The sequence below is a fragment of the Rhinopithecus roxellana genome, chromosome 15, assembly GCF_007565055.1.
Source record: "Rhinopithecus roxellana isolate Shanxi Qingling chromosome 15, ASM756505v1, whole genome shotgun sequence".
In the NCBI taxonomy this organism is placed as follows: domain Eukaryota; kingdom Metazoa; phylum Chordata; class Mammalia; order Primates; family Cercopithecidae; genus Rhinopithecus; species Rhinopithecus roxellana.
The window spans coordinates 85,916,542-86,060,370 of NC_044563.1; the positions used below are offsets into that span (position 1 = coordinate 85,916,542).

General features: G+C 43.2%; 6 protein-coding genes across 8 annotated transcripts; 4 read left to right on the forward strand and 2 right to left on the reverse strand.

The window, feature by feature from the left end:
- Window positions 1–11,481: 11,481 nt before the first annotated feature.
- Window positions 11,482–12,582, forward strand: LOC104678284 (olfactory receptor 52W1). Its single transcript, XM_010383501.2, has one exon. It carries the CDS (start codon window positions 11,554–11,556, stop codon window positions 12,514–12,516), a length of 963 nt encoding a protein of 320 aa, XP_010381803.1. The 5' UTR covers window positions 11,482–11,553; the 3' UTR covers window positions 12,517–12,582.
- Window positions 12,583–18,030: 5,448 nt separating this feature from the next.
- Window positions 18,031–23,580, forward strand: C15H11orf42 (chromosome 15 C11orf42 homolog). Its single transcript, XM_010383502.2, has 3 exons — window positions 18,031–18,102; window positions 22,300–23,098; window positions 23,360–23,580. Exons 1-3 carry the CDS (start codon window positions 18,031–18,033, stop codon window positions 23,488–23,490), a joined length of 1,002 nt encoding a protein of 333 aa, XP_010381804.1. The 3' UTR covers window positions 23,491–23,580.
- A 216-nt stretch (window positions 23,581–23,796) lies between these two features.
- FAM160A2 (family with sequence similarity 160 member A2) lies at window positions 23,797–47,322 on the reverse strand. Of its 3 annotated transcripts, none has more exons than XM_010383506.2 (12): window positions 47,220–47,322; window positions 37,126–37,454; window positions 36,357–36,995; window positions 35,827–35,985; window positions 35,548–35,634; window positions 35,179–35,346; window positions 31,371–31,450; window positions 31,000–31,163; window positions 29,772–30,551; window positions 27,165–27,343; window positions 26,844–27,006; window positions 23,797–24,320 (listed from the first exon to the last, which is right to left on the reverse strand). In XM_010383506.2, the coding sequence occupies exons 2-12, from the start codon at window positions 37,261–37,263 to the stop codon at window positions 23,959–23,961; spliced, it is 2,919 nt and encodes a 972-aa protein (XP_010381808.1). In that variant the 5' UTR covers window positions 37,264–37,454; window positions 47,220–47,322; the 3' UTR covers window positions 23,797–23,958. The 3 variants fall into 3 exon arrangements, 2 of the variants coding, with proteins under 2 accessions (XP_010381808.1, XP_010381805.1); XM_010383503.2 differs by having other exon boundaries at window positions 23,798–24,320; window positions 30,958–31,163; XR_004053584.1 differs by having other exon boundaries at window positions 24,069–24,320; window positions 27,142–27,343; window positions 30,958–31,163.
- A 4,445-nt stretch (window positions 47,323–51,767) lies between these two features.
- CNGA4 (cyclic nucleotide gated channel subunit alpha 4) lies at window positions 51,768–57,148 on the forward strand. The gene is made up of 6 exons (XM_010383508.2): window positions 51,768–51,941; window positions 52,056–52,157; window positions 52,355–52,461; window positions 52,738–53,383; window positions 54,107–54,456; window positions 56,618–57,148. Exons 1-6 carry the CDS (start codon window positions 51,880–51,882, stop codon window positions 57,076–57,078), a joined length of 1,728 nt encoding a protein of 575 aa, XP_010381810.1. The 5' UTR covers window positions 51,768–51,879; the 3' UTR covers window positions 57,079–57,148.
- A 14,663-nt stretch (window positions 57,149–71,811) lies between these two features.
- On the forward strand, window positions 71,812–84,045 carry CCKBR (cholecystokinin B receptor). The gene is made up of 5 exons (XM_010383510.2): window positions 71,812–72,156; window positions 81,602–81,853; window positions 82,020–82,269; window positions 82,578–82,750; window positions 82,940–84,045. Exons 1-5 carry the CDS (start codon window positions 72,006–72,008, stop codon window positions 83,464–83,466), a joined length of 1,353 nt encoding a protein of 450 aa, XP_010381812.1. The 5' UTR covers window positions 71,812–72,005; the 3' UTR covers window positions 83,467–84,045.
- Window positions 84,046–132,497: 48,452 nt separating this feature from the next.
- CAVIN3 (caveolae associated protein 3) lies at window positions 132,498–134,206 on the reverse strand. Its single transcript, XM_010383513.2, has 2 exons — window positions 133,652–134,206; window positions 132,498–133,119 (listed from the first exon to the last, which is right to left on the reverse strand). The coding sequence occupies exons 1-2, from the start codon at window positions 134,033–134,035 to the stop codon at window positions 132,712–132,714; spliced, it is 792 nt and encodes a 263-aa protein (XP_010381815.2). The 5' UTR covers window positions 134,036–134,206; the 3' UTR covers window positions 132,498–132,711.
- Window positions 134,207–143,829: the final 9,623 nt, after the last annotated feature.

Below are 143,829 nucleotides of genomic sequence, written 5' to 3' on the forward strand. Positions count from 1 at the left end.
TGCGCACATATTTGGCAGTTTAGAAAAAATAGACCAATTTATCAAAACTCACAAATTTTCTTTAAACTCAAGACAAAATAGATAATCTAAGAATAGTCTCATAACTATTTTTAGAATGGAATCTTTAATTAATAAAAAAAGAAATCTCCAGGCCCAGATTGTTTCACTGAAGAATTCTACTAAACTTTAAAGAATTAACACCAATTATTACATAATTATTTCCAGAAAATAGAAGACTAAGAAACACTTCTCAAGCAGCCAATATTGCCCCAAACCAAAATCAAATGAAGACCATACAGAAAACAACCGTCAAAACAATATTAGCAAATTTAATCCAACAATGTATTTAAAAAATTATATGCTACAACCAAGTGAGAGTTTTTTCCGGGTTTGTAAAGTTGGTTCAACAATCAATCAGTGTAATCCACCATGTGAATAAGCTCAAGAAGAAAAGCCATAAAATCATATCCATTGAAGCAGGAAAAACTGTTGTCAAAACCCAATATCCATTCATAACTAAAATTCTTAGCAATGTAGAAACAGAGAACTACCACAACTTGATAAAGAGCATTGACAAAAAAACCTGCAGCTAACATCGTACTAATGGTAAAAATGGAATGCTGTTTCTGTAAGGTCAGGAACATGACAAAGATATTCACTCATCAGCCTTGTTCAACATCATACTGGAATTTCTGGCCACTTCAATAAGATAAGAAAAAGAAATAAAAGACATACAGATGGGAACTGTCGGTAGGAATGTAAATGGTATACCCACTCATAAAATAGTTTGGGTATCTTAGCTCAGACTGCTGTAACAAAAATATCACAGACTGGGTGACTTTAACATTTATTTATCACACTTCTGAAGATTGGAAAATCCAAGATGAAGGCACCAGCAGATTTAGTGTCTAATAAGCAGCTTCCTGGTTCATAGCTAGCTGTCTTCTCACTGTTTCATCATATGGCAGAAGGGATAAGGGAGCTCTCTGGGGTCTCTTTTACAAGGGTGCTAATCCCATTCGTGAGAGTTCTGCTCTCATGACATAAACACCTCCCAAAGGCCCATTGCCAAATAACCATTGCATTGGGAATTAGGTTTTAATATATAAACTTGCGGTGACATAAACATTTGGTCTATAGCAGGCAGTTTCTTATAAAACTAAACATCTAAATATGCTACTATATATGGCCCAGCAATTGTACCTTTGGGCATTTATCTCAGAAAAATAAAAATTATGTTCCCACAGAAAACTCATATATAACAGTTCACTGAAGATATATTGCTATTAGCCAAAAACTGGAAACACCCTGGATATCCTTCAACAGATGAACAGTTAAACAAACTGAGGCACATTTATACAATAAAATACCACTTGGCCAGGCACGGTGGCTCACACCTGTAATCCCAGGACTTTGAGAGGCCAAGGTGGGTGGATCACCTAGGTCATGAGTTCGAGACCAGCCTGGCCAATATGGTGAAATCCCATCTCTATTAAAACTACAAAATTAGCCGGGTGTAGTGGCACATGCATGTAATCCCAGCTACTTGGGAGACTGAGGCAGGAGACTCGCTTGAACCTGGGAGGCAGAAGTTGCAGTAAGCTGAGATCATGCCACTGCACTCCAGCATGGGCAACAAGAGTGAAAACTCTGTCTCAAAAAAAAAAAAAAAGAAAGAAAGAAAATACCACTCGGTAGTAAAATAAATGAACTATTTATATACCAAGTCAAAAAAAAATCCAGAAGGTTACATACTGTATGATTTCATTTATATAACAATCTTGAAATGACAAAATTATAGAAATGAAAAAAAAGAAAAGAGTAGTGGTTTCTAGGGGTTATCACTGGGAGTGTAGGAGGGAAGGAATGAGGTGGATATGCCTATAAAAGGGCAAAAGGAGGGATCTTTGCAGTGCTGCAGCTATTCTGTATCTTGATTGTACCACTGTCACCATACTGGTTGTGGATACTGTACTATAGTTTTGCAAGATATTATTATTGGGTGAAATTAGACAAATATTACCTGAAATCTCTCTGTATTGTTTCTTACAACTGCATGTGAATATATAGTAACTTATAATAAAAAAGGTATGTGTATGTGAATTTGGCTACAGTCATGCACTACATAATGACATTTCAATCAAAGACAGATTACGTATACACTCATGGTCCCATAAGATTATAGTGTCATATTTTTGCTTTACCTTTTCTATGTTTAGAGACTTACCATTGTGTTACCACTACCTGCTATGTTCAGAACAGTAACGTGCTACATATGTATACTTGTGCCATGTTGGTGTGCTGCACCCATCAACTCGTCAGCACCCATCAACTCGTCTTTTACATCAGGTATAACTCCCAAGGCAATCCCTCCCCCCTCCCCACCCATGATAGGCCCCGGTGTGTGATGTTCCCCTTCCCGAGTCCAAGTGATCTCATTGTTCAGTTCCCACCTATGAGTGAGAACATGCGGTGTTTGGTTTTCTGTTCTTGCAATAGTTTGCTGAGAATGATGGCTTCCAGCTGCATCCATGTCCCTACAAAGGACACAAACTCATCCTTTTTTATGGCTGCATAGTATTCCATGGTGTATATGTGCCACATTTTCTTAATCCAGTCTGTCACTGTTGTGCACATGTACCCTAGAACTTAAAGTATAATAATAATAATAAAATAAAAATAAAAAAAGAAATTAGCTTCCAAGCATAAGGAAAGCCTACTTTCAGGGTTTAACATAAAGTAAATATATCTAATATAGTCTAACATGGAAATTTACAGGAGCCAGACTGGATAAATTAGTAGGAAACCTAATAATTTTTTATCAATGTACATTCACTAAAAAAGTAGTAAATAAAGAAAACAGTCTATTGCATTTAACTAAAAAAAAAAAAAAAAAAAAAGAACAGTAACGTGCTATACTGGCGTGTACCTTTGGAGCAATAGGCTATACCCTACAGCCTAGGTGTGTAGTAGGCTATATCACCTAGATTTATGTAAGTACACTCTATGATGTTCAGAAAACAGCTAAATCACCTAATAATGCATTTCTTAGAACATATCCACATCACTAAACAACACATAACTGTATTTAAAAAGAACAGCTGTATCTATTGACCTAAAGCATGTTTGCAATATGCTATTGTTAAATATTTAAGTGTAGTACTCAGTATAAAGTAGGTGCGCATTATTTATTGAATGACTAAAAGGAAATTATGGAAAATATATATTATTTGATTCCAAAATTATAAAAATAAAAAAATTAAAAAATAAAAATATTTATGTTTGTATAAGTACAGATGAGCATGGAGAAAGGTGTGAAAAGACGCATAAGAAGATGTTAACAAAAATTACCTTAGTAGTAGAGGAGAGGTTGGAAAGAGGAGGACAGGATGAAGAGATTATTAAAATTTTCTTTACATATCTTTATATTTTGGTTGTAGTAAATACTTGTAAAATTTGTATTTCCATAGACAACAAATAATACTTTTAAACATATTTAAATGATTTGGAAAAAAGCAAACAACCTAATAAGATGAAAAGCAAAAAATATGAATGGCATGAATATGACTGTAGGATGAGTTTAGCACAGTCATCACTGTGCTAAACTCATCAAATTTAACAAAATTTGCAAAATGAGGTAAATGAAGTTCTTCAAGGATGTTGTGGTGAGGGCCCAAGGAAAGAAAAGAGTTGAGAGGTTTGATGACAACAGATGAAGCACAAGAAACAAGCATCAAAATGAAGAAGAAAACTCTGTGATGACATGTTGGCCAGAACTAAAGAGTCTATGGAGTCCATATTCAGGCTCCATAGACTACAAAAAAAACTCTATAATATTACCTTCTCCACACAAAAATGAAGAAGGATGGGCTAGGAACACATACACAAAGGTGGCTGGCCAATACAGGAAGTGGCAGTGACACATTGCAGACTTAAGTAATGTGAAAATGGACAAAACTGACATTTACAATAAATTCTCAGCCCTGGCCAGTGACACACTTGGAGTACAAGAACATCTATAGAGTGGCTTACATTGCTGTGAGTACACAAGAGAAGTGAGAGGAGAAAAAGGATGCTGGCCAGGAAATTACAGAACATTTCACTGACTCTCTAGGTAAGCTGGAAATCACAGTTGCAGACCTTTGGCAGGGAGGTTTGTATGATATAGAATTCACATTAGCAACTACAGAGGGGAGGCAGAAAGTCCTAGCTGTATCATGGACAAAAAGCTATAATGGAAAAGATAAAGAAGATAATTATTTGGGTGGATGCAAGAATATTCAAATAAAGTCAGCGGTCAGGAGAAAAGCCGTCTTATTTCCCTGCAGATTGTAGGCAAAGCAATGTGGCTGCTCCTTCAACCCTAAAGGGTGCATTGTCTAGGGAAGGGAGGGGGAAATGCAGACTGAGGAGAAATGAAATTACCCATGAGAAAAAGGTGAAAAACAACCTGATTTAGTTTTATGAAGCTCTTATAACCCTGATGCTACATAATCATTAAGAAAACTTGTTTTGAACTCACACTGACCTAAATTCAAATTAAGATACATTAGAAGTTTTGTGATCTGAAGTAAGCCACCTATGCCTCAGCTATTTCATCTGTAAAATGGAAATAATAATAGTGTCTACCTCATACGGATATTATATTGAGTGAGACGATATGCATAGAGTGCCTGGCCCAGTGCCTCACTCACAGTAAGTGTTCAATACATCATAAACTGGGAGGCAATACTAAGTGTTGTCAAGGTCTACACACTATAAAAAGAAAAAATATAATATTGTCTTTATACCGAGGATAAGAAAAAACAAATAATATAGAAAAACCACATGTCCTTGATGTGCTTTCAGCTAAAATTAAAATGTTCTGTAAGACAAATGAAACTATACATAAAATTAAAAGGCAACAAACTGGAAGGTGATATTTCCAACATAAAACAAAATGTTAGCATCTAGAATACATAGAAAATTTCTACAGATAAATACAGGGGAGAGAAATACTAAATGACTAACAAATATATGAAAAAATATGTTAAAATGAGATAATATTTCTAATTAATTCAATTCACCTGAGTACCTGAACAAAAAAAAAAAAACCAGAGAAAAATAAAAATAAATCAGATTTACAAAAACATGAGTCTGATAATACAGTATTTTCAAGGATGTTATAAAAACCAGGATCTTTCATAAAATTGCTAGTGGGAATACAAACTAGAACAACTATTTTGAAGAGCAATTTGATAATATCTGCTAAAGATAAAAATGTACATGCCTTATGACCTAGCCATTCCAATTCTAGATATATGCTCAAGAGAAGGTTTCACATATGTGAAAATAAAGACATGTATAAAGATATCCATAGCAGTGTACATAGCAAGAAAACCAGAAACAATTTGAATTCTATCAATGATAACTATTTGGCATAATCATATGCTATCGAACTACATAACAATTCAAAGGGATAATAAAGATCTGTTTATTCACATAAAAAGAACTCAAAAACTTAACTTGCTGTATACAGTAGTAAATAATTTATGTAAACACTTAAAAGCACCAAGTATTACAGCAAAAGCATTAAAAGCTGAAGTACACTCTGAATTCATGATAATTATTATTTCTCAGGTGAGAGAATGAGACACTACAGGGGATTAAAAAGATACATTTTTACCTGTAATTGTTAATGTCTTTATTAAAAAGGAATTGGAAGCAAGTAGGAAAAAGCGTTAATAACTGTCAATTCTGGGTATGTTGATACATGTGCATGTTCTTATTCTTTATACTTTTATATCTGTTTGTCATTTCTCAAAAGTGTGACAAAAAATAAAATACAAAAAAGCACATTATAGACCAGAGGATCAGTCATGAGGTTGCTGCAGTATTCCACACTAAGGTTGTGAGCTATAAAATAGGTTATATTATATTGGAGACAGAGAGTAGTCAGATACACAGCTCTTAAGGAGATAGGTCTTAGTGGCTGTTTGAATGTTTAGTTGGCTCAGGCTTCCATAACAAAATACCATAGACTGGGTAGGTTAAACAACAGACATTTCTTTCTCACAGTTCTGAAGGCCAGCAAGCCCAGGATCAAGCTGCCAACAGAGTAGGTTCCTAGTGAGGACTCTCTTACTGCTTACAGTGTGCTGTTTTCTCACTGTGTCCTCACAGTGTGTCTCTCTCTTCCCCTTCTTATAAAGACACTAATCCCATTCATGAGGGTCCCACCCTCATGACCTCATCTAACCCTAATTACCTCCTGAAGGTCTCATCTGCAAATACCATAACCTTGGGGGTTGTGGCTGGAACACGTGAATTTAGTAGGGGGACACCAACATAACAAATGTAATGATAAGAGAGGCTGTTTACCCATCTGCAGTACTTTGCTTGATATGTAATGAGTTCTGAACAATGATTGCTGAATTCTGTGAATGACATTTATACTTTTCGTGGTTGTAAGAGTTACCCATGCAATGTGAATTCAGAGGGAGGAGGATAATCATGGGAAAAGATAAAAGTGTTATCTATTACCTCAGAGAACAACATCAAGGAGTTAATTTCTTTTTTTTTTTTTTTTTTTTTTTTTTTTTTTTTTGAGGCGGAGTCTCGCTCTGTTGCCCGGACTGGAGTGCAGTGGCCAGATCTCAGCTCACTGCAAGCTCCGCCTCCCGGGTTCATGCCATTCTCCTGCCTCAGCCTCCCGAGTAGCTGGGACTACAGGCGCCCACCACCTCGCCCGGCTAGTTTTTGTATTTTTAGTAGAGACGGGGTTTCACCGTGTTAGCCAGGATGGTCTCGATCTCCTGACCTCGTGATCCGCCCGTCTCGGCCTCCCAAAGTGCTGGGATTACAGGCTTGAGCCACCGTGCCCGGCCGAGTTAATTTCTTGAGAAATAACCTCAACCCAATCTCAACAAGGTGAGTCACTTCAAAAGCCCTCCTCTAAATGCTAGAGAATGCTTACAGGGAACTACTTGTCTTCTATTTTTAAGAGTCATTGGAAGACCATCCCAGCAGTGTTCTCCTCAGCCATTACTGGTCAGAGAGGCTTAGTCAAAAAACATCTCTTGGAGGAATACAACGATTTGCTAAGTTAAGAGAGTTTCAGGGTCCTAACCCAATTTTACAGGTATAGCTTTGCCTTGGAAACAAAGATGGCAACTGTGACCTCGGCATTCATAGAGTCACTTCTATATATGGTCAAAGTTAGTGTCAGTCCCAGAATCTCTGGATTCTGGGTTGAGGAAGGAATGAGCCTATTGCAGAGGAAGGAGACATGGATAAGGAGGGTAGACAAGATTAAAAGAGATTTAATTAAAAACTAGATGTGATCTATTCCATATCCCTACCATAACCTGACTTCTGGAAGATCCTATTATGACAGAGAGGGAAAACATTTCCCTTCTCAAATCTACAACCTCAATGCAAGCACATCTACTATCCTCCTAGGAACTGAGGATGCCCAATGGTCCAGAGCTTTATGGAATACTCAGGATCTGCTCATGGAAGGGCTGGGAAGCATGAAGTAGAGGAGGAAAACCAATGCTAGAAGAATGGGCATAGTGGTTCCATGACTCCTTCCACATCTCCATAGGGTAGGGCAAACCTGATCTTACAGTATCTCTCTACCTCTCCTAAAACTGAGCGAAGGAAGCCTGGGCTACTGTGGTGCCATTAGTCACAAAAGGATCTCATACTGACCCAGGAATTGGGATTTGACAATTGAGTTTGCTTTAGTAGGTTTCTAGAAGAGGATTTAGTGCTGTATGACACCACGAGAACCCAAGATTTCCGATCTGTAATCTATCATGTAAAGTGATAAGCTACTTATATGTGTTCTTGCTCATGGATCATTTTAAATGGAAAACAATAGAACAGGCCCACATGGAGCCAGCTGTTATCTAAGAACCCTATTCTATAGATGTTGGTGGTAGTTGCATTAGCCAAAAATGTAAGAAAATCAGAGTCAGTCTCCAGACAGAACCCTCCTATCCTATTTTCCATGTCAGTCTAACAGCAACTAAGAAATCCAAAGAGCCTCCCTTCTCCCCACCCCACCCAACTCCTCACAGAGAGCTGACACCCTGCTCTGGGGAGTAGGCTCTCGCATATAGCCCCCACAAGGTCACAGGTGTCAAATCCCCTCCTCTAATGGTCAATGTCACAGGAAAAGACCAGACAGTTGGTTCCCAAGGTGTGCTTAGACAGCTTCTGTAAGTATGAACTGGAGCTTGGGAGACTAACCAAGGAATCTTCTAAAGACGAAGTCAATGATATCTCCCAGTGTATCTTGGATTACTGGAGAATGGGAAATACATAACACAGTAGATTTCCAAGAACCTAATGACTTCAAATTTGGACTTGTTGGGCTTATGGATTCTGTAATTTATCTTATGAACAATCTTTGCACAAAGAGCAAGTGTCCAAGACAGCCAAAACTTTTATTAGTGTTCTCTTGCGGCCAAGAGCACTTTTTCCTAACCCTCTCCTTCATGGCTCTTAACCCACCACTCCCACCTGCTCAGTACTCCTCTCCTCCCTGAATTGGTGACAGCTCACCATTTACTACCAAATAATTACAGCTCTTTGTACATCTCTCCTAGGATCACCTGCCAATCCCAAAATCTCCTGAACTCCTTCTTGCAGGAATGGGTGCATTTTGCTCCAACTATTCTAAAAATTCCTACTCATGTTCTAAACCTCAGCAACAATTTTTGAAGTAGTGGCTAAGAGCAAGTATGCTAGAGCCAGACTGAGTTAGTATCCTAACTCTGCTGTTTACTAGCTATACGACCTTGACCAAGTTAACATCTATCTCTTAGTTTCTTTTGTAAAATGGAAGAAAGAATTGTGCCCACCTCAAATGACTGTTGTGAGGTTAGGGCTTAGAGCAGTGCATGTACACAGGAAACTCCACAAAACTTTTAACCATTACTGTGATTCAGAGATTTCCCTGACTCCCCCAGGAAGAGTGAAAATCTTCTTTCTCTGTGCTGCCATCATATCTGGTATTGACTTGAGTTAAGGCAATTACCTTAACAACCCTTCAACAACTGTTTAGATCACTGTGTCCGTTAGACTGTGAACTCCTTGAGAGCAGTATGGTCTTGTTATTGCCACTGTATCCTCACCACATGACACAAGGCCAGGCAGAAAAGAGATTCAACTAGTTCTGCTATAATGCTAGTTTTGAAATACAAATTGTTCAAAGACAATTGACATATGTATTAGGGAACTGAGAATAATGTGAATTTCATGTTTTCTTGCATGTAACTCCACTTTCAAGAAAGTAGGTGAACACAGAAAACTGAACCCAGCTGAACTGAACTGAGTAAGAAAGCTCAACATGCACACATGCATATACCTCAAACATCGATCAGCTACTTCAGTTCACCACTTGTGTTATGAGCCATACCCATTCACATCTGATATTACAACTTTCTGTCCAATTTCATTTCATTTTATTTATTTTTTAGAGACAGGATCTCATTCTATCACCCAGGCTGGAGTGCATGGCATGATTATAGCTCACTGTAGCCTTGAACTCCTGGGATCAAGTGATCCTCCTGCCTCAGCCTCTCAAGTAGGTAGAACTACCGGTGCATGCCACCATGGCTGGCTACTTTTTAAATTTTTTGTAGAGATGGGCTCTCACTGTGTTGCATGGACTGGTCTAGAACTCCTGGGCTCAAGTGATCCTCCTGTCTTGGCCTCCCAAAGTGCTGGGATTACAGGTGTGAGCCACTGTGCCCAGCCCATCTTTTTCTTAAATGTGTCACTGATGAAGTTTTTGAGTGTTGTGCCCCTACCTTCATTTTTCCAATAGGTCCTGTGGTCTTTATTGCATAACTTTACATAGTGTGATGAGTTTAACAATATGTCTCCTTATAATAAAAAGAACTGTATTCAACAGACTTGTGGTTAATGGTAAATAACTCTTTTTCTTCGTGGATACCTAAGACTCCTGAAACTGTAGGAACCCCTATTCATCAGCAAAAGCTGTTTGGACTAGCGGTCTGTCCCACAATTAAAAGCAAAATATATTTATTCATAGCTAACTACATGCCAGACTTGTGGTGAGCAGTAGAGACACTGTGGCTAATAAAAAGCAATATCTGCAACTCTTTTGGTCTAGTGGGGAATTGAGAGACAAGAAATTACAACAGATTGGGCTAGATGCTATTAAAGAATAAAGCAACAAATTTTCTCCCGGACTTCGGTGAGCCAGGAAAGACTTCCCTGAGAAAGTGTTCCTTTCCCAGATCTTTCCACCCGATAGTCTCTTTCCTGGCTTGCCCCCGTTTCTGCCTCCTTACTCTACTTCCTGAGTCACCAGCCTATCAGCACTGAGCAGAGAGATACAAAAAGAGTTAATGTGGCACAGGTGGGAGGGAGAAAGGCCCTGAGGGAAGCAGGTAGAACAGCCACATAAAGAGCCCCACAGGCACTGATTAAAATGAAAAGAAGCTGCCAACACACAGTGCTTGAGATCTTTCCCAGTCAAGCCTTCTGCTGGCGATTTCTTCCTCATTCATCTATCCATTCAACATGTATTAAGCTTCTTAGGTGGGCTAGATCCTGGGAGAAGTCAATCTACTCGTCCTGCCTCCTCCAATGTCAGAGATGCTTCTTCCTCAGATGGCTGCTACTGAGTTGAGTGCCATTTTCTCCCTCTATGTCACCTCCACTCCCTCTGGCATGCCAGGAATGAGACTCTAGTGGGACCCACTTTTGTATCGTGAAGAAGGAAAGGAAACAGAAGAAAAGTCTCGTTTCATACTGCCATCTCTCTGTTGCTCCCCAGCCCCAACTCCAACTCTCCAGCTGGTGTTCAGCATCAAGTTCAAAACATAAGCACCCTGCACCCCAAAAATCTAGCAAGTTTTCCCTTGCCACACCAAGCTCCCAGATTCACTCCAGATTCCATCTGACTCCCACTACGGTTTCTCCCTTTTTTTCTACTCTGCCTCCTCTCTTCCAGGATGGTGGGTGCGGAGAATGGGCAATTGCTCAGAGCTGGGCAAACCTTAATATCACTGTACTCACCAGCTCTATACAGCTGAAGAAGCTGAGGTCCAGAGGTCTTGCCCAAGGATACACAGGCAGGGACAGGACAGCTGGAAGCCTGATTCCCCACCCTGCCCCCAGCACTGGCTTTCTCCTCATAGAGACTGAGACTGACTCTATTTGGACCCTGAGGAAGAAAAGTATTCATCTCCGCTCCATCCTCTGCTGACATCGTTAGAAGGCTCTCTCTGGCTATCTATACCAGCCACTGCAGCAGGCAGCCTCTTCCTCACTACCCCTTCCTCCCACTACAATACATATCGACTTTTAGGAGCAAAGGATTCTCTTATCTAAGATAGAATTTCAACTTTAATTATCCATCCAAACCCCCACTAACCAAAAGTTATAACCCTGTGATCCTCCCAGCCCTGCACTACTCCTACACATATGCCATGGATGGGTTTGTGCCACTGTGACACCCCCAAAATCTCTCCCCTTGTCTTTCCTGTCAGGATTCATGCCCCCCATGAGCCCTCAAGTTGTGCCCACCACAGAATGGCAGAAACTCTCCAACTCAATTCCACCTTCCTACGCCCAACCTTCTTCATACTGACTGGCTTTCCAGGGCTAGAAAGTGCCCAGACTTGGCTGACATCGGTCTTTGGGCCCATTTATCTGCTGGCCCTGCTGGGCAATGGAGCACTGTTGGCAGTGGTGTGGATAGACTCCACACTGCACCAGCCCATGTTTCTACTCTTGGCCATGCCAGCAGCCACAGACCTAGGCTTAGCCACATCTATAGCCCCAGGGTTGCTGGCTGTGCTGTGGCTTGGGCCCCGATCTGTGCCATATGCTGTGTGCCTGGTCCAGATGTTCTTTGTACATGCACTGACTGCCATGGAATCAGGTGTGCTTTTGGCCATGGCCGGTGATCATGCTGTGGCAATAGGGCGTCCACTGCACTACCCTGTCCTGGTCACCAAAGCCCATGTGGGTTATGCAGCCTTGGCACTGGCACTGAAAGCTGTGGCTATTGTTGTACCTTTCCCACTGCTGGTGGCAAAGTTTGAGCACTTCCAAGCCAAGACCATAGGCCATACCTATTGTGCACACATGGCGGTGGTAGAACTGGTGGTGGGTAACACACGGGTCAACAATTTATATGGTCTGGCACTTTCACTGGCCATCTCAAGTATGGATATTCTGGGTATCACTGGCTCCTACGGACTCATTGCCCATGCTGTGCTGCAGCTGCCTACCCAGGAGGCCTGTGCGAAGGCCTTTGGTACATGTAGTTCTCACATCTGTGTCATTCTGGCCTTATACATACCTGGTCTCTTCTCCTACCTCACACACTGCTTTGCTCATCACACTGTCCCAAAGCCTGTGCACATCCTTCTCTCCAACATCTACTTGCTGCTGCCACCTGCCCTCAACCTCCTCCTCTACGGGGCCCACACCAAGCAGATCAGGAACCAACTCCTGGACACCTTCACATTCAGAAAAAGCCCGTTGTAATGTCCAGTGGTAACAATGGAGCCTAAGAGTGGAGGTGAAGGGACACTCGGAGGGGAGTCTGGGGCTGTGAATTATGTTATCTTCATCCCAGTCTGCATATGACTGTTACCATCATTTAACAGGTAATTGCTGTGGAGTCCCTACTATGTGCAACACTGGCATCTGTAAACTTTGACTTAAACATGTATTCTGCTTGGGAGGAGGCAGGAGGTAGAGGTCAGGGAGCTACACTACCATGCAGGAAAAATTAGTGAAGGATCATAATAAACAAGATCTAACTTAACTCCCTTTCCTGCTCCCCACCTCCATTATTTCAGTCTAAGTCTTCCCATGCTCCCACACAAAAGCTCCTCCATAGATCTCAAACTTGATGGACGTGCTTGGCACTGCCGCAGAGGGTGGCTCTGTCCCTGGAGTCAAGTGCTTGGGTACCTGTCTGAAATCACAGCCCTCTCTACTCCTGGAGCCAGATTCTGTTTTCAGACTGCCCTCAGGAAACGAGTTATTATACAGGCTAATCTCCCACCTTCTGATAATCTAAATAATGTGCCCTGTGGTACCAATTTGGCCACTTCAAATTCAAAGAATCCTCTTTTGGTCTCATCTGTAATTACTATTCTTCCTTCCCCCAACTCCCACCAAAGCCCCCAAAATTAACAGCTAGAACTTCTTCCCCTTTGACTGCAGCTTCAGAGGTCAGGGGTACACTGAAAGAAATGTTGATATCCCAGAAAATCACAGCAGCCACATCATCTGATTGCCTGAGGCTGAATTACTATGGTTTCTTGTCAATCTGCCCTTTTGTGCACCCTCAACAAGAAGGTACAATCCCAAAATAAAATCCCCATCAGCACCCCCATTTGTCTTCGCCAACATAATTAGAAGCACATGATGTTAGTGCAATATGATAAATGAAACATTTCGCACTTCCGTACCTGCCAGAGCAAGAACAGGAAGTGTGGTGGTGTTGCCCAACAGGTGATTCATTTTCAGCTAAGACACCACACTGGAAGGGACATTACATAACAAAAGGTCTTTAATACCATCATGGAGTTCAGAATAAGTATAATATAATAAGTATAATATGGCAGGGTGTCACCGTTATGAGATCAGAAAAAGCTGCAGACTGCAAATGCAAACCCAAGCTCTCCAGGAAAACTATCATAACCACAGGTATTGGAGTTAGACATGAAAACTTGAAGCCAGGAGCAACCCAGTCCACTCAGCACAGATAGCTGGACCAAGCTGGACCACGGACCACCACACAGATCAGGAGGCTGCAGATCAGAAAAAGCAGATGATGCCATCTCTGGTGCCACACTGGGTCCTACCAGGTCATCAATAACAAGGACTAAAGAGTCCAGAAGCTCTGTATGATTTTCAGAGGCATCATCACACTGCACACAAGTAGATACAGAGGAAATCTACAGTCACCCTAAGTGTGGGCTCATTCATTCTCAAGACTAATTTTTTTCATGAGGTTCTGAGTTTAAACGGCCTCCAAGCAATGATTTTGCAGATAACTGCAACACAATTCTAATCCTAATGAGTCATAAGTCTTGAAGATGTTCATACCCTTCTCTTACTCTAAATTCCCCTTTATTGCAGTGAGCTGTGATCACACCACTGCACTCCAGCCTGGTGACAGTGAGACCCTGTCTCATAAATAAATAAGTTCCCCCTTAATAAATCTATCCTAAGAAAATAATTGACATGTGAACAAGCATATATGTAGTAAGATATTTATTGATTATAAATAAATATGTGTGATAATCCTGTGTCTCACATATATACAGGTATACTATTTTTTGCCTTTCCCCTCTGATACATGAAAGGGAAATCATCTGCAGCCAACATTCATAAACAATGAATTCTGTCACCCTCCCACCACATGAAGACTCTCTTCTAAGGCACCTTCAACCCCTGGTTGTGCACAACTTTTCAAGGTAGCTGGTTACAGAGCTGTACGTTGTCCATTGTAGCAATTTTCTGCCTTCAAGCTAAAAATCCACTCCCTTGGACATTTGTATCTTGTTCCAAATTGAGATTGCATACATACCTGCCATATGATAGTTTCAAGAGCTTTACCACACTCTCATTCCTCATGACAACCTGAGAATTAATTATAAGCCCACAATCCCTCATCCATAATTCCAAAATTTAAAAAAAAAAAACTCTGAAGAAAGAAACAACATTTTTTATAACTTTGGCCCAAAACCTGACACCTCAACCATCATGATCCTATTTATAATCTTTATTTATCTTATTTAGTGTGAATATTCATACATCTAACTTCAGAAGTGTTGATGTGTTTGATTATAGGGCACTGTCCTGAATCCCACTGGGGTATTCCTTAATACATGATATATATATATATATATATATATTATATTCCTTTTCTATAATCTGAAAAAAACTGAATTCCAAAATATCTGTCCCTAAAAGTTTCAAATAAGGTATGAGGGGTCTGTGTGATTATCCTTGAAGTCTGAGAGACATGAAGAGACTTGTTAGGGCTCTTTATCACTCTAAAGTCTTTGCTGTCAATACTATTCTATACTGCCCTACAGGTTCATAATGAGAACCTCATGTTCTCTGGATAAAAAGATCCATCTGTTTGTTACCCTCATGCTCTCCATTCAGATCACCCTCAGATACCCTGCAGATGATCTGTCTCTCACACCACACCAGAGGCAAATCCTATAAACAGGACATGGCCCAAAGAGCCCAGCCCTTAGGCTCACCATCTCCATCCAGGACCCAGTTGCCATCCATTTTCCTTCAGTAACTTTTAGTCTCAGTCTTTCTGAGTCAAAAGGAAAGACCGACTTACTTAAGTGTTGGGGTAGATCAGTAGGGAATTTAGGGATCGTAGGGAATCATGATAATCAGGCAGCAGAAGAATGTATGGGCTTCTGACTGAGGAGTAATCAGACAAAAGTTTTCAGTCCCAATTTCCCCTCTGAGCCCCTCTCCCAAAAGTCCTAAAGAGATCCTCCTCGTCCTTTTTTTTTTTTTTTTTTTTTTTTTTTTTTTTTTTTTTTGTATAAATTCAAAGGGTACAAGGGCAATTTTGTTATATGCAGACTGCACCGTGGTAAAGTCACCACAGTCCACCATCCCTGCACCAATCTCATTCCTGCTCTTCTCATTCTGGAATCCCCTCGGGATCTGGATGTACACCATTCTCTATCAGTCACTCTCACTGTCTCTGTACTGCTACATCTCTGTCTCCTTGCACCATTTGTCAGTTTTATCCCATATCTATGTCTCTTGTCCTTGTGTATGTCTCTCTCTTGTTCTATGTCCACCTGCCTCACTCAGAATTCTTTCCTGGAGAGAACAGAGGTGCAGCTATACTACACCAGGTAACCTCTTTTTGTCAACCATAATCAAAATGTGCTAAAGGGACATTAGAAGGAAGGGATTCGGTTTCACTTGTCTTAACAAGAAACGGGGTTTCTGATTTGGCTCATCGTGGCTCCTCTCTTATCCTGCCCATTTCCTTTTCACTAAACCACTTAGTACTTTCCATCTGGCACTCACTCCTCCCACCACACACTAAAGTGAGCCAAAGGAATGTGTTGGTTAAAGATTCAGTCCAGCAGACTTTTACCTGAATCCTAGATCCTCTATAAACTCATCATATGCTTTGAAATAAGTATTTAACCTCTCTGAGCCTGTTTCTTTACTTGTAAAATGAGGTAATAGTAGTAACTACTTCAAGAGGATACCAAATGAATTAACTAATATAATGAATTCAAAGTATTTGGCACAGCCCCTAGCACAAAAGAACTCAACATTAATATTTGGTATAATTCCTCTCCTTGAAATATTTGATATTAATTCCTCTCTTGGAAAATAGGACCACACCCACTGTAAAACCTTTGCTCAAAAACCCAGCACCCATATCCATAGCTCTATCTAAGGAGACCTGCCCTCCCGAGGCCAGTTACATCTCCTTTAGGAAAATTTTCCTAACGCTCTTTCCCACCACTGCAGGACCTTTGCCTATGCCCCTACTCATACTACCTCAGCCAGCTCAGATGACAGCCAACTTTGTGGGACTGCTCTACAGAGCTATGCAGGGCTGGGCTAGGCGAGGATACCACCTACACAAAAGAGGTCTTCCTGGGCACAAAGGAGACTCTCCAGAAGGACTCAGAGAAAGGACTCCTTGAACAGATAAGGTATGGAGTAGAAAAGTAACTACAGGAAAGGCTCTCTAGAATGGTTCTTCTTCAGCAAAACACAGTTGAGATCTCTGGACAAAGATGCAAAGGAGATAACATATAGCTAATATTCCAGCTCTTATCTAGCTACTAGGCACAAATCAGACTAGGACATGGAGTGGAGCACGCAGAAATTTTTCCTCAAATTTACCTGCGTAATTCTGGCTTCCTGAAGATTCTCTCGTTACTAAGGCAACATTATCCCAATTATATTCTTACCCTCCACATTGTCACACTGCTTAGCACAGCAACCTCCTACACATTTTCCTGGTTTTCATTGCAATTGTAACCCACCCATTAATAATGGTTTTCAACCTAAGTTATGCATCAAAATTGCCTGAAGAGCTTTTAGAAATTGTGATGCCCAGGCACACCCCAGACCAATTAAATCAAAATCTCTGGCACCAGTAATTGATCCAGGCACCAGTAATTTTTAAGCTCCCAGGCAATTCCAAAGTGCAGCCAAGGTTGGGAACCACTGCTTGGTTCTCAGTATAAGTCCTAATCTAGATAGTCATGCATTGCTTAACAACAGGGTATGTTCTGAGAAATGCATCCTTACGCAATTTTATCATTGCACAAACATCACAGAGTGTGCTTACACAAACCTAGATGGTATAGCCTACTACACACCTAGGCTCTAGGCTGTAAGGTATATAGCCAATTGCTCTTGGGCTACAAATCTGTACAACATGTTACTGTAGTGAATACCACAAGAAATTGTAACACAATGGTATTTGTGTATCAAAACATACCTAAACATAGAAAAAGTAAAGTAAAAACACGACAATATACTCTTATGGTGTCAGACCACTGTCAGTCACATATCATTTTCCAAAACATTGTTACGTGGCTCATGATTGTATTTCTCCCATGTCCTTTAGGACCCCAATCCAACCTCACAGAGAAGCATCTGCAGCTAAGATAGTAAATTGCTTTAGAGATGCTACTGAAGGGAGGAGAGACCTGATCCTGTTTCCTTAAAGAACTCAGACCAAGAACTACACACACACATACACATATACAAACACACCCTAACAGATACCTGCATTTTCTTTCCCTAATGCAGGAGGATGGATAAGTGACTCAAGAGCATGAATTACACGCTGCAGTGAAGCTAGGAAAGTCACTGTCATCTCCCTATCCAAGGCACAATTATCTAGCAGGACCTCTATGATGTCATGCAATGGCTTAGGGCCCAAGACCTCAGGTCTCACCTCCCTGGGCCACCTGGAGTTCCTGCAGCAGCCACTGCCTTGCCCAATCCCTCTCATACCCCACCATGTTGGTGGGTACCCCCCACCTGCTGACATTGGATGAAGCTGATGCCACCTGGACCCTCATCAAGGATAAGGTAGGTAAAGTAAGGAGGCTAAAGAGGAAGTAACAAAGTGTGACCTGCATGGGTCTGAGCAGCTTGTGAGTAGGAAGGGGTGGGAAGTCTGAAGACAATAATAACCAACATTTACTCAGTGCTTCCATATGTGCCGGGCACTGCAGTAAAGTTATTGGCATGAACTGCCCCCATTTAATGACAACTGCAAAAACAGTAAAAAGGTTCACTGAAAAGTAGTGTATAGGGAATTATGAGCAAAGAGGAGACACGCTAAGTCAGGGGTGAGACAGGAGATCAGGAAGGCTTCCTGGAAAGAGTGACATTCTAGCTAGGCAAGCAGGAGTTATTCACACAAAGAGGGAGAGGAGAACCTGACAAATAAAAGGTACTTAATAAATATCTGAATTAATGAGCAGGGGGGTGGTGAGTATATAATGATTTAATAGTAATTAAATGTAGAGCATTTGTAAAAACAAGGAAAGGAAAAAGAATAATTCATATTTGAGAACTCCTAATAATCTTCTAGAGCAGAGTTCAAAGAAGCAGTAGTAAAAATAAAGCCAAAGAGATATAAGGGCTAATCTTAGAACCTGGACTTCCTATAGAACCAGCTTCCTATAGAATCTGAACTTTATCTGAAACTCTTTCACAGATCTCCTCCACCTTAACTTCCACAAAATAAGAAATTTGGATTTCGAGGCAGATTTTTATATTTTAAGGAGCAGGACAATCTCAGCTGTATCTGGGTTGCAAGTATCCAACAAATCCTACCAAATCACTTTTCAGTTGCAGGCTGGATGGCAGGAAATTTCAGATCAGATAATCTAGAATCAGATTCTGACTATGTGATTTGAAGGAAGGTGAATTTATAACATTCATAGAAGTCAGCCTACCAGGCTTAGAAAAAAAAAAAATCTTAAAGCAGTGCCTACCACACTCAAAGATTTAATGGCATGCTGCTTCCATTCCAAATAGGGTAGCTGCTTACCACAAAGTCCAGCTTCCCAGGGAAGCAAAACCAGGAGAACTCAAGGTCTTCCCAAGTATTAGAGCAACTAGTTTCAGCAGTGTAGAAGGTTGGTCCTGGACTAGATCAAGCAGAATTAGACTGAAAATAAACAGAGTCTCCCACTATTAGAAAGCTATGCCATCTCTGAGTATCAGAAAAACTCATTATCCTATTTAAACTGAAAATGGTCAGGAAAATCGGAGTAGAGATATGCAGGATAAATCACTGGCATTATGGGGCAAATTCAAGGATTAGGTCACCTTTAAGTGACCTGGTTTCCTGTGTCCAAAACCACTGACAGTTTACTGAACATATGGCAAAACATTTGGCTAAACAGAATGTGGCTCAAGAACTCTACATTCAGAATTCGATGGAACCAAGGGACATCTAGGAAAACAATATTTCACCATCACTTTCCTGGGATGCCCCTGGAAAACCTAAATTTGTGGGCCTAAGGTCCAATAATTTCTATCCAGAAGCAAAAGTTCTGTAGGAGCACATAGTAGTCTTAAATAGTGATTCTACCAAGAACACAATCTCCCTAACAAAGAACCGAGCTCCTTATTTTTCCTATTTTAGGATAACCACTGGAGCTGTCAAGGTCAGGGAGAGTTAGAATTAGGCAACTTAATGCCTGTCAGCATATAGGAAGAGCATATGGGGAATAAAGAGCCTCCAGCTAAACCAGAGAGTCACCCTTTTAGCAGAAAATTGGATAATAAGCACCAGGTATTTTAAATGTCACACTCCTATCAGAGGGGCCTCTTCGACAGACACTCCCATTTGTCTTACTTGTGCAAGATCCTTGACACCAAAGGAGCAGTTAGGGTGAGATTTGGATGTCATGCTTGGTGCGTCTGATTTCATGGTCATGGTGCAAAGCATTGCATCCAAAAATGTCAACCCACCAGTGTTCTGCTCTCTCCCCTGGAAACCTCACTGGTCCTTCTCAGAGCCCCACCCAAGAGGAAGCGTTCCAGTGAAGCAAAGGAGAAGGAATAATGGGAAACCCTCCTATGCAGACCACAAAAGAACATCAGTTCTTCCTTTGGCCAGGTGACAAGACAGTAGTCTACAAGCTACCTCAGCTTATCCAAAGTACAGAGGCAACTCCATAGTTAGCCTCTTATGCTAGGAGGCAGCACTTCCAAAACAGCTTTGTAGCAAAAAGTAGATCAGCCTTAAGGAGTCACTGGTGAATTCTACCAGAAGGCCAACAAAGAGGGCAATGCCATCAGTAGGGGCATAGCCATGTGGAATTTGGGCCTGGAGGTAGGGAGTAGAGTACAGCACTGTAAGCACTGGGCTCAAATACAAGAGATGCCCTAAGAGGAAACTCTGTGTGCCCTTGCTCCCTAGAGCAGAGAACCAGAAACGTCAGCCACAAAATCCTGACTGGGTTGAAACCATACTTAAGTACAATTACTAGGCAGGCGCTTATGTTTCCCAGTTAGTCATGAAAAATAAACTTTCCAGGGTTACCAACTCCAAAAAGGCCATGACAAAACAAACAACAACAAAACACGCACACACACACACACTAATTAAAATCCCTGAAAGCATACTGTAACTAACATTATAAATATGAGGCCTCAAATTCCCTATAAAAACTACCCCTTGCAGCTAGGGTAGAAGGTATATACTATGAGGTAACAGACATGGTGTAAGAATGGACATTCCGAATCTATTTCTGTGTAACCTACTATTGATTAAAGACATCACCCATATAAACAGTCACCTAAGAAGAATCCTTGAAGATTCTTTTTTTTTTTTTTTTTTTTTTTTGCTTGAGACTCTGTTGAGTGCAGTGGTGCCATCTCGGCTCATTGCAACCTCCGCCTCCCAGGTTCAAGCAATTCTTCTGCCTCAGTATCACAAGTAGCTGGGATTACAGGTGTGTGCCACCATGCCCGGCTAATTTTTCTATTTTTAGTAGAAACAGGGTTTCACCATGTTGGTTAGAATGATCTCCAACTCCTGACCTCAGGTGATCCACCTGTCTCGGCCTCCCAGAGTGCTGGGATTATAGGCATGAGCCAGCGTGCACCGCCGAGGATTCTTTCTTCCATATCTCCTAAGTGACCAAGTTCTACTAATTCTATAAACTAAATATTTCTAGTATCTTCCCCCTCTATTTTAGTTCAGGACCTTATCATGCCTTGCCTGGAGTATTGCTATACTCTTAGCTCATCTATTGCCCTTATTTTATGCCTTCCTATTAAAAATTAGCTTTCTGGTCAGGCGTGGTAGCTCACACCTGTAATCTCAACACTTTGGGAGGCCGAGGCAGGTGGACTGCCTGAGCTCAGGAGTTCAAAACCAGCCTGGGCAACAGAGTGAAACCCCATCACTACTAAAAATACAAAAAATAAGCCAGGTGTGGTGGTGGGTGCCTGTAGTTCCAACTACTCAGGAGGCTGAGCCAGGACAATCACTTGAGCCCAGGAGGCAGAGGTTTCAGTGAGCCAAGATCGTACCACTGCACTCCAGCCTAGGCGACAAAGGAGACTCAATTTAAAAAAAAAAAAAAAAAAAAAAAAAAAAAAAAAAAAAATTAGCTTTCAAAAATACCTATCTGATCCTGTTCCTCCTACCCAGAGCCCTTCAAGCAGCTTCCCACTGCCTTCAGGGCAATTCACTTGACACACACACAAGCCTTTCATAATCTAGTTCCTGTGTGCCTTTCCCTCTTCATACCATACATACAAGCATTATAAAATTATGTGTTCCTAAATGTGCCCCCCTTGGTTTGTAAATTCAAGTTTTTTCACTGGCTGACTCTTATGCCTGAATTGACCATTCTCTTACCTAGATAATTCCTTCAAAACTCAAGTATCACCATCTAGAAACCTTCCTTGATCCTCTTTCTATGAAAAGTAAAGACTGTTCAATCACTTCTTGTCTCCTTCACATCTTGCTTTCTATTAATATTTTACATAGCTGTTTACATTTTTGTCTTCTCCATTAGACTAAACTATATCAGGACAAAGACAAAGTCTCATTCTTTTATGTTTTCCCATTACCTAGATAGTTTGACATGTAGACATTCAAGGTTTTGCTGCAGGAGAGCTGGGAGATAAGCAGAAAGCATAAATCTGAACACTATAGAGATGTAACTGAACAGTGAATACTCGGGGTCAATTTAAAGTAGGCAACCAGTTACCTTCTGACCCTAAGTACCTGACCTATAAACTGGCCACCTGCAGGTCATCGAGGAGCACTTTGGGCCCAATGCAGTAGCAGTACCTTTCCTGTCAGATGCAGCCTGCTATGACCTACTGGGTGTGCTGGTAAAACAGTCCCGCCCAGCCCATACCCGCCTGGCTTTGCCAGGTCGGCAGGGTCGGAGGGCACTGAAACCAGTGGGGCCACTACCAAGCCTCCTGGAGCAGACAGGATCTGAGGGTGCCTTCGCCCACTGCACTCGGGAATACTCACCAAATGGCCAAGCAGAGATAGCCTATGAAGAGATGCGAATGTTGGATGGGCAGCCATGCAAGATCCGCCTACATATGGGTGGCCTGCGCAAGAAGGTTGCCTTCCTGTTGCTGCCACCAGGCCAGGTGAGCCTACAGCAGACTCTTTCCTGGCTCCGAAGCACCCACAGCATCTATGTCATCTACCAGGTCTTCTCTTGTTCCTGGCTGCAGCTGGGGCTGATGCCTACAGCCCATGAGCCCCAGCTCCTCCAGCTACATCGGTCATTACCTGTTGCCTTCTCCTGCCTCAAGTTTTCACTGCAGTCCAAGGGCGTGCTGGGACCACAGAAGCCTCTGACTAAAGACCCATTGCTCCATGGGGCCAACTGGGTCAGACCCAACCTCAGCATCATGCCACCTCTGGCCCCCACATCAGCACCTGCTGATACACCTGAAGCTGCTGATGTGCCCCCACCTGTCCCAGCTCCGCCTACACCACCTCCCCAGGAAGGGCCAGAGGGCAAACCCACCAGATTCTCCTACAAGGGCCGAAACCCCTTCCGAAGGGGGACCCACATACTGTCAGGTACTGCTAGGGGGAAATGATGAGATGGATGGGAGGGACAAAGTGAAGGAGGGAGAAGGCATGAGAATTAAGTATGTGGGGAATCCATTACTCAGCACAGGGCTCTGGTGAAAGAGATGGAATGAGGGAGCCCAGGGAGGGTGAGATGGAATGAGAAGGCCCTGGTAAGGGGATTGGGATGGCACAGAGGACCAGAGGGAAAAGCTAGGGAGGAAAAAGACCAGCTATAAGTCAAGCTGTGACTATCCCCAACCCTGGCAGAGAACTGGCTCTTCAGTCCCCGCAGCCCTCCACCAGGAGCCCAGGGTGGGGGCCCCAGGGACCCCGACGGGCACTCCATGTCCCTGCCCCTGCTGCAGGGTCTATCCTCGGAGTTCGACAGCGACGACTGAAGCTGAAGCAAAAGATTCCGGGGGCAAAGCCCCCAAGATCTGGCATAGGGGTATTGGTCTCTAATAAACATCAGCTGCTGCTCCCCCAAACCATCCTGGGCCCATGCTGCTTATTCCTTCTGGGATCCAGAGAAGAGGGAAGAGTCCCTTCACCCTCTAAGGGCAGGCATAAGGGGTACCTTGAAACCTTGGCAGCAATGTCCTCACCAAAGAGAAAATACTCCTGACCACCTCCCCCACTATGTACAACCTTTCCTGGGGCCCCAGCCCCACAGAAAAAGAATGGGAAAGAAAAATGAGCACAGAATAGAGATTTCCCTTTTATACATATTGCAACAAGTTCTCCATAAAACATTCATCTGAAATAAATTAAAAAGTCCTTTTGCCACTGCCTCAAAACATAAAAAGGAGCCTGTGCCCTAGCCCCAGCCCGGGCCACCCGTGGCCCTGATTGTCCATGGAAGAAAGTTAAGGATTGAGGGGCCCATAGCCTGAGATGAGAGGGCCAGATCCTTCCTCTGAAGTCTCCAACAAGAAAGGCGAGGTGACGGCATGAGCCTGGGAGATGGCAGCCAACTCCTTGAGAAATTCAGGGAAAATGACTGCACAGTAGACAGCATTCTTGACTCGAAGAGCCTCACCTTGGCGTTCAGGGGCCCCGCCCCGGGCAGGTAGAACTGGAGTTGAAGCCCCAGGGGAGCCCCCACTTAGGCCAAGTCCTGCTCCGTCTCGCCCAGGCTGAAGGACCAATTGTGCCGCCTGCCGGGCCCTGGTTGGACTGTGTGCATGCCGCAGGAGTAACTCCCCCAAGGATGGCCTCCGGCTCTTCACTGGGAATAAACAGGGGTATCATGAAGGTGCTGGGATCAAGGAACCTCCCTTGGACTGAGAGGGGAGATTCCCCCACCCCCTAGGTTCTTGGACTTCTCCTTTAGGGTTCTGAGGAAATGGAAAAAAGGACAAAATGGACCAGAAATGAACCTCAGGTACCATTTCCTGTCCCATCCCTGAAGTTGACTCTGAGGACTATAGTGAGGAGTTCTTTCTCACTCTTAACACCAAAAATACTACCTGCCCAGCCTTTTTCCCTCTATCCAGCCTCCCCACCCAGCCAACCATCCTTCTCAGTCTTTAACCAATCAACACTTTAGCCACCTCATTCCCAGTTAAGATCCATTCCTTCTCCATGCCCTCTGACCCTGATGAATTCTCCTCTTTCCAATCACTAATCTACCACCACCAAGCTATTTCTCCTCTGTCTACAGCATGCTCTGATTTCATGCTTCCCATCACCCTTCCGAACCAGTCAACCACGTACCTCTTTCCAAGCTTATCTATAACACCCAATCCACATCCTCTGCTCCTACAATACCCACAGGGGCTATATATGCAATTATAGTTCAGTGACAATTTCACTTCTGTCATACTCTACTGTCCCTCCAAGATCTGCTCTTCACTATTCACCACTTCACCATTCACCAGTCCCTGTCCTGCACCAAAGCCTCTCTCCCACTGGTTGCAGTCAATTTCAAGTCAGCTTAGACTCAAGTGAGCCATTCAAACAATGTCCTCTTGCCTCTAACATTCTGCCTAGATTTCTGGGTCTGGATCCATATCTACCATAAAGGCCTAGATTCTAATAACAATTCCCATTTCCTACATCTAATACTGGCTACAGAAATACTATACCGATCTATTAAATTTGGCATTCAGAGTCCTTCACAATCAGGCTCACACTCCTACAATTTCTTGTCAAACTCTCCACACCCCATCTTGCTTTTGCATCCACATCTATCATCTTGGAACCCTCCAGGCACTTTTCATGCACCTGTAGCTCCCTCTGCCTAAATTTTCTTCTCCCTACTTTTTTCATCATTCTAGGTGAAATTTTACTATCCCCACTTCTCTAGGAAGCCTCCTCTGATTTGTCTTCCACTGAATCCCAATTTTACTTCCCTTAACTCAACATATTTAATTTATTTCTATGTCTTCTACCTCATACACTAACCTGTGAGCTTAAGGGCTCAGACTGTGTCTTGTCTACCTTATCTACCTGGCCCCTCTACAGTGACCCCAGCACCAGAACTGTAGAAGGAAGAAATATTTACAATACTAGACCATGAAGAAATCATGCAAAAGAACTTTACCTGAGACTTCACAGCTATGCAGTAACTTTTGTGGTACTCTCTTCCCAACCCGTACACTTTTCTCATTAAGCCTCCACCTCTGCTTTCAGCGTATCCTTTTGCCTTCTACTTTGATTAGTAAATAAAGAATGATGTGAAATCCCTTTCTCCTCTACACTTCACAACTACATTGGCACCTGTCAGTTCCTTCTTGCTCTCTGCTCATTTTCCTCAAAGGGAGAAAAACAAAAAGCCTTTTCCTATCCAAAGTCAATCCTTTTCTATTGTTCTAGATCCCATTACTCCCAACACCTTTAGGACCTTCCTTCTTCTGGTATTACATTCCTCTAGTCACTCTCCAGATTGTACATTCTTTGAAGGCAGAAATTACATCTTGTACCTCCCTGAATTCCCTGTACCAAAGACAATGCCCGGCACACACGGCAAATGTTCAAGATACCTGTTAAGTGAAAAGTCTAGATTTAAAACTTCATAACCACATTTAATTCTTCCTCCTTCCTTATACCACTCACCAAACTCTACCAACACTTCCTTCTCATTTCTGCCTCATTAAATGCTTCCCTTCCATGTCCACTATTCTAATTCAAGCCTCCCTGGTAACATCTACATTATGGCAGAAGCCTCCTGATGCTTCCTGACTCTTCTCCTAGCTTGACTTCATCTGAGCTAACATACTAATCTCTCCACTTCCAGATTTAGAACTTCCTGTGGTTTTTCATTGCCTAAAACATCCCAACTTCTACTCTGAGAAACTGAGCTCCAGCCAAATCTCTCCAGCCTTACTACCAACTATTCCACCATCTTTTAAATCCCCTACTCCAACTAAACAGTCCAGGATCTCTCCTGAAAAAAAAAGATTCCCCATTCCTTTGCCTACCTAAGTCTTACCCAGCTTTCAAGAAAGGCCCATGTCAAACGTCATGTCCCTTACTAAGCTGTAATAATATCGCAACCGAGAGACTACTCTGTCCTCTTTCTTGTCCCCAAATTCTAGAGTAGTTTTTGCTATAACTTCTCATCTGGCTCTTAATAGATAGAACTATGTTCTATCCTCTGACCAGAAGCCTGAGAACAAACATGAAGACTCAATTTTCTATAACTCACCAGGTCTTGGCACAACATTTCACTCTTAATAAGAGCTCAATTAACCTGGTTTAATAGGTTATTTAGGGAGGGCAGGTACAGGTGTGGTGGGATAGGCCTCACCTAGGGGATCAGAACGGCGCGGGGCAGGTCCTGCTGCAGGGCCCTCAGCCCAGTCCAACTTGCCACGGGCAATGAGGTACTTCTTGGCTTTGGATAGCAGTGCTGGGAAGTCCTCCTGGGAAGCCGCAAAGTTCTCAATCTTATTCTTCACAGAGCCCAGCACCTATGAAGCACACCTTCATGACATTTCTGAGCACTCTAGACTGATACAGTCCTTTCTAGTCCCACTGGACCTGCTCCCAGCCCACCCAGGGTCACTCCAGCTGCGGGCCAGGCCCACCATGGAGCCTGGACGCACCCATGCATGCATGCATCGCACACCTGCAGCAGGGACTTGACACTGGGCTGGAAGACCATGTTGGTGTTGAGCAGGAAAGAGCGGAGCAGGGGCTGGGGGTGACAGGCCAGCTGGGCCACCAGCCCCGTCAGCAGGAAGTTGACATAGACGGAGTTCTGCAGCATGTTCTCGAGTTTGGCAAAGAGCACAGCCATGAAGGGGCCTGGGTTGGGGGGGAGGTGGGCACAAGGATACAAGGCCTGAACACAATGCACGTCGCACGCATTCCTCCCCAAAACAAGAGACCCCCACCAGATGAAAATTATTTGTATGTCAGCCTCTGGGTATGTTTAAATATCCTGTGGCCACGTATTCTGGAGGAAATAAGATGGCAGACACCATATGGACCCACAAGATTCCAGATGCCAGCTTTACACACATTCAAGCTGACGAGCCAGATCTTAGGCTCTGGAGTCTGAGAGATCTGGTTCACTGGCTTTGCCCTTTACTAGCTTGGACAGGTCAAAACTTTCCAAGCCTTACTTCCTAGTTCGTAAAATAGGAAAATATACCTACCTCATAAGGTGATGAACAGTTATCAATATAAAGCATTTAGCCTCAGATCTGGCAAATTTTAAGTGTTCAATTATAATTGTAAGATACAATTACATACTCTGTTTTTATAAAAGACTCACCCAAGAGGCACAACAGAAGAACAAATAGGTTGATAAAGTAACTAGGTCCAAAAAGAATTAGGTTCCACAGAAAACAGAGGATAACACTAAACCTGCTCAGAAAGAAAGCTAGAAGACGGTGTTGCAAAGACAAAGTAACTATGTAAGCCAATTTAAAGTTAGGGAAAAAAAATCTTTGGAGGACCAGAGAAGACATCAGTTTTGTCTTTCAGAAGCTGGGAACCAAGAAGGTGGAACAGAATATGTAGTAAAAGGATAGCTTAGTGCAAGGGCAGAGAAACTGACTGAGGACAGACCCTTTGGTGGGAGAGAAGTGAAGGGAAAGGATCAGCATTATCCACTGGGAAAACTGACCTCAGTTAAGCCAGATCACCAGCAGTAGGCCTCTATAGCCATCACAGTCCTTCTGATCAGGGATTTTTTGGCGAAAGGGAGTATATCTAAGAACCGTACTACGAATTGAGACAGAAGAATGATGGAGGGCAGGATGGAATGAATCCTGAAAAAGATCCTAAAACATTTTTCACTCCAGGGGCACATGTCTAACATTAGCTTCAAAACAACTCTAGCTTAACAGAGTCCTAAGATACCCCATAATTTTGTCCTATTCCTTTCATTTCCTGGAATTTTTTTGCCAAAAAAAAAAAAATTCGAAAAGCTCAGATAAGTTTACCAAAGGAAAATAAGACAAAAGCTTCAATTAATACTTCAAGACTGTGGTAAAACTTGCACGTTATCGCCTGGTGGTATTGAGCTGAAAGGAATAGAGCAGAGGCTAAATAAATGGAAAGACAGATTTTTTGTAGGAGGCAAGAGGGAATTGGCACAACTCCATGGCAGAAGCCCTGGTGCTGTATGAGCAGGATGGCCAGCATCTCCCAGGCCCAATCAGGACATGAACTTATCAAGGCATGACAATCTGACTATGAACAACTGGAAGATGAGTGTTTGCCTTAGTCAACTTAAATCTGCTATGCACCCAGAGATCCTAGTGAAAAGCTGCCACTTGCTGAGTTCTCACAATGTGCCATAATTGTAGTAAATGATTTACATGCATCTATGGCAGAGATGGAAACGTAAGGTATGCATAATCCAAGGCCTGTGATCTTAGCCTTAGCCACTACTTCTCAGAGGTGGGTTTGTTTTTTGTTTGGTTTTCTGGTTTTCCTGGCCTGAGGTTTGGAATGGCGGGGTAAGCTGGCTCTCATACAAAAACAAAGAGGAGTTAGTCCAACCACTCAGATCAAGTCTAGCTCCAGGGCATCCTTGAGAGTCCACATGAACTCCGCCAGGGAGTTCAGGGCCACGCTTTGTCATTTGCCTTCGAAGAGACCGCACCCTATCTGCTTAAGACAGTCTTAGTGCTAGTAGACAGTCACGGCAACCAAGAAGGTACAAGGAAGTGAACAGGAAAAACTGGAAATCAAGTTCTTCTTTAAAGAGATGGGGAGGAAGGAGCTGAGTAGGGAGAAAAATACCAGAAGGTTAACCCTAGGCCCCAGGAGAGCTGACAGAAAACCCAATACCCAGACAGATAAACTGAAGGGAATGGCATAGTGTTTACAGGTGCCTCTCCATACAGGACAGCACATATATCTTCCATATGGTTCAGAAATATTGTTGTGATTCACCAGGAAACACCAAACACAGAATATCCTAATTACAAATCACAGGAAATGGCCAGACTAAGGAAAGAGGAGGAACATGCACATAGGACAGACATACAAGGCTCAGATATGTCAATACTCAAACCAGCACAAGCATGGAAGACGTACAGACAGATACAGGGACACAAGTATGACATGACATGTATCTGGAAGTGATGCAAGCAGGATGGATGAGGGGCTAGGCAAGTACACAGAAATGACATGGCCAAGAGGTCCAAGAAACCAGCACAAACATGTCAAGAACATGCAAAGAGTACACAGAAGGGAAGGCCTAGGCTAAGTAACTTACCAGTGAAGGGCTGGCTTGGCAGTTGGTTGAGAGTCCGTAAAGGGCTGCTGAGGAAGGGGCCAGGGGGCTCAGGGGGACAAGTGAAGCTCTCATAGGCCTCCTCCTCCTCAAGGGGCAGTGGAGGTTCTAAGGGGGACTCTGAGCCAGTTCCCCCATTGCTCAATGCCACCTCTAGCTCCCGGAGCTCCTGCCCAAAGCCCTCTAGTCCTGCCATGCCCTCGGAGGTGCCCTCTAGCAGTTCCCCAACTCCCTCCTTTGGCACCAGACGAACCTTCTTGGCCCCCTCAGGCCATGATCCTGGCACTCCATTGAGCTGGGGAGGGGGCAGGTGACCGGGGCCCTCCCCTGCACCCCCAGCCAGCCCTCTACTCCCCAGCTCTTCCTTCTCCCCTTCCCCCACATTGTTCCTGTCCTCCTCAGGCAGTAGGCTGCGTTTCTTAGTCCGGGAGCCAAAAGGACTGGGCTCAGGAGAGGGCCGCTCGCCATCATAGGGGGCAGACCAGGTACGACAGGCTCGGACACAGCGGTCCACACCACGACGTGCCTCACGCAGATACTCCAGGTAATTGTCTTCCAGCTCTCCAGGCTCCTCTGCAGGGGTAGGCCATCGGCCAGGGCTGGAGGCTGGGGATGCAGAAAGCCCTGGTGAGCAAGGGGCTGGGCCTGGAGACTCAGAGCCACCCAGGCTCTGCTGCCGCAGGAAGAGAGCCAGACGAGATGGTGTGGAGGGCCGGGGTACTGTCACCACAGAAGAGGAGTCCACACTTGGGCTTCCAGGACCTGCAAAGGGAAAAAATATAAGAGAAATCAAGGAGACAGAGGTTCAGGAGGAGAGATAAGACACCTCAGGAGACTAAGAAAGAAGGCAATGGGAAGGCAGAAACACTGAACCTATTCAGACAGCTAACTCTCCAACCTCCTAATTAACCTTATCCTCATCCACCACTCCCACTCACCACCATCACCACTGAAGAAACAATGGAAACAGGAAGAGTATACGACTAGAGTGAAGAACAAGAACAGCTTTGCCCAGAAGTCCCACTCTAATTTTCTTTGGTGAGTGTTAAGGATCCTCCCTGCAAGACACCCTCATCAACCTCCCCAAAGACAGAATGTCATTCATGGCCATCTTCCTCCCCTCACCCCAGCCCCTCGTTGCTACACTCCCCCAGAACCCAGGCCATACCCGTGATGTCCTCCCTTCTCCCTGTCTCTCTGCTAGGCCCACCTCGTGCCCATGAGGCATGCTCTGGACGAGGTGGGCTGGGGGCGTGGTGCCGACAACAGCGAGGGATTAGGGAGAGAAACTTGTCAGCTGCTCGTCCATATAGGTCTACATCACGCACAGCTGGCTTCTGGCTCAGCATAACGTGGTTACATGGGACAAGATACCTAAGAAAGACATCAGAAAGGGGACACAGGGTAGATCAGGAAGAAAGGACAGGGCCTAGAAGAACATCAGGCCAATGAAACTGTATGGTTAAGCCAGGCTCCAAATGGAAACTCATGAGCAACCCCAATACAGCCCATTGCCCCAGCAATGCACAAGACTCTGAGGCTTCAGGGTCAGCCATCCCTCAGCCCTGCCCCAACAGATACCTGAGAACCAGCTGCAGCAGGACATCCTCACAGCTGAGGTTCAGGAGGGTCCTGAAGAGACTCAGAGAGACCATGCAGAGCTGGGGGGTGTGGAGGGGAGGGAGGGAGTCACCATAAGAGCTCTCTGCCCTCCAAGCCATTCACCAAATGGGAACCCCCCAACCCCAAGTTGGCCCAACCAACCACTCCTAGAGGAACTCCTAGAGGCCCATGCACCACGCCTGGCACATAAGTCATTCAAGTATTAGCTAGATGATCACAAGATCTTTGTGAGCAAGTCTTTACTATTCATACAAATGAAGCATCTCAGACCCAATGGACTTCTACAGACTCTCTAGCTACAAATACCTGGTCAGCAGAGACTCCAGCAACACTTGAATGAAAATCCATGAGAAGAGACTCTAAGAAATACTGTGATTGAGTGAATGACTAACAGGAGACAACAGAAACATGGTAATTAAGTGAACGCCTGCCAGAAGGGACTGTAGCAACACAGTAACTGAATGCCTACCAATAAGAAACTAGAGGGAGGCCGGGCGCGGTGGCTCAAGCCTGTAATCCCAGCACTTTGGGAGGCCGAGACGGGCGGATCACGAGGTCAGGAGATCGAGACCATCCTGGCTAACACGGTGAAACCCTGTCTCTACTAAAAAATACAAAAAACTAGCCGGGCGAGGTGGCGGGCGCCTGTAGTCCCAGCTACTCCAGAGGCTGAGGCAGGAGAATGGTGTAAACCCGGGAGGCGGAGCTTGCAGTGAGCCGAGATCCGGCCACTGCACTCCAGCCCGGGCTAGAGCGAGACTCCGTCTCAAAAAAAAAAAAAAAAAAAAAAAACGAAACTAGAGGGAACCCGGAAGATTCCCAACTGGGAAGTAGGTGGGGCTGCGAATATGAAGTCTGAGTCACCTCTCTAACACTAGTGTATCTCTCAGAAGGCAGGATAAAGAACAACTCAAGGGCAGCTGACAGGAAAAGGAAAAAGTAGGTGGGTCAAGATTAGGGGAAACCTTTAATTTTAGAAAAGGAAGAAGATTAGTGCATCTCTGACTAGGCAAAGAAAACACAGACATAACCTCTCCCTCACTTCTCTGAATCTTCCTAGCACTATCTCTATGCTTCCCTTATAGCAAGTGTGTCAGACACCTTGAGCTCCCTGAAGATAACGAATGGGTCCTGGTCTAGGGCACTACCTGAACAGTTTAGGCATTCATTATTTGCTAAATGACCATGGGAGAATTAAAAGTCAACCACACAACAAGAAAAACACACGACAGCAGTTCACATTTTGAATAGCATGGATGTTCAGGAGGCTATCCTAAATGACCACTTTAGCTAGCAATGAAAAAATTCAGACTCACTGAAAAGAAGTAAGTAGATAGAAAAGTGGTCCCTCAAAGATATCCACATCCTAATCTCCAGACCCTAAAAATATTTCACCTTATGTGGCAGAGACAACTTCGCAGATGTGATTAAGATTATGGAATTTGAGATTAGATTATCCTAGATATCCACAGATAATAGAGATCCATAGATATCTGTTATCTATGGATGAAAGGAGGCCATGAGCCAAGGAATCTGGTTGCTCTACAGGCTGAGAATGTTCTTCAGTTGTCAACCAGCAAGAAAACAGAGATCTCAGTCCCACAGCTGCTAGAAAATTAATTCTGCCAATAGAAATTAAGTAAGGAAATGGATCCTCCCCTACGGCCTCCTGAAAGGAACACAGATCCCATCCCCCCAAATTTTGATTTTAGCCTGGCAAGATCCATGTCATACATATGACCTACAAAACTGTAAGACAATAAATCTGTTTTAAGCATTAGGTTTGATAATTGGTTATGACAGCAATAGGAAATAAACACAGGCTGGTTAGCCAAAATTAGTCACTTCAAGGCACACAGGCTATATAATTTACAAAGTCAAGCCAAAGAATCAAGCTTGAAAGGACCACAGTGGAAAGGAAAGCATCTGCATGTTCAACACGGGCATCCTGAAATTAGAAGAGATCTGTTCCTCCAAGAACCAGGAACCAAGAAGAAACATCCCAAGAACATGTAAGGCTCCTAAGACCAGGGGACCAAATGGGAGCCTAATAGAAACAACTACTAAAAAAAAATGAAAGATAGTGAGTAAGAATCAAAGTTAGGATAAGTTAAGACAAAAGGAAGATGGATAGAAACAACAGATAAAACCTCAAAAGAAAATCAACTGTCTCTAAACATGAACAGGAAAATCTGAGGCCAATCATGGCCTAATTTCAGCATAATGAGGGAAAAAAATACTTCTGGTATCTTTGTAAAATTAAAGTTTGAATACCTATTCCCTATTGGTTCCAATAAATCTTAACCCAAGGCATCTATCATGATTACTTTTTGGAAAATTTTTAAAATACACATGCCCTGAGCCTACTCCCAAAGATTCAAGAAATCTGAGGTACAGCTCAGAAGCTGTTGTAGTTATTAGTTGCCATCTTCAAAGATTCACAGATGTCTCTAAAGTATACACTTGGTTTATAAACACTGGTTTAATCAATCCGTCTGGAATATTTCTTATACACCCTAACTTAGCTTCAGAAACTGTACCTATACAAAACACAGCTATCCAGGAAACTGACCCGGAACTCTACTACCAAGTACCTCATTATCTCGAAGTTTTCCAGAGCCCTTAGTGATGAAAGAACTTCTATTTTAAACACATGGATCCAGGGAACTTTAACTTATAATAAAAAAAGGAAGCAAAAATGGTCCCAGAGGCAAAATAAATGCCATGAAGTCCATGGCAAAATTAATGCTTTATTCTCCTAGAAAGGCTTCAGTCTTTATAACTTGGAAACTATCCACTCCCATGTTATATATATATCTATTTGTTAATATCCAAACTTCTTGCCATGATCTTCCAGGTCATGCATGATCTGAATTTTACTCCTCTATTTTTATCTCATTCCTTTCTTCCCCTTGCTCACTACACCTCTAGTCTTTCATTTCCTCAAACATGTAAAGCCCTTCCCCCATTTGATGTCCTTTGCATGCTGTTCCCTTTGCTTTCCTGTTCTTCTATTTGATCAATAAGTTAACTTCTTTATAATCTTTATGTCTCAGTTCAATGTCTTCTCTTCAGAGAGGTCTTCCTTGACCACCCTATTATTTCTAAGCAGGTTTTTCATAACCCTGACCACAACTTATTAATGTGTTTGCTTGTCTGTATTCTCTACGAAGTAAGCTCCAGGAAGTCAGCAACAATGTCTACCTTATTTATCATTGTATCTCCAGTACCAGCAAACAGTATGGCACACAGTGAATGTTCAATAAAAATGTTTAGGAGGAAGGAGCGAAAGTAGATAGGTGGGTGGATGAGTACTCCAAGTAATAGTTCAAAAGCAGCAAATCCAAAGGAGAAAGAAGGTAAGCATATCAGTAGCAGCTGGATCATCTATCAAAGCAGACACACAACCTAAAGTGCTCTCAAGTCACCCATAGCAGGCCACAGAGTGACAAACAGTTTAAGAGAACTCAGGCCAATACTACATTACAAACACGGTACAGCAGCAAAACCTATAGTCATGATGAACAGCCAAAGTCATGCAGAAAAGGTGACTGTGTTCTAGATTCATCTATTATAAAAGCAGGGGAATAGATTAAAATATGTACCCGAAATGGTTAAGTTTAATGCTGGAAAGTTAATGCCACTTAATTTTGAGGTGACTGCTGGAGATAAAGGTAAAAGAAGGGCAGGAATACCCTCCCAGAACAAAGGTCAGAGAGAGAAGATGGCTCACCCAGGTAAGCCAGGACAGGGGTAAGGGCCATACCCGGGAGTTGCTGCCAATACGGGCAACAAGGGTGTCGAGGATGGTGTGGGTGTCATGCCGGTGCAACAACAGGAATCGCAGGAAGGTACGGAGCAAAGCAGGCTCTGAGATACTCCGTAGGAAAAGTTCCAGATAGGCGGTACTGGCGATCATCTCCTCCACAGAGGTCTGGACAAAAAGAAGGGAAAGTCTGGAAATGTACAGCTTCCCTGCACATACAGGGCCATTCTCCCTGGATTCTAAGAGAAATCAGGAGCAGACAGGGGAAAAGGGAGGAGTACTCTACCCATCACCTCCTACATTAGTCCTGGCACTGAGGTTATCACTGCAGCTTAGCCCCTTATCTGCCTTGCCACCCATGACTCTCACCTTGTGCAAGGCAGGACCCATGACAGGCACCAGGAACCCATTATGGATATAATCAACCAACTGCTTCTGCACCAGGGGGTGAGCCACCTGTAGGAATGCAAGAGAGAACCGGGAGGGTTATGAGGCAACCACTGCCTGGAAGGGAGTAGAACAGCGCGCTACAGAGAGGCATCCTATTTCCAAGATGGAAAAATGACAGAACTCCAGGGAATATATCCCCTCCTACCTCATCTCCCAAGAATGATCAAGGGCCAGACTTCCAGGAAACTCCAGTCCTACCTGAATTACTGCATTGCAGAACTCGAGGGAACTCATGAAGAGTGCAAGGGCTGGCACTCCTAGCCAGTCTTCCCGTCGCAGACAGTGCCAATCATCCCCTGGAACCTCAATCTTTCGAGGCAGTGATGAGTACAGGGCACTGAGCCCTGTGGCCAGCACCTATGAGAAGTTACCAAAGGCTCATGTATAAAATATATTTATAAAATATAAAAAGTGGAACAGGGGAGCTATTAATCCAGACTTTTGATGGGAATAGGGGCATAAGCTATTAACAAAGCAAGCATTTGGCTACCCAATGTGCCGGAAACTCACCTAGAATTCACGAGCCTACGAAGAGCCTTAGTATCTGCCCTATCCATCTAAGCCCATGATTCATCCCCACTACAACTCTAGGGGGCTGCTTTCAAATCCAGGAACTATTTCCTAGAGGAACGGGCCCTGGTGCATAGCCTCTCCCCCTCTCCTGGATAGGAAGGTGCTTTCCAGTATCTACATGCCATACTCTACCCTCCATGCCAGGGGGTGCTAACCGGGCAGAAGTAAGAGTGATCCGCGATGTAGCGGCCCACAGTGGGGCTCCCAGCTGACAAAGCCATGAGAAGAAGTAGGGCATCACGGGCCTGCTGGCCCAAGGTGCCCTCTCGATGCACAAAAGGGACAAGGCGAGAAAAGAGAAGAAGACGGGGAGCAGCTCCAGGCTCAGGAGGTGGCTGCAGGAAGAACTCGAGCAATGAAGGCTCCTGGGCCACACAAACACACAGCTGGCTGAGAAGTAGCACCAGGCCTTCATCCAGTGCTGGACTACTGGGCACAGGGCAGCCACAGGCATCCAGCAGAGTGAGCAGAGCCTCACGAACTGGACCATGCCGCAACAGTGGCTGGCGAGCTTCGCTCACTAGCATCTCAAATAGTTTCAGTTGCTCAGCCCGCCGTTCCTCGACCCCATCCCCAAGCTCATCCCATTGCAGCTGCCATGTCAACACACGGGTCAGCAGATCCTCGTGCAGAGCAAACTCCAGCAGGGGGCCAGGGCCTGTGGGGGCCGAAGGAACTGCACGATCCTCTGCCAGCAGTGTCAACATCTGGTAAGTGTGGTTGCGCACAGCACTGAGATCATCTGCACCCCCAGGTGCTGCCCGAGGGCCTTGCCGCTCCAGGATTCGCACCACCTAGGGAAAAAGGACAGAAGATGGAACGAATCTAAGTTGATAAGGGGACTAAATGGGATGAGGAGAAGACAGAAGGTTGGGAGAACTCAGGTGGTCAGCAGACGAAGTCCTGTGCCATACAGTCTCCTACCTGGGACCAGTGATTCTTGAAGACCATGAGGCAGGTCTCAGGGTCAGCCATGACTGGGGTTTGGAGATTGGCCCCTTGAGGTATACGGTGCCCAGGGCCCCGGGAGGCCAGTCTGCTCAGCCAATTCATCCTCTCCATGAGGCAGGCTGGGCAGGACTGGCAGCCAGAGGCCTGTACTTTGAGGATTTGCCAGCTGGAGGTTTTCTCCACTTGTGTCTCCAGTCTGCTTCATCCGGTCTGTAGGAGCCAGTAGCTGCCCATGGAGCCAGAGGTTATACCAGGCTGGAATGGCAAGCCGTGAGGTCACTGGCCAGTCCAGATTTCTAAATCTAATTCAGAGAAGAGATAATGGAAGGGATAAATAGAAGCTCACTTTCCAGAACTCAGACCCACCACCCCACTGAAAACTCTACACACCTATACATATATACACACACACGCATGCACACGCGCACACACACACAGTCAGCAACTGACATGTCTAAAACAGAACTCAGATTTCTACCACCAAACCTGTTACTCCTTCAACTTTCTCCATCTCAAAAGAAAATGATACCAAAATTCACCTAAATGCTCAAGCTGAAAACGTGCACATTATCCTTTTTTCTTTTCTTTACTTCCAATATCCAGTTCATCAGCAAACTCTCTCATCTCTACCTTCAAAATATGTCTCACTATTGCAGTAGCTTCCAATCTGGCCTCCATGATTCCTTTATAATCCTCCTGAGAGTTATCACAACAACCAGAGTGATATTTTTAAAACCTAAATTATATGACCTGTCCTCTGTTGAATACTCTCCAGTAATTTCCTAACACACTATAATAGTTCAAATTCCTTATCTTGGCCTACAGGAGCCTAAATAATGTAATCTGTATAACTTCCTACCATTCTCCTTCTCACTCACACTTTAGTGACACAGGCCTTCTTGAATACTTTTTGTTCCCTCTGCGTAGACCAGAATGTCCTTCTCCTGCTCTTCACATTGCTGTCATTGCTCATTTTTTTGTTTGTTTGTTTGTTTTCAAATGTCATCTCCCCAGAGAGGCCCTGCTTAACAATTCTATCTAAATAGCACATCTTCTCACCTTCACTCTCTAGCTTCCTAATCCTTTCTTCTTAGCAGTTTCACTCTCGGAAATGATTTATTTATTTGTCTATCTTCCACACATTAGGTAGCTTCTTGGAGGGCAGGGTTTGTCTTATTGTGTCTGTTGTATCCCCAGGGCCTAGGAACTCAATAAATATTTGTTGAATGTATAAATGCTGAAGTAAATGAGCGAGTGAATGAATGAATGAATGAACAACCAATCAAGAAATCCAGCCTTGATCTGACTCTAGCCCTCCGGGACTACTGAAGAAGAAATGTCTTTCTGTCTATCACAGGTGCTTCCCTAGAAACCTATCCAGTGACCTATGGGAGATGAGCAAATAGACCCTTAACTGAGTGAATACTCTTAAGAGGAAGAATTCAGAGCCAACCAATAAAGCAGAGCTGTTTCCCTTTCACTAAGGAAGACAGACACATTCCCATCTCCACTCCTGCCAGACACATCCAAAACTCACTCCCAAGAAAATGTTAAGACATCCTCAAAAGAAAATGGAAAAAAGCACTAAGTAGCTATTGGAGAAGGAACCATAGTTCCTTCTCCTTTACAGCCACCACACCTTCATCAGTACTGTCTCTCACAAGCATAAAACCTTGAGAGGAAAGGGGTGGTTCAGTTGTCCTTCCTCTTTATGCTCAACAAAGGCTGAAGGAATCCAGAAACCTGGCACCAGCCCCACATTTTGCCCTAAGGTTATATATTAACAACATCTCCCTTCACCCAGATACTCTCTCACACAATTTCCAGCTCACAACTAAAGGAAGGTAGCAACTATGTTTAAGGAAAATTTCTATAGAATAGGTGAGTCTTACAAAGGGAGGGGCCAGTCCTAAAGAGCAGGTAGGGCTTACTCATTGATTAACTCAATGTACCTCCATATGGATAAAATACTGGTCACTGTTCTAAGTAAGCACTGGAAATAACAAAGATGGATAAAAACAGTTGAGGTAGCATAAACGTAAATCCAACAAATATTGTAAATAAAGGTATTTATAAAAAGTGTCATGGGGGCATGAAGGAAAGCAACTAACTCTGCCTGGGGTGCTATTAGAGGGTCCCACACAGTTAATATTGAACTTAGATCTTTAATAATGAGATACTAATTAAGTAGAGAGCAGAAGAAAAGGTTTTCTTCATATTAAAAACAGTATGTACAAAACTATGGTACTGCGAAAGAACATGACAAATTCAAAGAACAGTTGCAAATTTAGTGTGCCTTAATCACAGACTATTCAGAGAAGAGAAGCACATTAGTTGAAGGGTAAATATGGGTGAAGGTTATAAATATCACTAAATAGTATGCTAAGGAGTTTAGGTTTTACTTATTGACACCCTAGAAACAAAGGAGGTTTTTAAACATGAAAATGATAAGATCAGATTGGCCTTCAAAAATGTATCAGATAACAGTATAAGGTGGAGCAGAGAGAGATGGATTGCAGTGGACAATTTATAAGAAGCTGTTTCAAAAGTACATTTGAAAATAAAAAAGTAAGGCATGAACTATCGTAGTAAGAGAAATATTAGGAAAGATAAATCTGAGATTCAACTCTATCTTAATATGTTCCAAGCAATACTGAAATTATTTATACCAGTAACACCTCTGCCAATCAATAGCAAGTTCCTTGACAAAATAAAAATATCATTCATTTTTCTTTGATATCCCAGTGCAAACATAGAGCCTGAACTCAAATATGCCTGCGAAAGTGAATGCTGAATTAATAATTATTACAGCAAACATATATTTACTACATGCCAGGCTCCATTCCAGCACTACATGAAGTAGCTAATTTAAACCTCATAAAAACTCATTTAAGTATTATTATCCACATTTTACATAAAAGGAAATCAAAGCCCAGAGAGGTTAAATAAATTGCTCAACATACCCAGCTAGTAAGTGACAGGACTAAAATGCAAATGCAGAGTATCTGCCTCCAGATTTAAATTAACCACAAAGTAAAAGCAATAAGACCTGGCAAATAAATGGGGAATGAGAGAAGACTCTCATAGGAAGTAAAGGAGATTCAGTAAAAGATAAAGCCATTAACAGACTAGAAACACATAAGAAGGGGAACTGTGTTTTAGAAAAGAGGTTGAGTACAGTTTTGAGCATGTTAAGTTTTGAGATATCTACAGGATATTCATGATGTCCAGAAAGCAAGCAGGAATACCATACTCGAGATAATGAATAAAATCAAGACAAAAGATATAAATTCAAGAGTTAGCAGCTTATAGGCAACTATGAAACTATGGAAGTAGATGGAATTATGCAAGGAGAACAGCAGATCATGAAAGGAGGTAAGGGTAAAATCCTGGGGAAAACCAGGATGTAGGAAAGTTAAAAAGGAGGAGTCTTTAAAGAAGACTTTGAAGGTAGCCAGAAATAAAAGGAGATATCCAAGAAATGATGATCTAGACATCAAAGAAAGGAAGTTTCAAGAAACTGGAGGTTGCCCATAGTGTATAGGTCTATAGAAAGATCAAGTAAAATGAAGACTGAAAATGGTACAATCAAGTTTTTTACAAACTTAGTCAAATTAGTTGGTTAAAGTATAGGAATCAAAAAGTAAGATGTACTTTCAGGAAATTCAGTGAAATGAGAAAGGATAAAAATAGGGCAGGCTGGGCACGGTGGCTCATGCCTGTAATCCCAGCACTTTGAAAGGCCAAGGGAGGTAGATCACTTGAGGTCAGGAGTTTGAGACCAAACTGACCAACATGGTGAAACCCCGTCTCTATTTAAAAAATACAAAATGGGGGGGGGAGGGGGGTGCACACCTGTAATCCCAGCTATTGGGGAGGCTGAGGCAGGAGAATCGCTTGAACCCAGGAGGCAGTGGTTGCGGTGAGCCAAGATCATGCCATTGCACTCTAGCCTGGGCAACAAGAGTGAAACTCTGTCTCAAAAAAAAAAAACAAAAAAACAAAAAACAAAAAAACAGGGCAATAGCTTAAAGAAGTTGTGGTAAGGGGAGTCAAGAAAAAGCATTTTGGTTTTGCTGTAGGATGGGGAGTCAAAAGGGTATCTGTCAAGTGAGAGAAGTAGTCTGAAGAAAGGGACAATTTATAAATAAATAAGAGATAAATGACATGAAAATCAAGTATACTCAGAAAAATAGGGAAGAAAAGAGTAATAAAAAAAGGATGGGTGCTACTTCAGGCAAATCTGAACGTGAAGAAAGAGAGAAGCTAACATTCAATCCACCACCAACCCCACCCCGCCTTCCCTCCCTCACTCACCTAGAAGAATGCGGGTGAGAGAGAAGAAAATGGGTGAGAAGGTGGCAAAGCCACAGAAGCACTGCTCAGTCTTTCATACATGGTTTCTTAATAAATCATCAACACAGCCACAAAGACTAGTAGCCATCAGCAGGGATGCACTGGAACAAGTACTTATCCATCCACCCAGCTATTTATGGTATGGACTGGAAAAGTCAACAGTTGAGAAAAGTGGTAAGCACTCTCCCCTATGGCTAGCCCCTCTTACAGTTATTAGCCCTGGGATACTGCACCATCCCCTTGTTGGTTTCCTTAAACCCTACCCATATCTTTGTAAATATAGTCCCTTTATTAAATTCTTCCCAAACCCAGCTTGAGCTATCTGTCACCTGCAAACAGCCTCCCTGAAAAAAGAGTATTACTGTTTATGGAACACTCTTCTCAATCGTATCTCATTTGAAGAATGAAGACAAAGACAATCAAACAAGAATAACACAGAGTAGTAGGTAAAGTCTGAACTCTGGAGTCCCTCAGTGGTTTGAATCTCAGTCCACTATTTTCCAGCTATGTGACCTTAAATAAACCATTTCACATATCTGAGCCTCAGCTTCCTCATCTATAAATTCCTGATGAAATAATTACTGCTAGTCTTAAAAATTAAATCATATAATAACTTAGGTAGCATTCCAACCATAAAGAAGATACTCTGTAAATTACATGTCCCTTTCCTCCTTCCTTCTCCTGATCCTATTTGACCCAGATGCCCATATCTCTAAGAGAAGAGATATAACCTGCTCTGATGTGTCCACCCTTATCGCCTCCCATACATACCTCAGTCAGCTGAAGAAAGGCCAAGCATTCAGTCTCAGTAAGGTCTTAACATATCCAAAACTAAACTGCCTCCAGCTTCTGGAATTTAATTCCGAACATTAACTGCTTCTAGCTTGCAATATACCTGAGGTGCCCATTACTGGTCCACCACTTGACCAACAAAGGGCACTGCTCATGGAACCAAGTAAGATTAGTCTCCAGGACGCTTCCTCACCCACCTGCCCACCCCAGTTCTAAAATGCCATTTCAAAGACCTCAAGAGAAGATGTTGGAATCAGCATCTCAGATTCCAAAAGCCAACACTTAAACTGGGCCCTGTTCACATACAACAAAAGCTTAAAAGAAAGTCATAGTTTGGTATTCCTATCACCTACTTAAACTCTCTGCAACGTTCAGAACCAGATAAAGAAGAGGTTAAAATCACCACCCTCTTATAGTGTCCTTTCCTCCCATACCGAAGTCCAGAAAAAAAAAAAAAAACAGCAGAACCCCCCCCCCCCCCCCCGTTCTCCATATTTACCTTCAGGCTCAGCCACAGAGTAAAAAGGGGAAGGAGCTGATCTCTCAGAACCAAAATGGCCAAAATCAAGCACTCACCTTACAGCCCAACAACATACAGCCTTACAGCCACACACAGCAAGGGTGACAACGAACCTCAGAACAGCAGATACAGGGCAGGAAGTGGCTCAGCCTCACTTATGAACCTTTGCCTTGGGAGAGGCAAAGAGAAGGGAACTGGGGGAAGGGATATACCTGCAACACCTACATCGGACAGGGAGAGACCAAAATGATCTTCCAAGAACAGGTCAGTAAAATTCTGTGGTTTCTCTCTCCTTATGATGGCTCTTCCTAGGCAAGAAGACTAATTACTGACCTAAGAAGGATGAATGGGCTGTTACCCTAAATACTGAAAAGTGAATGACCTGATTAAAATCTCATAGAAATACAAAGGAAAAAACAAACAAACAAACCAAAAACACCACCTACTAGGAATTTACTACAGCTCAGCTTACATATACCTTCCCTGCTTTTCCATCCCTCAGACAAATGGGATGTCAGGGTATGGTCCCAACTCATTCCCTTCCCTCCCCACAGTATTGCTTCTGCTGCTTCCAGGGATCTCCTCATCTGACTCCAGCAGAGCCCATCTAATTCACAAAAGTGAACCTCTATTCTACAGTGACTCCTCTTTACAGCAATGAATCTTCATGTCACACACAGTTATCTCTACCTTGACAAAGATGTCAAAAAGGAGGTGAAACTGAACTAGATCCTAAAGGATAAGGAAAGTTAGCTGGGCAGAGAAGAAAAGGCATTCCTGGTAGAGGAAGCAGCTATTACAAAGATTTCAAGGCTCATAAAAAGCAGCACGGTTTTAGGGAACTCTGAACAATTTCTTCAAACTAGAACACAGACTAGGGAGTGACACATGAGACTGGAGAGGTGAGCTGAAGCTAAATGATGCCATATTAAGAAATTTGGATGTTGTCCTACAGGACACAAAGAGCCAAAAGTTTTTAAGCAGAGGAGTTCGGTGATCAGATGTATATTTTCAGAAAAATCATTCTAGGGATGGACTAGAAAAGATCAAGTCTTAAGACAAAAAATTGTTTTAAAAAAATCACATGAGGTGAGGGGGAGCTAAACTAAAGCTTTAACAGTGAAGATGTAGCAATGGAGATATAGAGAAGAGAGATAACACAGAGGGAAATGTATTAAGATTTCAGCAAATGATTGAATGCAGGGAGTAAAAGAGCAGGAAGTATGAAAGATGACAATGTAGTCCTTGCCTGGACTGAGATGGGGATATGAGTGCAAAGGCGGGCTTTTGGGGCTAAGACTATGAATTCTGTTTTGGACATGTTAATTTTGAGATATCTGTGGTGGGATAGGGCCTCACTCTGTCACTCAGGCTGGAGTGCAGTGGCGTGACCTCATCTCACTGCAACCTCTGCCTCCCAGGCTCAAGCAATCCTCCCACCTCAGCCTCCGAAGTAGCCAGGACCACAAGTATGTGCAACCACACCTGGCTAATTTTTGGTGGGTTTTTTTTTGGTGGTGGTTTTGTTGTTATTGCTGTTGTTGTTTTGGTAGAGGCAGGGTTTCAAAATGTTGTCCAGGTTGCTCTCAAACTCCTGAGGTCAAGCGATCCGCCTGCCTCAGCCTCCCAAAGTGCTAGGATTACAGGCGTGAGCCACCACGCCCAGCCTATTATGATATATTTTCACATTTCACATTCTCTCTCTAAATTGAAATTATGTTTTCATGTGTCTATCTCTCCCAACTAGACTGAAAATCCCTTGAGTGCTCAGATGACCATGTTTTATTCATCTTGTTATCCCATAATATGTGAGCATCACAAGCACAAACTATGTGTTCAAGAAGTATTTGTTGAATGAATAAATGAATTCATTCTCCTAGTACTAAGTAGAGTGTCTGGCACAGAGCAGACATGGAATAAATGATTAACACAGTACCCTAAACATGTTTCTATCACTACATTATCATCCTCGTGTATGTTTCATCCTCTCAGACCTACCACTCACTATATGACACAAATCAAAATCCATTATACTTAATGCACTACTATTTCAACAAAGTTTGGTATAGCAAACAACAAGCTTACCAAATCCAGTGCTTTCTCCATTATAACCAAGAATTTAGACAGTCCCTAAGAGCCATCTGATATTTGATTTGATTCATCCTATCACTATCATGATATGATCCACTATCAAGACGTGATCCAGGTATTATATATACCTGTTCCAATGTCCATAACCTTCATCCCTATGTCACCCTCACAGTCCCTTTTCTGTCTTTTGGAAATTGAACAATTACAAATCATTAAAAAATCCTCCCACATCACCTTCAGTGTCTATTATAAATCTTCTTTACCAAAGTCTCTCTCACTCTGGGACAAAATTCTGGGTTCAGCTTTCCCACTGTATCCCTATATGACCTCTGGTTATTGAATTTAATTTCTCATCTATAAAATGAAAGTTCCTGTCTTTGTCTACTTTACAAGGTATCTATATAAATCAGTATAATAAAATTTGAAATCCCTATGTAAAGCATGAATGCTGTTCAGATGTCAAGTTACACAGAACCATTGTAAAAATGTATGCTTCCTCAACCTAATACAACAGCCACACCATCATCACTTTAAATTTCTGAAGTTCATAAAGCTATAGAAATAATTTTTAAAATTAAAAATTGGGTTGTCACTTTTTATTTAGGTAAATTAGATCTTTTTTTTTTTAACCCACCATCTACTGTTACCATTACTGCATCAATGAAAGAGCACTTCAACACCAAAAGAATATGAATGATAATCTCTGATAATAAATTTATCTTATAACCATGCTGTCTTTGTTTCTCTCCCTCCATCTTGGATAGATGATAATTTTATCATGTACAGGGTCCTTGGTCCAGTGTTTAGGAATCACTACTCTAAACTCTGAACTATAAGTTCTGACGGACTGGACAAGTTGCCAAGTGTTCTACCAATATGGAGGCCTGTTTGGCCTCCAGAAAGAAGCAATGAGAATATACCACAGGATAGAGGAGTCGGCTCTGAAGCTGACTCTGGAAAACAATGGGGACTGAGGCTGTCTAATTCTCGGGGAATGGTTTCGCCCTGTCCAATGTAGAGTTAAGGAAAGACTTAACTCTTCCTGAGTCTGGAAAGAATCAGGATGCCCCAACCCCATGACAGACTAGCAGTAGAGAGGAAAATATAGTAGTATGAAAGTGTCCATTATCACTGAATGCCAACCCAACTTTCCAGAATTTCATGTGCATTTGGGTTGGTGGGGAGAAGAGGACCTAAAAGAATGCTAGTAAGATGAACCCAATTACAGGGTGTGGAGATGAAGAGATGAATTTTCAGGTGGTTGAAATGTTTAGTATCTTGAGAGTGATGATGGTTTCACAGATGTTTACACATGTCAAAACTCATCAAACATACATTTTAAATATAACATAAGCTAGCTTTTTAAAAAATTCAACTGTAAGAAAGGAGAGCAAGGCCACCCTGTTCAGGACCCTAAATACAGTGCTGTATAGGGCAAACCATATGACCTCCATAAAAGTAGAATTAGCAACTGAATATGGTCAGTCCAATCAAAGACCCACAGTTAAGCACAGGTAAGGAGCAGCAGTCGAATAAGGTTGTCCACAAGCAGGTAGAGAGAAAACACAAGCTGTCACAGCGCAAAACCCTTCATGAAAGGGCCCATCTTCAACTATGCAGTCCAGAGGAGGAAGTCGAAGGAACTGAAGTTTCAGTGATTACTCTGTTGAAGACTGAGCCTCAAATATTATTTTCATTACCATAGAACTATTGCCCATCACACCTTCATTTTTTTGTCCTCCAGAATATGGGAAGTCCATGGGAGCAGAGGAGTCAGGTGCACAACACTTCCATCCAAGCTGCCCTACTTTGCCTAAACTATTGCTCTTACTGAACATGACAGTCCATCCAAGGAGGCCTCAGAACCAACCTCTCACCTTTATCCAAGTCTCACAGCCCTAATTCCCTCCATCCATGCCCCGCCTTCAACTCCCTCACCAATTTGCCGCCACCCCGCAGGCTCCCAGCTGCGCCTTTGACTCTCCCTCTCCTCGCGCAGGCCTTACCCCCTCACACTAGTCCCAGGGTATCCTTCAACCCAGCCCTCAGTAGCCCCAGCCCTAGTAAACCGCGTTCAGGAGTCCCTTCAACTTGGCACCTCCGAAAGTACCCAGCCTCTCACAGCCCCTCATTTGTCCACTCACCTGTAAGCTCTCACCTTCCTTCTCTATTTTAGACACTCACAACCGGACCCTCACCACCTGCCAACACCTCACAAACAGTACAGTACCCAAACCCGGTACCGTCTTTTCCCAGTCTCTCATCCCACCAAGCGCCTGCCTCTCCAGGCCCTCTGGCCCATGCGTACTGTTCACTCATGGAACGCCGAACCTGGCCGGGCCCGGTTGTTGCGGCAGTGTTAGGTGAGTTCAGGCCGCCGCCATCGCTTCTCAGGCGCACCAGCCGCGCCCCGCCCCGCGCCACACGCAGTCCGCGCCCCCGCGCACCACACGTAACCGCCCGGGGACGCACGACTGGGCAATGGCGTGCCAGCTCATTGGCTGAGCCCGACCAAACCCGAGCAAGGTCGCTTGTTTCCTGGCAACGGCTGAACGCAGGGGCGGGATCGCCGACGGCTATCCGAGGGAGGAGCACCGCCTCTCCTCTTGGTTCCGCCCCTTCGTACGTAAATCCCGCCCCTCAGAGGGACTCCGGCGTGTCATAGGGGAAGGCCTCAGGGAAGGTGGAGGCCCGCAGAGCGGAGGCGGAGCCCGGGAAGGAAAGGTCGAACCAGAGGGCAGAAGGAGGGACCTAAGGAGAGACGCGACTTTTACAGGCAGGGAAAGATCAGAAGGGCGGGGCTTGAGAGAGACGGAGCCGGAAGAAAGACGAGCAGGGGTGGGGCCACGGATTCCGGGCGACGCTTCCTCAATAATCATTTTTTCCTTCCCTTTCCCTTTCCCTTTCCTAGTGGAAGAGTGGGTGTGAGGGGCGTGGCTATCACGAAAAGACAGGAGGAATCAGTAGGTGGGCCGGGCCTGCGGAAAAGCGGAGGCCTGGAGAGGGCTGACTGCGGGCACTCTAGTTCATTTTGCTCCATCGTCGTGCATAGCCTGGTCTCTACTTTAGTACCCCAGCCATGACTGCCCCTGGCTCCCCCAACACCTTTGTGCTGTGCTGCTCCGTGACCCCTTGAGCACTTAGTCAAGGAACACGGAATAAGTACATGCATGCCCAGCTGGATTCCAGATCAATTAGAACCGGTCTCTGCTCTCCGGGACCTCAGAGAATTGCAACGTAGTGTAATAAGTGCATTACTACGGGTGCCATCTAGAAGCAGCACTTAGCACGATTTGCATGTATAGAGGATGAGAGGAAGGTATGGTGAAGGAGCTTAGGGAAGACTTCCAGGAGGAGATGGTGTCTAAGCCGAGTCTTGGGAAACAAGCAAGAGTAAGATAAACTAAAATAGAAAAATAGAAGTTTCAGATAAAGTATGTAGTTTTAAAAGTATTTTACCGGCTGGGCGCGGTGGCTCACGCCTGTAATCCCAGCACTTTGGGAGGCCGAGGCTGGCGGATCACGAGATCAAGAGTTCCAGACCAGCCTGACCAACATAGTGAAACCCCGTCTCTACTGAAAATACAAAAATTAGCTGGGCGTAGTGGCGCGCGCCTGTAATCCCAGCTACTTGGGAGGCTGGGGCAGGAGAATCGCTTGAACCTGGGAGGCGGAGGTTGCAGTGAGCCGATATGGCACCACTGCATTCCAGCCTGGGCGACAAGGTGAGACTCCGTCTCAAAAAAAAAAAAGTATTTTGCCAATGTTAAATACCTGGTTTTTTTCATTGTGCTATAGTTATATAAGATCATAACGTTAGGGGAACATGGATAAGGAATTTATAAGAACCCTGCATTATTTTTGCAACTTTTCTGTAAGCCTAAAATTAGTTCAAATAAAAAGTATTTAAAAAGAAATCGAAGTTTCAGACCAAAGGATCAACATATACCAGAGAAAGGAAGAATGGACAGCATGTGGGAGGTGCTATAAGAACTGCAGTCAGTACAGTGTGTCTGGAGCCTAGGGAACATGTGAGGAAACATTGTGAGATGAGGCTGAAGACATGGACTGGAGAACTTTATAAACCATTTAAGGAATTTAGATTTTATTTTTGGGATGATAGCTATAAAGAATTTTAAACATAGATTGATAGTGAGGGGGACTTTGCAAAAGACCAAACAAGCTGATAAGGCCCAAACTAGAGTAGCAAAAATGCAGAGAAGTGGACATGTGGACTTCTAGAAGGCAGATCACCATGGTTTGATGATTGGGTGGATAGAAGAGGAAAATAAGAGGAAGAATCAAAAACTAATGCTTAATTTACATAAATTCAAAAACAGGTAAAACTAAACTGTGGTATTAGAATTCAGGTAGTGATTATTCTTGGAAAAACATTGACTGAAAGGGGCAGAGTGGGGCTCCTGAGGCACTGGTGATGTTCTGTTTCTTGACCTGGGTGCTTGGTTATATGGGCGTGTTCACTTTGTGAAAATGTATTAAGCTATACACTTAAGGATTATGCACCTTTCTCTGTGTTTATTTGTTCTGGTTACTATGCTCTGTGACAAACCAACCCAAACTTAGTGTCATAAAAACAATAGCCATTTTACTATGTGCACAAATTCTGGGAATTTGGACGAGATGCAACAGGAATGGCTTGTCTCTATTCCATGATATCTGGGGCCTTATCTGTAAAGCTTGAACATCTAGGGGTGATTTGAGGCTGGTGACTGGAAGCGTCTGGAGGCTTCTTCAGTTACACATCTAATTCCTGGGCTGGGATAACGAAAAAGCAGAAGTCAGTGGGGGAACTGTCAAACAGAACTTCTCACAATATGATGGGTAGGTTCCAAGAGGCAACATCCTGAGAGAGAGCTACCAGACAAGAAGCATTCCAAGAGAACCAGAGGGAAGCTGCATGGCCTTTTGTGATCTGGCCTTAGAAGTCATACAACATCACTCCTGCTATACTCTATTGGTTGAAACTATCACAAGGGATTGGTGTCGAAGAATTTGTGAACATTTTTTTTAACTGCCACAATGTTGTACAGTAATAATAATAAATGCTGTCATAGGTTTTTTTGCTGAAAGGGCATAGATAGGAATTCTAGAAGAAAAAGTGAAGGAAGATAATGAGCTCAGTTATAGACCCAATGGGTTGAAGGTGACTGCGGGATATCCAAGTAGGAACATCCAGTGACCAGTTAGTCATATAGAAAACTGTAGCTCAGGGAGAGTTCTCGGGAGCCACTATATGGGAAAGGAAGTCCTGTGGGTGACTGACATCAACCAGACAGCATTAGGAGGATGGCAAAAGTGGAAAGCCTAGAACAGAATCCAAGAAAAAAAAAAAAAACACCATCAGAAGGAATAGACAGAGGAGCTTATGAAAGACACTAAAAAGAAATAAATAGAATACCAAGACATTATGGCATCACAAAGGATTTTATTCATTTTGTTGCATTATTTTGAATACTGTCTTTTTATTTTAACAAGCGTAATACTTTTCAAAAAGAAATTAAGAAGCCATGGGAAAAGAGAGTTTTACAAAAATTAATTGGGGACCACAGGTTTTTCTTCTAAGAAACACTCCAAAAACACAAACCTGATTTTATCACTGAACTGTGCAAAACTCTTCACAGGTTTTCTATTGCCATTAGGTAAAATCCAAGCTTTATAACATGGCTGACAGAACTCTTCCTGAGCTGGCCTCTGTCTATCATTCAACCTCATCTATCACCGCTACCCGCTAGGCCCTCTAAAAAAAGCCGATTGATGTTTGCCCAGTCACCCATGCTTTTTGATATCTCTATACATTTGCCCACTTTGTGCACTCTGCCTCTAGTGCTCTTTACCCTCCCATCTCTGTACCCAACTCCTATTCATCCTGTAGAACCCAGGCTCTGTAGGGACGCTTCATGGATACTATAATAACCTTCTGTGTATCCACCTAACAGAGTACTTATCAGTAGCCTGGCAATGACTGCTGCTGTTTAATTACCTAATGTGTAATTACCTGCTGGCCTGACTATTTCACCTAGCAGACTGTGAGCCTCTGGAGAGGTGAGAGTGTGTCTTATTCATCTCCAATTCCTAGTACTTAGCACAATATTGGCCTGGCACACAGAACACCTACCTATGGGTGTTATGATTTTGATTTGTTGACTGAGAAAGATGATAGCAGTGAAAGGAACATCAGGTTGAGGGAGAACTTACAGGGTTTTGTTTGTTTTGATGTAGGAGATATTTAAGCAGGTTCACAAAAAGAGGAAAGTTGAAAGATTGGGGACCATAAAACACATGGAATAGTTGGTAGGATCAGGTACTAGAAGTAACAAGAAGGAAATGAACACAAAAGCACCATAGGATGGCCCCATCGCACTATCTATGATAGTGGTGTGATGGGGGAAGATGTAGGTGGAGGTAGATATGGGTGGGATGTAGATTACAAAAATAGAGCTCACTTCTCGTGTGAGAGGATCTCTTTGTCCCTGGAGAATAGTTTAGCACCTGACATAGATGAGCCATTCAGTAATAATTGTTAAATAAATAAATAGTGAAGCCCAAACAGAGAATGTACAAAGATAAAACAGTGTTTGATCCTACACTAAAACTCAGGTCTTCTGACCCAGAGGACACCTATGTAGCTCAGTTGCTGTGGAAAGAGGGGAGGAGGAAAACAGAGACAAGACCCAGGCTTCCCTCTGAGGCATGCACCCCCACCTTCTCCAGGGATCTTATTAGAGGTGTTTAGCTGGGCAGGCAGAGTGCTAGAGCTAGACCGTCTCCACCCCTTCAGTAGCGCTAGCTCTGGCTGTGTTGCTAAGAGCCTCAAAGACAAAGAAGTCACAGCAGGAGCCCAAGGGCAGCCTCCTTCAGGCAGTCAGGCACTAGCCCCCAACTCCCGAAGGCCCCTACAGGCAGAGAGGGTGTGGGCATCTCACACCCCAGCACCAGACTACAGAACTATGAGCCAGGACACCAAAGTGAAGACAACAGAGTCCAGTCCCCCAGCCCCATCCAAGACCAGGTGAGAAGTCCTGGTCCCTTGTGGGGATCTCTCCTCATTCCTCTTAGTACCCCAGTCACAACTACAGCTTTGAATACCTGGTGAATAAATGAAGCAAGACTTTCCTTCTTACAGGAAGTCGCTGCCTGTCCTGAACCCATCTGGGGATTACTACTACTGGTGGCTGAACACAATGGTCTTCCCAGTCATGTATAACCTCATCATCCTCGTATGCAGGTGTGGCAGGGGTGCTAAGGGAGGGGCTGGAAGCCAAAAAGAGGACTAAAGAGAGGCCAAGGAGAAGGACAGACCCTTGGTGGGGCAGGGAGGAGCAGCAACTCCCATGGGAGGGCCTGAGACAGAGGGTTGAAGGCCTTAGGGAGACGCCTCACACACAGAGGGTGCCCTTAATCCAATCATGCTTAACCCTGCAGAGCCTGCTTCCCCGACTTGCAGCACGGTTATCTGGTGGCTTGGTTGGTGCTGGACTACACGAGTGACCTGCTGTACCTACTAGACATTGTGGTGCGCTTCCACACAGGTCAGTGAGCTTCTAGGAATGACCCTTTGTTCCACCTTCCCTTCCTAAAGATAGCCACTTAAGAAGTAACAAGAAAGGCACCCCCCGCCATGCTAGCACCTTGGCGTGCCTCTAGGCCTGAAAGCATCCCAGTGCTCACCCCAGAAACCCCAGAGCAGAGTTATGCCCGGCTCCACCCTGTCCTTCAGGCAGTCTCCCTGGCCTGCCCTGGGCAGCTCATGCTCAGTCCAAGCTTGACTACAGCGGGTCCCCTTCCTACCCGCCACCTCTCCCCAGGATTCTTGGAACAGGGCATCCTGGTGGTGGACAAGGGTAGGATCTCCAGTCGCTACGTTCGCACCTGGAGTTTCTTGTTGGACCTGGCTTCCCTGATGCCCACAGACGTGGTCTACCTGCGGCTGGGCCCGCATGCACCCACCCTGAGGCTGAACCGCTTTCTCCGCGCGCCCCGCCTCTTCGAGGCCTTCGACCGCACGGAGACCCGCACAGCTTACCCAAATGCCTTTCGCATTGCCAAACTGATGCTTTACATTTTTGTCGTCATCCATTGGAACAGTTGCCTATACTTTGCCCTATCCCAGTATCTGGGCTTCGGGCGTGACGCATGGGTGTACCCGGACCCCGCACAGCCTGGCTTTGAGCGCCTGCGGCGCCAGTACCTATACAGCTTTTACTTCTCCACGCTAATCCTGACTACGGTGGGCGATACACCGCCGCCAGCACGGGAGGAGGAGTACCTCTTCATGGTGGGCGACTTCCTGCTGGCCGTCATGGGTTTCGCCACCATCATGGGTAGCATGAGTTCTGTCATCTACAACATGAACACTGCAGATGCAGCTTTCTACCCAGATCATGGGCTGGTGAAGAAGTACATGAAGCTGCAGCACGTCAACCGCAAGCTGGAGCGGCGAGTTATTGACTGGTGAGAAGGTGGGGTTCCAGACCAGGACAGGGACCAGTGTACGTGATGGAACCTGAGGGAGGTGACTGGGTACTTAGTGCCTGGTGAGCCAGGCAAGGTAATCAAAATGTAGCATTCAGCAGTGGGTTTGCTGGGTGGGGCTTGGAAAGAGGAAACTTCTTTCAACTGAGGGAATCAGGACTTGGGGGAGGGGGTGGGTAAGAGACTGAAAGGGAGAGGAGCTCATACCCAAAAAAGGATAATATGGAGACCATGGAATGGGAACTGCCACTGCCTGGTAGGGCTCAGAAGGCTCTGGAAGGAGTGGGTGAAGCAGGGCAATCCCCCTGAGAATGGTCAGCAACAAGATCATTGACTACCTATGGTGATCCATACTGTGGACTGAACAAAAGGAAGTGTCACAAAGTTGGGGAAGGAGAGCAGAGGGTCTCCAGAGAGGAGGGGGACCTTGGTGGCTGAGGTAGCTAAGGGTAGGGGTGGAACAATACATCACTGATTGGTGAGTAGGGTAGAGCCTGACAGGAGGAGGTGAAGGGTTATGCAAAGTGGTAGAGGTGTCTATGCCCTGGAAAACAGATGATCCAACTGTCAGGTACTCCCACGACCCCTGTTAGATCTCAGTATGGTGAGATTCTTGGCTGGAGCTGAGCTGAGCCCTGATGGAAGGGGTGGAGGCAGACACATAAAGGGCTGGTAAGGAAATGGCACTGTCCTTACTCTCAGGTATCAGCACCTGCAGATCAACAAGAAGATAACCAATGAAATAGCCATCTTACAGCACTTGCCTGAGCGGCTGCGGGCAGAAGTGGCTGTGTCTGTGCACCTGTCTACTCTGAGCCAGGTGCAGATCTTTCAGAACTGTGAGGCCAGCCTGCTGGAGGAGCTGGTGCTGAAGCTGCAGCCCCAGACCTACTCACCAGGTGAGTATGTATGCCGCAAAGGGGACATTGGCCGAGAGATGTACATCATCCGAGAGGGTCAACTGGCCGTGGTGGCAGATGATGGTATCACACAGTATGCTGTGCTCGGTGCAGGGCTCTACTTTGGGGAGATCAGCATCATCAACATCAAAGGTGGGTATCCCAGTATTGGTTCCAGGGACAAGGACAGGGTGGGGGGAGAGGGGAACAGCAGAGCCCAGTGCTGGGACCAGATAGTACTTCAGGCCTAAACTTCTGATTGAGGAAACCTCGCCCTTCTCTGAGTCACTAGAGGGCTCAAGAGAAAAACAACACATGGAGGATCCATTCCCTGAGAAGCTGAGCCAAGACCAGTGAATAGAGTGGGTTCATGGAAGAGAGAGTAGACTTGCTCTGTGGATATTCACCTGAACCACCAATAGACTAGTGAACAGTGATAGAGATAATAATAATAATAATAGCTAATATTTATTACCTGCTTACTGCATGCCCTGTTCTAAGTGTTTCACATGATATTAACTCATTAAATTCCTGCAACAGTTCTATAAGATAAGTACTATTCTTATCCCAATTTTGAAGATAAGGAAATCAAACTCAGTGAAGTTGGGTAATTTGCCCAAGGTTTCACAGGTATACACATGTGGGATGAGTGGAAAGAACAACCTTTTTACAGACAAGTGGAAAGAGAAATGTAGAAGAGAAGTTCCCATTTACTGACCATCACCTCTAGGCCAAGCCAGGTACTACCTACTGGCTTACTTCTTCCTCTCATCAGCCCTGTGCAGTAGGAATTGTTATGCCTAATCACAGGTATTAGGCATGAGGTCGTGCAAGCAGGAAATCCTACAAATGGGGTGAGCACACTGTCACAGACTGAGAGGCTGGATGTGCTCTGGCTCTCTCAGCATAAGAATTCTGCCCTCAGGGATTCTGAAAACCTCACATCTGTCCTCCAATGATCCCCTCAGGCTCCACATCCTGTATGTGGTAAGATGCTGTCTGTTTGACTTTGGATAAGTCATTTCCCTATTTAGGCCTCAGTTTAATCACCTATCCAATGAGGATAATAATAAAAACCCAAAGAGTTACTTGTGAGAATAAATGAGCTATGTGAGTGAGACATCCAGTGCAATGCTTGGCATACAGCAAGTGTTCAACAAATAGTAGCTCCCTTTCCCTTGTCCAAGGTCCTTCTAGCTCTAAGACTTTGCAATATTCAGCCTCACCTATCTCCCCACCCATTCTCCACCAACATCTTTCTAAACTGCAGAGGATATCACACAGCTCCCTGTTTAAAATATTTCAATAGTTTCCTACTGCCCTCAGCATAAGGCCTGAACTTCATGTCATGGCTTATGAGACCCAGCGTGACCTAGATGTCCCCTCTCTCTACTCTCCCCACACTCTGCACTTCTCCCACTCTGAGCTGCTTACTATTTTATGCATCCAACTGACTCTTTTCTACCCACTTCCCTCTGTTCCTGCTCCTCCCTCTGGCTAGATTGCCCTACCCCGACTTGTCCTCCTCCCCCTAGTTACTTCCTACTCAGTTCAGGTGTATTAGACTGTTCTTGCATTTCTATAAAGAAATATCTGAAACTAGATAATTTATAAAGAAAAGAGGTTTAATTGACTCACAGTTCTACAGGATTTACCATGCAGGAAGCATGGTGCTGACATTTGCTCAGTTTCTAGGGAGGCTTCAGGAAGCTTATAATTGTGGCAGAAGGCAAAGGGGGAGGAGGCATGTCACATGGTGAGAGCAGGAGCAAGGGTTGGTGGAGGTGCCAACCAACCAACCAAAACAACCACATCTCGTGACTCACTATCTCAAGGATAGCATCAAGCCATGAAGGATCTGCCCCCATAATCCAATCACCTCCCACCAGGTCCCACCTCCAACATTGGGGATTACATTTCACATGAGATTTGGGCTGGGACAAATATTCAAATTATATCTTAGGACATCCCTTCCTCCAGACTTCCCTAAATTCCTTGCCTTATAGTTTGGTAGGGGTTCTTTGCCTGCCTTCCCACAACACCTGATGAATATGTCTGCACTGCACCAGTCATACTGTTATGTAACTATTCCAGTGTAAGTGTATCTCCTCTAGACTGTGAATTATTTGAGGCAGGTCACTGATACCCACCCAGCACAGAGCCTGGTCCCCAGTATTTTACTAAATGAAAAAATTAATGAGGCAGAAGGAGAGGCTCAGAAGCACAAATATGGAGGTGAAGGCCCTGGTTCAGGAGTGAAATGCCACCTCCTCACCCTCCTGCTAACTATCCTCCATCTGCCCATGGGCCACAGGGAACATGTCTGGGAACCGCCGCACAGCCAACATCAAGAGCATAGGTTATTCAGACCTATTCTGTCTGAGCAAGGAGGACCTGCAGGAGGTGCTGAGCGAGTACCCACAGGCACAGACCGTCATGGAAGAGAAGGGACGTGAGATCCTGCTGAAAATGAACAAGTTGGACATGAATGCTGAGGCAGCTGAGATCGCCCTGCAGGAGGCTACAGAGTCCCGGCTACGAGGCCTAGACCAGCAGCTGGATGATCTACAGACGAAGTTTGCTCGCCTCCTGGCTGAGCTGGAGTCCAGCGCACTTAAGATTGCTTACCGCGTTGAGCGGCTGGAGTGGCAGACTCGAGAGTGGCCGATGCCTGAGGACCTGGCTGGGGCTGATGACGAGGGCGAGCCTGGGGAGGGAACTTCCAAAGATGAAGAGGGCAGGGCCACGCAGGAGGGACCCCCAGGTCCAGAGTGACCCCATACCTATCCCCAGCATTCCCACCTCCTAGTGAATCCAGAGTTGTAGTAAAGCCTAACTGCTGCAACTCTGTCATCCTGTCTGTGGGATCACAGACACAGGAGCAAATTGGTCTGTAGATGCCCAGCTAGAGACATAGTAGTATAGTGCACATTCAGCCTCCACTTACCAACACACACACACACACAGTTGCTCATAGACCTGTTGGCCCCAAGACTGTGCATTCCATCTAAAATGCTCTGGAATTTCCATTCTCAGAGCACACAGCACACATGCTTTCTCACAAGCACTGATGTATCTTACACCCACATAATATATACACATTCAGTCATGCACCTTCTAAACACATATATGCTGGCAGTCATACACCAATAGACACAGATGCCCTTCACAGGTGTGCACACACTTGTGAAAACACAAAAGCACACCCTGAGCCCTCTAGGTCTAAGATGTCTTTTGAATGTTTCCCATATGGGCGATTCACAAGTATACCCTGAAAGTTGCACTTCAATAAAGTATTTGCCTCCTCCCTAAGCATTTATGGGGCTGGAAAGAAAAGGCAAAGTCAATAGTGGACCAGGATGGATTCTGTCTGAATTCTGAAGTCTGAAGCCTGAATTCTGAGTCTCAGAGGTGATGAGCATGAACTGTGTAGTATCTAGTGGGTTAGAGTCAGAGGTGAGGCACCTTAAGAATAGAGAATCAATATTCAGCCTAGGCAAAGCAGGCTTTCACATCACACTGCTGTAACAGTGCCCAAACACACTGGCCTTTGTATCCCACACCAGAGCATATGTTCTCGATTTATAAGCTCTGAGAGGTTTCATCTAGTTAAATGGGCCAGAGCAGATACTTCTTTTTCTTCCCTCTGGCCAGCCCTGGAGCCTAGATCCAGGGCTTCCCTGTGTTCAGGGCTGATTTCAAGAGGAGAATAGTTCCATTCTCCCAACAGAAAGAGGGTGAATAGTTCCAACAGGACCATTCACCTGGCCCAGCCCTACCATGACAGTTGTTGGAACTGGTGTTCGTGCTGGTGGAAATCCAGCCCTTCTTCTTTGCACAGTATTCCAAAATATAGGGGAGAGTAGAGACTAGGTTCAGTGGAATATTACGGTCAGAGGCAATTAGAGATGAGGGTGTTGGGAATTTTGGAGTTAACTCTGGTATACTTGGAAGGAGGTCTGTACTTGGGGCAGGAAAGGTATCATAGGGTCTATGGGGAGGAGTCTGAAGTCACGTCTGAACCAGATTCACCCTGAGTCACCATTGCAGCTCCTCCAGGGTCTGGCCAGTCTTGAGGTCTGAGCTGTGCCAGGTGGTAGTTTCAAATGTATCCAGGATTTAACCTATAGATATAACTGAGTGATATGTCTGTACTCTCAGGAGAGATTATGAGGGTAATCACCTTTAAATCATATTAAAATAAAATCATAAATAAAATATATATATTAAAATATATAGTTTTTTGTGATATGTCTTCTGCATGAAATATAAGATCCACAAGGCCAACACTGGGTTTTCCTTGTTCATCTCTGTGTCCCCAGGGATGTGCCTGATACCTAATAAGTACCCAAATATATGTTTGGTAAGAAGAGAGAGTTGAAGCAGACAGAGGATAAATATTGGAGGAAGATGTGTGTCAATTTCTTGAGATGTTTTTCTGTCATCTCTGCCCTCCTATCATCTTGAACTAGAATGGATGGGTACATCGTAAAGGCCATTTGGGTGGCATCTGATGGATTTAAGGAGTTGAGAACAAGTTTTTCACTGACATATTACAATGTGCACACCTGTCCCCACTGAAGGCTCTCTCAGAACAGTTGGCCTCTGCCACGCCATCTAATTCTGGTCTATAGCACTAGCAGGGTGATAACTGGTTATCTGGCATTTTATGGTGGCAGAAACAAAACTCTCAAAGGGCCAGCTATCCATTTTGCTCTGCCTCTGCTATTCCAGGATGAGGAGATCAGAATCTTCATGGTGGAGCCACCGTATCATAAGACACCTTGAATAGCATCAGTTGCTTTCTGAGGTCCTCTAGTTGTGGAATTGGTTTTTTCACCCTGTTGAAGACAATATTTGGACAATTTGGGACAGGCTGAGTAGAATTAGGTCAGGATGTACAGAAGTGAACACAATTTTAAGTTCCTGGAATAACCAAGAAATAAAATAAATTCTTTTAGTCCAAAGAATATTAACTAATGTGTATTAAGCACTAGGCTATACACTTATAAATGTAGCCAAAAATTTTATTAAAATTTTCATTTGGATTTTGTTGATTTTATCCCTCCTCCCATCATAAGAAAGGACCTAAATCTTTGTCCCTTAAAAGTTAAAGCTTTTGAATTACAGGATCAGAAACAGAAATTAACAGAAACTTTTTGCCAGAGATTTTGTGGGGGTCTTGGGGTTTTCTTTGTTTTGTTTTGTTTTTGAGATAGGTCTCACTCTGTTGCTCAGGCTGTAGTGCAGTGGTGCCATCTTGGCTCATTGCAACCTCTACCTCCCTGACTCAAGCAATCCTCCCACGACAGCCTCCCAAGTGGCTGGGACCACAGGTGTGCACGCCTGATTAATTTTTGTATTTTTTGCAGAGATAGGGTTTTTCCATGTTGCCCAGGCTGGTCTCAAACTCCTGGACTCAAGAGATCTGCCTGACTCTGCTTCTCAAAGTGCTGGGATTAGAGGTGTGGGCCACCACGCTCAGCCAAGATTTTGTTTTTGAAAAATAGGGCTCCTAGGATTTCACAAATGATGTAGTTACAGGTAAATTGTACCCAATTGTCTGTGAGAGCTTAAGAAGAGTTTAAGAAGCAGAAGTTTCTTCTGCGGAGGGGAGATTCCCTAAGATAAGGGAAAGGAATGAGATTCTTGAGAGTATTTTTGGTGTTGTTGTTGTTTTGTTTTGTTGTGGGGTTTTTTTTGTTTGTTTTGTGTGTGTGTGTGTGTGTGTGTTTTTTTTTTTTTTTTTTTTTTTTTTTTTTTTTTTTTTTTTGCTGTTATAACATATTACCACAAATTTAGCAGCTTAAAACAGCACCCATTTATTCTCATAGTTCTGTAAGTTAGAAATACAAGCACAGTGTCAGTCAACTAGACCTCTGTTCGGGGCCTCCCAACGCTGAAATCAAGGTTTCAGTTGGACTAGGCTATTACCTGGAGACTGTAGGAAAGAATCTGCCTCCAAGTTCATTCAAGTTGTTAGCAGAATTCCACTGACTGTAGGACAAAGATCTCTGATTCCTTGACACATGGCCCCTTCATCTTGAAGTCAACCAAGGCATATTAAATCTTCCTCAAATCTTCAAATCTCTCATTTCCCCCTTCTACTACCAGGCTGAGAAAGATCTCTCCTTTTTAGGGTTCATCTGATTAGAGTAGGTTCACCTAAATAATCCAGAATAATCTCCGTATTTTAAGATCAACTGATTATTAACTAACTTAATTACATCCTCAATGTCCGTTTTGCCATAATCCTGGGAATAACATCAGAGGGCAAAATAATAGAAGTCAGAATTCTACCACAGGATTTCTAAGGAAAAAAGCAACCTAGACTCTATTTTCTATGAGGGCCCAAAATAGGCAACACTAAGAGTTGAGTCTTTGGAAAGAACTGGAGAATGATCACTATACCAGAACAGGTACTGGAGACTCAGAGCAGCACCCCCTAGAAGTGTGCAGCCTTGAACAAGGCACATACCAGCATTATCAGCATGCTCCAAAGACCAGAGGCCCTGCACCAGATGTTCTGTTCAACATAAAAGCCCCAGAGACTTTTGTAAGGCCCTAAATTGGGAAAGAGAGTGGGAAGAAAGCCCAAACCACAACTGAGATTAAATCTCCCATATAGTGAAAACAGTATGAAGATTCCTTAAAGAACTGAAAGTAGAACTATCATTTGATCCAGCAATCTCACTACTGGGTATCTACCTAAAGGAAAATAAGTCATTATATGAAAAAGACACATGCACACACATGTTTGTAGCAGCACAATTCACAATTGCAAAGATATGGAACCGACCTAGATGCCCATCAACCAAGTGGATAAATAAAATGTGGTATGTAAGGCCAGGCACGGTGGCTTACGGCTGTAATCCCAACTCTTTGGGAGGTGGAGGTGGACAGATTACTTGAGACCAGGAGTGTGAGACCAACTTGGCCAACATGGTGAAACCCCATCTCTACTAAAAATAAAAAAAAATATCTGGGCGTGGTGGCACAACTGTAATCCAAGATGCTCGGGAGGCTGAGGCAAGAGAATAGCTTGAACCTGGGAGGTGGAGGTTGCAGTGAGCCAAGATCACGCCACTGCACTCCGGCCTGGGCGACAGAGGGAGACTCTGTCAAAAAAAAAAAAAAAAAAAAAAGAGAGAGAGAGAAAGAAAGAAAATGTGGTATGTATACACCATGGAAGACTACTCAGCCATAAAAAGGAATGAAATAATGTCTTTGGCAGCTTGGATGGAGCTGAAGACCATTATTCTAAATGAAGTAACTCAGGAATAGAAAACTAAATATTGCATGTTCTCACAAGTGGAAGCTAAACTATGAAGATGCATAAAAGTGATATAATCAACTTTGGGGACTCAAGGGGAAGGTTGGGAGAGGGTAAGGGATAAAAGACTATATATCGGGTACAGTGTACACTGCTCAGGTGACGAGTGCACTAAAATCTCAGAAATCACCACTAAAGAACTTAACCATGTAACCAAAAACTGCTTGTACCCCCAAAACTACTGAAATTAAATGATAGGTAGGTAGATAGATAGATAGATAGATAATCTTTCATAAAGTAAGTATTTAAAAGTTTAGATGAGAATTATCTGATTTAGAAAACCTAATGTCTAATTTTTTACACACTACTGTGGAATAATTCACAAACTGCTCTACACGTATTACCTGATTTGGTTCTTAAAACAGTGTGAGGAAATTTAAATTATTATATTAATACTGTGATGATGATGATGATGCTCATCTTTCCAGATCAGGAATCTGAAGCCCACAGAGCCACTAAAGATATTAGATCTGATTTATTGAGAAGTTTCTTTATGCCAGATCCTGGGTTAAGTGCATTGTCTCAATCCTTACAACTATATGAGAAAGATGTCATTGTTATCCCATTTTGAAATGAGGAAAGCAAGATTCTGGGATTAGATAACTTGCCTAATATCACAGGGTCCCTAAGTCACAAGGAATGAAGCCCAGGTCTGTCATATTGTTTCTTTTAGCAAAATAAGGAAAGGAATCACCTGATTTGAGGCCAGGGCCAAGCGAGCTCTTCCCTGCTTGAGAATGACTGTCAGGGGTAGTAACTTCAGTAACCAGGGGGAAGAAGCCAGCTGTGCCAGGGAAAGCTTGTGAGTCACTGGCAAGGCTGCCTGCCAGCAAAGATAAAGGACCATCAGCTACTCTGGATAAGAGCTCCCAATTCCAGCTGCAGGGTCTGAACAAAATACAGCTGTGAGAGGAGGGCAGGAGTTGGAGAGTCACTGCTAGATTTCTATAGAGGTGTCAAGACTGTTCTAGGACCTTCCTTCTGAGAGCCCCAGTGCTTCAGGCTTAGCTCTGTTCCCTCCTACAGGACCTAGGGCCTCACTTACTTCTTTCCTTGGGTCATGACCCTTAGGAAACCCCAGTCTGGCTAAGATTTGGGATGTAGACTCCTCCTTGGTGTTCCCAGTTAGCTACTCTCCCACAGAATCTTCCTTGGACCCACCACACCCTACCCTTTCTTTCTTGGGGTTTGGCTGCTAGCCTCATAAGACAGATGGAAATAAAGTATCAAGCTTGGGAGGAAATCAGATTCCTAAGGAAAGAGGCCTTTCAATCCAGTGGAGTGTTTACTCCTGGTGCAAACACTAGGAGCTAGAAGCAGGAGGCAGGGTGAGAGGATTCTAGTTTGGGCTAAGCTGGAGTTTGGTTTGAGGCTAGGATCAGAGGATGTGGTCAAGCTGGGTTAGAGCTGGGATCAGAGCCATGACCCAAGTAGGGCAAATGTTAGGCTGGCCTAATAGAAAACAGCATGCCAACCAGACTTGTATTTTAGTTCTGAAACATCACTTCCTAGCTGGGGGATTCTCAGCCTCTTCCTCAAAATCTTTCAGGGTTGTTTAGAGAAATGCTGAAGATTTAAAAATCTAAACAAGATAATGAATGTAAACTGCCTACTAGTGCCTAGAAGGTGATAATTTCATAATAATTAACAGTAGTTATGACTATTACTCGTGTCCCTCTAGCAGTTATTGTGTCTTTGAGGGCCCTGGGCACAGGTTGTCCTGCTCTATTTGTTTCAGGCCTCTGGCAGGGCCTCCAGGTTGCGCAGGCAATACCAGGTCTGGCCAGCAGAGAGCAGAAGGCACTTCTTCCTTGCTTCCTTCCAGCTCCCTCCCAGATTTTAGGATTGCAATGCCTTGAAAAGCTTGGAGAATTTCTCAGGGAGAAATGGAATCTTAGGGACAGGCAACAATGTTGGGGAATTATGATCTCAACTGCTCTTGTTTAAGCTTTTGTCACAATGACTGAAATATACCAGTGGTATTGCTGAGAGATGTTACTGAAGAGGATGTACTAATCAGAGCCTAAAGCAGCCCTGTCGCAGGCAGCACCACTGAATGAATGACTGGGAACATTCAGACTGCCCTCCCCACAGATTGAAAATTCTTTGTGCTTCTCACCACTAGCTCACATGAACCCTCTCTGTGTCTGTCTTCACCTTTTCAGTTCCCATACCTTGGCCTGTTGTCCTCAGCCTTTTCTTCATCAGTATGTCCAACAGACAGGGCCCCAGAGGCTCTTAGCTTGTATGCGTTCATGGAAGCCTTCTCTCAGAATAATCTTCTGTTAGCTCTTTTAACTTTTGAGTGAGGCCCTGACCTGGAAGATCTAGGCCTTTCTTGGCCTACCCGTGAGGGTCTACATCTGAAGTCAAGTATCCAGCCAGAGTCAGCCCCTGAATGGGTGCCTCTGCTCTTCCCCAACACAAGCCCCAAGCATCTGAAAGGCCAATCCTTGTCCTTGTTTCTTTTGTCTGCTCAATAGCCCTGCCTGCTCTGGCTGTAGCCCATCTGCCTTCTCAGCTGGCTCCCTCTGTTTAATCATCCCAAGAGAAGGGCCTCCTGCATGGGCAGGGAATGTGTGGGCAGGAGCTCAGCACAGAAGAAAGTTTGTACATCATAGAAATGCAGAGAACAGAAGGCCTTGAAAGATGTGAGGAGAAGGTGGCCTAATCAGACACAGAGGGAGGGGCTGAGCCAATGGGGAAAAGGGCAAGCTGGGCACCCCAAGGACTGGACTATAGCTGATTTCTCTCCTAGCACCAGAACCTAGCTGCACGTGTGTGCGTCAGAACCAGGAGTGCTGGAGGCAGAGCCTATTACATGACCCTCACACTACTGGGAATGTAAACACTGAGTTTCCTGGTTAAAAGCACTGATATTTTGTGGACCCTGCAAGCTACCTAGAATAAGCAGTACCTTAAAAAGCAGCTTATCTGGCACTGTGCATGAGGCACTATGTTCTGCTCTCTTTGGTTGTTTCCCATGAATATTTACTGAAGTTTTATTTAAATGTTCCCCTCTTATCTCAGTTATGATATAGAATATTCAAAGAAGGATCATGTGCCCACATTTGGGCCAATGGGGCAGTACCATGGGAGATTGAGACTTCCCAAAAGGGAAAGTAAATTGTTCTAGCTACAAGAGTCAAGCTAGGTGGCCCAAAATCCCCCTCTAAAAAACTAAAACCAAAACTAGAACCAAATAACGAACAACCTTGGCAGGTCAAGGCTTGAGTTAGAAAGACAGAGTCTCTCAGGACTGAGCCCAAGCCTACTTCAGGACCTCTTGCATGTGCTTCCTTGACCTCTTAGTTTTCTGACTTGTTCCTGGACAAGGGTCCAAGTCTCTTTCATATGGCTTTGCCCATATTGGCTTTGCAATTCCCTCCTTACTCTGATCTAAAGCATCCCTATTTTCCTGCCCTGAGATATCCCATTCTCTCCAAAATACTGACTTATCTCTAGCAAAGGAAGTATAGATGTAAGTTCATGATTTCGAGAAATGAGTTCTACCCTTTTAGCACTGCATTTTCATTCCTTTCCCTCCATCCTCTGTTTCCCCTCCCTTCTTCACTATAGCTATTTCTTGTTTTTTATTTTCCCTTTTACAAAACATCTTGAAATCAATCTACACATGCCATCTCCTAGCCCTCACCTTCCATACCCATCTGCGTTAACTTAGAGGGGAGAATATGAGCAAGATACAAAGATAATGAAAACATGGCATCCACAAGGAAAATATAAGATATTTGAGGCTCCTCAAGCCAAGTACGACCATCCAGCTAGAGCCAGTGTTTGGGTGTGAGAGTAAAGAAAAGATAGAAAGTAAGTAATGACAGTAGTGTGGCGAGAAGTCTGAGAAACTGTTGGAGAAAGGGGCATGTATTAGTCAGCTCAGGCTGCCAAAACAAGACACCATAGACTAGATGGCTTAAACAACAGAAATTATTTTCTCACAGTTCTAGAGCCTAGAAAACCCAGATCAAGGTACCAACACATTCAATTTCTGGTGAGGGCCACCTGCAGACAGGATCCTCACTTGGTCTTTCCTCTGTGTGGCTTGTAGGGTGAAGGGGTGGGAGGGGACGAGGGAAATGGTGGATGGGAAGATATTTGGTGTCTCTTCCCCATCTTGTAATGACAACAGTTCTAGCCCCACCCTTATAACCTTATTTAACTTTAATCACCTCTTTAAAGGCCCTATCTCCAAATGCAGTAACAAGGGCAGGAGCCAGACCCTTGGAATAAAATTTTCTCTTCTCCATGTCCAGCTGAGATTTTATGACTCATTATTTCACACTTGTCCCTTTATTTTGCCATTGCGTTCATCTGGTAAAATTCCAACTTTGGATGAACTGAACCATGAACATTCTCCTTGCTTGCGTCCAACCAGCCGAGCTCTGCTGAGAAGTTGATCCCACTAGAAATTCGTAGTCATCAACCCTTAAGTGAGCCCTCAGTATTTTCCTATTATCGCACTACATTCCTCAGGTCTCCTTTCCCTTCTCCCATTATATATTGTTTTCTAAAACCATCTTGACTACTAAAAATTTTCATCACACACACGTATGCACAAACGCGCGCACGCACGCACACACACACCACTCTCTGATAAACACATCTCCAACTTCACAGCAAAAATAAAAACTATCAGACAGCAGCTCCCTACCAAACCTACAAACAACTGTCTTGTTAAGATGCAGGTTAGGTTGCCATGACAGTAGAGAAAAAAATTGTAAGAACTTAAGACTGTAGTTTCTTTTTCATGCAGAAGAACCAGCGATGATAAAATGGTTTGAGAGTATAGGAGACCCAGACTCCTTCGATTTTGTCACTCTGCCATCCCTAATATGTTACCCTTACTGCATGATTGAAGGTGGCTTGCTTTCCTATTTACATTCCTATTGCCGTCCCATAGGGGCAAAGAGGAAGAGAAGGTCCATTTTTCTCCTTTAAGGCCTTGATTTGGAAGCTGCACATATCACTTCTTCCTACAGATACTACCTAGTCATAATGTGCATTTTTTGCACTTAGCTGTGAAAAGGTCTAGGAAATGTAGCTGTTATTTTGTTGGCTTATTTTATCTATAGCTTATTTTCATCTATAATCATCTTCTACTAATTTCCTCTTACAGTTGAGTCTCTACTGCAATCAAAAGCTAGGATCCTCCACTTCCACTCTGGATTGCATACATCCCTGACTCCTCAGGAACCTTGCATTATTAATAACCATTCTCTCTCTCCTGTATCTTCAGTCTTTTTATATATTGGAGTAATTCCATCTGCCAAAAGAAAACAAAAATGAAAGAGAAAGAAGGAGAGAAAAAGAGAGAAAGAAAGTTAGTTTAAGTCCTCCCATCTTAAAAAAAACAAAATCTTTCATTTGACATCCTCCTGCAGCTCTATCCCCTTTCCTTAATAACTACATTTCTTAAAAACTTGGCTAAAGTCATTTACTCCCCTTCCTCCCATCACATTCAGTTTTCAGGACACCTACCCTGCCTTCTGCCTCAACAACCTCACTAAAATGGCTCTTTCTAAGGTTGCCAAAGATCTCCAGGTCACTAATTTTGGACCACTTTTCTCATTCCTCATTTTGCTTACCCAGGAGCAGCATTTGAATGAGTCACCAGTTTCTTTTTGCACCTCTTCTCTTTTAGCTTTTATGATGCTTCACTCTCTGGGTTTCCTCCTGTCCCTCTGTCTACTCCTTCTTGATGTCTTTTGCAGGCTCATCTTTCTCTATCCAGTCTTTCAATAATGACCTCTAAAAGTCTGACTTGATACTTCACTTGTTCTTATTCTACACACTCTAATTCTGTGGTTTGTATTACTTCCTATACAATCTGTATATTTAGCTTCCTAATGGAATTCTACTTAGATATCTAACAGACATCTGAAACTTAATATGTCCAAAACAGAACAGATTTAATGGTGGGAGTTTCTCTCTGCTAGTTACTATTTTCTCTATGAAGTTGGAGTCTAGGTTGAGAGTGAATAATGCTGTGTGTGTGTGTGTGTGTGTGTGCGCGCGCGTGAAGAAATTAGAGATTTTATGAGACAAGAAAATTTGAAAACAATATTGTGTAAAATGAGAGAAAGAAGGTAATCAGAGAAATCTGGTAAGACATCTACTCATTCTAAGCAGCACAGTATGAACAACTGAATTCTGATTTCCAAAATCCCAGACTTTGAATTCTGGCTCTTTCACTTAGTAGCTTTCTGGCTTTGGGCAAGTTACCTAAACTCTCTCTAAGCCACAGTTTTTTCATCTAAAATATTGATCAACAATATTGGACCTAAATTCATGGTTCTTCATGAGGATTAAATGTGCTTAAAGGTAATGTGCCTTGAACATAGTAGGTGATCATCAAATAGTTTATATTGAGTTACCAAAACCTTATTCATTTTTTATCTTATCCTTCTTTCTCACCCTCCACATGCAAATTATCTTTAAATTCTGTTTCTACCTCCTAAATAGGTCTTAGATCAATCTTTTCCACTACGTCCATGACTTTAGGTTAAGCCACTACCATCTCTCACCCAAATTACTGTCATGGACTCCCAATTGGTCCCACCTTTTAAGTTGCTCTCCACATTAGCTCCACTGCAATCTTTCCAAATCTTTCTAAATCTTAACAAATTTCCAATGCTCCCAGTTCTTCCTTGCATGGCTTGCAAGAATCTGCATTTGCTGCCTCATTAGATAAAAGGTGTATAATTTGTCTATTGCTGTTGTAATAAATTACCATGAATGTAGTGGCTAAAAACAACACCTATTTATTAGCTCAGAGATCTATTGGCCAGAGGTCTACACAGTGTGGCTGGGTTCTCTGCTCAGGGTATCAAAAATCAAGGTTTCAGCCAGACTGAATTCTCTTCTACAGACTCAGGGGAAGATTCAAGTCTCTGTTCTTTTGCTGGCTGTCAGCTAGAGACTGCTGTCAACCAGAGGCCACTCTCAGGACTTGCCCTGTGCCCTCCTTCACCCTCAAGCCAGAAAACAGCCACCTGCATTCCTTGCCCATTATCTGTCTTCAAGCTATCAACAGTGTGTTGAATTCTTCTCACTCTTCTAATCTCTTTGATTTCCTCTTCTGCTACTAGCCAGAAAAAAATAACCCTTGGCTTTTAAAGGACTCATGTGAGTTGGTTAGGACTAGCCAGATAATCTCTCTATCTTGAGATCAACTGATTAGTAGAATTAACTCCATCTGCAAAATCCCTTTTGCCATATAACGTAATTGTGGAAGTAGTATCTTGTCATATGCACAGGTCCATCCACACACAAAAGATTATATAAGGGTGAGAGTCATTGGGGGTCATCTTCTAATTCTGCCTACCCAAAGAGAGGAAGCCAGGGGAAATATCCCTGAAGAATTGTAGCTCGAGCTGAGATCGGATGGATGAGTAAGTGTTAATTAGGTAAGGAAGGAAAGAAGCAGCTTCCAGAGAGCATATGGAAAAGCTATGCAACTGGAGGACATATAGCAAAAATAAAGAAGACAAAAAGAAAAAGAAAAATAAGAGAAAAAAGAGGAAGTGACCAAAAAAAGCCAGTGTGTCTACAGTGGAGAAAAAAAGAATCAGTGACTCATAGTGATTTGAAATAATGTGGCTAGAGAGGTAAATGGGAGCCAGGCCACATATGTTTCTAGATTCTGTTAAAATGTTTTCCCTATCCCAAAAGCAAAGGTCAAAAGAGTGGGGTAGTCAGATTTGTATTCTAAGCATAGTACATGGGCCAAAGGTGAAGGATAGATGTAAAGAGGCATCAGTAAAATATGGTGGCTCACTTAGGAAGCTAGGAGTGTGGTTCAAGAGTAGGGTAATATCAGTGGACATATAAGCAGACAGATTTAAGGAACACTCAGTAGCTAAAATGAACAGGAATTTGTGATTGATTCAATATGGGAATGATGTAGTTATGCTCCCCAGGAAGCAGACGCTCAAACAAAGATTACTGTGGGGGATGTTTACTAAGGAGTACTCTTGGAGTTAACACCTGTGCAAGAGAGAGGATGAAAATAGGATTGGGCAAAAGGAGAAGCTGAGCAGTAATTCAGACCCAGCAAAGACCTCAGTCAACCCTATGAAGAGCTCTGGGGATGTGAGCATCTTTCAGAGTTGTCCACCACTGGGTTGAGGGGACTAAACCTTTATACCCCTGCGCTGATTGGTCATTGGATATAGAATGCCCAAGAAAGGGAGCATAACCTTGGATGAGCTGGGTTTCTTCTGCTTAGGCAACTCCTGAAGGGTTCTGACAGCTGAGGGCCGTCTTTTAGCAGCACTCTCCGCAACTGGAAAATAAATCCTTCATTTTTGAAGAGAGTTCTGGGCTTTGCATCACAGCATCTAGCACAGGGGTGAAGGATCATAGGGGAGTAAGGCATCAATAATAATTCCTACATTTCTGATATGTACATCCCGATGGGTGCACTTAACTACCATATATTACAATCATTGGCTTACTTGGGAAAAACCCCACTAGAGTAGGGGCAAACTATATTGGACAACTAGTGCACACCCCTAGAACTGGCATAGTTTGCTAAATAAGTGAATGTTCATCTACTTCTATTTTCACTCCCCTCTCCCTTACATCCTTTGCTCCCTTCCCTCCTCATCGTACTGCCATCCAATGTGGGAAAACTTGAGCAGGTTATCTGAGGCCTCACCTGCGCTGGAGTTGAATAAATAGGAAATCAAGCTCCTCTGGTCCAGGCTCTCTGATGGGCAAGACAGGCAGTACCAGGAGGAAGGCAAGGGGGGCAGTTGATGACATCTCAGGCATAAACTGTCTTTCAACTCTCTTTCAATGCTTCAGCCCCTATAAACTCAGGGCTGGCTAAACCAGGTCCTCTCCAAAAGATTGACTGGATAAAGGCCTGCTGACTCCCCCATAAAGCCAGACTCCATTCTCTAATTTGCTCTTCCACTGACGCCGGCCCCCCACCTCTTACAGCTACTGCTGGGGGTCAAAAGACAGAATTTCACATCGTATTGGAGTTCATCTGGAATCTGAAGAATGGATAGGAATCTGGAGATAGGAATCTGGGGAAGAAAAGGAATGGATAGGAGAATGCATAAGGAGCAGAGCTGAAATAGTAGAAGAGGCAAATCCTGCCCTGAGAAGATGAACCCAGTTCAGTCCTGCACCCTTCAGCCCTGTTCCCGCTGCACCCCAGTGACCCAGTCCCCTTCCAGCCCCCACTCGTGGGAACCTGACACCCTACACAGGCAGCTCTGCCTGCACTGAGAGTAAACAGGGAGCGTTAGCGTGTCGGGTGGGCGTGGGCGCTGCCTGGAGACGGTGGAGAAAGTCAACCGTCTCCTCCTCTTTTGCCTGCGCTGGGCCGGCGTTAGAATTATATCCCATCTTCACGTTACTCGGGTTTATCCTTGTCAGCTCTTGCCACCACCCCCAACTGCCCTCAACACCCAAGTCAGAAGCTTCCTCCCGGGAGCCCTTTCCCCTGGTAAGCCTCCCCTGGAGCCAAATCCCGGCCCCACCCCCACTCCCGCCCAGCTGTGGACGGCTCCTTGGGAACCTTAAGTGGAAGCCTGAGTGTTGAGCCTCCGATAGGAGGTGAAGGTTGCGGAGACAGATGCAGGAGCTACCCCAGTCCCGCAGCGAGGAGCTGCAGAGAACTACGGTAGCAATAGTGTCACGGTCACTGCGGTCACTGCAACACAGTACGGTAAACGCGGCTCTAGGCGCAGACTAAAGCATGTGCGCCTCAGCAGGTGACGCACGCAGACCCGGTCTCCAACGCCACCTCCACGATCCCTGATACACCAGAGAAAGATGTTGGATCCGTGGCAGCCGTCTCTACCCAACGCCTCCTACCCTTCCTTCCCCAAAACCTCCCGCTACGCTGCCAACACTCTTGTTTCCTCTCTCTCACTCTCTCTCTCTCTCACTCTCTCTCTCTCTCTCTCTCTCTCTCTCTCTCTCCCCCTCCCCCCTCTCTCTCCCTCTCTCTCTGTCATTCCGGGGAATCGAGGGTGTGGGCGGGTGATAAAGAGAGGTGGGCAGGAGAGAAATCTCTAAGAGGAGACAGGACAGATCTAGGGAGGGGGCGAGCCTGGAGGACAGTCGCACAGGGAGGGGAGAACTCCCAAGCCAGAGAGGGGGTGCACAGTCACCTGGTGGGACAGAGGCTGGAGGAGGGACGGGAACCCAGGCGGGGCGAGCCACGGGAGAGTGGAAGGGCAGGCGCCTGGGCTGGAGGCGGAGACCAGGCGGGGCAGGGAGGCGGGGGAGGAGGGCGGTGGGAGCCTGAGCCGGAATCGCAGCGTGAGCAGGTGGAGCCGCGGTGGGAGCCCGCCGGGCCGAGCAGAGTAAGGCGGCGGGCTCGGCGGGCGCCATGGAGCTGCTAAAGCTGAACCGGAGCGTGCAGGGAACCGGACCCGAGCCGGGGGCTTCCCTGTGCCGCCCGGGGGCGCCTCTCCTCAACAGCAGCAGTGTGGGCAACCTCAGCTGCGAGCCCCCTCGCATTCGCGGAACCGGGACACGAGGTGGGTGCCTCCCTCATCCCCCTCCACAAGCTCTTTCTCACTGTACCCCAGGACACTAATAGAGTCCCCCCACGAGCTCCACACTATCTTCTCAAACGCCCACACCGTGCCCCTCATAGTACTCCCTCAGCCCCCAAACAGCTCCCCTCACACCTTCACCCCCACAGCTCACAAGTTCATAGCTTCACACCACTTGGTCGGAACTCCTTCACATCCTGGTCCCCTGATTACACCCAGAGCCGCTGCTCGCCCCAAAGCACAGCCCCTTCCCCAACACGCAGCCTCTCCTAGACACCAGTTAGAAGGCGAGGATCTACTCTTGCCAACCCTGCAGATCTTCTTTTCCCTCTTACATGCAGTTCACAAAGCCACAACAGAGAAGGGAAGGAAGAAAGAAAGGCAGGATTGGGAAGAGAAGGGGGCTGGTTGAGGGAGGGAGCACTCTGGAAAGCTTGAATGGGAAACTGAAGATGTGATCACATCTGACACCCCAGCCCCCAGGTATCCCAAAAAAGATCCTCAAATCTGATTTAGGCTGGACACTAGGAGATGCTCCTTAAAGCTGCCTGTCTCCATTTCACTCCTCAAACCCCTCTGCCGCCCTAGTTGGAGCTTTCAAGGCCTTGTCCTCTCTTTGTCTGCAAGTAATGTCTCCAGCTATCTTCCAAGCTCCCTCTTCAGCCCTAGGCTAGGTGCTGGGGGCACAGGGCAAACCAGACCCAGTCTGGTCCCTCATGACCTATAGCCAAGTGCAGAGAGAAAAAAGCAAATGGAAAAATCACAGACACAGTGGAAATCTCATGAAAGGGTCTAAACTGTGGGCACCAAAAGAACTTCACAGAGGCTAGAACCTTGGAGCTGGGTCTTGAAGTTGAGTGGGCAGAAAAGGAAGGAGTGGGATTCTAGTGAAGGAAATAAATTTTTCTAAACTCAAGAAGGGAAAGTTGGAATAAATTGTAATCCAAGTATTTACCCCACGAAATAATCTATGCTTTCTCAGCCCAGTTGTTACACACTCACACTTGGATTCTGTCATTCAGCCAATATTTATTGAACCAGAGATTGTGCTTGGTAGTAGGAATGTAAGTTGAATAAAACTGACACAATTCCTACTTCACGGAGCTCAAAGCTTAATGGTGAGACAGACAAGCAGGGGATAGAAGCACAAAGTGGAAGAGCCTTGATAGGGAAAAGATAGTGGGAACACAAGTGGAGCACCTCTAGCCCAGCCTAGCCTCCATGAGAAATAAGGTTGGCCTCTTAAGGAAATGAGATACGGAGTGAAAAAAATTAGGGAGACTGGCTCTAAGCTTCCTGTTGGGGGGAAAAAAAAAGTATGTATAGGAGAGTCAATCAAGTAAACAGGCAGAAGAGGCAGAAAGCATCCCAAATAAAAGATGTATAAAAAGCTCCAAGTTTGAATTCATGGCACTTTAATCCACTGTGACATAGTTTTGAGTGGCTAGAACATATATCTTAAGAAGGGAATAATGAACAGGCTGGAGACCAGCCTAGAGAGTTTGCAGAGAGCCTACTAGACCTGACCATGGAATGTGGACTTTATCCTGAGGGCAATAGGAACTTCTAAAAGATTCAGTAGCACTACCAGGATTAGTTCTATAATGTGGAGAATGGATTAGAAGACATGAGATGGAAGGCAGGGGGGTACTTTAGAAGGTTACTGTATTACACTGGTCTAGGTGAAAGATGATGCTAGCTGAGACTAAGGTAATGGCAAGGGGGACAGAGAGAGGTGTATAGATTTGAGAGCCTCTTCTGGAAATGGAATCAACAGATTAGAAGCAGAGAGGATGGAAGAGGTCAAGGGATGATATTCAGATTTCCAACTTGGACAATTGAATGGATATTGGTGCTATAGCAATTGTACACAATGAGCAAGATAACAAAACAGCAGAAACAGGTTTGGAAGAAGGAATTATAAATTCAGTTTGGAACCCATTGAGTTCAAATGTTAGTGGGACATCCAGGTGAGGTTACCTAGTAAGCTATTGAATCCAGGGGTCTGGAACTTACAGGAGAGGTCTGAGGTGGAAAATACAGACTTGAAGGTCTTTGCCTACAGAAGGTAGAAGCCATGAGAATAGTTAAAATCATAATATTTTGTATAGAATGAGAAGAAAATAGGTCCTGGGTCAAGACTCTGCGTAAGACCATTATTTAAAACCCAGGCAGAGAAAGGAGAATTTATGAAGGAGATTCAGATGAAACCGTCAGAAAGGCAGGAGCTATGCCCTTCCAGAAAGCAAGAAGAAGAGAGTTTCAAGCAGGTTGGGGTAAACGATGTCAAATGCTATTGATGTAAGTTAGATAAATAAAAAACAGGACAGTCAGAACAGCATCTTTCAGATTCAGTAACAAGAAAATATTTAGGAGTTGTAGGTATTGAGGCTTGACTATGGTAAGTTGAAGATTGTGCTGGTGGGAGAGGGAGTTATGAGAAGTGAACCAGGGTATATAGCCAAAACTTTCAAAAGTTTGGTAGGCAGAGAGAGAGAGAGAGAGAGAGAAAGAAAAGCAGGATATTGCCAAAAATAGCATGAGATTGAGGCAGCTGGGTTAGGGTAGGGGGGCGGGTATATGTGTAGGTTTGTTGTGTGTGTGCATACATATTTTAAAACAAGAGCTTTTAAAAGTGTTTGATGTTGATTGGGCCAAGAGAGGAAGATTGAAGGTGCAGATAAGAAAGGGGATAGTCAATAGAGCAGAGTCCCTGTGAAAGCAGGATGTGAAGCAATTCAGAGCACAGGTGCAAAAATTTGCCTTACTTATCTAAATGCTTCTCACACATTCGGATGTTACCCAGCCAGTCAGATGTTACACACAGAGACCCTGTCAGCCACACTCACTCAGATATTATCCCCACAGATGCATATGTTACCCAGGTTCACTCCAATGTTACCAATAGAAATTTGGATGTTACCACTTTATTCTTCTTATATAATCCATGCAGACTTGAGTATTACCCATGTTCACTCAGATAGTACCCACAGAGAGAAAAATGTTACCACACTCACTTTAATATTGTCCGAAGTCATTTTGGTGTTACACATCCATCAAACACTACTCACTTTCATTTTATTATTATCCACACACAATCAGATATTATCTATGCTCACTTAAGTAAGCTTTCCCCAGATACTACCCATAAAATTACAAATATTACTCTCACAGATAATATTACAGATAATACCCACAAAGGCTTAAATATTACTTACATTCACTCAGGTGCTCAGTTATTTCACTTATTCAGATTAACATCTTTTTTTTTTTTTTTTTTTTTTTTTTGAGACAGTTTCCCTCTGTTGCCCAGGGTGGGGTGCAGTAGCATGATCACAGCTCACTGCAGCCTTGACCTCTGCAGGCTCAGGTGATCCTCCCACCTCAACCCCCTGAGTAGCTGGAACTACAGGCATGTGCCACCACAAGTGGCTAATTTTTTGTATTTTTTGCAGAGATAGGGTTTTTCCATGTTACCCAGGCTGGTCTCTAAATCCTTGACTTAAGAGATCTGCCAACCTCAGCCTTCCAAAGTGCTAGGATTACAGATATGAGCCACCATGTCTGGCCCAGATTAACATCTTAATTTAGTTTAACATGCTAACATCTATCCATACTCAAATACTACCCATACATACTTGGATATTACTTCTGCTCAGTCAGCAATTTCTATCATTATCTGGATATTCCACTATTCACAAGTAGACCTCTGAATGTAATCTCTGCTTCCTGAAGATGTTACCTACAAAATGTTATCTACAGAGAGTTGAATATTAACCTTTGCTCTTTCAAATGTTACTACACTTGCTCAGATATTATCTAAACTTAAATGTAAGCCATATTCAATCGGATATTACCTATAAGCATGTAGCTGTTACCATTCTCCAGTTATTTCGTGACTTTCACCTACCCATATACTATTTCAAAGACTAAAGTATGCCCAACACTCACTCTGATATTACCTACACACCCTTGCATATTACTTCTGCTCCCTCAGTACCCACTATGTGGATTCCCCCATTCACCCAGCCACTACCCACAGTCAGTTGGATGTGATCCCTGCTTATCATAAAGACAAGGGTATTACTTTGATGTCTGTGTGCATGGGTGAACAGATCAAACATGCCAGTAGAATGCAGAATTTGAGGCATCAGCAGCTTCAGTGTTCTGTGGAGTTTTTCCTTAGAAAGGCTTGGTTTTCATTTTATGTCACATTGTCTGGATTTTTGTGTTCATACTTCTCTGCCATTATCTAGACAGAACAAATACCGATCTTCTAAACACCAGGAGAAGAACTGAACTGTCCCAGTCTTCTGAGTCCCCTGGTCTGATGCCAGTTTTCCTCTGATCCCCAGGAAGATGATGAGATGATGCTCATGGGTAGACTATCAAGGCACTTGTGAATGTACCCCAGTAGGTGCTATCTCCCATCCTTCTGCCCATGCCTGTTTTCTAGTCACTGAAGCCACTGTCATCACTCATATTCCACCATGCAAACACGCATTAATACACACACACACACACATACATACAAGTCTAATTCTGATTTATTTTGTGCATGACTTTTTAAACTAATAGATTATTTTTAGAGCAGTTTTAAGTTTACAAAAAGTACAGAGTGCCCATACACACACAAACACACAGAATTTACCCTATTATTGACAGCTTACATTAGTGTGGTACATTTGTCACAATTTATGAGCCAATATCAATACATTATTCACTAAATTCTAGAGTTTACATTAGGATTCAGGTTTTTGTGTCATATGGTTTTGACAAATGTATAATGGCATGTATTTACCATTACAGTATCATACAGAATAGTTTCACTGCCCTAAAAATCCCCTGTGCTTCACCTATTTATCCCTTGCTCTGTCTCCCCAAACTCCTGGCTCTAAAATTGCTTTTAATTAGAATTTTTCACATTTCCAAACTGTTCAACAGCAAAGACCTGTGGAGACAGTGGTGGCTGGAAATAAGATAATAGCTAGGAATGTCCGGTAAAACAGCAAAACACTGCACAGTTGCTGGTCATTTTTACCGGGACTTTATCTTCTAAATTTCGGGAGTCCCCAAGCATATTGAGAACTTCGTAAGGGTGAGATTTAGCTCCATCTTTATGGTTCATCACAATTAGCCAAGCTCCAGGAAACACACATGGGATGTATCAGCTGGATGAATGAATGAGAAATTGCTTCTCATACTTCACAGTACTGTACCAATTTGAGGTGTGGCAGTTGCATCAATAATTAGTTGAAGAAAGACATCCAGAGGCAGATGTAAGCAAGATAATGGACCTAGAAAGATTAAAGAGGTGGAGGCTGGGGGTGGGAGGACAATAGATTTGGAGGAGAAACAGTGAGTCCAAGATAAACCACAGCTCTTTTCTGAGTCCAAGGACCTCTCTAACAGAGGTCTCCCCCATAAAGGTCCTTTATTCTCCACCACACACACTTACTACCCTCAAATTTTGTCACCTATAAGCCTTCCATAACAGAGAGAGGCCCAGCTTCTAAAGGAAATATAGATAGTTTGCATATAAAAAACAAAAGTTATGTGTCTGAAATCATAGCCTCTCACTGACCCCCACAAGGACCTTCCAACATATGTCTCCAAAAAGACAGAGGCAAAGAAGAAGAAGACAGGGCATGCTGGAGCACCTCTGCAGAGATGAGAGATGGATGAGGAAGGAGAAAGCAGGTGCACGTCTGTCTTGAAAGACAGAATCATCCAAGATTCATTAACAAGCATGTGTTGACTGCCTCCTTTGTGCTAGGGATGACAAGTGCTAGGGATACACTGGAGAGTGAGATGGACATTGCCCCTGTCCTCAAGAAGCTCCTAGTCTAGTGGGGAAGACAGAGAATTACATACATACTAATACAGTGAGAAACGACATGGTTGAGTATAGAGAGAGGGAAAAAGAGGCATTTAGATTGAGATTTGATTAAGAAGGAGGCAGTATGGGCTGGGTGCGGTGGCTCAAACCTGTAATCCCAGCACTTTGGGAGGCCAAGGCAGGCGATCACCTGAGGTCAGGAGTTCGAGACCAGCCCTACCAACATGGAGAAACCCATCTCACTAAAAATACAAAATTAGTCAGGCATGGTGGCGCATGCCTGTAATTCCAGCTACTCAGGAGGCTGAGGCAGGAGAATCGCTTGAACCCAGGAGGCAGAGGTTGCCGTGAGCCGAGATCATGCCATTGCACTCCAGCCTGGGCAACAAGAGCAAAATTCCGTCTCAAAAACAAAAACAAACAAACAAACAAACAATAAACCAAGGAGGCAGTATGATGAATGACAGAGCACTGCAGGAACAAACAGTAGGAGGCAAAGTACTTTAAGGATCAGGGACTTGGCTTCTATTCTGATTCAGCCCCTTATCAGGTGTGTGGTCTTGAGCAAAGAATGTTACTGCTGAGCTCAGTTTGGAAGATTTTATAAATAGCATTTATTTGATGCCTACAATTTCTAAATAAATTGGTTTTTGTTATGAGAAAATACAGTCATGCATTAACTAATGATGGGGATACCTTCTGAGAAATGCATCATTAAGTGATTTCATTGTGTAAACATCATAGAGTGTACTCACACAAACTTAGATGGTATAGCCTACTACATACCTAGGTTATATAGTATAGCCTATTGCTCCCAGGCTACAAACCTATACAGTATATTACTGTGCTGAATATTGTAGGGAAGAGTAGCACAATATTATGTATTTGTATAACTAAACATAGAAAAGGTACAGTGAAAATACAGTATAAAAGATAAACCATCATACCCCTGTATAGGGCACGTACCATAAATGGAACTTGCAGGAGTTGATGTTGCTCTGGGTAAGTCAGTGAGTGAGTGGCGAGTGAATGTAAAGGCTAGGACATTACCGTACACTTCTGTAGACTTTATAAACACTGGATGCTTAGGCTGCACTAAATTTATTTTTCAAAATTTCCTTATTTAATAATAAATTAACCTTAGCATACTGTAACTTTGTACTTTATAAACTTTATGACTCTTTTGTAATAACACAGTGTAAAACAAAAAACACATTGTATGGCTATACAAAAATATTTTCTTTTTTTATACTCTTATCCTTTAAGCTTTTTTCTGTTTTTAACTTAAAAAAAAAAAAAAAAAAAAAAACCTTTCTGTTAAAACCAAGACACAAACACACACATTGGCCTACACAGGGTCAGGATAAATATTGCCATCTTCCACCTCCACATCTTGTCCCACTGGAAGGTCATCAGGGCAACACCACACATGGAGCTGTCATCTCCTTATAGTAGCAGTGCTTTATTCTGGAATACATCTTAAAGGACCTGCCTGAGGCTGTTTTATAGTTAACTTTTTAAAAAAATAAGTAAGAGTATACTCTAAAATAATGATTGAAAGTATAATGTAGTAAATACACCAACCAGTCACACAGTCATTTATTATCACTATCAAGTATCATGTACATCATTGTATGTGCTGGACTTTTATATGACTGACAGCACAGTAGGTTTGTTTATACCAGTATCCCCTCAAGCACATACATAATGCATTATGCTGCAATGTTACAATAACATAGCTAGGTGATAGAAATTTTTCAGCTCCATCATAATCTTTTGTTATTGTTGTTTTGGGTTTTGTTTGAGACAGACTCTCACTCTGTTGTGCAGGCTGGAGTGCAGTGGCACTATCACAGCTCACTGCAGCCTCGAACTCCTGGATTCAAGCAATCTTTCTGCCTCAAACTCCTGAGTAGCTATGGCTATAGGCATGTGTCACCACACCCAGCTAATTTTTTATGTTTTGTAGAGATGGGGTTTTGCTATGTTGCTCAGGCTGATCTCAAGCTCCTGGCCTCAAGTGATCCTCCTGCCTTGGCCTCCCAAAGTGCTGGGATTACAAATATGAGCCACTGCACTTAGCTATTCATTATAATCTTATGAGACCACCATCATATACGAAATTTGTCATTTACCAAAACATCTTTATTCAGTGCATGGCTGTAGTTTACAATTTGGGAGCTAAAATGAGGGTCAAAGTATGGGGCTCTGGAAGAGAGGACTGCAGCTTTGAGCCCTTCCTTCTCTGCAATCTAGGAGGCTCTGTCCCCTGCCCTCTCTACCTTCGAGCTCTAATCCCTCTCATGCTGAGGTCATAGGCATGTGATTCGGTCCTTTTCAATCCAATTTGATTTTATCTAAATCTGCTTGGTTGTGATGTAGTGATCCAAAGATTAATCCATCTTTTAATAGACAATGGCACAAAAGAATGGGGTCAGCCTCCCAGCTCCTCTGCCTCACACAGGTGTCCCTCCTATGAGCTCCGACAGCACATTATATATCCTTCAGCCTCATTCCTTATCACATCTGTTTATGTATCTGAGTTTACTTCCCCACTGTGAGTTCTCAAATGGCAGGGAGCTTGTCGTGTTCATCTCTTTGTCCCCAGTGCCTAGCACAAAGGGAGTCCTCTGTAAATGTTTATAGAGTGAGAATGAATGTTTGGAGAGAATTAAAATACAAGGCAGAAGTAAAATAGGCTTTAACAGTTGTGTAAGAAACAGGCATGGGTCAGAGAAAGGGGAGAGTAATACCAAATAAGGTATCCAGAAGGGCCTTACAGAAGAAGTAGCAGTCACTTTGAGTCTTGACCAACAAGGGATGAATAGGAATTCACCAGATACAGAAAATAAGCTTGTCATGAGGGGTGGAAGTTGTGAGGAGGGTTGGTGAAAGAGTATTCCGGTCTGAGAAACCAGCTTGAGCAGGGAGAGAGTCACAAGTGCAAATGATGCATTCAAGAAACTGTGTCATTCAGAGGCTTGCTTAAATGGCTGCAGTGCAGGGAGGGGGTAGGGGAGAAAGAGGTCCCTTCTGGGAAGATCTTGATGACATTCTGAGGGGTTGCAGACAGTAGAGAATAAGTGAAGGATTTTTTTTGCTTTTGCCTTTAGAGAATAAAGACATGATCTGATGTGATTTAAAAGGCAGTGGGTTATCAACAGTGTAGAATAGGGAGGTCAAATATAATAGGCTAAGAAAGGACCTTTGAATTTAGCAGTTAAAGATTAGTGTACTTGGGAAGAAGTATGCAGCGATAGGGTACAGAATCTTGTATTGTAATGGATTGAAGAGCAAATGAGAAGACACAAATATCCTCTTAAGAAGTTTGGCTGCAAAGAGAAAGATTTGGAACAAAAGTTGAGAAGAGGCAGGCTTTCTTAAGGAAGGGCAGAATTGGGCCAATTTAACCAAACCTCAAGGGGTTAGAAGGCTAAAGGATTCAAGTTCACCATTTACTGAGCAGTTCCTGCGTGGGGAATGTAGACATCTGGCTGGGTAATGAGGGTTGGGGATAAGAGGGAAGGAGGGGGGTTTGGCTGAATGAGGGCTGACCTCCTACTGCCACCTCTCCCTTTTCTTACCCAGAATTGGAGCTGGCCATTAGAATCACTCTTTATGCAGTGATCTTCCTGATGAGCATTGGAGGAAACGTGCTCATCATTGTGGTCCTGGGACTGAGCCGCCGCCTGAGAACCGTCACCAATGCCTTCCTCCTCTCACTGGCAGTCAGCGACCTCCTGCTGGCTGTGGCTTGCATGCCCTTCACCCTCTTGCCCAATCTCATGGGCACATTCATCTTTGGCACAGTTATCTGCAAGGCGGTTTCCTACTTCATGGGTGGGTGAGACAACCACGCACCCCCACTTGCCATTCTCCCCTCCTAAAGCTCTTGTGGATGTAGGGATCCTCCCCAGTTGGCAGGGAGGGGTGTGAGGAAGTCCCACTGATGGTTGTGCAGCGCAAGTTTCCTAGGTGACTCCTTCCTGTCTCTTCCCTTGCTTAGGGGTGTCTGTGAGCGTGTCCACACTAAGCCTCGTGGCCATAGCACTGGAGCGGTACAGCGCCATCTGCCGACCACTGCAGGCACGAGTATGGCAGACGCGCTCCCACGCGGCTCGCGTGATCATAGCCACGTGGCTGCTGTCCGGACTACTCATGGTGCCCTACCCCGTGTACACCGTCGTGCAACCAGTGGGGCCTCGTGTGCTACAGTGCGTGCATCGCTGGCCCAGTGCACGGGTCCGCCAGACCTGGTGAGCTTACCCACAAACTATCCTAGGAATTCCTTTGTCACCTCTATTAGATGATTACGACCATTGCCCAGAATCTTCCTCCAGCTGCCTGGAGAATTACCACGCCAATTCCTATTCCGCATCCACCACCCTGGAGTTCCAGTTTCGGTCCCTTCTGCAGTTCTCTCTCCCTTCCCAGTGGCACCCCCAAATCCTACTCCTATTTCAGGTACCTGGCCACAGCCCTAGAAACACCAGTCCTTGGCTTTTTCTCCATCTGTGATTATAGCTGGACAGAAACCCGAGTGATCTGTCTGTGTTGCCTTCAGGTCCGTACTGCTGCTCCTGCTCTTGTTCTTCATCCCGGGTGTGGTTATGGCCGTGGCCTATGGGCTTATCTCTCGCGAGCTCTACTTAGGGCTTCGCTTTGTCGGTGACAGTGACAGCGAGAGCCAAAGCAGGGTCCGAAGCCAAGGCAGGCTGCCAGGTGGGGCTGGACCAGGTGAGCAAAATGTGGAAGAGGCGGAGCTTTGGAGGGCGATGGGGCCTGCTGGAGTGGGTGGAGCTAAAATGAAGGTGAGAAGAAAGCTGGAAATGGGGTTACGGCTGGGAGCGGAGGTCAGGTGGGGACTGGGCTGGAAACTGGGAAGACTCTTGCCTTTTTCTCTGACCGCCCACCCTCTGTGCTCAGGTGCTGTTCACCAGAACGGGCGTTGCCGGTCTGAGACTGGCGCAGTTGGTGAAGACAGTGATGGCTGCTACGTGCAGCTTCCGCGTTCCCGGCCTGCACTGGAGCTGTCGGCTCTGACGGCTCCTGGGCCCGGCTCCCGGCCCACCCAGGCCAAGCTGCTGGCTAAGAAGCGCGTGGTGCGAATGTTGCTGGTGATCGTTGTGCTTTTTTTTCTGTGTTGGTTGCCAGTTTATAGTGCCAACACGTGGCGCGCCTTTGATGGCCTGGGTGCACACAGAGCACTCTCAGGTGCTCCTATCTCCTTCATTCACTTGCTGAGCTATGCCTCGGCCTGTATCAATCCCCTGGTCTACTGCTTCATGCACCGTCGCTTTCGCCAGGCCTGCCTGGAAACGTGCGCTCGCTGCTGCCCCCGGCCTCCACGAGCTCGCCCCAGGCCTCTTCCCGATGAGGACCCTCCCACTCCATCCATTGCTTCCCTGTCCAGGCTTAGTTACACTACCATCAGCACGCTGGGCCCTGGATGAGGAGTAGAGGGGCCGTGGGGGCTGAGGCAGGGCAAATGACAAGCACTGATCCTTCCAGACACACAAAACACAAGTCACAACTGACGCAGGAGACCGACACCCAAAGCATGGACTAACCCCAAAGCACAGGAAAAGGTAGGTTATGTGACACAAAAGGAACAAGAATGGAGCAGCAGTACACAGGAAAGGAGGCATGCCTCTGATATGGGACTGAGCCTGGCCCATAGAAACATGACACTGACCTTGGACAGACACAGCGTCCCTAGCAGTGAACTATTTCTACACAGTGGGAACTCTGACAAGTGCTGACCTGCCTCTCACACACAGATTAATGGCACTGATTGTTTTAGAGACTATGGAGCCTGGCACAGGACTGACTCTGGGATGCTCCTAGTTTGACCTCACAATGCCCTTTCCCAATCAGTACTGAAAATACCATCAGGCCCAATCTCATACCTCTGACCAACAGGCCATTCTGCACTGAAAAGGTTCTTCATCCCTTTCCAGTTAAGGACCATGGCCCTGCCCTCTCCTTCCTTGCCCAAACTGTTCAAGAAATAATAAATTATTTGGCTTCCTCCTGAACTTCCTTTCTGGATTCTTTTGGGGCAGGTGAGGAGGCAAGGATTTTGCAATATCCTTCTGTCGTGTCTCTCCCACTGTTGCACACCACTGTGCACAACCCCTTGCCAGAAAGCCCAGTCTCTGAGGCTCAATGTGACTGTGCATATTCTTTCTGGGTTTTCATCCTCTACCTACATTCCAGTGTTGCAGTAACTGTGAATGGGGATGGAAAATGGCATATCCATGACGTATCATGATTCCTGATCACATTATCCCAAAGTGGTGCCACTGTTAAGATACTATATTAATGGATGCTTGTTAAATTTTTATGAAAAGATAAAAGAAGAAGCACTGTATAGTAAGACTAAGTTTATTCAGTGTGTGTGTGAAACACCAGAGATCAGACCATGACAAGTATACAGAAGTTAATTAAAGAGTAGGGATTTTTTACTGTACTCTTTTCTGCAGTGTCAAAACCTGGCCAAGATTCTGCCAAATGGAAGCACTCTTAGCAGCTACAACAAAAAAGACCTGAATAGGAGTCTGAGAACCTAGTCTCCCTTTTACTACAAGAATGATCTAGCCCGAGACAGGCAAAAACCAGCAATATCACCTCTCCACACACAATGACAAATGAGGAAGAACAGGAACTGAGGACCTCACTAAGGAGACATACGTGAATAATCAGAGGCATAGTATATTGGAGGAGGGGCCTTTTGATGCTTCATCTTGTAACTGACAGGGGAAACTGAGGCCCAGAGCAGGAAGGTAAGCTGCCCAAGGTCATACAGTAAGTTAGAGCAAGATAAAATAATGGTGTTGAAGTAGACACTGGGCTGGAGATGGGAAAAAAGACCCACCCATGAGGAGTAAAAACAAGTTTTGTGGGACCTAAAGTTTATAAAATTGGTTGCCCTTTTTTAAGAAAGAAAAAGAACACAAAGTTACAGATACAAGATTACTGAGACCCTGACCAGGGCCTTGAAAGGGGCCTGTGCAAGTGATAAGCCCTCAGTTTTAGGCCTCATTCACTTCACAGCCAATATGCCCTAAAATACACCCACTAACTACCCTGGAGAAGGCCGCATGGAGTAGAAGACAGTGAGAAAGGAGAGTGGTTCTTCTGTTTACCAGTGCTGGGGTTGCTCCCATCCCTCATTTCTACAGGATTCTGGGCTGCAAGAGGCAGGAAGAAGGAAGAAAAGGAGGGAGAAGGCGTTCCAAGCTGTCAACTATGACAGGGGTGGTTAAAAATAGAATCCCAGCTGGTCTGTGGAGCTGCAGGCAGATATTGGGCCTTTCTCTCTCATGCCACCTTCTCTGTGGGGTGGGAGTAGGCTGGCCCATAGGCTCCCTAGCACTCCACCGTCCCTTCTAAAGACTGCCTGGGGCTGTTGCCCCCTCTAGCTGGAGCCTGGGCTCCAGATGACCACGAAATGGCAGCCGGGAGCTGGGGAGGGGAGGGCTGGGTCTACAGAATACTTTTACCTCCATCACCCCACTCCATGCCCTATCCAGCTGTCAGATATGGACTCTTAAGCTCCTTCCGTCTATTTTCCGTTACTTGGAATCTGATAAAACATGTCAGGTCTAGATTTAATATCACTGTCCCGATGAAGTCCTACTTTGTCATTCTGACAAAGTTTGTATGCTCATATTGTACTTACTGCTTTCTCTCTTTTGCCATAGTCACATGTGTTCCTGCCTAATTTCTCCTCTCAGCCTGGGAGCAGCATCATGTAGTAGGAAGATGACTGAACCTGGTTGGGTGATAGAGGAGGGTAGTGGTAAGATCTAATTCTATGTGATAGGCACTTTATATACACTGATTCATTTCGTTCTCTGAATACTTCCACAGAACATTTCTCCTCATTCAAAAGACAAATAAAGTGAAGCTAAGAAAGCTTAAGGGAGTTATACGAGGTCCTACAGCCAGAATACAGCCAAGAATTGAGCTTCGGTATCTGACTTCAAAGCATTTTCTCTTGCCATTATACTGTGTTGCCTTCTTTCAAGTCTTTCCAGTCCTAGTTGTGTCTTTTAAAAGTTGTGTGATTTTGTGCACATTATCTAAGTGATTTTTAGGCTCAGGTGTAAAACGATAATATTATATTAACCTTACACTGCCATTTTGAAAATTAAGTAAAATCATGCATACAAAGTGCTTATCGTTGTATCAGGCACATAGCATAAAAAGAGTTAGTTGCATCAGGACTGAGAAGAAGCAAAAGCACCAGAAAACAAGGCCTTCTGTAGACAGGTAGCCACCCATAATTGAATGGGACAGAACTCTGGGTACAACGGGAGGCTCAGAGCTTGCTATGAGATGATATTAGAAAGTGATATGTGTAGGCAAATAAATGGTAGGAAAAAAAAAGAAAGTGTTGTACAGTGGAATAAAACTAGAAATCAAAAGCAAGAAAAATTTTGGAAACTATACAAACACATGGAAATTAAATAATATGTTCCTGAATGACAGTTGATCAATTAAGAAATTAAGAAAAAAATGAAAACTTCCTTGAAACAAATGATAATGATAATGAAAACACAACATACCAAAACCTATGGCATACAGCAAAAGCGGTACTAACAGAGAAGTTTATAGCTTACCTACATCAAAAAAGAAGAAAAACTTGAAATAGACAGCCTAATGATAATTTTAAAGAACTAGAAAAGCAAGAACAAATCAAACCCAAAATTAGCAGAAGAAAAGAAATAATAAATATCAGACCAGAACTAAGTGAATTTGAAATGAAGAAAAACATCAAAAGATCAATGAAACAAAATGTTGGCCTTTTGAACTTCTTGAACTTTTGACAAACTTTTAACTAGAATAAGAAAAACGAGAGAAGACCCAAATATATAAAATCAGACATGAAAAAGGAACATTATGACTGATACTGCAGAAATTCAAAGAATCATTAGTGACGACTGTGAGCAACTATATGCCAATAAATTGGAAAATCTAGATGAAATAAATTCCTAGACACATAAAATCTACCAATATTGAACCAGAAAGAAATCCAAAACCTGGCCAGGTGCAGTGGCTCACGCCTGTAATCCCAGCACTTTGGGAGGCCGAGGCGGGCAGATCGCCTGAGGTCGGGAGTTCAAGACCAGCCTAACCAACATGGAGAAACCCCATCTCTGCTAAAAATACAAAAATTAGCCAGGCGTGGTGGTGCATGCCTGTAATCCTAGCTACTCGTGAGGCTGGGGCAGGAGAATCGCTTGAACCCATGAAGCGGAGGTTGCAGTGAGCCAAGATCGTGCCATTGCACTCCAGCCTGGGCAACAAGAGCAAAACTCTGTCTCAAGAAAAAAAATAATAATAATAAAAGAAATCCAAAACCTGAACAGACTAAAAACGAGTAATTATATTGAAGCCATAATAAAAAGTCTCCCAGAAAAGAAAAGCACGAGACCCAATAGCTTCACTGCTTAATTCTACCACACATTTAAAGAACTAATACCAATTCTACTCAAACTATTCCAAAAAATAGAGGCGAGAATACTTCCAAACTCATTCTATGAGGCAAGTATTACCCCAATAACAAAACCAGACAAAGATATATCACAAAAGAAAACTTCCAACAGACACATGAAAAAATGCTCATCATCACCCGCCATCAGAGAAATGCAAATCAAAACCACAATGAGATACCATCTCACACCAGTTAGAATGGCAATCATTAAAAAAATCAGGAAACAACAGGTGCTGGAGAGGATGTGGAGAAATAGGAACACTTTTACACTGTTGGTGGGACTGTAAACTAGTTCAACCATTGGGGAAAACAGTGTGGCGATTCCTCAAGGATCTAGAACTAGAAATACCATTTGACCCAGCTATCCCATTACTGGGTATATACCCAAAGGATTATAAGTCATGCTACTACAAAGACACATGCACACATATGTTTATTGCGGCACTATTCACAATAGCAAAGACTTGGAACCAACCCAAGGCAGGTGACAAGGGATTAATAACCAGAATATATAAAGAGCTCAAACAACTTTATAGGAAAAAATCTAATAATCTGATCAAAAAATGGGTAAAAGATTGGAATAGACATTTCTCAAAATGTACAGATGGCAAACAGACACAAAAAAGGTGCTCAATATCACTGATCATCAGAGAAATGCAAATCAAAACTACAATGAGATATCATTTCACACCAGTTAAAATGGTTTTTATCCAAAAGATGGGCAATAACAAATGCTGGCAACAATGTCGAGAGAAGGGAACCCTCATACACTGTTGGTGGTAATGTAAATTAGTAAGTCACTGTGGATAACATTTTAGAGATTCCTCAAAAGACTGAAATAGAACTACCACAGGATTCAACAATCTCACTCCTAGGTATGTACCCAAAAGAAATGAAATCAGAGGGGCCAAGCTCGGTGGCTCATGCCTGTAATCCCAGCACTTTGGGAGGCCAAGGCAGGTGGATCACCTGAGGTGAGGAGTTCGAGGCCACCCTGACCAACAAGGTGAAACCCCATCTCTACTAAAAATACAAAAATTAATGAGCATAGTGGCATGTGCCTGTAATCCCAGCTACTCTGGAGGCTGAGACAGGAGAATCGCTTCAACCCGGGAGGTGGAGGTTGCAGTGAGCCGAGATCATGCCACTGCACTCCAGTCTGGGTGAAGAAGCAAGACTTAGTCTCAAAAAAAAAAAAAAAAAGACATGAAATCAGAGATATCTGCACTCCCATGTTTATTGCAGCACTATTCACAGCTAAGATTTGGAAGCAACCTAAGTGTTCATCAACAGATGAATGGATAAAGAAAATGTAGTACGTATACACAATAGAGTACTACTATTCAGCCATAAAAAGGAATGAGATCACGTGATCATGTCATTTACAACAACACTGATGGGTGGTCATTATGTTGAGTGAAATAAACCAGGTACAGAAAGACAAACTTCGCATGGTCTCACTTATTTGTGGGAGCTAAAATTTAAAACAATTGAACTCATTGGGATAGAGAGTAGAAGGATGGTTACCAGAGGCTGCAAAGAGTAGTGGGGGAGCGGAGGGGAAGTGAGAATGGTTAATAAGTACAAAAAAATTTTAGAATGAATAAGACACAATATTTGGAGCACAACGGTGACTATAGTCAAAAATAATTTAATGGTACATTTGAAAATAACTTATTCAATCATTTGTAACAAAAAAGATAAATGCTTGAGGTGATAGATACCCCATTTATTCTTAAGTGATTATTACACATTACATCCCTGTATCAAAATATATACACCTACTATTTACCCACAAAAATTAAAAATTAAAAAATTTTTAAGTGGTGGAGTCAGGATTTGAACCCAGGTCTGCCTGATCCCAAAGGCAGTGCTCTTTTCACTATATATTCTGACTCTGCCTAGAGTGATCATTCAGGGCTAGAAAGAAATGAACTGGTTGGGAGCAATGTGAAATCACTCATGACTCTTCCCTGAGCCCAATGTAGAAGAAAAGAGGTTTAAGTCTATAGCTCTGCAAACCAATCCCTCAGCAAACCCCAGGGAAACTACCGTCCCGGCAGGGAAGTCCCCATCTTGTTTATGGATTAACAAGACGGGGAGTAGCCATACTGGAAATCTCACTCACAACCTTCTAAGAAAGCAGGTTTCTTGCTAAGATTCAGAAACTCTGGGTGATATGGGGACAAACCAAAGAAAGAGAAGTATCACAGTAAACATGCACAGGGTGAACCTTAGGCCAGAAGATGGCACCTCTCACAGACACCTCCAACCAGAGTCTTGAATGACCACACACTAATAACTAATAACAGTTAGTTATTATATGTTTGACTAGTAGGGAGCAAGAGACACTTTATGGAAAAACTTCGTTCCTTCAAGCTATCTATAGGAGAGAGCAGGTAGGAGGGAAGGAAAGAAAGTAGAAGGGGTGGGGAGAAACCAGGTACCATTTGGGGTCTAAGCTTTGTTGCTGAGACACACTGCCTAGAGTTGGGACCTCCTAGAGACTGTAACCCGTACTACAGATGCTAGCCATCCTTTGACTGCTTCCTGCTCTCTAAGCCTCATTCACTGCCTCTCAACCCTAAGAAGCACTTGGTCAGCCAGACTCTTGTTTTGTCACTAGCAACATGCACAAAGATTAGCACTTCCATCTCAATAGGGCCCAATCCTTTGGAAACAAAATGCTAACCCAGCCATATAGCCACATCTTCGGGGCAGGAAATAGTTAACCAATTAGGCCCATTGACTAGTACCTTGTCTTAATCAGTTTTGGGCACCAGAACCCTAATTGGGCATATAAGCAGTGAGAGATAAGACATGGAGGGCTCTTGAAAAATGTACATTTGAATGATAAGGCTGGTTTGAGTGATAAGGCTATCCAATTTTCCAGGTTGAAATAAGCAGGCTTTGAGTAATGTGGGAGAGGCAGAAACCTGGGACATTCCCTGCTAGGATATGTGATCCCAAGTATAGTTCAAGAGACAGAGCTATAACACTGAATGTGGGCAAGTAGTAGTAGGTAGAAAGGCCCCATCTGAAGAGGGGCAGATCCCTCCAGGTGGAATCCAGCTTGTGGGAAGGGGGAGAAAATCTCTTTATTGCCTAAAACCAGAGATAAGTCCTTGGTCCTTACAAATTTAGCAGTATCAGTCCTCCCTGAAATAATGGGGTCGTGCTTTGGGGCATTTGAAGGCCAGCCCCCAGGTTGCCCAGATATGTGGATCTGCAGTTCAATTCAACCCTGAAAACGCAAGAGCAAAAGCAATGGGGTGGTTGACTCAGGAAACTTTAAGCATGGAATTTTTAGCTACTACAACCGGAGAGGTGGTGAACTCTCACGTATGTCAGGAAGCAGCTGCACCCACCAACTTGGAAAGGTAATACATGTCACATCAGAACTAGACAGCAAATGTGGGGATCTGGCCAGAGGAAACCAATATGCAGCTACAGTGTAGGGAGCTAACACCGGTGTCAAGGTATGAACACTGGTCTGTCTCATTGGCAGAAGGCTCTAGGACCCAGTCTACTCCAATGCCACTTGCTAACTATGGAAAGACTAGCTCTGACTGGTTATTTTTCCTTTCTTAGCCTCAGTTTCCCTCATCTGTCCGACATCTGTGGCCTGTAGACATTTCATGGCTTGCTATGTAGTTGTGAGGGTTATGGAAAATGGACTATCTGTCTCTCCTGGAAAATGTATAACCTTAGGAAGATTGGTAGAGACTCAAGCACTGAGACAATTCTGGCACCTACACCCATATGTAATTCAAAGTAAAAATGATACTGAAGTGTAACATCCATGCAATGAAGTTCAATAAACTTCTGCCTTTCCCATGATGAGTACTTCAGACTAATTTTCTGAAATTTCAAATACTGATTTACTTATTTTATTAGTCATAGATGCACATAGTTTAAAAAGTCAGCTAGTTCTACAGTATTAAGACAAATAGTCCCAGCACCTTGCCTTATGCTTTGCTCTACCCCAATTCCCCTCTCCCAGAAGGAATCACTTTCCAACCTTTTATCCATTTTTTAAAAATTTATCTCCATGTATTTGTATAACATGTGAATATGACTTCTCATTTGTTTCTATTTGGTATTAGTATCTATTGATTACACACCATGAAGATGAAGGTTTAACTCTCATTCCTACCACCAGGCCACCACACATTCTACTATCCTCTTTCCTACAAATTTAATCATATTGTAACTTTTGTTATGTGACAACCAGGCACTCCAAGAGGGCCACCAATGAGTCTCCCACCTCCTTGTATTCATGCCCCTGTGTCATGCCATCCCACTTTAATAGGGCTGAGCTGTGTAATCAGTAAAATGTCCAAATATTTAATAAAGACAGAATTCAACCCTGCACTTGGATGACCTAGCCTCACTCAACTTACCTTAATCCCTGCCTGATATATCCTGTTTTTAATATTTTGATACTTTGCTTACCATGGATTTTTTTTTTTGCATTACTTCCAATTTTTTAAGTATTCATTAAAATGTTCTTTATATTGATTACCAAGGGTTTTTTTTTATGATCATTAAATTGTGCACCCAAGGCAAACACCTAAATCACTTTACCTTAGTCCAACCCTAACAAATTCTAGCAGCTTCTTGAGAAAGGGTGCAAATTTACCTTCTCGAGAACGTAAATTTACCTTCTCGAGAAGGTAAATTTTTGATACCTTGCATGTCTGAATAGGTCTAACTCTACATTAGCACTGGATTCATAGTTCGGCTGACTATACAATTCCAGGGCGAAATTTTTCCCCAGTTTTGGATCTTGTGAGATCCAAAGTTATTTGACTTCTGATCCTTTGCTTTGCATAACGACCAGTATACACTTGTAGTCAATTGTGAAATTTTGTTGGTTACACAGGTCAACCCTATTCAAAGTGGGATGGGGTAGTTTAACAATGGAAGACTAAAAGCTAATTGGAAGTTCTGACCAGTGACTGGAGCTTGTCAGCTTGGAGCTTCATTATAGGGTGCTCTGGTTGGGCTGTTTGTTGGGTAACTCCAGATATATAGACCTTTAGGTCTTTCTTCTTGGACTGGTCAGATCTTCTAGGGAAAACTTCTCCAATTTCCTGTGTAGAGAATAAATGTCTTGGTTCCAGCATTTGGGGAGCAGTGGGAGAAGTAGACTGAGGAGTGGGGTTGACTGACCAGGCATTTAATGTGCATATGTGTACTTAAGCTTCTAGTTGGTTTATGGCATCCCTGCTCTCAACTATGCCTGCAGGGCCCTCTATTTTACCTTCTTCAGACGGGAGATCATCAGTTGTCTGTTTGTTGAAAGAAGCAGTAGAGAGTTAGGGCTAGGACCTTGAATTCTACCTTCTTCTCAAAAGCTTTCAAACAATCTCATTTTTCTTCCACTCCCATTTCCAGAAATACCTTGAACCACCAATTCCTAGGTCTCTTGAGGGATCTATCATTTAATCATGATGGTTCTTTGCTCATCCTATAGTGTTAGGATTCTGTTTACATGGGACTACTAAGAAAGTAGCCACCTGCCCATCTATTTCTCAGTTCCCAAAATTTTATGATCTCTTCTTTTTCTCTCAGTATCTGAGAATTTATACCTCTAAAATAATAGCCCCTTTAGGCTGGGTGTGGTGGCTCATACCTGTAATCCTAGCACTTTGGGAGGCCGAGGCAGGTGGATCACCTGAGGTCAGGAGTTTGAGACCAGCCTGGCCAACATGGTGAAACCCCATCTTCCATAAAACTACAAATCTTAGCCAGTTGTGGTGGCATGTGTCTATAATCCCAGCTACTCAGGAGGCTCAGGCAGGAGAATCGCTTGAACCCAGGAGGCAGAGGTTGTTGTGAGTCGAGATCCTGCCACTGCACTCTAACCCGGGAGACACAGCAAGACTCCCTCTTAAAAAAAGTAAATAAATAAAATAAAACCAGTTATTTTTTATGAAAAGAGAGTATGGGCAAGAAGGATACTCCCACAGATGGGTACTGAGTCTTGCCTGCTGGGTCCTTGCCTTGTCAGACTGCCTTCCAGTAAGTGTCTTAAGCATAGGGCCTGAAGGAAGGACCTACACAAGGCAGATCAAGAGAAGATGCAAAGACGCAATGCATGCCCAAGGAAGGCAGTTCAGTGCAAGATCCCGAGATGCGAGACATGCAAAACTTTGGGTTCCCGAGGGTACTGACCTATAGGTTGCCTTTCCTTGGCAAGCCCCAAGGAAGCCAAGGATATGCCTTCTCAGGTCCCACTCCAGACCCCTGGAACCCCCATCCACATGCTGAAGGCTGTGTGCTGCTGAGAGCTTTGCACTTCTGGTATCTGACTGTGAGAATCTGAATGACGCATAGAAATGGCTAAGGCCAGCAACAGCTGAGAGGAGGGAAAGAGGCCAACATGCAGTAGTGTCTCAGGCTGAAATGGCCATTCAGGACAAGGAAGTGGGGGAGAGGGGAGGAATAAGTGCAAAGAAGAGTGGCTGGGCTAGGGGGAGGAAGGGCTGGGGGAAAGCCTGTCAGGGCAATGGGAGCAAGGAGGGGTAATGAGAGGAAGGGGACCAGGATGAGGGGAATGGGCAGTTTGAGAGAGTGATCAAAAGGGAGTGGGAAATAGATGGGCAAGAAAGAGAAAGAGGAAAATGAAATTGAAGATGAACATTTGTCTTGGGGAAAAGAAAGAACTTTGGAGGAAAACCAGTGTGCCCACTTACTCCAGCAGGGAGTAAGACATGGTGTTGCTGTGGAACCCAGAAGTAGCAAGCTGCCTGGGTAAGTCTTGATTCTAGCATGCATTAATGATGGGGTAGGGCTCTCAGCAGCCTGGCTGACATTACTGTAACTTTTGGGTTTCCCGTGATCTGGCAAATGCAAGTGACTATACTAATTCCATCTTCTAGTCAGATAACAACGTTTTGTTTTTTGTTTTTTGTTTTTTTTTTTTCTGAGACTGAGTCTCCCCCTATCACCCGGGCTGGAGTGCAGTGGCACAATCTCAGCTCACTATACCCTCCTCCTCCCAGGCTCAAGCGATTCTCTTGACTCAGCCTCCAGAGTAGCTGGGATTATAGGCACCCGCCACCACACCCAGATAAATTTTGTATTTTCAGTAGAGACAGGGTTTCACCATGTTGGCCAAGATGGTCTTGAACTCCTGACCTCAAGTGAGCCGCCCACCTTGGCCTTCCAAAGTGCTAGGATTACAGGCGTAAGCCACTGCACCCAGCAGATAATAACATTTGCTAAGTGCTTTCCCTTGTTCTCTTCTGGTCCCTGCAATACTTAACCAGTGTGATGAGATGGTCCCATTATCCCCATTTTACAGGGAAAGAAATTAAAACTCAGGTGAAACAACTTGCTCAGAGTCATAGATCAAGTACGTGACTGAACAGAAACAACAGGTTGGTTGTGATTTTATCAAAACCATTATTGACCAGTCTGGGATTATAGGCCGCGGTGGCTCAAGTCTGTAATCCCAGCACTTTGGGAGGCCAAGGCAGACGGATCACCTGAGGTCAGGAGTTCGAGAGCAGCCTGGCAAACCTGGTGAAACCCCGTCTCTACTAAAAATACAAAAATTAACCAGGCATGGTGGCAGGCGCCTGTAATCTCGGCTGCTCAGGACGCTGAGCCAGGACAATTACTTGAACCTGGAGGGCAGAAGTTGCAGTGAGCCGGGGTCGCACCACTGCACTCCAGCCTGGGCCACAGAGTGAGACTCTGTCTCAAAATAATAATAATTATTATTCTAGCAGGAAGTGACTCAGTGACAAGAAGTAACACACAGGTGATGATGGGCTGAGCCCACCAAAAAATATCCCCCCCTCAAAAACCATTCCTTCTTTGTCCATAAAGTCTATGAAGGCAGATGCTTCTCACCCTAGACCTCATGTCTTCAGGTCCCTCTGTAGCAGCTCTGAGAGTCCTCAGTGTGGAGCCCCATGTCAAGTATTCCCTTAGCAAAAATAACAATCAGTTTAGTAATTTGGGAGCCATCAGGAACTCATTCATGGCTTGGATGTCAAATATGTGCAAGTGAAATTACTGTTCTTTGTTCTTCGGGAGTGAGGTGGTATTACATACCTCTGTCTTATCTCTTAGGCTGCTTTGCTTGCCCTATTGTTTTAGAAGGTGATTCGCCTTTTTTCTGGTTGGTGTGCAAGACCCATATAACTTAGGTGGTCTTTTGAGCTGTTGATTCTGAACACTAGGGATTCCAAAACTTTTGATTGGTGGGAAGGAGTTAGCTACCTGAAGGTCTGGGGGAAGAGTTTTCCAGGCAGATGGAACAGAGACAAAAAGCCTCTAGGGCAAGAGTGATCTTGCCCTAGAGTTCAGGAAACAAAAGTCTAGTGAGGCTGAAACACAGGGAGCAGTGGAAAAATGGCATGAAAAGGCCAGATGCAGTGGCTTACACCTGTGATCTCAGCACTTTGGGAGGCTGAAGTGGGCAGATCACATGAGGCCGGAAGTTTCAGAGCAGGCTGGCCAACATGGTGAAATTCGTCTCTCCTAAAAATACAAAAGTTAGCCAGGCATAGCGGCACACTCTTGTAGTCTCAGCTACTCAGGAGGCTGAGGCACAAGAATCGCTTGAACCTGGGAGGTGGAGGTTGCAGTGAGCTGAGATGGCACCACTGCATTCCAGCCTGGGTGCTCTGTCTCAAAAAAAAAAAAAAAAAAAAAATGAAGTCAGAGAGGAAGGTGGGGTTCAACTCTGGGGTCCTTGCAATGTAGGATATGAAATCTGGGTAGGGATGGGCTGCCGGAAGAGATGGGAATGTCCCCTTTGGAGTCCCCAATTTAATATTACAGAATGGCAGAGAAAGCGAGACTGAGGAAACCCATTCCAACCATGCTAAGCCTCCTAAACAAAGAAGGAATTAGGTGGGTGATAGGGAGAAAACACAAAGACCACCAGTGTGCAACGCAAAAAGCAAGTGGCCTGAATAACTTTGTTAAGCACCACACCAACTTCTCCAACTCAGAGAACAAGGGAGGTTTGAGAGGATATTTGAGACATAATCCTGATTTAAAGCTGCAGATTATCCCAGGTGATTTCCCTCTAGAGGATGCCTCTGGAGCGGTACCTTCTCATTATTTTTGTATGTTTGTTTGTTTTGGGTTTTGTTTGTTTGGTTGGTTTGGTTTATTTTTGAGATGGAGTTTTGCTCTTGTTGCCCAGGCTGGAGTGCAGTGCATGATCTCGGCTCACTGCAACCTCCGCCTCCTGGGTTCAAGCCATTCTCCTCCCTCAGCCTCCTGAGTATCTGGGCTTACAGTCACCTGCCACCATGCACAGCTTGTTTTTTTGTATTTTTAGTAAAGATGGGGTTTCACCATGTTGGCCAGGCTGGTCTCGAACTCCCAACCTCAGGTGATCCACCCACCTCAGCATCCCAAAGTGCTGGGATTACAGGCGTGAGCCACCGCGACCAGCCCCATTGTTCTCTTAATAGAAAAATGGGAAACATTTTACTGGTGGCAATACGTGAAAGTTTATTACACAGTAGCTCAGGACTCGTTCTCTAAAAACATGTAGCTAGAATATATAGGATTTTAACATGTTGTCTGACGGTAAGTATGGTTGAAACAAAGGCTAAAGTCCTGAAAGGCAAAACAAAACAAACAAAATACTGAAAGGTAACACTACCCTGTAGATCTCAGTTGTGTCACTTGAGAGAAAATGAGGATGTTAAACTCTTAGGTGTTTGTTTTTAGAGGGCTTATTTGAAAATTATTTATCTCTTCCTTCTGGGGTTTCTGTATATTGTTGCCACTTTAGATGAAGCCGCCATCATCTCTCAACTGCGTTATTGTAATATTAATAACTAACTTATCTTTCTGCTTCCATGCTTGCATCCTTACATGTGTTCCCCAAACAGCAGTCTCAGTGAATCTTCTAAAAACTACTAAACAAGTTTTTAGAACTTCTAAAGCCCTAAAATCAGGACTTCTTTTTCCTAGTAAGTGGTTAGCTAAGTTACTTAGATCAACTCTCCTATTGAAAATAATTTTAAAAAGAAAAACTGGACAAAATATGAGAACTGTTTTCTTAAAATCAATAAGGAGATGACAAAACAACAAGGAATTATTATTTCAAAAAGTGAAGGGAAAGCTTAGAGGGTTTGGAAACCATGGAAATCACTTTTGCCCTGAAGGCACTTGCATATTCTCCCATTTCTAATATTTGACACCATCACTCAGGGTCTCAGTGTACAGAAATCAAAGCCAGGGGCTGGCAAAGTAAGAAGTTTCATAGAAGACTGTGGTGGACAGACTCTAAGCTCCCTCTACCCCAAGTGTCTGGAAAGGGACCTGTGACTTTCATGTCACTGACAGAAAGTGGCAAAGTGATGGGGTGTCACTCCCAGGGTAGTTATGTTATAAAAGACTGGGTCTTGTTAGTAAACTCTCTCTCCATTGCGAGCTGTGAAGAAGGAAGCTGTCATAAAGTAAGTGGCCATATTGAAGCAGCCCACATGGCAAGGAACTTAGGTCAGCTTCTAGCAAGAAATTAAAGTTGCAGACTCAAGACACCCTATTGTCAGAGGCATTTGAACCAGAGCAACTCCGTCTTGAATAGGAGCTGGGTAAAATAAGGCTGAGACCTGCTAGGCTGCATTCCCAGATGGTTAAGATATTCTAAGTCACAGGATGAGTTAGGAGGTCGGCACGAAACACAGGTCATAAAGACCTTGCTGATAAAGCAGGTTGCAGTAAAGAAGCCAGCTAAAACCCACCAAAAGCAAGATAGTGATGAGAGTGACTTCTGGTCATTCTCACTGCTACACTCCGGCCAGTACCATGAGTTTATAAAATACCCTATATGATCTAAAAAGAGGAGGCATGGAAAATCTACCCCTTATTATATCATCAAGAAATAACCATAAAAATGGCAACCACCTGCCCTCAGGGCTGCTCTGTAGAGTAGCCATTCTTCTATTCTACTTTCCTAATCAACTTGCTTTCACTTTACTCTATGGACTCGCCCTGAATTATTTCTTGTGCAAGATCCCAGAACCCTCTCTTGGGGTCTGAATCAGAACCCCTTTCCTGTAACATCTTTTCTGGCAACCACAGAATGGAATACAGTGTGGAAACTCCCAACCCAAAGGGTAACTTTGGGTAAGTGGTGGGATCCTGTAGCATCTTTCTCATGAACCACAGAAGGTACGAAACTGAGGAGACCCACCAACCCAAAGGAAATAGACCGCAGCACTGATTGGACGACTTTGGGTAAGTGGTGGAGTACTCAGGTAAAGAATGGGATTGGGTTAGAGGCCCAACTTAGGCTAGTTAAAGTCTCTCCCAAAACAGAATGAGTTAGAGGCCCCTCTTAATAAAAGGCAAGGGTGCTTGACTGACCTTGGGTTAGAGGCCCAACTTAAGAGGGTTAGAGTCCCTCCTAAGATTTAGGGGGTTAGAAAAAATCATTGTGTGCCACAAAGGTAATCAAAATTTCCTAGTCAATTTTGGCTTTAATAATGGCTGTCCTAAAACTTTTTGTCATCCACAAAATAATTGTATTCTTGTTTTGTTCCTCTTTAGAAGGTGGTTTACAATCAGCTATAGAGCTATACAGGTGTTCTTAAATGTAGGTTTTCTGATAACTTCGGAGATTGTGACATCAGAACAGAGGGAAAAAACTTTCAGAACTCTCACAGGGAGCTGAAATGTTCATGAATATCAAACAAAAGTTAACTGCGTAGACTAAACTAGTCTGAAGTATCTCCTAAACTTTTTGCTTAAAACATTGCTAATCCTTTGTTTTGTTTTTCAGAGTCAAGAAAACTTTTCTTTTGAGCTATTTACAGCTTTTAGCAATTGAGTAAAGTATACTCCTCTGAACAAAATTTGGAGCATATTTGTTTCTCTCTACCTGATTTCTGCAGAATTTGAAAACTAGTTGTGAATATTCTTAAGTTATGGCAATATATGTATTTGCATAAGTGCAATACGAATGTTTACTTTTGCAACAGGACATAATTGGAGAAATTTGTTATTTTACCAACACTTTGACTGAAATGATGTGCTTTTCTTTAAGGAATCAGACCTGACTTGTAAAGCCAATAAAAGCCCCTTGGGGAATTCGCCTCAGACCTTGCCTACAACAGTCCCCATACAGGGTTTCTGACGTGGTAAGTAAAGAATGCCACTTTCTAACAGGTCCAGAAGCACCAGGTTATCTTGCAACCCCAAGAGGAGAGGAATTTACTCAACTCATAGGTATTTGTGGGTACGAACCCATGGAAGGGCTCGGCTCTAAAAAAGTCTTATGTAAGATTCCTTCTATGGAACAGAGTTCCATCAAAACCAGTGCAAAAATAGCTTATGTAAAAAACTAATTATTTTTGCTGCACTTTATACAAGTAATCAGGCCAAGCATAACAAAGCAAATTGGTCTTACCATAATTTATCTTTTGTAAAAATGGGAAACTGGAGAGAGAAATTATGTTTCAGGAACTATGGTACACTGGTTATTAAATTCTAGTCTCATCAGTTGTTTTTAAGTTTGTTTCTGCAGTTTAGGCTAACCCTGCTTATTCCTGTGAACCAACCAATAATCTCTGACTGCTGCTCAGAAGAAACAAAAGGGATGGGTAATGTGAAAATCTGAATCAGTATTCTAATTCTGGGCATGTACTGGAATCATCTAGCAACCCTATATTAGCTTGGTTCCAATAGTTGCGCAATTCATAGAAAGCCTTCTAATTTAGTTTACTTGGGATAGTTTTACTATTTTGCTTTACTGTTGTGGAATATCTTGCTGTTTTACTCTTTGTGTAGGAACGTAGGATAAGCTTACTGAACATTTTCTTAAAACTAAATACTTATTAATCTTCAAGATATCACCTTTTCTCAGAACTCAAAGTTATGATTGGCCCTCGCCATACCAATGCTTTCTGATTGAGCTCCTCTCTACCCTAAACACAAGAGGCTGTAATAGCGAGGCAGGAATATCATTACCCCTATTCAGGTGAAGAAGTTACAAAAGATGGATCATCATCCCTCTGCAACCTTAGGATTAAGGGTTCATTTATAAAAGGGAAGAGGGACATGTCAGAGGCATGTGAACCAGAGCAACTCCATCCCGAATAGGAGCTGGGTAAAATAAGGCTGAGACCTACTAGGCTGCATTCCCAGACAGTTAAGGCATTCTAAGTCACAGGATGAGTTAGGAGGTTAGCACAAAATACAGGTCATAAAGACATTGCTGATAAAACAGATTGCAGTAAAGAAGCCAGTTAAAACCCACCAAAACCAAGATAGCAACGAGAGTGATCTCTGGTCATCCTCACTGCTACACTCCCACCAGCACCAATGACAGTTTACAAATGCCATGGCAACATGAGGAAGTTATGCTATATGGTCTAAAAAGGGAAGTCATGAATAATCCACCCCTTGTTTAGCATGTCATCAAGAAATAACCATAAAAATGGGCAACCAGCAGCCCTCAGGGCTTCTCTTTCTATGGAGTAGTCATTCTTTTATTCTTCTGTTTTCTTAATAAACTTGCTTTCACTTTACTCTGTGGACTCACCCTGAATTATTTCTTGTGCGAGATCCAAGGACCTTCTCTTGGGGTCTGAATCAGGACCCCTTTTCTGTAACACTATGAATTCCAGCAAATACGAAAGAAATGCACACATAGTGCCATTGTAGTGAAAATAAAGAAAACCAAAGAAAAAGAGAAAAACTTAAAAGCTGCTAGGGAAAAAATATAAATTATATTTAAATAGAGGTATATAACATGTGAGAGGCACTCTATTTGTTGAGTGAATAAAGAATCGCACTTCATTTGGGAACTTTTCTGCTTACTTGCCCTAAAACTCGTATCACTTGACCTCTTTGAAACTCAATCTCCTAATCTGCAAAACGCAAAAACAGTGCCTACTTTATGAGCACAATTGTGAGGATTAAATTTGTATTGAGTTTTATATAAAGCACCTAATAGTTCCTACTATAATTTAGGTACTCTTGATCTATGCAGATTCTTTCCCTAACAGGTTTTTGATTTGTGCAAATTTACTGTCCAGCCTAGGTCTCCAGGCCAGGTTTCTTCTCAGTTCCAAACAGTCATCTTGAAATACCTACATATCTACCACATATTTCTTTCCAGTGCAAAGGGCAGGAAGCTTCAGCAAAAGCAGTTCTATTGCAATAACAACTGCTCAGCCACAGCATGGGAAAAAAAAAGTAAATGAACAAATACCTAACTTAGAGTACACCTGATAATTCCCTGACTTAAAATGTACTCAGCAGTACTTTAGACATTTTCATTATGGTAAGAATTAACTGAGGGACTTGTTAGTAATACACTTTCTGATTCTCTTCTCTGAAGAATCTGATTCATTAGGTTTAAGGCAAAGCCCAGGAATCTGACTTTTTAACAAATATCCAAGTGACTCTTACCTTTGTGGAATATTGGGAATACGGCTAGGAGGTGAGGATTACAAAGTTGGTCACACCACTGATCAATCTGAGTGAACAAATATTCCCCACTATAGGAAAGGAGAGGAGAAACTGCAGGCAAGGGGCTAGATCTGGGAAGATGAATGTAACACAGTCCATACCTAGACAGGTTCACTCACTTTTGGAAGGCACAGATGCACAGGAAATAAAATTTTAAGGCAAGCCAACTATGATCTCCTTGTATGGGCAATAATGGGCAAAATAGAGGTTTTGACTGTGGGGGTCTGAAAAAGCTTTGTGGAGGAACTACCTTCTGAGCCAGACTGCTCTCTACAGCTCTAAAATTCTTTCCAGGTAAATATGAAAAGACAGTCAAATTCCAGGAATGACAAGGAGTTCTGAGCAAAGGAAGAAAGGTAGAAAATGCCAGAGCTGGTTTGAGTAAAAACAAAAAAATAAATGAACTATTTCTTCCATACCCGAAGAGAAAATGCTATGCTAAGTGGATGGAGAGGCAGAAAAGGGCCAGGTGGAAATGAGTGGACAGTTTGAAAATCTGTTGCAGAGGTCTGACCAAATTGCAGGAGAGAAGGGGTGGGTGAGAAGAGAATGTAGACCCTGAAAAATCTATTGAGACCAGGAAGCCCTGAGATAGGCGAAGCCCAAGGTCAGTTCCTGCCTCAGGAACCCCAAGCCCCACACTTTCAAGGGTCACTTTCTGACTGCATAACTGACCAACAAATTCTGAGACTTTAGCTTCAAAATGCCAAAATCCTCTGCTAATTCATTCCAGTAGTAGGGACCCTGGAAGTCCCCTCCTGAAACTTTCAACACTTCTCGGCCTGCTCTAACCCCTGCCTACTGATCCAGCATCTTGCACTTGTTCAAAAGTCCTGTTTGTTCTGTGGAAGGAAAAAATAGAACGGGTGGCAGGTTTTCGCAATGCAGTTCCCAGCTTGACTTTTCCCTTTGGCTTAGTGATTTGGGGGTCCCGAGATTTACTTTCCTTTTAAAATTCCTACATCAGGAATGATTTCTCTCTTTTCATTAGCAATTTCTTCTTTTCCCCTCCTCTTCATTTGACTAATTTATTATACTCCTTTTTCAGGTCTCTGTTTAAATATTTCTTACTGAAAGAAGCCTTTCCTTCTCCTTTAGTCTAAAGTGTCCTCCACCCATTACCTGTTACGTCCTTCTAATTTTTCATCAGAGCGTGTACAAATATTTAAGATTACATGCTTATTTTTGTTTGTGGCTCTCTCTTTTCACACAGGAAACTCTGGGACCTATCTGTGTCCTTCACCATCCTCTACTTGGTACCTAGCCCAGAGCCCACTCTCACCATTAATATTTGTTTTAAAGTGAGAGGAAGGAGGAAATTGTAACCTTAATAACTCTTAGCCCACAGCCTCGGCATACCCGCTTCTCAGGACCCTCTGAATTCTCAAGAGCCTCTTGCCTTTCCTGTCTTCTTCTCTAGAGTGTGTGCCTGGGTTCAAATCCTGGTGTTACCGTATGTTCTCACTCATAGGTGGGAACTGAACAATGAGATCACTTGGACTCGGGAAGGGGAACATCACACACTGGGGCCTATCATGGGGAGGGGGGAGGAGGGAGGGATTGCATTGGGGAGTTATACCTGATATAAATGATGAATTGATGGGTGCTGACGAGTTGATGGGTGCAGCACACCAACATGGCATAAGTATACATATGTAACAAACCTGCACGTTATGCACATGTACCCTAGAACTTAAAGTATAATAAAAAAATTTAAAAAAAAAGAAATTGTAAATGTCCTTTGACGCACTAATAGGAATTTATCCTAAATATATACTTACAAATGTAACCTCAGATGGACAGTATTTTAAAACTTGAAAATAACCTGAGTATTCATCAATGATTATCATTAAATAAAGTTATTTATTGCTACAAAAAAAAAAAAAAACCAATCCTGGTGTTAATATTCACTAGCTGTGTTACACTGGATAAGTGGTCCATACTGTTTAAATCTTAGTTTTCTGAGGTAATAGCAGTTGCCTCGTAGGGTTGTTCGGAGGATTATGAGGAAATCTATGTGAAACATCTAACAGAGTACCTGGAAAATTATTGATAAAGATTAGCTGCCATGATTATTGTTGTTAATAACTGGCAATCTCTAAGATTCAATGTACATATATATGAGAAAGTTCTCATATTATATATATAAATCTGTGTATCTTTATATATATACACATATAATACATATGCATATAATGCATATGTATATATACTTATGTATACAAAGAGTTCTTATAAATCAATAAGAAAATACAAGCACAATAGGAAAATGAGCAAACATTATAAACATGCAAATTCACAGAAAGAAATATGTTTAAAAAATTGTAATATTATTATCAAAGTAAAAAGAAGAGATGGAGTATAGTCTGACTCTCAGATACTCCCATCACTTTCCTCCTATAGTTCCTTCAACTAGTGTTGGGGAAGAAGGAAAAGAAAAAGGCAGTGTCCCCTTTCTTGGCCAGGTGATGCTGTGCTCTCTTCGCTGTGGGTGGTTACTACTTCTCTGGCTAACACAGACTGGCGTGATGGCCTCTGCGAGGCAAGTGTCCAGATGCTGGCACTTCTGGAGCATACATGTGGTTATTTGGAGGTCACATATTTGTCTAATTCTTCTCATGCCCCCTTATAATACCTCCCACCAGAAATGTATTTGTAGGAATCTTCAGTGATGTCTCTGTATGCCTTCCATGAGATCCCTTGTATGCGCAAACTTGTATGCAGTCTCAGCGAGATCTCTGTTCCATTCCTTGGAGTACTTCAACTGCCCTGGGACACTGCTGTCACCACCACCAGGGTTTCACTACTCTAGAGCTGTGAAGTTTTCCTCCAAATGCAGAGGGAACACCCCTCCTCCCCCCAACTCTATACCACAGAGATTCAAAATAAGCAAGGTGGTGCAGTTATTGTAAGGGAATTCTGCAATAGACTCCTCCAAGGAGATTTGGTGGCTGAAGAATCTAAAGGTCTTCCCCTGGAAGTGGTCCCAGAGCATGGCCCTGGGGGAGAGCACTGGAGCTTACATTGCTCAATTCTACCTTCATTCCCCTCTTTTTTTTTTTTTTTTTTTAATCTTTCCCTCAATTTATGTCCTTCTTTAAAAGATTATTTAGCAGGGTGATCCCCTGGGAAGTTGCGAGAAATGAAGGCTCTCAAGCCCATCCCAGACCTTCTCAATCAGAGTCTGTACTTTAACAACACCCCTAGATCATCCCCGTACAGATTACAGTTTGAAAAGTACTGATACATAGGACAGAATTTTTGGATTCTCCCGCCCCAGTTATTCATATTTAAGTTCATTTTTAGCCTCATGGCTCCATTTCCCTGCCTTTGGCCTATGGTCTTCACTGCCAGTAAGGACTCCTTGGCTAATCAGCTAGTCAGCCTATAGGGTCTACCACAGTAGTGCTACAGGGAATCCATTTAGGCAGCATTATGGCTGTTCATTTTGAAGCAATGTTGCTATCATCTGCACCAGTAACTACATAATACCCTCTTCTTCAGGTGTGTTTTAAGATATTTCAGCTGGGCGCAGTGGCTCATTCCTGTAATCCCAGCACTTTGGGAGGCCAAGATGGGGGCAAATCATAAGGTCAAGAAATCAAGACCATCCTGGCCAACATGATAAAACCCAGTCTCTACTAAAATACAAAAAGTTAGCCAGGAGTGGTGGCACATGCTTATAGTCCCAGTTACTCAGGAGGCTGAGGCAGGGGAATCGCTTGAACCCGGGAGGCGGAGGTTGCAGTGAGCCAAGATTGTGCCACTGCACTCCAGCCTGGTGACAGAACAAGACTCCATGTCAGAAAAAAAAAAAGATATTTTAATATATTATATAGAAGGAATTGATTATAATGCACCTACTTGTTAGCAAATGCACACAAACACTCACTGTACTTAGAAATAAAGAGCAAAGCTTACACTGAAATCATATATGCACATGGTCCTTAAACATAATTCTTTCATCAGCTCGTAACTTATATCAAAGATTGGTAAGGACAGTACCACCCTCAGCATAGAGGTGGAAAAGGGCTCTAGCTGGTGTCTACCTGCCACTCTAAGGTGCAAAGCCTCTAGAATTCACTCAGAGGTCCTTTGGCGTGCTTCCTAGGACATAACTCTCAGAAAATACAGAGACCTGCCTTGTAAGGTTTTAGAATTCATTGTTTCCTCTGTCTAGCTTACTTTCTCTATGGTTTTGACCAGCTAAATGAGCCAGCATTGGGGTATTATTTTTCTCCTCTAAAAAGCCCTTATCTCCAGAACTTTCTGTCTGATAAATCCCATGACATACTAAAAATTTAAAGCCAATGCCTGTAATCCCAGCACTTTGAGAGGCCAAGGTGGGCAGATCACTTGAGGTCAGGAGCTCAAGATCAGCCTGGCCAATATGGTGAAACCCATCTCTACTAAAAATACAAAAACTAGCCAGGTGTGGCGACACGTGCTTATAATCCCAGCTACTCAGGAGGCTGAGATGAGAGAATTGCTTGAACCCAGGAGGCGGTTGTTGCAGTGAGCTAAGCTTGCTCCATTGCATTCCAGCCTAGGAGACAGAGTGAGACTCCATACCAAAAAAAAAAAGAAGCCAATGTTAGAAAGCTCAAGTCAGAAAGTTATTTTGCAGCTTGATAAGCTTGATTGTTTTGTCCTTTGTAGTTGACAAATTTCTCAGAGACCGCAGGGTATTTTTCTGATTCAAATATCCTCAGGATAAAAGTTTCTCAAGTCCTGTTCAGTGACCTAAGAGGGATAGTAGTTTGTTCACTAGAGGTGAGGAAAGAGAGACCGTTCTCTTTGGAGCAAACTTGTATAGCCATATTATGTTAAAAGGGTAGTGCTATGGTCTGAGTGTGGCTCCCAAAAGCACATGAAGGAAACTTAATCACCATTGTGATAGATTAAGGGGTGGAATCTTCAAGAGATGATTAGGCCATAAAAGTTCTTCTCTTAAAGGTAGATTAATGCTGTTGTTGCAGGAGTGGGTTCCTTACTTGGCCCTCATTTGCTCTCTCTCTCTCACCCTGTCTTTGCCCTTCCAACATGGGTTAACACAGCAAGAAGGCCCTCACCAGAAGCTGACCCCTCGATCTTGGACTTTCCAGCCTCCCAAACTCTGAGCCGATAAATTTCTCTTCGTTATAATTTACCCAGTCTGTGATATTCTGTTATAGTAGCACAAAAAAGACTAAAACAGGTGGCATTTGATAGGATGCAATCATAAGGCAACTTTATTTTTTAACCTGCTCCCTCTGCTCATGGGCTAGTTTCTTCCTTGCCTCTTAGTAAACCTCAGGTAGGTGGGTTCCTGTAGCTTCTCCAGACACTCAGAAAAATTAAAAAGTCCTCCAGTCATTTTTAGTCATGAAACGGTCTCATTTCAGGAGCTGAAAGGTCCAGTCTCATATAATAGTCAAAACTCTGAACTTTATTTAAGACAAATTTTTCTTCTTTCTCTCCTTCCCCAGCCCAAGCCAATTCAGGCTGGAAGCTGAATTCACTCAAAGGTTCGCTCAGGAAGCCTGAACTGAAGAGACGGAGGCAGGGCCAGGGGCAGGGGTGGAGGTGTGGGTAGGCATTGGCACAGCTAGCTTCTTTATTTTCCAACCTAATCCTTCTACTTCTCCTCCCCTACTCTCTCTAGGGTATGGATCTGACAGGGTTTGGGGTAGAGGCGGGAGAAGGAAACAGAGAGAAAGGAGAAAAGACCTTAGTTCAGGGGAACAGTAGTACTTGGTGGTAGTGTTCCATGATCTTCACGGATGCTTAGTGTGGACTCCTCACACAGGGCACTTATGTGCGGCCCTTGCAGATGGCTCCACTGAACACATTGGTCTGTAACAGCCCCTTCTGCTGGCCACTTGTTCCATAGGTTTCTGCATTTGATTCTAACCCCCTGCTGCCTAGCACCCTTTAGGAGGAAGCCGACTTACTAAAGTGAGATCTGCTGGAAAACAACCTTCATGTTTATTTTTTCCCTTCCTCATCTGGTTCACAAGAAATACACTCTCCAGCCCTACTTTTAATCTTTGCCTTTGCCTTTAATCTTCTCCGGCATGGGTCAAAGACCAGTCACTTTGGCCCTGTCAGTTCTACAGACATTGTTTTCCAGCTTTTCCAGCTGATATTTTAAAGCCCCATCTCATGAGACTCAGGGTGAGGAGGATCTCACCACCTCCAGTCAACCACAAGGTGAGGAGGTGGAGGAAAAAGTGTCACAGTGCCTCAAACTTTTTTATCCAGAGTCTCTCTTCAGGAGTTCTTTTTTTTTTTTTTTTTTAACGGAATCTTGCTCTGTTGCCCAGGCTGGAGTGCAATGGCACAATCTCGGCTCATTGCAACCTCTGCTTCCCAGGTTCAAGCAATTCTCCTGCCTCAGCCTCCTGAGTAGTGGGATTACAGGCGCCTGCCACGACCCCCCCTAATTTTTGTATTTTAATTAGTAGAGTCAGGGTTTCACCATGTTGGCCAGGCTCGTCTCAAACTCTTGACCTCAAGTGATTCGCCCGCCTAGGCCTCCCAAAGTGCTGCGATTACAAGCATGAGCCACCGCGCCTGGTCACTTCATCAGTTCTTCAACCTCAAACCATGAGGGATTGAGGAATGGATGTTGACCCGTAGCTCACAAAACCTTTGCTGGTCCTGCGTTGGTGGTCCAACACTCCACCTTGAAGTAGGGGGCTTGCCACCTTCTGTTATTTACTTTGCTTCTGGGCTTCAGCTGCATCTAAGACAGACAGAACTCATTTTAATGTCATGTCATACTTTCTATAGCTCCACATTGCACCCATAAAGGTTCATTTTAAAGCTCTCAGATAAGGGAGCATCTCCACCTTTTCCAAGCACTATTTTAGACATGTGAATGATAGACTGCCTTCTTTTTTTCTTTCTGTCCTTATTAACTGTTTATTACAGTATTTTTATGATGATTTCTCTTTTCCTTTTTTTACATTGAGAAATAAAGTTGAACAATTCACCGTGACTCTGAGTCAGAAAAAAAATTTTATTTAGGAACTGCAGAGACGTAGAAGCCTGCTGTTTTTCTTGTAGAAACAGTTCAAGAAAATCCCTTTAGATTCATGAGTGGCTTCTTTGTTTTGTTTTGCTTTGCTTTGCTTTTTACATTGGAAACTAAACTTAGGGAGATTTTAAACAAATTCACGTTTTAAAAAATTAATTTTAGTTCTTCACATCTGGATTTTAAAAACATGGAAAGAGGGTTGATTTTTTTCCCCATTTTGTGTGGCCTGACTGGTGATATTGTGGGTGCTAGGAGAGGGTGCCTGTCCTGATTGCATGAAAGTCGTGGGGCTGGTTGGGGTTGGAGAAGAGTGGTAAACAGAATCCTAGAGTAGTGTACTGGGGCTTGGAAGTGACTAGATTACAGGCAGGCCCAGTTAGGACCATATCTTTCTAACACTGAAAATGGCATCAGCATCCCAACCTTAACGATAACCTTATGTAGAGTAGATTTTGAGCTTCAATAAAGCCATGCATTATCAATAGCCCACCCTTCCTATTATCTGTTTCTGTTTCTATGGGAACTCGTTTACAACTCTAGGCTGTAAATAACAGCAATGCAAAACACCATTCCCTCTTACCTCCCTACACCACCCCACCCCACCTCCAAATAAAAACGAGTCTGGGTTCAATTTACACATGCATCTTTGCTATTTTTATAATTTTAATTTTTCTCTTTACTAATTTTGTGTTTTGGTTTTGGTTCATTTGTAGCCAATAATCATTAGCAGCAGCAATGATTGAGAATTGGGTTTCATAGTCTGACCATTTGGTGATCTCTATAAACAGATGAATAACTTAGAGAGAGATATTCTCTTTTGTGTGGGAGAAAATGGAGAATCTGGATTATTATTTTTTTGTTTGTCTATTTGTCTACTTTGAGCCCAAATGAATTAAGAAACCTGGGCTCGCTGGGAAGGAGAACAAATCTTTCATACTGAGACTGGTGAGTTTTGGGGTTTCTGTATTACCATTAACCCATGATGGAATTTTTAATAGATGTATAAGCTTTCTTTATTTGTCTCTGTTTGTCTATGTGTCCATAATTTAGAAAGATCTTTACCTTTCACTGCGTAAGTATGTGAAATCTTCCTACCTCTAGATAATACTAATGAATTAGATTATCAATCTCTTTTTAAAGAGGCTCTTTTCTGATTGGCTGATAGAGATAAATACGCACTTATATAAAAACAATATTCTTAAAATTTCCAGAAAATAATGGATTTGAACTTCTAATACTTTAAATACACTACATTTAAAAAATTTCCTTATCTCCTTTTTTAATATGCTTCATTACAGACACAATGACCAAGGTACATTTCTTGGTACTCTTCTGTGTCCAGGTGACTGCAATACAGCTAAACAGTTTTTCTGATGTGATAGCCTCTGCCAGTTTAGTTAGAAACTGTGCAATATGAATCAAGTCCATCTGTAGGAAACTATCTTCATACAGATGAAGCGTTCCTAGTCCAGTTCTAAATAAAAATTTCTTCCTGTCTCTGCAAAACATCTCAGACTGGATAGAACAAATCAAGTAGAGTACTGATTTATGATACAATGTGAAGATCCTATCTATAAAGTATGTGTCTGGTGTAAGGCCATAAGATTTGAAGAAACAGTTTGAAGAAATTGCCTTCAGAGAATACTTCAAATGTTGCAAAATATCTTAACATGTTGCTGTGATCCACACAGAAGACCAACTGGCATGGCTTATTTATGAGATCTTTGCAAATGTAATGAAGGTATTGGTCTCTTCCAAATTGAGAATGAGCATTACCACAATGACATGCATCCTTGGACATAACTAACATCAGGCCTGTAATGTAAATATGCTGCTACCATACTATGTAAAACATCATGAAATGGCCGCTCTTCAAAAAGATGTAGGTAGAGAGATGGCAATGCATAAGATCCATCCAGCTTAATTCCAGACCAGCACCAGGATCACCAACAGGTACACCTTCTCTATCAGAGAGAATGGTGTGTTCAGAGAGAACTTGTTTCACCAGAGTTTTTTCACCACTCCTTTCCTCTTGAGAGGAATAGTTCATAAAGGTCAGGAATGATAATGCATTCATTTCCTACAGTTAGACTACAAATTTGCCCAGGAACACTAGGGGGCAACCCCTGCACCACAATTCACCTTTTCTCCTACTATGCCTTATTTTTCACTGGTCCAAATAACCACTGCAACTGGCAATATTCTCTTCCTGTTTAAATTACTTTTTTCTTTCTTTCCTTCGTTCTTTTTTTTCTTTCCTTCTTTCTTTTTTTCTTCTTTTTTTTCTTTCTTTCCTTCTTTCTTTTTTCTTTCCTTCCTTCTCTCTCTCTCTTTCTTTCTTTTGACTGCTTTAATTTCCTGATTTTGAGACTGAGTCACAGTCCCACATTCTTGTTGGTGACCTAAAGCTTTTTCTAATTATTTGACAAGAAGATTTACTTGGAGTGGGCAAAGATTTCTTAAACAGAACATAAAAGCAGTAATCAGTCATATGATGGCTCATACCTGGAAATCAGAGTACAGGTAAAAATGGCTCAGATTCAAAATTCTTGTGTCTTGAAGTCTGATGTGGTGGTTTACAGGTCCTTCTGTTTGTGCTTCATATTCTTGCTAAATGGTTTTTGAAAGTTTTCTAAAGACAATCTCCGGGGTAAACTTTGCCAAATAATTTGTTACCAGGAACAAGAGGAACAACTGGTGAGCCTCTTTTGTCCTTTTTGGAAAAGATTTGAGACAAGCAGGGGCAGGTAGTGGTGGGCTCATCTCCAAACAGTTGTGAGAGTTAGCATTAAGGTAGTAAAAGCCGTGCCTGACAACTTCACCCTACCTCATCCTCCCCAGTCCTCCCTGCCCAGGTGGCAGGGAGTGCATCATCTGCTGACAAACACACCAGCGGTTCCAAGTCCCCAGTCTTTGGCATCAGTGGCCACCAGGCTGCAGCTCTGTGAACAGCGATTGCAGAGGAGCTTCCTGCCAGCCCAGGGAAGCCATAGCCTGCATATGATCAGCCCCTTTTAGGGAACTAAGGTTGATTTGATTGAGCCAGTGCTGGCAAAGTTCTCCAAGGAAAAGTATCCTGGTACCTGGATTTATCCAGGATCCAGCCTTGGTAGTGGTAAGGGAGGTCACTTTCGTGGCAGGCCAAGATCCTTGAGAGGTTTTGAAAAATTCAAGAATAGGCCATCTGCAGTGGCTCATGCCGATAATCCCAGCACTTTGGGTGGCCAAAGCGGGTGGATCACCTGAGGTCAAGAGTTAGAGACCAGCCTAGCCAACATGGCGAAACCCCATCTCTACTAAAAATACAAAAATTATCTGGGCGTGGTGGCGAGCACCTGTAATCCCTGCTACTTGGGAGACTGAGACAGGAGAATCGCTTGAAGTCGGGAGGTGGAAGTTGCAGTGAGCCGAGATCACACCACTACACTCCAGCCTGGGTGACAGAGCAAGACTCCATATCAAAAACAGAAAGAGAGAAAGAGAGAAAGAGAGAAAGGAAGGAATGAAGGAAGGAAGGAAGGAAGGAAGGAAGGAAGGAAGGAGAGAGAAAGAGAGAGAAAGAGAGAGAAAGGAAAGAAAGAAAGAAAGAAAGAAAGAAAGAAAGAAAGAAAGAAAGAAAGAAAGAAAGAAAGAAAGAAGAAGGAATAAAGGAAGAAAGGAAGGAAAAAGGACAGTAACTGGCTGCCGCTGATTCCTTCCTTGACTTCGTCCTTAGGCACGTCCTTCTCCTTCCTTCCGAGCCTGTACTTCCTCCCTCCTCCCTCCCTCCCTCCCACCCCCCCCGCCTCCCTCCCTCCTCCCGCCCTCCTCCCTCCTCCTCGACTCCCTCCCTCCCCTCCCTCCCTCCTCCCTCCCCCTCCTTCTTCCTCCTCCCTCCCTCCGCCCTTCCCGTCCCTCCCCCTCCCTCCCTCCCTCCTCCCTCCCTCCCTCCTCCTCCCTCTCCCTTCCTCCTCAACCAATCCCTAGAAAGAAAGAAAAAAGAGATCCAAGAAGAAAGGAATTAGGCCAAAATGTATAGATACTACAGATGAAATCTTATGGAGAAATTTCCTTGGACTTACCTTCTTAGCTTCAGGATAGCAAATGAATAGAAGCTTGTAAAAGATCAAGCTGAAATTTCTTAGAGAACCTCCAGCGGAACAAACTTAAAGAAGGCCCAAAGGCCCATATGGTTAACATTCTTGCTGCACCTGTTTAAAGAACCAGGCCAAATCTAATAAGACCATACTCATTTTGTCATCAAGAGTCTTTGAGGTTCTTTGTAACAAAAAGTGGAAAGACTATAAGGAAAAAAATGTGCTTAAATTGAAAATTATGTGTTGTCATTCCAGAGCACTCCTGACTTGTCCGATTCCAGTTCTGCGGGAGTTGTTTTGCAGCTCTATAAAGTGTAGATAACTGGCAGCAATGCTAAATCATTCTTGACCATAGACATGCAAATAGATTCTGTCCAGTGAAAAAGCAACAACAACAAAAAAACCCATCTGGCTCTATTTGCACAGTCATTTTGATATTCCTGATCTATAAATGTGTCTGTCCTTGGGATTCTCCTTTCACCTGGTTGTAATACTTCACTGGTTTCCTCGTGAATGCGTTAAATAAAACCTAACTCATGTTTATTCTTATATCTGTAGAAGAGTACTGATCTTACCTGTTTATGAAAATTATCTTTTAATGCCTACTTAGAACTAAATTATCATTTAATGGCTTGTCCCTGTCTTTGCTTTAGCCATAGAGGCCTAGAGACTTTAAGACAAAGCATCAGAGACTTCTGAGGCAACCCAATCTGGCAACCTTCCCAGCAACCTAGCGCAGAAACTTTCTAGAAGCTTTCTGATGACAGCCCTGTTCAGAAGCACTTGCTATTTTTTCTGTTCTATTGACTGAAGTGTCCTGACACTTTTTTGGCAGACATTGTAATGTGCTGAGAAGTTGTACCAGGTATCTCATCATCAAAATGGAAATTTCAAAAGGCTGTCCTGAGTAGCCCCTGAGATTGTGCACCCCACTTTAAAGATGGCTAATATATCATATTGTCAATGCATAGATGATGGTATGATAATGGCTTGCTGGAAAAATGCTGAGGATACTTGCCCAGTTCAGAAAAAAAGCCTGCCTCTTTCACCACAGTATATGCCCTCCTGGGTCTTTATGGCTTGCTTGAATGTGTATAGGACCATCGTCATTATCAAAACATGTATTCCTAACAGCCGAGAGTGAGACCTTTGCTTAGGGCAGTTAATAAACAAACCCAGAAGTTAATGCTACCTTGGGAACATGTCAACTTTCTGAGTCATAAAGCCCCAAGTTAGTAGCTGGAAAGTCCATCATCAAGGTTAAGGGCATCCCCCAGAATGCTGGAATGATTTTGACAATTTGAGAAACTTTGTTTAATTATTGCTCAGGGAAGAAACATCCACAAACATCTTCGTTTAGCAGAGGACTTCCGTGACAGGTGAGTCAAAGTAAGTAACAAGAACAAAACAAGCCAGGCGAGGTGGCTCACGCCTGTAAACCCAGCACTTTGGGAGACTGAGACGGGCAGATCACCTGAGGTCAGGAGTTCAAGAACACCCTGGCCAACATGGCAACACCCCATCTCTATTAAAAATACAAAAAAATTAGCCAGGCATGGTGGCACTCACCTGTAATCCCAGCTACTCAGGAGGCTGAGGCACCAGAATCACTTGAACCCAGGAGGCGGAGGTTTCAGTGAGCTGAGATTGGCCACTGCACTCCAGCCTGGGTGACAGAGTGAGACTCTGTCTGACTCCAAAAAAAAAAAAGAACAAAACAAATCAAAAAGTTTTTACCACAAGTGTGTCATTGTTAACAGTTTGATATACAGCGTGTCGTGACTCAGTCCTTTGTTTCTGGATCATCTAATTTAGGACAAAGCTATTTTGAGCTAGGGAAAAGAAATTTCTGGAAAATTGAGAAAATCCAGTGTTAGTAAAGGAAGGCTCCTTTGCAGTACCTATTGCTTTCATGAGAAGGATTTTTCCCTAAACCCTCTGACCCTAGGTCTTATGCCTCTCAAGTGAGTTACCTGACTTGAAAGGGGAACTGGGTGTGTGTGGCCCAGCCCTGTCCTCCTGCCCTCTTTCTCTCCCTCTGGGAATCTTCCTATCTACAGAGCGGTAGTGCTGATGGCTGCTTGACTCTGGTTTTTCAGGTCAGACTATAACTTGGCAAATCTCTAATACCAGAGGAGTTCAGGATTGGGAATTCTACTGTTGCCACATACTTCTATTCCAACTTTATTAGGGAACAGAGATGCCATTTATTGGGCCGTCTAACACCTCAATATTTATTATCAATGTTTCTTTGGAAAATTGGCTGGGGGCTTTTGCTTCTGGCAGTCATCGTACAGGGAGTTACAGTGTCACTTACAGGATACCAAATTAGAAAACAGCTGTGGAAAATTATGTGAAAACCCAATTTCCATGGACACTGTGGACATGGTGATTGTGGATGTGTAATGAACAGGGCCCATGATAAGAACGTAATTGAACAATGTTTTTCCATGTTCAACACATGCAGAATCTCAGAATCCTTTACATCATTCTGAATGTATCTTGCCAGAACAAGAAACCATATCATAAATGTGAATTCTAAATATATAGCTCTTTTTAAAATCTACCATGACTAATTATAACTGTTGGCTCAACAGATGCACCCCCATTCCATCACCCTTCTTTTTGGAAACAGAATACCACTAAGAGCCACTACAAGAAATCCTTTTGATAGGTCTAAAAAGTCCTTCTGCTGACAAGTACCGCCTGAGAATGAGTCTTCACACCTGCTTGGCAGGCTGTGCACATCTCAAATATTCAGGGAAGCACGGAGGGTATGGCCCTCCAGGGTGCTGCTGTCAAGCACTGTAGCAGAGTAACCTACTGGAATTACTTGTAAAACCATCCCCACAAAAGCAAAAATCTATGTGCTGCTTCTTGTCATTCCAGAGGCAATAGTTAAGTTGTACACATAGAAAAGACCCATATTCGGGGATGTTGCTTCCTGACCATTTTTGTTCTTTTTTGCAACTGTGCTACCCAAATGAACAATGAGCAATATACTAGAAACCCGAGGCTGTCCACATGGCGAGACCTGATCCGAGTTCCATTGCAATGTTGCTCAAAGGTGATTTGTTTTGCAGGGTTGTAGTCTCTTACAGCCAGAGGGGGATGGAGGAGAACAACCACTGAACTCAAAGGCAGCCCTGGTTCCTTTGATCACTGCAAAGCCATCTAGGAAGTAGCTCCTGACAGACCCTTACCTCCCTGGAAGGCATGGCCTGCTAGATAACCCCTCAACTGCGGGCCAAATAGCACAGTATTTGGATGGAGAGGAGACTTCATTAGAGGGGTGATAGAGGCAGCTCTCTTTCTGGTAAAAATTAAAACTTATATAGGGCCATAAGGATGAATGGCAGCAGAACATACTGAAAGAGTGAAATAAAACACAGCGTCTTGTGTTTTATTTTCCTTACCTGCTCAGGGTTGTTGTTTTGAGAGCTGGCCCAGGACCCACATAATGCTGGCTCAGAGCCATATTAAAAGATGTGAGGAGTCTCCCCTTATTTCCCAGAAAAGCCTTAGCTTCAGGAAAGCTTCAGCGAAGATTAAAGAGTCCATGAGGTAGCTGTTTAAGGTTTTGCCCATATGCCCAACAGCTTCCCACTGTAGATCGTGTTAGCCACCTCTATCCCCAACCCCTGACCTCGGATAATCGAAGTCCACAGGACATGACATGTTGATACCCATTACCTGACCAGAAAAATGCTTTCTTTGTCCTCTGTTTAACTCTATTCTTTCTTTCTTTCTTTTTTTTTCTTTTTCTTTTTTGAGATGGAGTCTTGCTATATCACCCAGGCTGGAGTGCAGTGGCACAATCTCAGCTCACTGCAACCTCTGCCTCCCAGATTCAAGCGGCTCTCCTGCCTCAGTCTCTCAAGTAGCTGGGATTACAGGTGCCTACCACCTTGCCCAGCTAATTTTTGTATTTTTAGTAGAGATGTGGTTTCACCATGTTGGCCAGACTTGTCTCAAACCCCTGACCTCAGGTGATCCGCCCACCTCAGCCTCCCAAAATGCTGTATTTACAAGCATGAGCCACCGTGCCTGGCCTACCTCTATTCTTTCTAATAGTTCTTGTTAACTTTGATAACATGTCTGCAATAAGCTCTGAATTACGGTAATGTTTGAAATGTACACTGAGAAAGTTCCTATATACAACTCAACTGCCATCCATACCATGAGAATAGTGATTTGTCTGGCTCTTCTCCAACCCATTAGAGTTGAACAAAATATTCAAGACTCGCTTCTGGTTTTTTCAGGAGTCTCTGAATATCCCCTCTTGACCACCTTCTGGGGTATTAAATTAAACAGAAACAAAATTTATGGAAATATTCAACAGCCCTAATGATCTATAAGCATTTGCCAGTGCTTAATCTGTTCCAGAGGTATATCTACCTCCTCAAATCATTCTTAAGAGGCCCCAGGTACCACGCAGCTTCTCCTAAGCATTTTAGGACTTTTTCCTGTCACAGAAGCCTTCTCTGCCCCCTCCACTTTGTCCTGCCTGAGCTGAACAAATCACCAAACCAGGCACTATGGACTGCGACTTGGCTGTACAGGTGCCCTTTCCATAACAATGATGTTCTTGAGAGGCATGACTCTTAAGCGGACATGAGTCTCCAGGACTTTAAATCCTGCTTGTTACTTTCAGACAAACTGCTGACAAGCCCGGTCAGCATGCACTGACCTGAATGCCCTTTTCTACATCATTAAACCCCTTTTTAACTTTCTGCTGTGGTGATGATGTGTATCTACACTGGATCCACACTGTGCTTCTTCCCCCTTTCTGTTTAATCACACCTAAATCAAAAGCAGAAAATCATAGTTAAAGCTAATTTGTATGCATATTAAATATTAAAATCCATATTAAAATTAATGACATGGTGTTATGGTGAGACCCCATAATAACACTACCATGTGACAATTTTCTATTTTCGCTTACTATTGCTATTAACTTCTTGTTGGCATCAGTTGTTCCTCCACAGGTGAAAAGTACATTTGATAGCAGCATGTATATGTAAATAATTTACAAATGACACAATTTTTATAATTATTTTTAAAAATTGAAAACCCTCTAAAAAACTAATTTTTAAGATATCTCTGAAAAATATATATACTCCTACCCTTTTGTATCTTACCCTAAACATTACTTTTTACAAATAATCTTATATGCTTTCACTCCCCTTTATTTTGCTTTGCTGGTGGATCTGATGGTATATGTTCACTGGTGCCTTTTTGGGGGAACACTCCAGAACCTTGTTCTACCACAGACACAGAAAGGTGTTCTGATAATGAGTACTGGTATTTTGGAAAATAAAACAAAAAGCAAAATTTCACCACATCCCTGTGAAAATATTTCTACACATTCCTGGAATTTGTCTGATGTAATATCATTGGCAAAGTAGAAGGTGATCCTAAATTGACTTTGAATCTTTTTCCATTATGCACCATACGAAGAAGCATGAATTGTAGAGTCTTCACAACAGAAATAGCTTGTTCTATATTACAGGACTCCAGATTGAGTGAGGGATTCATCTTAACTAACAATATTGTTACATTAATGCTTCAACACAGTCTCTTATATTGAGTACTATAGAGAAAGAGGCATAGAATAAGTTTATTACTAAGAAATAAATAATTATTACTAACTAAGAAAAAAATAATAAACCCAACTTTCTCTTTACCAAACAATTTATCTGGAATTACAATCTGTATCATTGCAGTGCTTTTACGAATTCTAGGCAATATCTTCTAACTTAAAAAATAAGTAAAACTTAAAAAAAAAAAGAAAGAAAGAAAGAAAAGAAAGAAAGAAAGAAAGAAAGAAAGAAAGAAAGAAAGAAAGAAAGAAAGAAAGAAAGAAAGAAAGAAAGAAAGAAAGAAAGAAAGAAAGAGACAGATAAGTGGTAAAACTTAAAGCTCCCCCATCTCACCCTTCATCACATGCTAGGAGAATATCTTTCACCAATTCTTAACTATAGATACCCAAGTAAGAAATAGCCTGTTTAACAATCACATCAGGGATCAATCAAATGTTGAGGTTTACCAACTCGGCAATATTGACATTTTGGATAGGCTAATTATTTGTTGTAAGGTACCATCATGTGCATTGTAAGATGATTAACAGCATCCCTGATGTCCATCTACTAGGTACCAGTTGTGACACTAAAAAGTGTCTCCAGACATTGGTAAATGTCCCCCCTGGGGTGGGTGGTGGAGGAGATGCCTGCAGTTGAGAACAACTGGTCTAGAGAAAAGACGGTAATTGACCTAGTTTAGATGGAGTGCATAATGCTGGGTCAGTTAGCTGTGAATCAAGGAGCAAGGATTAGTAAAGTACAGCATAATTCTATTTGAATCTATGTGGCTGCTCCTTCAAGCAGTGCTGAAAAGTCAATCTGCTGAGTGTTCACTACACTGTGGAGATTCCCTCTAGGGTTTGGCTTTTGTAGCTTTGCTCTTTGTTGAAGTCGTGCTATGGTCTGATTGTTTGTGTTGCCCTAAAACTCATATGCTGAAATCTTAACAGACAAGGTGATAATATTACAAGGTGGCACCTTTGGGAGGTGACTAGAGATTAGATCATGAGAATTAAAAGGATTAATGTCCTTATAAGACAGGCCTCAGAGAGAGTCCGCAGCCCTTCTACCACGTGAAGACAGAGAGAAAAAGCACCATCTGTGAACCAGAGAGCAGACCCTTACCAGATGCTGGATCTGCCAGCATCTTGATTTTGGACTTCCCAGTCTCCAGAACTATGAGAAATAAATTTCTGTTGTTTATAAGCTACTCAGTTTATTGTATTTTCTTATAGTAGCCACAACAGACTAAAACATGCTATTAAGCTTTTTAATTTATTATATTTATTTTTTATTTTTGTCTGTAATTATTTCTTGTTTTTGAAGTTTTTCCCATGTTTTAGGTATTTCTATTATCCTCACAGTTTTAGTATTCTGCCGTCTTCAAGTAAGCTTTAAGTTGATTTTTGTCCAATCTGAGTTAGAGTGTTGTTTTTTTCTATTTAGCTCCCTCTCATTAGTATAACCTGAAATTTGCTAGGTAAAATGTGTGGGTTTTATTATGTCTGTATTTCAGGAAGAAATAAAGGTGGATAGTCATGACCGTATATTTGAGGCTCACTTGTTTATAAACCTTGGAAGTCTGCAGCCAAGTTAGCAGCTAGTTGAAAAGGATTAGAAGAACAAACCTCTCACCATCATAAAGTTCAATGTATTTAACAGTCTGGCTGCGTAATTAATGCTTAAACGTCAAAATGAGTCTGCTTGAAGTATTCTCTTAGATACCCCAACCCACTGACCTAGAGAAATGATCAAGATTTCAGCCTTTCCCTTGAGAGAAATGTTGCAAGCCGAGTTTGAGAAACTCAGAAGAGAAATCCTAAAACATGAGAAATTTCTTCTGAGATAGAATGCTTGAAAGAGCTGAGAGCTTTCAGAGACATTGTGAGATCAGCAAGATTTCCCCTTTGAAATCTTGCATTCATCCCCAAACCCAGTTGGCGCAAGGGCAGAGAGGCCGCACTCTATAGCAGAATATCAAAGCACTGGCAGTGGTAGAATGGGAGAAAGCTTGAAGAACACAGACTCCTAGTGACAGAGCAAATTGCTTCCAGGAAAGTAAGCAGAGCATTCTGGGTGGCGGTGACAGTGTGACAGCAGTCATCTCAGAGTTGGGTGCAGTCAGGAACTTGTGTCTATCAAAGTACATGAGGGACATCTACTTGTGCCTAGTAGAAAACAGTTCTTAGGCACCAATCCCCAACAAAAATGGAGGTACTAACACCTACCAGCAAACAGGCAATTATGAAAGAAGGATGATAAGCTCAGCCTGTTTTGGATGGACTGGGAATTAATGTATTTCCATCACTAATTGGTGATTTGGGGAGAAACAGAGGCTACAGAGGTAGATTTTATGGTTCAAAGAGGACACATCAATTCCATTTCTTTTACCAAGGCATGCTTTTGGAAGGAGCTTCTTCTTACTCAGGGAAGAGGAGAAGGGATGCTATGTTATATACCAAGGGCCCATTATGAAATGGAACAAGCATTTTATGACTTCTGAATATACATGTAGCATTGTAAAGTTCCGAAAGATAAACTCAATACGTACTTACCCTCAGGGAGCTTACAATACAGTGAAGAATGGAACAATTGCACAAACACAGTATATAATAAAAATGTCATACAAGAATGCTACTTTGACTAAAAGGAAGAGAAGTTCATATGTTTTTAAAAATCAGGAATAGCATTCTGACCAACTGAACATATAAAATAGACTCAAGTACAAACACTTAAGAGATAATTTCAGGAGCCCATATGAGAGTCAATGAGATTCTATGCTAGGATAGTGGCAATGAAACAGAAATGAAAGAATGGATTTGTGAAATGTATACCTAGTATCTTCAAGATTGGTTGACTAATTGCATATGGGAGATAATTGAGATGGGGGAAAGGAAGCACTGGGAATTGGAGCAATGGAGATACGGTTAGCTAAGTAAGGAAGAAAAAGGGAAATCAGATGGAAGATGACAAGCTTGCTTTTTGAGATGCTGCTGTAAATACAAGACACCGAATATACAAGAGGCTGGTGATTATATAGGCTGGTACACTGCATGCATAAAAAGTAGGTGATTACATAGAGTATTGTCATCTCACCTTATTTTCCCCTGGTAAGGACTCCTGTCTTTTGATTCTGTCTGTTCACAGTCACACCCCTGGTTTAAAGATACTCTGAGAAGCATAAGTATGTATGCCTTGAAAGCCAGTGCTTAGGATTCATGCCATCACCACCGCCTATACCCTGTCACTTCTTTATCTAGCCTTAGCTCCCTATGAGTAACTCAAATGCCTACAGTTTTATTTTCCTTCATGTGTTGGCGCTGACGTGATTGGGATGAGTCAGCTCAGCTGGAATGGAGGAGTACGCCATTATGAAGCTCTGTCAGGGGAGGAATGACTGACTGCAGCAACTCGGGGAATGTCTCTCTCTCTCTCTTTCTTTTTTTTTTTTTTTTTTTTTTTTTTTTTTTCTTGCTTCTCAGCACAGTCCTGATGTGGATGCTGGAAGGATAAAATTTACAGTCTCAAGACACGATTCTCTATAAATCAAAATGAAGGATTTTTACTAAATTGAGTCTCTTCAACTCTTCTCTGAATTCTCCGTATGTCAGCATAGAATTCCTTCAATCTTCCTTTTGCTACTACTTTATGCTCATAAATTTCATTTTCACTTCTGACAGCTTTTATTTGCTTGGGTCTATTTTTCAATGTTGCTGAACATTTTCGATATTTCCTCTTCACTGTTCATAAAAGGAATACGTACTCATTGTAAACATAACTTGATTTGGAAGTTAAGAAAAAATATAAAGAAGAGAGTACGTGACCTAAACTCTCACCACTATTACCATTTTGATCCAGTCTTTTTCCTCTTATGTACATTTTAATTTTAAAACATAGTTGGAATCATACTATGTAAATTATTTTGTTTTCTGGTATTTGTAACCATTATATTATTAGAATTTTCTCACATTATTAAAATTAGTTTAAATCATTTTTGATAGCTGCATGAAATTTTATTATTGCAGATGTTGTATTTTTACTTATGATATTAGCTCCTATGCTGATTGCCTAACTCTTTACGGTAAAAATTTCCTGGGCTATGCATGTGTCTATACATAGCAAAAAGAGAAAAATGAAAGAATGAAAACCAAAATGGTACAAAGAAAAAAAGCCTTTTTTTTTTTTTTTTTTGAGACAGAGCTTCGCTCTTGTTGCCCAGGCTGGAGTGCAATGGTGCAACCTCTGCTCACTGCAACCTCCACCTCCCAGGTTCATGGGATTCTCCTGCCTCAGCCTCCAGAGGAGCTGAGACTATAGGCATGCACAACCATGCCAAGCTAATTTTTTAAAATATATTTTTAGTAGAGACAGAGTTTCACCATATTGGCCAGGCTGGTCTCAAACTCCTGACTTCAGGTGATCCACTCGCCTCGGCCTCCCAAAGTGCTGGGATTATAGGTGTGAGCTACCGCATCCGTCATGTTCTATAAATTTTAAAAACAAATTCTATCAAATTAAAGAAGTAATAGTTTCTACTTTATGTAAAATGTTCCTGCACATTTTACATAAAGTTGGCATGTAAAATGTCAACTTTAAAATGGAGAAGATCTGAAATAATGCGGAATCTTAATTTAGCAAAGAAATTGGATAGAAGACAAGGTTTTGGACATGAAAGAGGGTAACCATGGAGATAGGTATATTCTCCAAATTCACCAACCATCTCTAAAGGAATGGCAAATAAAAGACTGGAAACAAGTCAAAACATTGAAATTGTAAGTATTTATTCCTTTGCTGGTTGTAAATTGATAATTTTAACTATGATATTCTGTTTGAAATGTAAATGTTTAATCTTTCCATCCATGGTGGAAAGGAATGTCTTCCAGAAGTGGGGAGTGAGAGGACAGGAGATGTATTCTGACCTCAAAATTATGTGACAGTGTTTCCAAAATATATTTGCTTGAACAGATATCTTCTAAGCAAATGTTATAAAATACTCAATTAGGGACATGAAATTTCCATTCATAAGCATAAGAAACTTATTTTTGAAACTTATTTTTGCTTATTTCCATAGATTATTGGGGCACCAGTGGTGTTTTGTTACATAAGTTCTTTAGCAGTGATTTGTGAGATTTTGGTGCACCCATCACCCAAGTAGAATACACTGCACCCTATTTGTAGTCTTTTTTCCCACATCCCCTTCCCTTCCTGTCCCTCTGAGTTCCCAAAGTTCACTGTGTCATTCTTAGGCCTTGCATCCTCATAGCTTACCTTCCACTTATAAGTGAGAACATACGATGTTTGATTTTCCATTCCTGAGTTACCTCACTTAGAATAATAGTCTCCAATCTCATCCAGATCTCTGCAAATGCCATTAACTCATTCATTTTTATGGCTGAGTAGTATTCCATCATATGTATATGTACATGTATACGTATATGTGTATATGTGTGTGTGATATATATATATATATCTCACACAGTTTCTTTATCCACTTGTTGATTGATAGGCATTTGGGTTGGTGCCACGTTTGTGCAATTGCAAATTGTGCTGCTATAAACATGCGTGTGGAAGTATCTTTTTTGTATAATGACTTCTTTTCCTCTGGGTAGATACTCTTGCAGGAGTAAGGTGGGATTGCATTGTGAAACTTATTTTTTGAAGAGCGTGTTTTGACCAGAATAAATATGTGAATTATACCTTTAAGAAGTTGAAAAATTATAAATCTTATCAGCTTCTGGTTAAATGTGTGATTTGTCTGTGAAGACATTAAAAAAAAAAAAACTATGAACTTTGTTTACTCCAGAATGATCTATGGTTTTCAAGTATACTGAAGTAAGAAGAACTCTATTTGAGGAAAGTAAACTACCACCATGAGTTAAAACATGTGTAAAGCCACGACTTTTTATTTTTTTTAATTTTTTTCCAGAATGGATTTTCCAAGAAACTTCACTTTCAGGGATAAGTAAGACCTTGACAGGCTGAATTAAGCAGCATATCAAGGAGGGAAAAAAAGATACCTAACATGAAATATACCACATATAGTTTCCAGTGGGAGAAATGAGCATAGAGGGAGTCTTTTGAGCCAGTTCTGCCTTGAGGCAATGCTTCAGAATCAAGAAGGGGAAGAATCTATCACAGTTCCCATTTTAGTAAAGTTTCTGCATGAGGTTTCTTAAGTTAATCTGTATAATTTTAAGTTTGGCAACTTTTATACTAAATGTTTTGTTTCAAATACAAAAATATAGCAGTAAAAGTATATAATGTAATATAATATGATATAATATAGTAAAAAAACATAATATCTCTCAGTTTGGACATTTCCTTATTAGATGCTGCTAATTAAAATAGAAAAATGTTTACTGGTGAAATAAGCTGTGTCTGGACCTTAATTTTTAAAGACGGCCACATGTTTTATCTCTGGCTTATATAATCATGCAAATTATTACAAAAAATGCATTTGGGGAATATGGAAAGGTCATATTTTAACCTATGCAAAGAGTGTTACCCTGGATGAGGTTATATTTTCCTTTAATTTTCAGAGAGATTTTTGTTATGTTCAGATGATGCTGAAACCCTGTTTGGATCTATATTCTATAAAATCAATTTTAAGTTTCTTAAACAATAGGAGGATACATATTTATTATACTACGCACAATATTTGCTATACCCATGCATTCTTATGCATTTTTACCATGTTATGGAATATATCAGTTCTCCCTAAAGCCCAAAATGGGTATCCTTTTATAATATGCTTGGATAAAGTAAAATTATGTTTTTAAAAAGGAAATAACAAGTTTCTAATGTTTTAAACAAGAATATAATAAGCAAATGGTTTGATCTGAGAATATCTCATATTGACTTATCAAAGATTGTGAAAGGATGTTGTACTAAAGTAAATAATAGTTGCTTTGACAAAAGAAAAATAACTTGAAAGAGTTAAAGTAAGGAAGAATTTGAAGTTAAATAAAAACATCAGAAAAAGGCTGGGTGCGATGGCTCACACCTGTAATCCCAACACTTTGGGAGGCCTAAGTAGGCAGATCTCTTGAGGGCAGGAGTTCAAGACCAGTCAATATGTAAAAACTTAGTTTCTACTAAAAATAAAAAAAAAACTAGCAGGGTGTCCTGGTACGCACCTGTAATCCCAGCTACTTGGGAGGCTGAGGCAGGAGAACTGCTTGAACCTGGGAGGCGGAGGTTGCAATGAGCCGAGATCGCACCACTCCACTCCAGCCTGGGTGACAGAGTGAGACTCTGTCTCAATTAAAAAGAAAAAAAAAAAAAATCAGAATAAACTCATGACTCTAAAAGACTCTGATTGTCATAAGAACATTTCAAGCAGCTGTTGATGTCACCCTGCCTGCAATGGAAGCATGGAAAACAATCTACTCGATAATCAGACTTGGGTCTCTTATACTGGTTTGCCACAGAAGGTATCACCAGATAAGTTGGGTCAAATATTAGAAAATCAAGGCAAGACTGGAATAGACTGTTGTAACAAGAAAAAAAGAATACCTTCACAGATAATTCAAGTATTTAAGAAAAAAAAAGACAAAAAAAGCTATCTGTTTTGTGCTGCTATAACAGAATACCTGAGATTCAGTACTTTATAAAGAACAGAAATTTATTTCTCACAGTTCTGGAGTCTAGAAAGTCCAAGATCAAGGTTCTGGCATCTATTGAGGACCTTCTTGTTATGTCCCCACGTGGTAGAAGGCAGAAAGGGGTCAACCCACTCCCACAAGCACTTTTTATAGCAGCATTAATCCATTCATGAGGACTGCGAAAATTGTCAAAATCAAAATGGAGTCACTTGTGTTAAAAACCCTGACAAAGAAAGCTGAGGAAGGCTATGAAGGAGGGATTCTTGTGCATGAATTCTTGATATCACAGAAGACTTTGCAAAGCCACAGCCTGCACAAAAGCCATCACAACCTTACACATAAAAAAAAAAAAAAAAAAAAGCTTCTGGCCGGGCACGGTGGCTCATGCCTGTAATCCCAGCGCTTTGGGAGGCCGAGGCGGGTGGATCACCTGAGGTTGGGAGTTCGAGACCAGCCTGACCAACATGGAGAAACCCCATCCCTACTAAAAATACAAAATTAACTGGGCATGGTGGTTCATGCCTGTAATCCCAGCTACTCAGGAGGCTGAGGCAGGAGAATTGCTTGAACCCGGGAGGCGGAGGTTGCAGTGAGCTAAGATCGCACCATTGCACTCCAGTCTGGGCAAAAGGGCAAAACTCTGCCTCAAAATAATGATAACAATAATAATAATAATAATAATAATAATGCTTCTGGGAGGACATCTGCCTAGCAACTCTCTGTCCAATCTTGGACTGGCACCACCTTTGTTATTAATCCTTATAGTCAAGAATAATTATCTCAAAACAATTATATAATCCTCCTCATTTTTCCTTTAAAAACCTTTGTCTTCGTTTATATCCCTGAATATACACATAATTTACTGTGGCAGACGTACATATTCCCATTGTAATGCCTATTCCCAAATAAACATCATTTTCTTCTAGAAAGTCTTCCTTTCCATTTGTAAAAAAAACACGTTGAAAGGCGCTCCCATATACCAAGAAGTGACAGATAAGCATAAGGAGAAAACCTACCAGCCAGCAATTTATACCAATTGAGTCTTTAAAAAGAGCCATAAATTCATAACTATTCTAAAAATGAGAGGTGGGAGAAGGGAAAACATACTAAAAAGTAAGATATGTATCTTTCAAATTAGCTTTATAAAATTATGAAATAATGATCAAGTTACCTGAATCAAACATTCGGAGCATTGGTAAACACAGATGTTAACAATTTCAAATGGTAAGCACACATAAGAAGGGTACATTTATAATCTTTTCAGTTCAAGAGTATTAAAATACATTTTGACTAGCCAGATTTAGAGATATCTAAAAATTAGGGCAAAACAGGTAGACTGTTGGGTAAAGTGGGTAAAGAAATAAAGAATAAAACAGGCATGTAAATACATAAGTAATACAAGAAGTAATAATGATATCATAAAATTAATGCTACGTTTAAAATAATCCACATTACTTTAGAATGGTCTAGTCCTTGAGTCTCTGAGAAATAAAAGGAGTTGTTTAAATTGGGTTGGACTGCTCTGTCTTCATTCTATGTTGGAGAGAGGAAGATCTATAGAAGTCTAGAAACAATATGATTCATAATATGGGATCATCTCAAACCTATCTTCTCTAATAAACCAGACTTCCTAACAAAATGTCCATGCTCAAGACACAGGTGATGGATTAAATAAAATAGCTATCAGAATAATTAAGCTCAATCTCATAGGACTGGGGTTAGGGGAAGATTGTTGGACTCTTGTTTCAAAATGACTGAATAAAGACTGTGTTTTCCACCATCATGTTAAAAATAATTCTAAAACAGAAAAGAGGATCACAGATGCAAACTCTGTCTGTCTCTGATGAAACTAAGAAACATGTGAAACCACAAGGATAGATGTCAAGACAGTACAGGACACTTTAGTGTTGGAAATGCTTGTGGAATAGACAGCATTCAAGTTCTATTCAATGCTGAAGTTGTATGAGTCCTCTGCTCACAATAAAGGAAAACCAAAAGGACCTCTAGTCCTTAACTAGGGAAGAAGTTTCTATCAGGAATGTATATATTTTTGCCCATGTAAGAGGCATGTCACAGCAAAAGGTGGGCATATTAGATTAGATTATCCTGCCCATTACTTTTATCCAGTTTCTACTATTCTATTGCATTATACATAGTTTAAGATCTTACTTTGGCTTCCCATGTAGACTTTGTTGAAGGATGACAAATGTTTTGAATAGCTAGCTAGACTATTCCAGTCACTTGGCCGTTAGATTTCTTACGGAAATTAATGAATCCAGAAATCAAATTAATCAGTGTTTTCTGAGTGCAGTTATTGCAGATCAGTCTAATCTTGCTGGAATGCATGATAAATTTGTGTTTCTGGCCTGAAGAGTTGAGAGCCAAAGTGAATTTTAATGATCCATTAATGTGCCTTCTGCCTGCGTAAACAGCTGCCTAAATGCCACACATGCTGGATGACAAGTTGGTATTCTGTATTATTGTCTCTACTTCCTTTATTTTACCTTTTTAAAGGCAAGGTCTCATTCTGTCAACCAGGCTGGAGTATAGTGCCGCAATCATAACTCACTGCAACCTTAAAATCCTGGGCTCAAGCAATCTTCCCACCTCAGACTCCCAAGTAGCTAGAACTACAGGTGTGCCCCCAAGCCCAGCTAATTTTTTTTTTAAACTTTTCTGTAGAGACAGGGTTTCACCATGTTACCCAGGATGGTCTTGAACTCCTGGCCTAAAGCTATCCACCTACCTCAGCCTCCCAAAAGGCTAGGATTACAGGCATAAGTCACTGCGCCTGGCCATTTATTTTTAACAATATTAATAATAATAACCAGCAGTGATAATGGAGAACACAATATAACAAAATGAGCTATTAAGAAATTTAACTAATTTTGTTTTAACTTGATTTTACTATTTGCTGCTATAGACAACTCAGGAAGAAATAAAAAGTAATATTCCCTTCCCTTGCGAAATTAGTCAAGCCTTTGGGTTTCTAGGGGTCAAGATGTTTTATATGGAAAATGCACATTTAGGTTCTTAATTCTGATTGTGGGTTGAACACGGAAAATCGAGTAGACTTCCAGGAATTTTGAAAAATAAGGATTTATTTTTCCTTGGGAACAGAGAACTGAGCCTGCTCATACCAGTGCCATTGAAACGGCCACACCTTGAAAGGGGCACAGTCTTGAGCACCAGGTTTGGGAGCCTGCAGGAGAAGTGCTGAATTTCACCAGACCAAAGGAAGCTACTGCAGAGCCACCCTCCATGGAAGGACCCCTGCCGCCCACACCTTGTCTACCCCTAACTGTCCCCAACATATTGCTGGACAGGCCGACCTTGGGGTAATTAGACAAGGCACCAACTAGGACACTGGTTCCCCGACACTGACATCGTGTGGTCATAAGGAGCAAGAGCAGCAAAGATATGCAAAGCCCGAGAGATGGTGTGAGCCCCATGGTGCTGCACAATCTCGAAAATGGGAAGACAACTAAAATTACTAATAATCAACTTCCCAACAGCACGGCAGGCAGGTGTGGGCTTAAACTCTTCTTATTGAATCCACGAAAATATAAATGTGACACCACTCGAACTCAAGTGTCAAGGAGTAAGTCATACATGTAACTCTAGTCCCTATATTAATCCCCAATGTCGTTATCTAAAGAACACCCCCACAAACCCTTATCTGTATCCTTAGTCTGTTTTCTTTTTCTTCAGAGCTCAAAACCAGAACGCCCTTGTGGTTCATGTGTTTACTTGTTTTTATCTGGTTTACTTGTTTACTTATTTATTACCTGTCTCTTCCTACTGGAATTTGACTGTATACAGGTATGGATCTTGTCTTTCTTATGTGCCACTGTATCCTCATATTTTATTTTATTTACTTTATCTGTTTATTATTTATTTTATTTTTTGAGACAGACTGTCACCCTCTTGCCCAGGGTGGAGTGCAGTGGTGCAATCTGCAGCCTCTGCCCCCCTGACTTAATCAATTCTCATGCCTCAGCCTACCAAGTAGCTGGGACTACAGGTGTGCACCACCACACCTGGCTAACTATTTGTGTATTTTTAGTACAGACAGGGTTTTGCCATATTGGCCAGGCTGGTCTCAAACTCCTGGACTTAAGCAATCTGCCCGTCTCAGCCTCCCAGAGTGCTGGGATTACAGATGTGAGCCACCACGCCTGGTAGTATCCTCAGATTTAAAATAGTACCTGAAAGACCCTAAGAGTTCAGTAAGTACTTGTTGAATGAGTGGACAAATGAATTATATACCTGAAGCTTATGGAGCAAAAACGATACCTCAGCACTGCCATGCACTTGATGTATGTCACTTAATCTTTGCAACAGCCCAAGTAGGGGGCTATAATTATCTCATTTGATAGATAATAGAACAGAGAACCCAAACTACCCACCACTGAGCTCTACTGATCCTCACCATTCCTGATTTCCATCTCACTATTTACCATTTCCAAGAACAATTCCTTATATATCTCCCACTTTTCCTCCTTCAGGTTGGGTCATGCCCCTTCCCCATTTGCTCTCAAAATAACTTACATGTAACTATCATTCATTACAATTGGTGATGGTATCTCCCTCTAAATCCTGAGCTCCCTGAGGTGTTCATGAGACCTAGCATAGGGCCTGGAACAAAGTAGGTATTAAAAATGTTGTTATAAGATAGTGACTGAATGAAGGAGTAGATGACCATGCTCCTCATCCTTAACCACCCCAGTCCCACTTCTAGTTTTTTTTTTCTTCCTTTTTTTTTTTTTTTTAAACATGGTCGCACTCTGTCACCCAGGCTGGAGTACTATGGCTTACCTGCAACCTCTGCCTCCTGGGCTCGAGTGATCCTCCCACCTCAGCCCCGCAAGTAGCTGCGACTACAAGCACAAGTCACCACATCCAGCTAAATTTTGTACTTTTTGTAGAAATGGGGTTTTATCATCTTGCCAAGGGTGGATTCGAGCTCCGGAGGTCAAGTCCTCCACCCACCTTGGCCTCCCAAAGTGCTAAGATTACAGGCATGAGCCACGCGCCCAGTCCCTTCTGTGATATTCTTGCTTTACTGCTGCAGGGAACTCTCCTCATCCCCTCAAGAAGGTCTACCCTGTGCCAGACACAGTACTTAGTGTGGGAAATACAGAAATGAATAAAACTGTCCCTACTGCAAGGGAGCCAATCTAGTAGAGTGGAGTGGGGGCATAACCACAAATCCTCACAATCAGTGCAGTTAGCACTAGAGGTGTGCAAGCGGTCCTTTGAGAGAACGAAGAGAAACACCTGGCCCTGAAACAGGTGTGCTTTTCTAAGTTTGGCAGGACAGCAGGGATGAGAGTGAGAGCACAGAGCTCAGTGTGACTCAATGGTAGCATGAGGGGAAGTGGTGAGAGATGAGGCTATAAAAATAGGCAGGGACCAGATCACAAAGGGTCTTTATTCTGAAGATAATGGGGAAACACTGAAATATTTGAATCAAGACAATGATGTGATGAGATTGGCAGTTCAAACACTGGTCAAGTGAAAGTCCTGAAATAAGGCAGCCGCTGTATTAGAAAAGTGGACAGACTGCAGAGGTAAAATCAATAGAATAGCTGTTTCTATGTGGGAGGGGGATGAGAGAAAGTCCTTGAGCCAACAAGGACTCCCAAGTTTCTCTGTGGATGATGGTACCATTCATTGGTAAAGAAAACACAAGAGGGGGAAATATTCTGAACCATACCTAGTAGGGCCTGCCACATAGTAGGTGTTCAATAAATGGCTATTGAATGAAATGGAATTTAAAAGGTAAAAGATACTTGCTACTTTTGAAGTACTTTTCAACTGCAGCTCAAGACAGGGGTATGGGGTGTATGTAGCTGGTAGGGGAGGCCTAGACATGAATGTCAGCCGAAAAGTACCCAGAGTAAAAAGAGGGCCAAGAAAGGAATACTGGAAAACCCAACTTTTAGGAGGTGCTAAAGGAAGAAAAGACTAAGAGGAAAACCATTAGTTGACACTTAGTAAGCAACTACAGCAAGGACTGTACTCGATGCTTTAAAAAAAAATTGCAACTGTGTGTTCCCATGAGGAAAGTGTTTAGAAGGATATTTCTATATGTCACTGGAGTCTAGAACCCAGGACTCCGTGGAAACTGGAGAAATCGTACAATGATTCCAGGTTCCAACATTTGTCTTATTCCTTGTAACTGCCTTCCCACATCCAACCGCTTCCCCATCCCTTCTCACGGAGTCTGGTTTGGGTGAAATTACTTTTATTGATGGTGAGGGCAAGCAGGTGTGAGTGGCTGCACCTCTTTCAGAGGACACAGGACTGGGCTTAAGGAAGGGAGGGCCAGAGTGGCCGCCTTGGTGGATGCAGGATTCGCTCCTTATTAGGGCGTGAGTGCTACACTCTGAAAGGATTTATTTTAGGACAAGGCACAAGCACAGGGGAGGCAGACAACACCAGCCCTCAGGCTGCATTCTCTATTTGGAGCGGAACTTCTTTGGCAGCCCCAGGTCTCCTGGGATCTTCCTCGGTGTCCTGCGGAGGCTCTGGCTCCAGCTCTAGCGTGGGCTCCAGCTCAGGCTGGGCTTCCGGCTGGGCTTCAGCGCTCCGGCCAGGCCGAAGGCGAGGCGGCTTGACCGGGGTGGGCGGTGGCGCTGCAGGGCCTTTCCGGCCCGAAAGGGCCCTTCGGAGGCTCTGTACCTTCTGCAATCCGGTGCGCCGCAGCCGCTGGGCCCTGGACTCCACCGGCTCCTCGTCCGAGCTCTCTCCAACTTCGGCCTCCAGCTGCTCTGGGCCCAGCTCGGACTGGTCCTCCGGGCCCAGGGGCTCTGGTGCCTTCTGGAAAGCGCTGGCTGGGACTTCACCCTCCTCCTGCATATGACGGACACAGCACTGATCCTGGCAGCTCCTTACCCCCAGCAGCCCCAAACTCACGCCTTAATTACACAAGGGAAACCTTTTAACTCCGCAGCCAGAGTCTGGGGGGGGTTAAGGCAGGCGTGGGAAGGTAAGGAGAGGGAAAGCTGCGTGCGAACTGCAAAACTTTGTAAAGCAGGTGAGGCCCAGTGAGGGGCGAGAGGAGGATGGTGCCCACAGTCACGGAATGCCCTTTCAACCACCGTCATTTTAGGGATTGACTGGGACTTACACCAAATTCTGCGGACGTGGCCTGAGCTAGAGCTGGGCGGGCTTGGATTGGCCAGGCGGGGCTCAGGCGTGACTCAGGCGTGAGAGGGAGGGATGGGGCAGGGTCTTGGGAAGTGGGTGCGGCTCTGTGAGTCTGTTCTACAGCAACAGACGGCGGGAGGGGTCAGGAATGTGGGTGTGGTAGGTGGATGGAAACGGAGAGCCCCCAGCTGGTGGCCCAAAGACCCTGGACTGGGGACCATTTGAGGTCACTGACCTTGAAGAGCAGAACGTGGAGCTTCCCGCGCGCCACCAGCAGCCCGTGGTTGGCCTCCAGCCGCTGCACCTGGGCTGCGCGGCGCACCGCGCGCTCTTGGGCGTTGTTGGCGTGCGAGCTTACGCGCTCCGCCTTGGCCAGCAGCTGCGCCAAAGTGTTGCTGGTGGTGTCGTGGCTGCGACTCAGAGCGCCCAGGCCGCTCTGGATGCGGCGCACGGACCCTGCCAGGCCTCCCTGCCTTCGAGCCAGGCCTCCCTGCCGCTCCCGCAGCGTCTCCAGCATGGAGGCCAGCTTCTCCAGCAGGGTCACCACCGTCACGGCGTGCACGGGACCCCCAGCCGGCGCCTCGGGCACAGGCCCCGGCTCCAACGCACTCTCCCTCATGATCCCTGACCGCTCAGCTCCGTCTGCCTGCAACCGCTGGCTGCACTACAGTCTGGGGCTGCCTTTCCCTGGCTCCTCCCCAGCTCCAGCTGTGACTCAGGCAGGCGGAGTTGACCTTCTGGGGCGGCGGGAGGACGCGAGGGCGTGGGGATGTTGGCAGCAGGGTCTCTTGAAAGCGTTTCGCCTTCCGCTGCCCCGCCCCGGGGACGTACTGGGAAGCATGTTGGCCCCAAATCGGCCCCCTGCAAACCCTCTCACTGTGAGTTTGAGTTACCCTCCTCCGCTCTAGTTCCCTGGTGTGCCTGTTTCTGGTCTCTCCATTGCCAAGGGCGAGTTACGGAAATTTTTATTTCATGCATCTTAGTGGGCGCAGAAACTATGTTGGCACGGCAAGAGGGGCCTCCGTCGCCGTCCACTTTCGGCCTCCCACACCGCTGAAGATTGTATTTTCGTGGCCCCCAGGCTGGACACAGACGACAGGGAGGCCCTGGAACATTCTGCTTACAGATCGCAAACTGTCAAGGCCCGAGGCCCCGCTTTGTGACTGGACAGGCTGCTCATTGTGGGCTGGCGGGCGGGGCATCCTCTGGTGTTTCCCTAATAGTCATCACCAGGGTTTAGCCGCAGGCTTCGTTTCCTGCTTCTCTATTTCGTCCTCTTGGGTAGAATTATCCTGTTTCTTTTCTCTAGCTCTCTGCCCTCTCTTTCTTTACATCTCAGCCGCCCCTCGCTCCAGCACCCAAACTTGGGGGATAAGCAGGACACCTCTTCATCTCTTATTTTAAAACTCTTAAAAGGGTTACAGTAGGCACTGGTCTTTGCTTTGATAGAGGTTACTTGGGCTCCTGCCTGACTTTCTTTCTTTCTTTTTTTTTTTTTTTTCGGTTTGTTTCTTGTGTTCTGTGGAACTGCGGAGAGTAAAGATAAATTGCTGCTGCAGAGAGGGAGAGAGTGGGCATGGAGGATCCAGTTAATGATGTGGATTGTGAATTTCTAATGTCAGCAGTTCGAAAAATCCCATGCCTTAGCCGGACGCCTGGCTCACGCCTGTAATCCCAGCACTTTGGGAGGGCGAGGGGTGAGGATCACGTGAGGCAAAGAGTTCGAGACCAGCCTAGGCAACATGGCAAAACCACGTCTCTACTAAAAATACAGAAATTAGCAGAGCGTTGTGATACACGCCTGTAATCCCAGCTACTCAGGAGGACTGAGGCAGGAGAATCATTTGAACCTGGGAGGCAGAGGTTGCAGTGAGCCGAGATCGCTCCACTGCACTACAGCCTGGAGAACAGAGGAAGACTCCATCTCAAAAAAAAAAAGAAAGAAAGAAAGAAAAAAGAAAAGAAAATCCCATGCCTTGTTTGTAGCAATACTTGGCAAACCGTCTCACAAATGCAAGTAATCCATTAATCCTAATGATCTCTCTCCCTCTTCCTCTTCTCACTGAACCTGTGAGGGCCACTTGATAACAACTGTGGAAGAAACTTGTGTCACTCTGGAAATAGTTACATGGGCCTAAAGTGCCACAGACAGTGGGCAGCTAATGCCAGAAATCTGGTGATGCTAAGTTGATGGCTGGCTTCTACCAGGCCGTAAGCCTAAGTGCACTCCCCCACCCCCACCCGGCTTAATACAAGAGAAAATAAACTCTCTTGGGAATCTGGTGGGAATCACCAATCACCATCTCTTCCAGTGAAACTACATTTACCCAGAGAGATCCATCAGGGATGTACCAGTTAAAATGCTTTCAGACTGAGGGAACAAAAACTCAATTCAAACAGTACTTAGTAACAGGAAACTCAATTCAAACATAATTGAAAAAGACCATTGGTAGAGTGGTGATTAAGTGTGAGTCATTCACAGCTCCAAATCTGGTTCTCTGCAGTTCTCTCAACTGCTCAACTATGAGCCCCATCCCACACCTCTCACACTCCCCTATGTCCCCCACACACCCCCTACCCCTGTGTATGTGCCCACATACACACAGGTGTCAGCTTCATTCCAGGCCTCACAACTCTGCATAAGAGCTAAAAGAAAAAGGGTACCATCTTAAAATTTAGGACATTTATTTTCCAGAAGCCTCCCAGAATTTTTACACTTGCCTTCCATTGGGTTACATGGCTTTTCCAAATCCATATTCTATGGCTACAAAAATGACATGCTTTGATGGGTTTAGGCATATGTTCCCTAACCAATCACTGACAAGAAATCTAATAATTGCCTTTTGACAAGTTAGATCAATTCTGAAGTAGAGTAGATTCAGCTTTCCCAGGAGTATTAGCTTGGTATGGGAGGAAAAGTGGATATCTGTACAAAAATCTGGGTACTACTAGGAATGGATATTAAATTACAGGAAGCCTATGAAAGAATCACCAGCCTTGATGAGTGGGGCTAAGGAAGTTCAGTACTTGGATAGATACTTGGATACATTTGGATAGTGTTTTGATTTTTTTTTTTTTTTTTTTTTTTTTTTTTTTTTTTTTTTGAGACCAAGTCTTGGTCTGTCGCCCAGGCTGGAGTACAAAGGTGCGATCTTGGCTCACTGCAACCTCCACCTCCCGGGTTCAAGGAATTCCCCTGCCTCAGCCTCCTGAGTAGCTGGTATTACAGGCACGTGTGACCAGGCCCAACTAATTTTTGTATTTTTAGTAGAAACGGGATTTCACCATGTTGGTCAGGCTCGTCTTCAATTCCTGACCCCGTGATCCACCCATCTTGGCCTCCCAAAGTGCTGGGATTACAGGCGTAAGCCACCACACCCAGCGTGGATAGATTTTTTTTTTAAACCTGGTAACGAAGTGGCATTGTTGTCTGGAGTAAATACCTGAGATTTGTTGTCTCACAGCTATGGAAGACTAGGACACAGACACACAAAGAGTGAGGTTCAGTGCAGAAGTTGAACAGGCAAAAGAAAAAGAAGAGCTCTCTGCAGCAGAGATGGGTCCCAGAGACATGGGTTGCTGGTTCTGCAGTGGAATGCAAGGGATTTTATAGGTGACTTTAAGGAGGCAGTGTGTCATTTATATAGGGCACAAAAGATTGGTTGGACCAGGTGTGCCATTTGCATAGAGCACGAAAAACTGGTTAGGGCTAGGTATGCCATTTGCATAGGGCACAAAAAGATGACCACCCCCACCCTAATCTTTTATTTTGCAGATGGGTTCTCTACCTGGCCAGTGCCATGTTGCCTGTTTCTTTACTGTGCATGTGGTAACAAAGAAAAGGGAAGATGAGCCTCCATATTGAACATACCTGGCCCCCAGGAAACCCTTTTCTATTGACACAGCTGCCAGCATTCACTCCTGCAAGCTTCCAACTTGCTTATCTATGTTTGCAGCTTGATTTTTCAGGCTGTTCTTTGTTAGAAAATAAATGATTTGGAGGCTGCTTTTTGTTAAAAGGGAAATTCTGCTGAGGACTCTTTTACCCTCACTATCTGCCTAAATAATTTTTTCCCATCTCCTGTAGCACTAACTCCCTCTCTGGATATGTGGAACAAGGACGATCTTAAACTTAACAATAGAACCAATGATGGTTCTACCGGTCTCCCCAAAGCCCCAAGTTTAAAAGCCATATGAACTGGCTGATAGTGGAGAATGGAAGCCCATGAGGTAAGTAAAAATAACTTGGGGCCAGCTAGAAGAATGCCTGAGTCAATAAAGCAGAGATTGATAGAAATTGTAGTAGAGTGACCTTGATTATAGAGTATCAAAGGAAGAGCTGCATTACAGTTTCCAAAAAGGGTAAGAAAAGAAGAAAACAAAGATGTAGAATGATGCCCTCTGTTCAAAAATAAATTTAGGAACCTTAAAATTTTAAAGGGTTTATTTGAGCTAAGAACAATTCATAAATTAGGCAGCACTCAAGGCCAAAAGAGGTTCAGAAAGCTTAGCTGCAGCAGTGTGGGCAGTGAGCTTTTATAGGCTGAACATGGAAGTAAGACAAAGAAAATATATTTGATTCATTAATATGGAAATTCCCTAGTTAGAGGTTAGCTGGTGGTTTTTGATTGGTGAGGTCCCTAGTTTTCTTTTACTTTCTACATTGGGCTTTGGTTTGCTTATGTAGGAATCAAATGTGGTGGAGCCATCTCAGCCTGATGGCCTCCCAATTAAAAATCTTTTTAACACCTCTAAGGCAGTTGTCTTAAAAATTTCTATTCTCAGCCAGGTGCAGTGGCTCGCACCTGTCATCCCAGCACTTTGGGAGGCCAGGGCAGGCGGATCACCTGAGGTCAGGAGTTTGAGACCAGCCTGACCAACATAGAGAAACCCCGTCTCTACTAAAAATACAAAATTAGCCAGAGATGGTGGCACATGCCTGCAATCCCAGCTACTTGGGAGGCTGAGGTGGGAGAATTGCTTGAAACCAGGAGGTAGAGGTTGTGATGAGCCAAGATTTCACCATTGCACTCCAACCTGGGCAAAAGAGTGAAACGCTGCCTCAAAAAAAAAAAAAAAAAAAAAACTTCTGTTCTCTAAACTAGGGGTGTGGCTAGTGGCATCTACTCTCTCATACCCCATGGTATGGACATGAAAAGCAGAAGCTTATTGTCACAGGTTGCTTGTGTCTCCAAAAAGATATATTTAAGTCCTAACCCCTGGTGCCTGTGAATATGACCTTACTTGGAAATAGAGTCTTGCAAATATAATTAAGATGAGGCCATAATGAAGTAGAATAGGCCCTTAATCCAATATGACTGGTATCCTTATAAGAGAGGGAAGAGATGTACAGGGAGAACACCATGTGACGACAGAGGCAGAGATCAGAGTTACGCTGCCACAAACCAAGGAATGTCCCAGAAACCAAAAGAGGCAAGGGAGGATCCTTCCCTAGGAGCTTCAGAAGGAACATGCCCCTGCCAACACCTTGATTTCAGGCTTCTGCCCTCCAAAACCATGATAGAATAAGTTTCTGGGGTTTTTGATGGTGGTGGTGGTGGTGGTGGTGGTGGTGGTGGTGGTGGTGGTGGTGGTGTTTGAGACAGAGTCTCACTCTTGTCACTCAGACTACAGTGCAATGGCATGATCTCGGCTCACTGCAACTTCCACCTCCCGAGTTTGAGTGATTCTCCTGCCTCAGCCTCCTGAAGAGCTGGGACTACAGGTGCCCACTACCACACCCAGCTAGTTTTTGTATTTGTAGTAAAGATGAGATGGGGTTTCACCATGTTGACCAGGCTGATCTCAAACTCCTGACCTCCAGTGATCCACCTGCCTCGGCCTCCCAAAATGCTAGGATTACAGGTGTAAGCCACCGCACCTGGCAAATTTCTGTTGTTTTAAGCCACCTAGTTTGTGACTTTTTTTGTTTTAGTAGCTCTGGAAAACTAATAACAACTTTGATTAATCAACATCAGTATTACAGTATCTCATTACCCAGGACGCCCCTGCAAATGACTTTTCCAATTATGTGAAAGTATTAGATTCTCTGTAGGAAATGTTAATAAAACCTGAACACTCCCAGTAGAACATAGACAATTAAACCAGTAGTTGGCCAGATATAATGAGTCTTGCAACAATTAGTGGAATACTATGGCAGTTGAGCTAACAACTGCTTTAAAAAACTAAAAGGTATTACCCATCCTGCTTGTCAAGGGTTCCATTTATATACTGGCCCATCCCGTCCCCAGAGCACAGCATACTATGAGGAAGAGTTGGCTGTACTAAGGAGAAAAAAATCCACTACACCTTTCATTAGACCTGGGGCTGCCTGAAATATATCTGCCTAACAAACATCTGCTTAAGGGTGGCCCTCTGTCTCTACCTATTCAAGAACAACTTGGTGCTCCTTTTACTTTAAGGAAATCTCTGAAAAAGACAGATCAGATTGTAGTGTCTTAGATGGTATCATTCTGCATCTTCGTTTTCATTCTTCTTTCAGTTGCCAGGTGCCCCACTATATGAAGTTGCCAAGATCCCCTAAAACAAAAGTGACAAAGGCACTACCATTCTTAACATCATACCCAAGAGGATGAATCTGTGCCACTGGGTTCAGAGAGCATCCACCAGAAACCCAGCAGACAGGGATTACCTAGAATAGTAGTGCTTAAACTCATGACAGGTAGTGAAACATGTGTAACACCTCCTACTGCAACAAAGAAGAGGGAGGTGTTAGAGTCAGCAAATGCTTCACCTTGGAATTTTCACACACTCTGTATCTTGGGTCATCCAAAAGGCTGCATACTTTCAATAGGATTGAGAGGAGCCTCGGTGACTAACCCTGGCAAGTTACAAGCCACAGTATGGTCAATTCTAGCCTTTGAGTCCTACCAGTCAGAAAGAAAAATGAGACCATGGAGTCTCTGTGATTTCTACCTCTTCCACCAAGATGATTTGTCAAGGAGGGAAGGGGGCAGATCCTATAAGGGAAAATATAGCATAAATATTTAGGATGTTTGACTAAGAAATGCTTTTAGCAGCTGAGAATTATACTGCTTTTGAAAAACAATTGCTGACTGATTACTGGAGGGGAGTAACAGTACTAGTGAAGAGACTCAACAGAGGTCGCTGAGTGGTTTTGTGAGTTGGAACCCTTTGTCTCACATAGCAATACAACTTAACAGTCTTTGATTATTAAATAGAAAAATCAAAATCTAAGAAAGGATGAGAGATATCTATGTGAGCTCATTATAAAAGACACATCCCTGACCAGGACCCTCACTTTCATTTGCCCGGAAAAATTGATGTATCCTCCGGGCACTAACCTTTAAATCAAAAGTAACAATGTGAGGCACAGATAGAACCACTCATTTAACAGTCAGTGGGCCTCGGTAGATAGGCACCACCTTCCACCCTTTGTCATAGACATCCTGTCTACGGAAGAGGTAAGGTTATTCCACACAATGAGGGAGCTCTGTGTCACTGGCAGTTATGATAGCTATAAGTTTGAGGCATCAGGAAGTGAATTTGTACTGACTCCAGAAATTAAAATATCCAAATGGATGGAAGATCTTGGAATGGTATATTATGACCAGTAGGCTTAGGGATGCCTTTTATAGCAAGAATCAGGCACATTATTCACTCAAATGACTATTTTTGTATCTCATATTTTAGTGTGTTGAATAGTGTCTTAGTCCATTTTCCATTGCTGTAACTGAATACCATGGGCTGGGTAATTTATAAAGAACAGAGGTTTATTTAGCTCATGGTTCTGGAGGTTGGGAAGTCTGACAGCTTGGTGCTGGCATCTGGTGAAAGCCTTTTTGCTTCATCATAGCATAGTGAAGGCATCATATGGCGAGAGGACAGGAGTGTGCATGTCAGCTCAGGCCTCTTCTTCTTATAAAGCCACCAGTCCTATTTTGGGAACCCCACCCTGTTGACTTTATCTAATCCCAAGTACCTCCCAAAGGCCCCACTTCCAATCAACATATGAATTTGGAGATTAAGTTTCCACCACATGAAATTTGGTGGACCATTTGAACAATAACAAATAGTGTCCCCCCAAAAGATATGTCTAAGCCCTAACCCCTAGTACCTGTGAATATGACCTTTGCAGATATAACTACATCTTTGCAGATATAATTAAGTTAAGGATCTTGAGATGATATCATTCTAAATCAAATGCCTGGTGTACTTATAAGTAGAGGAGAAGCCACAGAGACACAGAAAAGACAATGCTGTGAAAATGAAGGAAGAGATTGGAGGGCAGCCACAAGCCAAGGAATACCAAGGATCAGAAACTAAGAGAGAGGCATAGAGTGGATTCTCCCTCAGAACCTTCCAGAGTGAGTGGCTCTACCATACTGATTTTGTACTTCTGCCTTCTTGGGCTTTGACAAAATACACTTCTGTTGTTTTAAACCACTTAATTTGTGGTAACTTGTTATGGCAGACCTAGAAAACTAGAACATATATAGACACCTACCAAAAAGATTAGGGATAGAAAAAACAATTTAAAAGCAAGTAAATCCATCAATATGTCATGGATGTTTGTTTTGGCCAAGGCACACTGGGTGCATCAGAGCACCAGACACCTGAGATGAGAACTAGGTTGGCCAAAGTTCACATTTTGAAGTACGTAATTACTGCAGGAGCCAATTGTCAGGATGTAGGAATTTGGGCTCCTTCAGCAAAAATGCCCTGGGACATTCCAAGACGCCAAAAAAAAAAAAAAAAAAAAAAAAGGTCTGGAACTACTAAATAGACTCTATTCTCTATTGAGTCTCTTTCTGTAATCTGAGGAATTCAATGGGCTCTGCCAGCAGGGAAGCCTTGCCTGGGTTTGAGTTTGCTTTCTTAGGCAAATCACTGAGAAGCCACCATCAAAGGACTGCAGCCCTCCACCTTGAGCTAATATGATACTTCTCAACTAAAGCCTCTAATCCAGGAATATATTTTACCACCCATATGATAAAGGACAGGGCAGATCATTGGGAGATGATGTGCCCTACCTCCCACCTGGATTGAGAGAGAGAGAATAAACCACTGAGGAGGGACTTGGCCATAATTCCATGGCCAGTAATTCCAGATGGGTGGTCACTTGTAGACTATTGTATATAACTAGAGCCCTGCAATTACTTTTATCTTAGCACAGACATCCCCCTTTGTATTTGGTGCTGAGTCCAAGGAAAAAGAAGTCATTTTTAGCCATCCAGTATCTACCACAACTGGGAAATAATTTAATTTTTATAAGATTTAGGCACTACATTAGTTAAATGGTATGTAGTTATGAGATTTTGTTTGAAGAATAACTGTCATTTGTTTAGTGTCTAAAGAATAGATAGTTGCTAATCAGTTCAACAAAGGAAGGGAAAGAAGTGAGTCTACCCTGGGCAAAGAACAGCATTGTCTCTTCCACCCCATGCCACTTTAGGGCAATTGACATGGTTTAGCACTATCGCACAACACAATTTACCCTACCGAATATTTCTCATCTTATTTGGATTCAGTGGATTTTAGAAGCAGGACAGAAAACTGCTCAGAACCGGACCATATGTACAACAATCCATTTACTAAGCCAGCCAGGGAGGGCAGTAGAGAAGAAAGAGTTAAAATGTTTTAATAGGTCTGAAAGCTTACTCACTTAATTGAAAGGTGAGAATGATTCCTGAGACTAGTAGACTTGTTCTTAAGAATGGTACTTCATCTTTTTGGCATTGAGACCCCCATCTGGTTAAGTGTGATCATATCACAATAATCCATTGAGTCCCCCAGAGATAGTATACTGTGCAAAATCAATATACTGCCTGCTATTCAACTTGCCTGTCTATAGGAACTGCAGCTTAATCATGACTCCTTTTTATTGTGTGGATTTGGATGAAGGAAATATTAATTGTCATAGATAGGATTAGGGTTTAAGATACTCTTTTTGTCACCAAGTGGCATTTAAGTCACATAATGAATGGGCTAAAGAGCAGTAAGCAAGGCATTCCTGCCCGTAAAGAATGCAGAAGACTGCTGTAGTGCCTGGACCTGGCAAGAGACTAGAAGGGAAGAACTGACCTTGGAGTCAGGTCTCCAACCACATAGATCTGTCAGAGATTGATTTGGTTGGGAAGCTAATGTAGGAGGAGGAGTGCTGTAAGTAGCTGAAACCAAGTAATTGATGTGGGCTGAAGATGATTTAGAGAACGAAGAAAGAAAGAGAAGGAAGGAAGGAAGGGAGGGAGGGAGGTGAGCAAGGAGAGGAAAGAGAGAGAGACAGAAAAGAGAAGAAAAAGAAAAGAAAGAAAGAAAATTACTCATATATACTTCCACATGAAAACTTATAAAAGATATTGAGGCAGCCATATACTTATACAGCTCCATCTATAATTGGAAAATTTAGGAGACAGAAAATCATGGTGTTCG

Bases quoted from the DNA above. Each gene is read 5' to 3' on its own strand.
- LOC104678284 (XM_010383501.2), top strand. From the start codon at position 11,554: ATGGCAGAAACTCTCCAACTCAATTCCACCTTCCTACGCCCAACCTTC.
- C15H11orf42 (XM_010383502.2), top strand. From the start codon at position 18,031: ATGTTGGTGGGTACCCCCCACCTGCTGACATTGGATGAAGCTGATGCC. The intron at 18,103-22,299 runs GTAGGTAAAGTA...GGCCACCTGCAG, and splicing joins GGACCCTCATCAAGGATAAG to GTCATCGAGGAGCACTTTGG. The intron at 23,099-23,359 runs GTACTGCTAGGG...CAACCCTGGCAG, and splicing joins GGGGACCCACATACTGTCAG to AGAACTGGCTCTTCAGTCCC.
- FAM160A2 (XM_010383503.2), bottom strand. From the start codon at position 37,263: ATGGAGAGGATGAATTGGCTGAGCAGACTGGCCTCCCGGGGCCCTGGG. The intron at 35,635-35,826 runs GTAGGACTGGAG...GCATTCCTACAG, and splicing joins TCTGCAATGCAGTAATTCAG to GTGGCTCACCCCCTGGTGCA. The intron at 35,347-35,547 runs GTGAGAGTCATG...CTTTTTGTCCAG, and splicing joins TGGGTCCTGCCTTGCACAAG to ACCTCTGTGGAGGAGATGAT.
- CNGA4 (XM_010383508.2), top strand. From the start codon at position 51,880: ATGAGCCAGGACACCAAAGTGAAGACAACAGAGTCCAGTCCCCCAGCC. The intron at 52,158-52,354 runs GTGTGGCAGGGG...TTAACCCTGCAG, and splicing joins CTCATCATCCTCGTATGCAG to AGCCTGCTTCCCCGACTTGC. The intron at 52,462-52,737 runs GTCAGTGAGCTT...ACCTCTCCCCAG, and splicing joins TGTGGTGCGCTTCCACACAG to GATTCTTGGAACAGGGCATC.
- CCKBR (XM_010383510.2), top strand. From the start codon at position 72,006: ATGGAGCTGCTAAAGCTGAACCGGAGCGTGCAGGGAACCGGACCCGAG. The intron at 81,854-82,019 runs GTGGGTGAGACA...TCCCTTGCTTAG, and splicing joins GGCGGTTTCCTACTTCATGG to GGGTGTCTGTGAGCGTGTCC. The intron at 82,270-82,577 runs GTGAGCTTACCC...TGTTGCCTTCAG, and splicing joins GCACGGGTCCGCCAGACCTG to GTCCGTACTGCTGCTCCTGC.
- CAVIN3 (XM_010383513.2), bottom strand. From the start codon at position 134,035: ATGAGGGAGAGTGCGTTGGAGCCGGGGCCTGTGCCCGAGGCGCCGGCT. The intron at 133,120-133,651 runs GTCAGTGACCTC...CGTCATATGCAG, and splicing joins TCCACGTTCTGCTCTTCAAG to GAGGAGGGTGAAGTCCCAGC.